Below are 144,179 nucleotides of genomic sequence, written 5' to 3'. Positions count from 1 at the left end.
AGGAGGGGGCGCATGCCAGGGAGGGCGGGGGGAGTTCTGGGGAGGGGGTGGTCGAATGCCGGGGAGGAGAGGGCACGTGCCGTGGAGGAGCAGGCGCGTGCTGGGGGCAGGGAGGGGGGGCGAGTGCTGGGGGGGGCGAGTGCTGGAGAGAGGGGGGCGAGTGCTGGGGAGGAGACGGGGTGTTTGGGGAGGTTGTCCGCCTGGCCAGGTGCCAGCTTCCAACAGTCGCGACCATGCGGCCCATGGCACCTGGCTGCCGGCGGCGGGGGGGGGGGGGGGGGGGGGGGGGGGGGGGGGCAATGGTGACATATCGTCTATCCCCCTCACCCCCATCCCCTGCAGGCCGTCATGTTTGGTGATCACCCAGCGATGTTGGCCGCCGTGGCGGGAGCCGCACTCCTACATGTTGCCCTGGGGGAGCTGGAGCAGGAGCGTGCCAGGGAGACGGTGGGGGCTGCCGCAGAGGAGCATGCCGTAGGGAGGCAGGTGGCAGCTGCCCAGGCTGGAGGGCCGCCCGCATGACAGGACAAGGAGGAGGAGGAGGTGATGGTGCCACAGCCACAGAGATACCCGATGAGGCCCCCTGTCTACCGGCCACGTTTATCGTACCATGACCTCACGGGCCGGGCATGCAGGAGGAGACTCCAGATGAGCCAGGAAACCGTCACCCATATCTGCCACCTGATGGCACACCTGGCACCGCATGGCACTGGGGGAGGACACCCTCTCCCCGTGGTCGACAAGGTTACGGTGGCCCTGAACTTCTATGCCACGGGGTCATTCCAGGCTCCGAGTGGTGACCTGTCCGGCATCTCGCAGGCATCGATGCACTGGTGCATCCGTGCAGTGACAGTCGCCTATATGTCAATGCGGACCGCTACATCCAGTTCCCTGTGCACCGGGCCAGCAAGGATGCCCAGGCAGCGGGCTTCGCTGCGGCAGCCAGGATGCCCATGGTCCAGGGGCGATCGATGGGATACACATCGCCGTGCGGCCACCTGCGGATAACAGGGCCGTGTTCACGAATAGGAAGGGGACCTATTCCATGAACATTCAGGTGGTCTGCGACCACCGCATGATGATCCTGCACATCTGCGCCTGATATTCGGGCAGTGTACATGACTCATTCGTATTGGCGCAATCTTTCATCCCCACGATGTTCGAGGGACGCCCCCCAGCCCCCCCCCACCCCAGGCTGAGGGGCTGGTTGCTGGGCAACAGGGGATACCCGTTGCTGTTGTGCCTGATGACGCCTATACGGGGGCCACAGACTGACGCGGAGAACCGCTACAATGATGCCCATGCAGCGACCGGGGTGTGATAGAGAGGTGCTTTGGGCTGCTAAAGATGCGCTTCAGGAGCCTGGACCGCTCTGGAGGGGCCCTCCAGTACCCGTCAGAAACCGTGGGCCGCATCGTTGTGGTCTGCTACGTCCTGCACAACATAGCCCAGCAGAGGGACGATGTACTGCAGGCAGAGGAGGGGGAAGGGGAGGAGCAGCAAGACGAGGCGCAGACCTCCCCAGATGAGGAGGATGGGGGCAATGGTCAGGACAGACGGGCTGGACATGGACGGGAGGCTGCCCACCGTTACCGGCTGGGCCAGCGGGCACGGGGCAGGCTGATAGCCAGCCGGTTCACGGACTAGAGGGGCGTGGGAATCGCCGAATATGGGCACAGACTGCAGACCACGGCACCAGCCAACTACCCTCACCCAACCAACCCACCAGCCTACCACCCTCACCCCACCCACCCACGACCAACCACCCTCACCCCACCCACATGCACACCACCGCTCCATTGCACATCCACCTGCAGCACAACGGGTCGGGCTCACACGGTCGCCGGTGGAAGCGTGTCATTGCAGGCCAAGGAGGATGATGACAACCTGCTCTGCGATGAGCTCTGGGCTCTACATCGTTGGATAACGTCTGACCCATGGCCACAGTACCACCCTCCACCCGGACCATCCCTACATGCGGCCGTGACACTGCAGCGCATGGACCCGTCGTCTGCCCGGGGGGATGGCGAGGGCGACCCGGGGGGACGGGGGGCACACTCATCTGAGGCCGATGTTCTATCACCCCGCACGCACACACTGGCGCTCACCTTACACCACACCCCCGCAAGCATTGGACAGAACACAAAGGCAGCCTCTGTAGGTGTGAAAATGATTTTAATAACAAACAGTTCATGCACGTGCCCTAGCCCCTATAACTAATCTGCACCTGCCCCCATGCCAACTTACTCAGTGTCTAATTTTTTGGCCTTACGGGCCCTTTGACTACATCTAGGTGGTTCCCCAGACGGTACAGCAGAACTGGAGGTGGACTCCTGTGATTCCTGCCCAGTGACTAGGGATCCCTTTGGCAGCCGTTCCCTGGGGCTGCCCGGCCTAGATGGGCCAGGCTGCGGCTCAGGCGACTGGGATGGCGAGCTGCCAGCCTGTCCTGCCCGTTGCCCACCAGATGCACCTGGGACGGAAGGGGGGGGAGTCCGAGGTGTCGCGGCGTTCCAGGGCCTCTCCTACAGGGGGACCCGGAATGGGTCCCAGCACCTCCTCCTCCCTCGGGGTGCCCGATGACCCCCGGGCCTCTACATGGGTCGGGGGTGTGAACGGACCAAACATCCAACGCCCCCCAACACCTGGCGCTGCCAGTCCTGGAGGCATGCCTTGGTATCAATAAGGGTCTGCAAGTTTGCAGCCATGGAGCTCAGGGAGTTGGCCATTGTGGTAAACCACTGCCTGATGGCTGCGCCTCCCCTCGGGCTCGGTATAAAGGTGGCTGACCTCCGGCCCTGCTCCACTTCGGGATCAGAGGCCAGGAGGGGCTTTCTGTTTAGCTTATTAAAGCCAGTTTTGTTCACGACTCGTCTTGTGTTAATTGATGGCACATCAATTTAATAAGCTAAACTTTGAAGATGAATTCATCACTCAAGCCTGATCGCCTGGAGCTGGACCCACAAGCAGCCGACGCCACTGCAACATTCGAGCACTGGCTAAGCTGTTTCGAAGCTTACAACGGACTCTCCACCGATGATGTCACCGACCTCCAAAAGCTTCAAATACTCAATGCACGGGTGAGCCCATAAGTTTTCCTTCTTATCAGAGACGCCCCCTCGTATACGGAGCCGATAATGCTGCTGAAGGGACAGTACATAAAGGCAGTAAACGAAGTGTACGGCAGGCACCTGCTTGCCACGAGGTGACAACGTCCCGGAGAATCACAAGCCGAATTCCTGCGTGCCTTGCGGGTACTCGGCCGGAACTGTGCTTGCCAGGCGGTATTGGCTGTCCAACACATGGAGCTGCTGATCAGGGACGCCTATGTCGCGGGCTTTAAATCCAATTACATCCATCAGCGATTGCTAGAAGGGGGTACACTCGGCCTGCCAGAGACAGTGCAGCTCTCAAACCCGCTGGAAGTGGCTTTCCAGAACATGGAGGCTGACACCTCCGACCACGCGGCATCCTCATGGAAGTCGTAGGCGCCGCCATCACCTGACTCGAGTGTGGCACAAGCCTGTGCCGCGCAGCAGCCCACCAACGCCGGAAGCCCGAAATGCTACTTTTGGGGCCAGGGTAAGCATCCCAGACAATGCTGCCCTGCACAGAACGCAATTTGCCACGGGTGTGGGAGGAAGGGCCACTTCGCCAAAGTCTGCCAGGCCCGACCTGCCCCTAAAGTTCCAAGGCCCAGCAGCGCTGCCTGTTGTCTGTCGTGACCGCCCCTATCTGCCACGCCACCCGCCATGTGCGACCCGTGGGGGCCGCCATCTTCACTGCCACCCGCCATGTGCGACCCGTGGGGGCCGCCATCTTCACCGCCATCTTTGATTCCACCCACCACGCGTGACCCATGGGGGCCGCCATCTTTGACGCCACCTTCGATGCCACCCGCCACGCGCGACCCACGGGGGCTGCCATTTTGGAACCACTCCGCCGCCTTCCGGGACCCCTGCTCACCTGGTCATACGCTGGCCACCGCTACCTCCGACCGGCCCACCCACCACCTTCCGAAGCTCGCCTCCATCACACTCGACCAGTCTTAACCTCATCACCTCACAAAATCCACGATGACCATCCAGATCAACGGGCACGAGTCGGCCTGCCGCTTCGACTCCGGGAGCACAGACAGCTTTATCCACCCAGATACGGTAAGGTGCTGCTCCCTCCCAATTTTACCCACGACCCAGAAAATCTCCCTGGCGTCCGGGTCACATTCCATAGAAATCTTGGGGTACTGTGCCACGACCCTTTCGGTACAATGCGTAGAGTACACTAACTTTAAGCTCTACGTCCTCCCCCATCTCTGCGCTGCCCTATTACTGGGGCTCTACTTTCAGTGCCACCTCCAAAGCCTTACCTTAAAGTTCGGTGGACCCCTGCCCCCCCTCATCGTCTGTAGCCTCGCGACCCTTAAGGTCACCCCACCCTCGCTCTTCGCTAACCTCACCCCGGACTGTAAGCCCGTCGCTACTAGGAGCAGGCGATACAGTGCCCGGGACAGGGCCTTTATCAGGTCAGAGGTCCAGCAACTCCTACGAGAGGGGATCATCGAGGCTAGTACCAGTCCCTGGAGAGCCCAAGTGGTGGTCGTCAAGACTGGGGAGAAGCATCGGATGGTCATCGACTACAGCCAGACGATCAACCGGTACACGCAGCTCGATGCGTACCCCCTCCCCCGCATATCAGACATGGTCAATCACATTGCGCAGTATCGAGCCTTCTCCATTGTTAACTTAAAGTCCACGTACCACCAGCTCCCGATCCACCTGGAGGACCGCCAATACACTGCCTTCGAGGCAGATGGCCGCCTCTACCACTTCCTCAGGGTTCCCTTCGGCATCACCAATGGGGTCTCGGTCTTCCAGCAAGAAATGGACCGAATGGTTGACCAGTACGGGCTGCGGGCCACGTTCCCGTACCTAGATAATGTCACCATCTGCAGCCATGACCAGCAGGACCATGACGTAAACCTCCAGCATTTCCTCCACACCGCTAAGCTCATTACCCTCGCATACAATAAGGAGAAATGCGTTTTCCGCAAAACCCGCCCAGCCATCCTTGGCTACGTTGTGGAAAGCGGAGTCCTAGGGCCCGGCCCCGACCGCATGCGCCCCCTCCTGGATCTCCCCCTCCCCCACTGCCCCAAGGCCCTGAAGAGATGCCTGGGGTTCCTTTCCTACTATGCCCAGTGGGTCCCCAATTATGCAGACAAGGCCCGTCCACTCATTAAATCCACCATTTTTCCCCAGATGGCTGAAGCCCGCCTGGCCTTCAACCGCATCAAGGCAGATATTGCCAAAGCTGCGATGCTCACTGTGGACGAGTCCATTCCGTTCCAGGTGGAGAGCTTTGATCTTCCGCCGTGATCGCCTCAGTCCCGGCTGTGGTGTGTGCACTGGTGTCGAGGCCTGCGCGTCTGGGAGCGTGTTGTCTTCTTCTTCGCCGAGTAGTTGAGTCGGTGGAGGGGGTGGGCGGTGTAGGGGCGGGGGTGATGGTGATGGTCGCCGGTGGGCCTGTGGGTGCCAAATCTTGAAGTAGCTGGGTAGTGGTGGAGGGAGACGGTGTAGGGTCGGGGTGGTGGTGATGGTCGCTGGGGAACCTGCAGGTGCCAAATCCCAGAGGGAGACTGTGTCCTGCCGCCCGTCATGATGTGCCACGTCGGCATATTATGGGTTGGCATGGAGGAGCAGGACCTTCTCGACGAGGGGATCTGATTCATGGCTCCTCGCATGCTTCTGGAGGAGGACGGGCCCTGGGACTGTCAGCCAGGATGGGAGCGAGACCCCGGAGGTGGACTTCCTGGGGAAGGCAAACATACGTTCATGAGGGGTCTCGTTGGTGGCAGTGCACAGGAGCAACTGGATGGAGTGGAGTGCATCGGGGAGGACCTCCTGCCAGCGGGAGACTGGGAGACTTCTAGACCGTAGGGCCAGAAGGAGGGCCTTCCAGACCGTTGCGTTCTCCCTCTCCACCTGTCCGTTTCCCCGGCGGTTGTAGCTGGTCGTCCTGCTGGAGGCGATGCCCTTGCTGAGCAGGAACTGACGCAACTCGTCGCTCATGAAGGAGGAACCCCGATCGCTATGGATGTAGGTGGGGAAACCAAACAAGGTGAAGAGACTGTGCAGGGCCTTGATGACGGTGGCCGAGGTCATGTCAGGGAATGGGATGGCAAAGGGGAATCGTGAGTACTCGTCAACAACGTTGAGGAAGTACACGTTACGGTCAGTGGAGGGGAGGGGCCCTTTGAAGTCGATGCTGAGGCGCTCAAAGGGGCAAGAGGCCTTTACCAGGTGTGCTCTGTCTGACCGATAGAAGTGCGGTTTGCACTCCGCGCAGACTATGGCAGTCCCTGGTCATGGTCCTGACCTCCTCGATGGAGTAAGGCAGGTTGCGAGCCTTGACAAAATGAAAAAAACGGGTGACCCCCGGGTGACAGAGGTCATTGTAGAGGGCCTGAAGTCGGTCTACTTGTGCGCTGTATTATATGTATTGTGGTAAACTGTTACTGTACTACATGCATTCTGGTAAACCACTGCCTGATGGCTCCGCTCCCCTCGGGCTCGGTACAAAGGTGGCTGAGTACTCGTCTTGTTGTTGACGAGTACTCATCAGCCATCCCTGTCTGTGTCTGGGTGACGCCGGCCAGCACCTGGGCAATGGCGCCGATGCCCTCAGCGATGTCCTGTAGAGACTGGGTCATTGCCTGCTGAGACTGGGCCATGGCGTTGCGCGCCTCTGCGATCTGCTGTTGGCTCTGACTCATGGCTTCCTGTGAGAGGGCAGCCATGTCCTGGGCCACGCATGCTGCCCGCACGGAACATCACAGGCCTTGCATACTGCGACCCATGTCTGACACTGTGGCACCCATTGCCTCCACCGCGGACGGCACCCGTGCGGTGTCAGCCTGGGTGGCACGCATGACCGGCAGCACTACCTGCTCTTGCAAGCCGGCCGTCACCCCCTTCGATTGTCCCTTGGTCTGTGACTGCATCGGGTCTATCGGTGGGTGTGGTAACTCCAGGAACCCGGGATCCGTCTGGGCGGCAGATGTTCGCTTGGGCTGGGCTGCCCACCGACCGCCCGGCCCCTCAGCTGCTCCTGCCTCCACCTGCTGAACCAGGACATCTGTGTTGTGTGCACCAGTTAGTGTCCCAGATGCCTCATCGCTAAAGTGCCCAACCGAGGTGAGTGTCTCTGCGATGGTGGAGGGTGTAGGAGATAGCAGTGGTGTAGTGTCGTGCTCCTCATCCGACCCGAAGTCCAGGGTCCCCTGGAGTGGTGATTCTTGTCCATCCATCCCCTGTGTGTGGGTGTCGTGTGCGTCAGTGTCCTGTGCATCGGTGTCCAGTGCGTCGTAATCCTGGGCGTCAGTGTCCTGTGCGTCGGTGTCCTGTGTGTCAGTGTCCTGGGTGGGTGTGTCCCGGGTAGGTGTGTCCTGGGTTGGCTGCGGCGGGGGCCTGTTCCTGTGGCTGCCCCCCTCGTCGCTGGGTCTGGCCTGCCGGCGTCGCTGCACTCGCACTCGATGGAGGCGTCGTCTCCCTGGTGCTCCGGGTCTGTCCCTGGCTCGTGGCCACCCTGGATCTTCCTGGAGGCGTCGTATGCCTGATGGGCCGGGTCTGTCTCTGGCTCGTGGCCACCCTGGATCGTCCTGGGGACGCTCGCCATCCGCGGGGACGAGTGGGTCGACGTTTGGTCCTGCAATACACAATACAGCATGCATGGTTAGACACGCAGATGGGGGTAGGGGGATGGGGGATATGGGGGAAGGGGGATATGGGGGAAGGGGGATATGGGGATATGGGGGAAGGGGGATATGGGGGACATGGGGGAAGGGGGATATGGGGTAAATAGGGGATAAAGGGGATATGGGGGAAGGGGATAAGGGGGATATGGGGGAAGGGGGATATGGGGAAGGGGGATATGGGGGAAGAGAGAATGGGGGGCAGGCAGTGGGGGGTCTCACTTGATGGTGCGCCCCCGACCTCTGTATCATAATATCCACCAGTATATCATGGTGCAGATACACACACACACTGATGGACAGACAGCGGGACCAATCAACACACACAACACCGCAGCCAATCACCAGTTAGAGCACACGCACTATAAAGACAGGGGGCATCAGAGTTCCCGCTCATTTGAGTTGCAGCTTCCTAGTAGGACAGAGCTCACAGCCTGCAACACAGATCTTCACCATGTGCTGAGTGCATAGACTGGTTAGGACAAGGCATAGGTCTTTAGTTTAATCTAATATCGTGTTAACCCACAGAGAAAGTATGTTAAACAGTTTCTGACTTAATAAAATAGTGTTGCACTATTTTAAGTGTTGGTGGCCTGTATGTGTTCCACGGATCCAGAGCACCCAACACAACATGATACCAGGAGTTGAGGGATGTTAGAACTTCTTAGACCTACCTGCAAGTGATCTGCCTTCCGCCAGCATACAGCCATCCTGCAAAATGGACAGCGTCCGCCCGCCGCCGCCGCTCCGCATCGCCGGTAACCTAGGGGCCAACTGGAAGATATTCAAACAACGCTTCCAGCTCTACCTTGAGGCCACAGACCGGGAGGATGCCTCGGATACCAGGAAGATTGCTCTCTTCCTATCCACGGCCGGGGACAATGCCATCCACATTTTCAATTCTCTCACCTTTGCGGATGATGAAGATAAAACAAAGTTCAAGACGGTCCTCCTCAAGTTTGATACTCACTGCAGCGTAGAGGTGAATGAAAGTTTTGAGCGCTACATGTTCCAACAGTGTTTGTAAGGTAAGGATGAACCTTTCCAGTCCTTTCTCACTCACCTCCGCATCCTTGCGCAGTCCTGTGGCTACGGGCCCACCTGCGACTCCATGAAACGCGACCAGATCATTTTTGGTGTTCAGTCGGACCCCCTACGCTAGCAGCTCCTCAAGGTAAAGCAGCTCACCTTAGCGACCGCCATCGAGACCTGCGTGCTACACGAAAACGCCACGAGTCGGTATTCCCATATCCAAGCGGCTGAAACGGCGCAGCAAGGTCCCCATGAGGCGGAACGGGTCCACGCAATCGAGCAACTCCAGGGCCTCAACCTGGATGAGGGCGGACATTTAGCGCGCTTTTCGCAGACTCCTGCGCTTGTGCGCACCAAACGAGGGGACAGCGACTTCGACTAACGTAATGCGTAGGCGTGCACCACGTATGACCGCACCGCGCATGAGCGGTGGAGCAGCGAACGTACTGACGCTACGACGTGCGGCAACTGTGGCTCCGCCCATTTAAAGCGGCAATGCCCTGCCAAATCCCAACAATGCCTGAGATGTGGCAAACTTGGCCACTATGCTGCCTTATGCCGAGCAGCTCAGCCTGCCAACTCATATCGCTTCAGCCAGTCTCGCAGGAATGTCCGGGCCATTCAACCCACGGTCACCGAGTCGGATGCGGACCTACCACACAACATTGACACCGAGGACCCGAAGGTGCCTTTTCGAGTTGGTATCGTGACAAAAATCAGGGTGCCCCGAAACAAAGACACAGCATCGATCCAGAAGATGAGTGGTGTGCCACCCTGACGGTCAACCGGTCCCAAATACGATTCCGCCTGGACACTGGTGCCTCCGCCAATCTCATGGTGCGGCCTTACTTCCAAAGCCTTTGTGTCAAACCAGGTATCCTTCCATCAGCCTGCCAGCTATTGGATTACATTGGCAATGCCATTGATGCCAGCGGCTCGTGCCAACTTGAAGTGACGCACAGGTCACACAAAGCCATCCTTCCTTTTGAAATCGTGGGTTCCTCGTAAGCCCCCCTGCTTGGCGCACAGGCATGCAAGCTGTTGAACCTAGTTCAGAGAGTTCACTCTCTTTCTCCTGATGACACGTCTGCCTTTCAGGACACCGACTTCAGGGCGCAACTCGACGCCATCATCAACCAGCACCACGACGTCTTCGAGGGCATGTGCACGCTCCCATACACCTACAAGATCTTATTGAAACAGAATGCCACTCCTGTGGTGCACACACCTCGCAGGGTCCCAGCACCCCTTAAGGACCGCCTCAAGCAGCAGCTGCAGGACCTCCAGGACCAAGGAGTGATTTCCAGAGTCACGGAACCAACCGACTGGGTCAGTCCCATGATATGTGTAAAAAAGCCTTCCGGAGAATTGAGAATTTGCATTGATCCCAGTGATCTAAATCGCAATTTCATGAGGGAGCATTATCCAATTCCCAAGCGCGGAGAGCTCACATGCGAGATGGCTCGCGCCAAGCTCTTCGCTAAACTCAACGCCTCAAAAGGATTCTGGCAAATCCAGCTCGACAAATCCAGCAGGAAACTGTGCACATTTAATACCCACTTTGGCAGATGTTGGGCGTCATTCTCCGACCCCCCAACGGGTTGGAGAATCGCCGGGGGCTGCCATGAATCCCGCCCCCGCCGGTTGCCGAAGTCTCCGGTACCGGATATTCGGCGGGGGCGGGAATCGGGCCGCGCCGGTTGGCGGGCCCCCCCACTGGATTCTCCGGCCCGGTGGGCCGATGTCCCGCCGATAAATTGCCTGTCCCGCAGGCGTGGATTAAACCACCTTTTGAACAGCATGACAAGGCGGCGTGGGCGGCGCGATGCCCATCTGATTGGCGTCGTTTTGGGCGCCAGTCGGCGGACAGCGCGCCCTTTCGGTAGAATTTTGCCCATTGTTACAACAGGATGCCGTTTGGGATCACGGGCGAAATTCTCCCGAAACGGCGCCAATCAGACGGGCATCGCACCACCCCAAAGGTGCGGAATGCTCCGCATCTTTGGGGGCCGAGCCCCAACATTGATGGGCTAGGCCGACGCCGGAGGAAGTTCCGCCCCGCCAGCTGGCGGAAACGGCCTTTGTTGCCCCGCCAGCTGGCGCGGAAATAACATGTCGGGGCGGCGCATGCGCGGGAGCGTCAGCGGCCGCTGAAAGTTTCCCGCGCATGCGCAGTGGAGGGAGTCTCTTCCGCCTCCGCCATGGTGGAGACCGTGGCGGAGGCGGAAGGGAAAGAGTGCCCCCACGGCACTGGCCCGCCCGCGGATCGGCGGGCCCCGATCGCGGGCCAGGCCACCGTGGGGGCACCCCCTGGGGCCAGATCACCCCGCGCCCCCCCCAGGACCCCGGAGCCCGCCCACGCCACCTTGTCCCGCCGTTCAAAAGGTGGTTTAATCCACGCCGGCGGGACAGGCAATTTATCGGCGGGACTTCGGCCCATTAGGGCCAGAGAATCCAGCGGGGGGGCCCGCCAACCGGCGCGGCCCGATTCCCGCCCCCGCCGAATATCCGGTACCGGAGACTTCGGCAACCGGCGGGGGCAGGATTCACGGCAGCCCCGGGCGATTCTCCAACCTGGCGGGGGGTCGGAGAATGACGCCCCATATCTGCTTCAGAAGTGTTCCATAGGATTTTGGAACAAATGATGGAAGGCATTGAAGGTGCTCACGTCTATGTCGACGACATAATCATTTGGTCCACCACCCCGCAGGAGCATGTCAGTCGCCTCCAGCGAGTATTCAAACGTATACGTGAGCATGGCCTCCGCCTCAACAGGGCCAAATGCTCTTTTGGTCAGACGGAACTCAAGTTCCTCGGGGACCACATCTCCCAGTTGGGTGTGCAGCTGGATGCGGACAAGGTAGCTGCCATCACAGCTATGGGAACGCCAGAGGACAAGAAGGCGGTCCTCCGATTTCTTGGCATGGTCAATTTTTTAGGGAAGTTCATCCCTATCCTCGCCTCTCATACTACGGCTCTCAGGAACCTGGTCAGGAAGATGACAGACTTCCAATGGCTCCCTGCCCACGAGCCCAAATGGAGGGAACTCAAAGCAAAACTCACCACGGCCCCGGTCTTAGCTTTCTTTGATCCAGCAAAGGAGACCAAAATTTCGACCTATGCCAGCCAATCCGGCATTGGGTAGTGGGCCCCTGTTGCATATGCGTCACGGGCTTGACCCCCACAGAGCAGCGCTACGTGCAGACAGAAAAGGAGTGCCTGTGCCTTCTGACCGGTGTGGTTAAGTTTCACGATTATGTATACGGACTTTCTCAATTCACCGTTGAGACCAACCATCGTCCGCTGGTCAATATAATACAGAAAGACTTGAACGACATGACGCCTCGCCTCCAGCGTATTCTTCTCAAGCTCCGGCGATATGACTTCCAGCTGGTATGCACCCAAGGCAAAGACCTCATCATTGCTGACGCTCTCTCCAGAGCAGTCAACACGCCATGTGACCCAGCAGGATTTGTCTGCCAGGTTAACGCCCATGTGGCATTCGCGGCCTCCAATCTACCTGCCACGGATGAACGCCTCATCCAAATTTGCCACGAGACGGCGGCTGTCCCTTTGCTACAGCGTGTCATGCGTCCCCTAACAGACGGGTGGCTCAAGGGCCAATGCCCTCAGTTCTATAATGTCAGAGATTCTCTGGCGGTAGTAGACGGGGTTCTTCTAAAACTGGACTGCATTGTCATCCCGCATAGCATGCGCCAGCTCATCCTGGAATAGCTACACGAGGGCCACCTTGGCGTGGAAAAGTGCCGCCGACGGGCCCGAGAGGCAGTGTACTGACCCGGCATTAATGAAGACATAGCCAACACAGTGCTCAACTGCCCCACTTGTCAGCGCTTCCAGCCGGCCCAACCACGTGAGACCCTGCAGCCCCATGAGTTGGTTACGTCACCATGGACCAAGGTGGGCATCGACCTGTTCCACGCGTTGGGTAGAGACTATGTCCTGATCATGGACTACTTTTCAAATTACCCGGCGGTGATACGGTTGCACGATATCACCTCGTCTGCAGTCATTCGTGCCTGTAAGGAAACCTTTGCTCGACACGGCATCCCGCTCACGGTTATGTCGGACAACGGCTCCTGCTTCGCCAGCCAGGAATGGTCCAACTTTGCCAGGCGGTACAATTTTGCCCATGTGACATCCAGTCCCCTGCACCAACAATCCAACGGCAAAGCGGAGAAGGGAGTACATATAGTCAAACGGCTCCTCTGCAAGGCTGCCGATGCTGGGTCTGATTTCTACCTTGCCTTGCTGGCCTATCGCTCCGCCCCACTGACCACTGGCCTGTTGCCAGCCCAGTTGCTCATGGGTCGTACCCTGAGGACGACGGTGCCATCCATTCATGTCCCAGACCTCGACCACGTTCCAGTCCTTCGCTGGATGCAGTTGTCTCGTACACAGCACAAGGCGGCTCATGACTCCTGTGCAGCTGATCTCCCTGCTCTGGATCCAGATGACAACGTCCGCATCCATCTTCCGGATGGTGGCTGGTCTGCAACTGCTGTTGTCCTTTGGCAGGTGGCCCCCGCTCATTCCTGGTTCGTCTACCAGATGGCTCATTCTGCGCCGCAATCGATGCGCCCTTCGTCTCGTTCCACGCTCACTCTTCCACTGTCGCCTCGCCCTCCTGCTGACCCCATCACGGACTATGCAGAGATCCCTGTCACTCTGCTTCCCCCTGACTTTGGCGCAGTCCAGCCCACTCCTGAACAGGCGGCTCCCGACCCACCGTTGAGGCGGTCAACCAGAATCCGTCGCCCACCTCAGAGACTTAATTTATGAACTTTGCGGACTAAGAGACTTTCTGAATTGTTTTGTTGCTTTGTTTGATCGTTTCCCTGGTTTGCATATAGTGTTCATCTCGTTATTCTTGTTGCATACTGTTTCTCTGCACCAGGCACCTTCCCATGTAAACAGCTTAGTTCTCATGTACATGACAATATTGAATTCTTTACCCGTCAGTCTGGCCTCAATAAAACTCGAGATGGATTTGTCGGTACAGTATTCTTTATTTTTAACCAACTTGCAAGGCTGACTCGCTCCATAGAGATTCAGAACACACAAGCGGTCTCCTGGAGCTCCAGAACCGAGTGCTGTCGGAGATAAAGAAATCTTTACAAATCTCATTCAAATGGCATCAAGTTTCACATACAAGATTCCCATAGGTCATCCTAAACACCTCCTGACCTGGTCATATATCCTGATTGACTCACTTCGCATTCCTTAAACCTGGGCCACTTGTTACCCAGCATCCTTTCCCCCCTCCTTGCCATGCTTTCTGAATCCCTTTGTCCTTTGTTTGTGAACTCACTACTATCAGACTGGCTCACATCTACATTATTGTAACTGATATTTGAACGAACTATTTTATATCACATTCGTTTGTTCAATTCCTCATTCCCTCCTTTTATCATTTCATGATAACCTATCGGTCCAATCCGTAGCTACGGCCCCTCATCTAAGAAGATTTGTCGCTGCATTTCCATTTCCTGTTGTAGCACCCCGTCATCCGCTGCACCCTCGTGGATCCTAACAGCCAAGATTCTAGGGGCGTCTATCTGTTCCAGTGCACCCTGCATTTTACCCATCACGCATTTAAGGATGGCCAGGCCCACAAAGATGCAGCCGAGTGCCACTGCTAAATACATGGCCATATTTATCAACCAGTCTTTCCAACCTCCGAATTCCCAGTTACCCCAAGCAGCTTATCATACTATAAGTGGGAATTATCCCGAGGAAGGGGAAGGCAAATAGCCGGTAGTGCTGAACCCGGATCGTAAGGAAGAGTGACTTGCTCGGGCGGTGGCTCGGAACGCTGACAATGAACCATCGTTTGGGGAGTGCCCCAAAGCGGTGAAACAGAAAATAACCTAGACACAGATGTGGGGTTCGGGTAGCAGACAACCCATCCCTCGCCATACAAACGGTGGTAAATCTGGTAGAAGAGATTCATACTGCCCAGATTTCCCTCATTCCGGGTCCTAAATGAATTAAGTATATCGCCTGATAACCTACATTCTAGTTGTACTCCCCTTCTCACACGCTCCGTCCTCTCTCTAGTCCCCCTCTCTCTCTCCCAACCTCCTCCTACCCTCTCCGCACGGTCTGACTTTACCTTTATGGCACCAATCTTAACACATCCAAAATCAAATTTACATGTACTCCAAAAACAAGGCAATGTCCATGCAATGTTCCTTTCCCATCGCCGGGACCGGTGCAATTGCCTCATGAGTCCTGCATTGTCCGTTAACCTGATGAACTTCCATGAGTCGATACCATGTCCTCGTATATGGGGGCAACGAAGAACGTCACCTCTGCATAAGTGAAATGTCCTTGGAGTTTGGTTGGGGCTACAGATGTAGATGATATTTCCCTTTTCCATTTCCGTTGCCGATGTCACTCAAAGCGAGGCGAGGCCGAAGATTACACAAGCGGTGCGTAGCCACCCCATCATGCTCCACACCTGTAAAACAGCGCTGGGGAAGTGAGGCAGGTTAGTGACTGACCTTTTTACAGTGGTGGAGGTGGACCCAAGCACTCCGCCCCTCCACTTTAACTGCAGTGCGGGTGGTAAGGAGAACTTGGAAGGGCCCCTCCCATCGTGGCTCCGACCCTTTCCGAGTCCAATTTTTGACCATGACATAACTACCAGGCTGCACTGAAAGCGAGCTATGTAATGGGGACGGTGACGGGTGAGCCGCGTGGACCTGGCCATGAAGCTCCTTGAGGACCTTAGTAAGGGTTAGAATATAGGTAGTCATTGTGGTAGTATGTATTAGGGGTCATGTGGGACTGGAAGCCCTAACGTCATTGGCTGACAGATCCCGGGTCCTGGTTGGCAGTTGACCTCTAGCTCCGCCCTGAAGGCGGAGTATAAGAAGCCGGAGTCCTCCCCCGCAGGCCATTCTACTATCGAGCTGCGGGGGAACAGACACGCTTAATAAAGCCTCATCGACTTCACTCTATCCGTCTCACGGAGTCTTTGTGCGCTACAATTTATTAAGCGTGCCTAAAAAGGACTATGGAGCTCAGGATCATCCCGGAATGCCTGAGGATCAGCCCCCACGCAGTGAACGCGGCAGCAGCCTTCAAGCACTGGCAGACTTGTTTCGAGGCCTACCTCAGAACGGCCACCGGCCGGGTCACAGAAGACCAAAAACTACAGGTCCTGCACTTGAGGTTAAGCACGGAGATTTTCTCCCTCATCGAAGATGCGGAGGATTTCCAGACGGCGTTCGCAGCACTGAAAAGTCTCTATGTCCGCCCAGTTAACCAAATCTACGCTCGCTACCAGCTCACGACGAGACGGCAAGGTCCCGGAGAATCGATTGATAAATTCTACGCCGCGCTGCTGATTTTGGGACGAGCCTGCAGCTGCCCTTCGGTGAACGCAAATGAACACACGGACATGTTAATGCGCGATGCTTTTGTGGCAGGTATGAATTCCTCCCAAATCCGCCAAAGACTTCTAGAAAAAGAGTCGCTAGGACTCTCAGAGGCACGGGCCCTAGCAGCTTCCCTAGACGTGGCCACGCAAAATACCTGCGCCTACGGCCCCAACCGCGCGGCAGCCCATTGGGCTCCGCACGTACCCGTCGCGACAAACCCCCCCCCCCCCGGACACCCCACAGGCTTGCGCGGTCCAAACGCCAAGTCGCACCGGGGGCGCCCGCTGCAATTTCTGCGGCCAGGCGAAACACCCCCGGCAGCGCTGCCCGGCCCGCGCAGCAATCTGCAAGAGCTGCGGGAAAAAGGGCCATTTCGCGGTTGTGTGCAGGTCCCGTGAGGTCGCCGCTGTCCCGGGAGAACAGGGAGCCCTGCATGCCGCTTACGCTCCCCAACCCCCCCAGCGCCGCATGTACGACCCGCAGGCGCAGCCACTCTGAGTCCCGACCACCGCGGTCCCGGGAGAACAGGGAGCCCTGCACGCCGCTTACGCTCCCCAACCCCCCCCCCGCGCCCCACGTATGACCCGCCGGCGCTACCAATTTGGGTCCCGACCACCGCTGTCCCCAGAGATGAGGGAGCCCCGCGCAGTCCTAACGCGCCCCAACCCCCCCAGCGCCCCATGTGCGACCCGCAGATGCCGCCATTTTGGGTCCCGGCCACCACGAGGGGAGGAAGGGCGCCGCCATCTTGGACCACCCCAGACCTGTATGACGCATGGGGGCGGCCATGTTGTCCACCCCGCCGCCATTTTGTTCATCCCCGACGCCATCTTGGACGGCAACAACGGACCCCAGTGTCGACGGCTCCACGGGGTTCGAGGAAGACGCTCCACTATGACAACCACGTCTCGCTTCAATAACGCTCGATCAAGCTCGGCCCCGGACACTCCAGACGACGACGACAATGGTGCTAATAAACGGGCACGAGACACCATGCCTAGTCGACTCCGGGAGCACGGAGAGCTTTATCCACCCCGACACGGTAAGACGCTGTTCCTTGACCACCTATCCCAGTGCACAAAAGATTTCCCTAGCTGCAGGATCCCACTCCGTACAGATCCAAGGTTTCTGCATAGTTACCCTAACGGTGCAGGGGAGGGAGTTCAAAAACTACAAACTACACGTCCTTCCCCAACTCTGCGCCCCCACATTACTGGGATTAGATTTCCAGTGCAATCTACAGAGCCTTACGTTCAAATTCGGCGGCCCAATACCCCCACTCACTATCTGCGGCCTCGCAACCCTCAAGGTGCAAACCCGTCCTTGTTTGCGAACCTCACCCCGGATTGCAAACCCGTCGCCACTAGGAGCAGACGGTACAGCGCCCAGGACCGGACCTTCATTCGGTCCGAAGTCCAGCGGCTACTAAAGGAAGGCATAATCCAGGCCAGCAATAGTCCCTGGAGAGCACAGGTGGTAGTAGTGAAGACAGGGGAGAAACAAAGGATGGTCATAGACTATAGCCAGACCATCAACAGGTACACACAACTAGACGCGTACCCTCTCCCCCGCATATCCGACATGGTCAATCGGATTGCCCAATATAAAGTCTTCTCCACCGTGGACCTCAAGTCCGCCTACCATCAGCTCCCCATCCGCCCAAGTGACCGCAAGTACACAGCCTTCGAGGCAGACGGGCGATTATACCATTTCCTAAGGGTCCCATTTGGCGTCACAAACGGTGTCTCGGTCTTCCAACGGGAGATGGACCGAATGGTTGATCAACATGGGTTGCGGGCCACGTTCCCGTATCTCGACAATGTAACCATCTGCGGCCACGACCACCAGGACCACGACGCCAACCTCCAAAAATTCCTCCAGACCGCCAAAGCCTTGAACCTCACGTACAACGAGGACAAGTGCGTTTTTAGCACCAACCGGCTAGCCATTCTGGGCTACGTAGTGCGCAATGGGATAATAGGCCCCGACCCCGAACGTATGCGCGCCCTCATGGAATTTCCCCTCCCGCACTGCTCAAAAGCCCTGAAACGCTGCCTGGGGTTTTTTTCATACTACGCCCAGTGGGTCCCGCAGTACGCAGACAAGGCCCGCCCCCTAATACAGACCACGACCTTCCCTCTGTCGACAGAGGCTTGCCAGGCCTTCAGCCGCATCAAAGCGGATATCGCAAAGGCCACGATGCGCGCCATCGACGAGTCCCTCCCCTATCCAGGTCGAGAGCGACGCCTCCGACGTAGCTCTAGCGGCCACCCTTAACCAAGCGGGCAGACCCGTGGCCTTTTTCTCCCGAACCCTCCACGCTTCAGAAATCCGCCACTCCTCAGTGGAAAAGGAAGCCCAAGCCATCGTGGAAGCTGTGCGACATTGGAGGCATTACCTGGCCGGCAGGAGATTCACTCTCCTCACCGACCAACGGTCGGTAGCCTTCATGTTCGATAATGCACTGCGGGGCAAAATCAAAAACGACAAGATCTTAAGGTGGAGGATCGAGCTCTCCACCTTCAACTACGAGATCTTGTATCATCCCGGAAAGCTGAACGAGCCGTCCGATGCCCTACCCCGCGGCACATGTGCCAACGCACAAATTAACCGCCTCCAAACCCTCCACGAAGACCTCTGCCACCCGGGGGTCACTCGGTTTTTCCACTTTATCAAGTCCCGCAACCTCCCATACTCTTTAGAGGAGGTCCGTACAGTCACAAGGGACTGCCACATCTGCACAGAATGCAAACCGCATTTTTTCGGTCCGGATGGTGCGCACCTGATTAAGGCTTCCCGCCCCTTTGAACGCCTTAGCCTGGATTTCAAAGGGCCCCTCCCCTCCACCGACCGCAACACATACTTCCTTAATGTGGTGGACGAGTACTCCTGCTTCCCATTCGCCATCCCCTGCTCTGACATGACCGCTGCCACAGTCATTAAAGCCCTGAACACCACCTTCACACTGTTCGGTTGCCCCACATACGTCCACAGCGACAGGGGGTCCTCTTTCATGAGTGACGAGCTGCGCCAGTTCCTGCTCAGCAAGGGCATAGCCTCAAGCAGGACGACCAGCTACAATCCCCGGGGGAACGGGCAAGTAGAGAGGGAGAACGGCACGGTCTGGAAGACCGTCCTCCTGGCCCTATGGTCCAGGGACCTCCCAGTTTCACGGTGGCAGGAGGTCCTCCCGGACGCTCTCCACTCCATCCGGTCACTACTGTGTACTAGCACTAACCAAACGCCTCATGAGCGTCTCCTTGTCTTCCCTAGGAAGTCCTCCTGTGGAACGTCGCTGCCGACCTGGCTGGCAGCCCCAGGACCCATCTTGCTCCGAAAGCATGTGCGGGCACACAAGGCAGACTCGTTGGTCGAAAGGGTTCACCTCCTCCACGCGAACCCGCAGTACGCTTACGTGGAGTACCCCGACGGCCGACAGGACACGGTCTCCCTGCGAGATCTGGCGCCCGCCGGCAACACACACACCCCCCCCCGACACCATTCACCCACCCCCCCCCTTCCTGCCACCGCCACACCCCGCGACCGCCCCCTTCCCAGGAGGATCAGTCCTCCTCCCAGGCCCGACCAGGAATAAAGCCCAAGCTGAAACCGTAGGGCTCCCGGAGACGACAACACCGGAACAAGCACCACCACCACCACCGGGGCCGAGGCGATCGACACGGACGACCAGACCGCCCAACCGGCTCGTGGCGTCGATCTAAATCAATATATGGACTTTTCACAAGAACACTTTGCTTTTCTCCCGATACCTTCTGTAAATAGTTGAAACAGGACAAAATTGTACATACTGTATTGCCATATGAATGTTTTCCTCCCAGGGCCAGCCCTGTAAACCCTTACCACCATGCGAAGCATCACCCCGCCGGGTTCATTTTTGACAAGGGGTGAAGGTGGTAGTATGTATTAGGGGTCATGTGGGACTGGAAGCCCTAATGTCATTGGCTGACAGATCCCGGGTCCTGGTTGGCCGTTGACCTCATGCTCCGCCCTGAAGGCGAAGTATAAGAAGCCGGAGTCCTCCCCCGCAGGCCTTTCTACTATCGAGCTGCGGGGGAACAGACACGCTTAATAAAGCCTCATCGACTTCACTCTATTCGTCTCACGGAGTCTTTGTGCGCTACAGTCATTTCATCAATCATGTGGTGAAACTGAACCAGTCTGGGAACATGCAGGTTCTAGGGAGTTCTAAGGGGCGTGCCATAATGGATCTCGGCAGGAGAGAGCCGGGCCGGTCCCGCAGGTGTAACCCGCAGCTGGAAGAGGGCAACGGGGAGCAACTTCAGCCATGTCAGTCCCGTGTCTGCTCTTAATTTAGCCAATTTAGTTTTGAGGGTCTGATTGTGTCTCTCAACCAACCCGGCCGCCTGCGGTCTGTACGCACAGTGTAACTGCTGGCGTATGCCCAACTGGGTGCAGAACTCCTTGTTAATCTGTCCAATAAAATGAGGCCCGTTATCAGAACTGAACTGAGCTGGTATGCCATACCGGGGAATGATTTCCCGCATCAGAACTTTAACCACAGTAGCAGCTTTATTATCGATAGTCGGATACGCCTTAACCCATCTGCTGAACACATCCACAATGACCAAAACATATTTATAACATTGACACCTTTCCAACTCAATGTAATCCATTTGGAGTGTCTCAAAGGGACCACTAGGCAACGGGGTTTGCCCCATACCACAAGGGATACCTTTGCCGGTGTTATATTGCTGACAAATCAAACACCGATTACTGATACTCTGGGCCAGCCCCTGCATTTTAGGGTGCCACCAGGTGTCCAGCAACAAATCACTAGTCCCCCGAGCCCCACAATGAGTTGCAAAGTGCACACATTCGATGACCCATAAAGCCAGTACATCAGACATACAAGTCTGGTGTGCTGGCATGGTCCATAAAGAAGAAACAGAATCGTATGTACAACCTAACCGTTTCCACATTTGTTTATCACTCTCAGGAACGTCCTTCTGTAACCTTATGACGTCTTGGATGGTTGGCATTGGCTTGTCAGAGGCAGACCTATGTATTGCAGAACTTTTAGTCTGACTTAACATTTTAGGCACCATCACTTGCTGAATTTGCGCGGCTGTCCGCGCTGCACAATCTGCTCGTTCATTACCAACGTCAACTGGGGTCTTACAGTTTGTATGGGCAGCGCATTTAATGACGGAAATCTGCGCGGGCATAAGGAGGGCCTGCAGGTATCCCTTGTGGTATGGGGCAAACCCCGTTGCCTAGTGGTCCCTTTGAGACACTCCAAATGGATTACATTGAGTTGGAAAGGTGTCAATGTTATAAATATGTTTTGGTCATTGTGGATGTGTTCAGCAGATGGGTTAAGGCGTATCCGACTATCGATAATAAAGCTGCTACTGTGGTTAAAGTTCTGATGCGGGAAATCATTCCCCGGTATGGCATACCAGCTCAGTTCAGTTCTGATAACGGGCCTCATTTTATTGGACAGATTAACAAGGAGTTCTGCACCCAGTTGGGCATACGCCAGCAGTTACACTGTGCGTACAGACCGCAGGCGGCCGGGTTGGTTGAGAGACAAAGGGTCATTAAATAAACCCTGGTGGGATATTTCCGTCCCGGCCGAGGTATGGAATCCCCTATTCTTCCAGAGCTGTCCGAAGTCATGAACTACCCCGAAGGTGTATCGTGAGTCAGTATAAATATTTACCCGTCAATCTGAAGTGCGTACTCTGTTGGGTCTGAATGATCCACTGCCCTCCTTACCATAGGCCCCAGATCCTTGGCATGGTACTGGTCGTAGACCTGACGTGTAATATGAGGGCCTACAGAAGCTGACTGTGGCCATAAATGTGGTGGTATTGTTCCAAAATCGGCTGTACCTTCTTTTCCCGTGACTGTGGCTGTAATCTTGACTGGCCATTCGGTCCCATTTAACAGCCGGTATTTGTCCTCCAACTCCCTGTTCTGTCCGGTTCTGTCATAGGCCAGGGTAACGTGGTGCAGTGAATGTTCAATGTCTAACGTCCACCACTGGGGGTGATAGAAATATAGCACTGTTGTCTCATCCTCCATGATTGAACCGTTACCCCTTCGTCTCCGCACTCTAGCTGTAGCTGGAAGATACACAGTAAATCTCGGGCCAACAAGTTACAGTCCAATCCAGTAGTCACCACAAACTGATGATCTGTAGACTTATTCTCGTAAGTGACGGTCACAGGTTCAAAAATAGGATACTCACACACCTGTCCTTGGAAGCCCGACAAATGCTGGGTGTGGTCGGATAGTGGTAGTCGAAGTTCTGATTGGACCGAAGACCTGGCTGCTCCAGTGTCGATTATAAATGGGTAATGTTGATCTCCTATCTGCAGAGAGATAATAGGTTCCCTGTCCGATTGGAGAGTCCTTTTGACTAAATTAGCTAGTCAATCTCGTGTTTGGAAAGGGTTTGCCTGGGAGACGTCTGTCCTCACCTTGGTGGGTACCCCCTCCTTTGGGTCGGGTAGTCTCCTTCTGCTGCCCATCTTTTAAAGGGGCATTCCTGTTGCCAGTGATCTGTATGGCCACAATTAAAACATGCATTATTCCCTCTATATCTGCCCCATCCTCTTTTCCCAGTAGACCAATGGCCCCTCAGAGGGGGCGGCAGTTGTAGAGCTGTTGGTGCCTACGGTGGGCCATAAAGAGGAGCTGAGGGTCCATTTGGGTGGGTTTGATATCCTCCCCCGTGTTGATCCACCCACCCAAGGTCACAATATTGGGGTTCCAGCTGGTAAGCCACTGTATCTGCCGCTGGTTAGGGTCTCAGATCATCCTTTTTCATTACATACTCAGTCTTAATCTTTGTAACTGAGCCTCCTTCCTGGCCTACACCCTCCTTCCAATAAAATCCGACTGCCCGGGCCATCTGGGGAGGGTCGTTTTTTGTCCAATTCATGTTATTACATTTCACGGCAGTAGCCACGGAAGGTGGTAGGCAATGCATTAACATAGCACAATATTGAGGGGAATTCTGACCATTTTGGTACAGCAAATTGCCTGACTGCCCACGGTAGATTTCATTAAAACGTTCCAGAAATTCCTCTGGTTCCTCAGTCTTTTTAGGTTTGAGGTCTAAGATAGCAGAGATGTTTATGGGCATTTGAAATGTGGCATTCAACGCATTCAGGATTTGTGCCCGTCTATCATCGTCCAAGGCATGGGCTTGCTGAAGGGCGGCGTGGCTAGCATAATTCAAGTGGTTGAGATGACTGCGGTACTCTGCTGGGGTTAAAACCTGCTGGTCTAGGGCCCAGAGGTCCCTAGAATCAGCTTGATAAACTGAGATGGTAGTTCTCAGATAGTCCACGAAAGCAGCAGGAGATTTCCTCCTGTCTGGGATTGCAGCCAGAATAGCCATCATCTCAGTGGGTCTCCATGGGAAATAAACGTCTATCGTGGGCTAGGCTGCTGCTGTTGCAGCATCAGGGTTGGGTATTTTCCTAATCGGCAACTGTCTCAGAGTCTCACTAGGGGGCGCTTTAACGGATTCCTCTGGCTCTTCAAAGACTTCGACATCCTTCCCTTCCGATAGGGGGAGCTCCGGCTCCTCAGAACTATTCCCGTCTTCTTTCTTTGTTCTCATACTTTTCTGTCCTACCATATCGGTCTTAAGGGATCTAGGTGGTATGCGTAATTGTTTCTGGATAGGATCAGGCCCCTCTCTCATTATCCGAGATCGGGTCCTAGAGCTAACTGGGCTTGTGGAACAGAGCTCCCCCTCTCTAACAGACGGTGAAGGTGCAGAAATAGGACTCAAACTATCAACCGAGTGGACTGGAGAGGCTGGCATGATTTGAATCTGGGGAGCAGTGACTGGATATAAATTATGATACCCTGGTGGTTCTGGAATTAGTGCAGACAATGCTACTGGTGCAGTCGGGACTCTACCCGACATGGTCCAATTCTCTAGGTCATCATCTGCCTCTGTCAATGCAAGGCCAGCCATTGAACTACATAGCCCATTTTTTTACTCGAGTCTGCCCCGCTAGGTGTCTCCCTCTCTTTACTTGCGCGTTTTTTGAATGCACACTCCTTTTTCAAGATCTCCAGAGTTTTCTGGTCCCCCCCTTCACTAATTGGAATCCCCATTTTAAGGGCATTTTCTTGCCAACTTGATAACATGATCTTATCCCTCTCCTCTTGACAATATTGTCTCCATAAACCAATTAACTCTTTTGCTTTCATACTTTGGCTCTTTTTCCTGATTTCATCCTGAATTTTCTTAATGATGTCCAGATCGACCAGACCAATCAAACATGAGAAGGGGGGAAAATCAATGCGGTCATTTTCCAGCTACACACATTGTGGGCCCATTTCCACGTTCCTTGTCCAACATCAGTCTAATTCTGATTTCGCAGCTGGCCGGTGACCGTCTGGAGAAATCCTGGGTTTCGGCACCAAATGACAATATTGAATTCTTTACCCGTCAGTCTGGCCTCAACAAAACTCGAGACATTCATAGTCCTGTAAATATGTCTTTCGCACCCCACACCTAGTTAGGAACATTCTCACCATACACTATTTATTGCCACACATATACATTCTTTTATAAAAGTGGATGTAATAATATACACCAGTATATCATGGTGCAGATACACACACTGATGGACACACAGTGGGACCAATCAACACACACAACACCGCAGCCAATCACCAGTTAGAGCACATGCACTATAAAGACAGGGGGCATCAGAGTTCCCGCTCATTCGAGCTGCAGCTTCCTAGTAGGACAGAGCTCACAGCCTGCAACACAGATCTTCACCATGTGCTGAGTGCATAGACTGGTTAGGACAAGGCATAGGTCTTTACTTCAATCTAATATCGTGTTAACCCACAGTGAAAGTATGTTAAACAGTTTCTGACTTAATAAAATAGTGTTGCACTATTTTAAGTGTTGGTGGCCTGTCTGTGTTCCACGGATCCAGAGCGCCCAACAACTCTGCATCCGCAACCTCTCAGTCCTCGGCTCCGCCTGCAGGTTCCAGGACCCTCTCCTCATGGATGGTGAGTGGTCGCAGTTCAGGTGGACCCCCTCCGGTCCTCTCACGCTCCCGGTTGTTGTGAGCGCGCTTCTCCTGTGGGGGGCGGGAGGGTGGCAGGGGTAAAGGGCAACAGTGTTAGGCAGAGATATACATGCGCACCAGCGGTTGTGTGTATGTTGGCAGAGGTTCACAACCCATCCTGCCACTGCAGCCTGCATGGGTGGGTCCAGCCATGTCGGTTGCACCTAGGGCTGTGCTGCCCATCGGAGGTGGGGGGGGGGAGGTACTCACCCTCGCTTCCCTGACAAAGTCATTGATCTTCTAGTGACACTGCATGCCTGTCCTTGCTGTCACAGCCTCTGCCACCTCCCTTCACAGGCGGCGGCTGAGGTGTGGTGCGACCCTGCGGCCATGACCAGGGTACAGGGCTTCCCTCCTCTGCTCCACTGCGTCCAGGAGCGCCTCGATGTCCTGCTGCTGGAACCTCGGCGCTACGTGGTGGGGCGGCCATTTCGACAGAAGAGATGGGGTCCACGACCATGGCAACCTCGGTGGACACGTTCTGGCGAGTGTTCGCTATACGTGGGCTACCGAAGTCCTTTGTGTCTGACAACAACATCCCTTTTACTCTTGATTAATAAGGGGATCAGGGGTTATGTGGCGAAGGCAGGAGAATGGGGATGAGAAAATATCAGCCATGATTGAATGGCGGAGCAGAATCGATGGGCCGAGTGGCCTAATTCTGTTTCTATGTCTTATTGTCTTATGGTGTTTACGACGGATGACTTCCAGAATTTTGTTTGTGTTAACGACATACACCACACCAGGACAGTCCCCTACCACCTTGCACCCAATAGCGTGGCCGAGAAGACCATTCAAACCTCCAAAAATACCATGAGGAAAAAGTCTGACAAACCCCCTGAGCCAACGGCTTGCAAATTTTCTATTGTTGTACAACTCCACCCCCCACACCACTCCGAACTTCACTCCCGCCAAGTTGCTGATGGGCTGTTGTCTCAGAACTCAGTTAGATTTGGTGCTTCCTAGCCATCCCAGAGAGGTCAGCTACACAGAGGAGTGACTGGTTATTCTGGATGGAGGACCCGGTTTTGTTTCTACTTCATCTTCAGGCCACTATGGTCAGTCGGCTTGGTTGTGTCCCAGTCTGTGTCATACATGGTGAATGTAAATGGATGGACCATCAAAAAGCACATTGTCTATTTGAGGAGCCGGGGGGAGGAGGCAGTGACCCCCATTCCAGAGCAGACAAGTCCCACTGGTGTTAGACCATAAGACCATAAGACACAGGAGCAGAATTAGCCCACTCGGCCCATCGAGTCTGCTCCGCCATTCAATCATGGCTGATATTTTCTCATCACCATTCTCCTGCCTCTTCCCCATAACCCCTGATCCCAGTGTTGTCGACACTCCTGTGAATATTCCTGAGCAGAGGAAGCTGAGGTTTCTGAAATCTGCCTTGCCAGCCATTCCACTGGAACCTGGCGAGGACAGTTCTCCTATCGAGGAGGCAATGCCTCCTGAACTGTCACCAGCTGCTGACAACATGACTACCCCAAAGGATGTCAAGCCTATGGGAGGACTATGGAGGTCCGGGAGAACTTGAAGGTCCCTCGACCAACTGACACCTTGATGTTTTTTGCCAAATATATAGAAACTGTTATTGTGTAAAATGTAATAAGAGACTTAAGAGGGGAGGGACGTGGTAGCGCAGCCCCTTTAAGGGGGCAGGCCTGACAGGCCACATGATCAGTTTGGGGCCAACCGTGTGGAAGCGTGCAAACCCCAGCCAATAGTGAGTTAGTGCGGGGTCCTGGAAGCCCAGGCAGTATGGACCTGGAGCCGAAGAGACATGGCCAAGACGATTGTCTTCTGTGCCTGTATATATATACCTTTGCTTTTCGTTAATAAACCCTTTGTCACCATTCGAAGCCTCCAGAGTGTATGCCAAGCTGCCACAGAAGGAGAATGTCATATTTTATTATCAATGCGCTTTATTGATTTCTTCACAGCACATTTATTCATTAATTCAGCAAACTAAACAAAATTAAACTGAAAACACTGGAAAAGAATGTCTTTTGCACAGATATTTAGGATGCAGTCCATTTTCCTCAGTATGTTAACTTAAATGATATTACTGAAGAGGTAGGCAAGGGTGGTTAAGAAGTGCAGTTAGATTTTTTTTGTCATTATTGCTGTTCTTCCAAATATTACTTCCATTATATATCTTTATCCACATACATAACTTACATAGAACATAGAACATACAGTGCAGAAGGAGGCCATTCGGCCTATCGAGTCTTCACCGACCCACTTAAGCCCTCACTTCCACCCTATCCCCGTGACCTAATCTTTTTTGGTCACTAAGGGCAATTTATCATGGCCAATCCACCTAACCTGCACGTCTTTGGACTGTGAGGGGAAACCGGAGCACCCGGGGGAACCCACGCAGACACGGGGAGAACGTGCAGACTCCACACAGACAGTGACACAGCAGGGAATCGAACCTGGGACCCTGGCGCTGTGAAGCCACAGTGCTATCCACAATGCTACCGTGCTGCCAAATTTGTTATATCAAGAAACAAACAGAGAGAACACTGGAAAAACTCAGCCGATCTGGCAGCATCCATTGGGAGAGAAAGCAGAGTTAGTGTTTCGAGTCCGTTTGACTCTAAAACATTTTGGCTATTATACTGTAGCTGTGAGAGATTGCAACAAGATGTAGAAAACTTAAGAACAAGAGACATTTGGCCCGGCGTTGGGAGATGAGGGGTGGGTGGGTTTTTGCATTGAGACAATAAACGTATGGGTTATAAAAACAGGGGTTTAACGTGGAGGAGAAAGGCCTCAAGTTGTTGAACTCAATGTTGCGTCTACCATTCTCTGTTTTTGTTTCAGATTCCAGCATCTGCAGTACTTTGCTTATTATATCACAATGTTCATAAAATTTACAGAGCAGAAGGAGGCCATTCAGCCCATCGAGTCTGCACCGGCTCTTGGAAAGAGCACCCTACCCAAGGTCAACACCGCCACCCTATCCCCATAACCCAGTAACCCCACCCAACACTAAGGGCAATTTTGGACACTAAGGGCAATTTAGCATGGCCAATCCACCTAACCCGCACATCTTTGGACTGTGGGAGGAAACCGGAGCACCCGGAGGAAACCCACGCACACACGGGGAGAATGTGCAGACTCCGCACAGACAGTGACCCAAGCCAGAATCGAACCTGGGACCCTGGAGCTGTGAAGCAATTGTGCTATCCACAAGGCTACCGTGCTGCCGTGCTGTTGTTTTGCATATTCTTAGAATGTATAAAAATATATTGGAGAAAGAGAATTTAAATTCTCCAAGGCTAAATCAATCTTTGTTATTCTATGAGTATTTGTACTACCAGTGTTTTGGATATTTCTGTTCTTGTGCAATTTATATTGTAAACAGCAAGAAAGCCTTGCATTTATATAGATCCTTTAACATAACAAAACATCCCAATGCATTGCACAGGGAGAATAATCAGACAAAATTTGACAAATTATAAGAAAATAATAAGTCAGGTGCCAAGAAGCTTGGTTAAAGAGTTAGTTTTCAAGCAATAATTTAAAAAGGGAGAGAGGCAGAGAAATTTAGGGAATAAATTACAGCCGCCACTGGTGGAGCAGAGCAAAAGGCCAGAATTGGAAGAGCACAGAAATCTCCGTGATTGGGAGAGGCAAGGTCGTGGAAGGATTTCAAAAGATAGATGTCATAGATGTGAATTTTAAAATCAATGTGGTGCCCAGCTGGGAGCCAATAAAAATCAGTGAGCACAGGGGTAATCGAGTGAAAGCACGGACGACAGTTCACTTAATCATGTCAGCTACTCTGGGCATCCCCTTATCCTGAATATCATAGATGAGCAACAGGAGGTCAGGTTGTGAGGCATTCTGTTTGGCGGCTGAAAATTGCTACTAGCTTCTACACAGCCTAAAGAATGTCAAAGGACTGATTGGTCACACCAGGAGCTAGCAAAAGAGCTCCACCAAAGGATCTATAGGCCATCTCTTATTCGTTTATGGGCTGTGGGCATTGCTGGATAGCCCAGAATGTGTTGCCCATCCCTAGTTTCCCTTCAGATGGTGGTAGTGAGCTGTCTTCTTAAGCTGCTGCTGTCCCTGCAGTGTAGGCACACCCATAGCGCTGGTAGGTAGGGAATTCCAGGAGTTTGAACAAGCGACAGTGAAGGTGATGTATTTCCAAGTTAGGATGATGAGTGACTTGAAGGGGAACCTCCAGTCGGTGGCGTTCCCTGGTATCTGCTGCCCTTGTCCTTCTGCCTATCGCTGCCTCACAGCTCCAGGGACCCGGATTCAATTCCGGCCTCGGGTGACTGTGTGGAATTTTCACTTTCTCCCCGTGTCTGCGTGGGTTTCCTCCGGGTGCTCCGGTTTCCACCCACAGTCCGAAGATGTGCAGGTTAGGTGGATTGGCTATGCTTAATTGCCCCTTAGTGTCAAAAAGGTTAGGTAGAGTAGTAACTCTAGTTACTACTCCAGTAGGGTTACAGGGATAGGGTAGGGACATGGGCTTAATTAGGGTGCTCTTTCCAAGGGCCGGTGCAGACCCGATGGGCCGACTGGTCTCCTTCTGCACTGCAAGTTCTATGATTCTATGATTTTAGATAGTAGTGGGTTTGGAAGTTGCTGCCTAAGGAACCTTGGTGAGTTCCTGCAATGCATTTTGTATATGGTACACATGGCTACCAATGTTCGTGATGGTGGATGGATTGAATATCTATAGAAGGGGTAGCAATTAAGGGAGCTGCTTTGTCCTGGATAGTGTTTAGTGTCTTGAGGGTTGTTAGAGTTGCACTCATTCAGGCAAGTGGAGAGTATTCTATTACACCCCTGACTTGTGGTCGACAGGCTTTGGAGGGTCAGGAGGTGAGTTATTCGCCGCAGAATTCCTAACTTTTCACCTGCTCTGGTAGCCACAGTATTTATATGACTAGTCTAGTTCAGTTTCTGGTCAATAGTGACCTCCAGGATTTTGATAGTGGGGAATTCAGCTTTGATAATGCCATTGAATGTCAAGGGATGATGATTAGATCCTCTCTTGTTGGAAATGGTTATTGCCTGGCACATGTGTTGAGCAAATGTTACTTGCCACTTATACGCACGGGCCTGGATATTGTCCAGGCTTTGCTACATTTGGACATGAACTGCATCAGTTGGAGTTGCTCTATTTAACTTTCATTCAACAAGCAACAGCAGGAATAATTGTATTCACCAAATTTTCATTGAGGCATGTTAAGATTTTCCATTGGCTGCACAACTCTTCACGCCCCTGAGTTGTCACCATGTTCCTTGCGGAGCATTCTTCTGGGAAATCTCGGAGTAAATTCACAACTGGAAACGATGCCAGTGAAGCTGTAAGTCGCAGGTTGTGACGTTCCTGGAGGTTCTGCACCATTAATTGGTATTCACTTCACTGACTCTGGTCAGATCTTGCTGTGTGTAAATTAGTCACTTCATTTGCTGCATAACAGCAGTTACTACATTTCAAAAGCAATCTGTGTGAAATGCTTTAAGACATTTCTTTGAGATGCAATAAACCATTATGGCACTGAATTTTCACAGTACTTTTCCAATCTACTGTCAGAGAAAGATTTGCTGTGTGCCTGATGTATTATAAAAGTTCAACTACAGACTGGAGAAAATGTGTAAACGAATCAATTGTACTAATACGTCACATTTATGTTAAAATATTGCAATATTGTTCAGCAATAAATCAATTGCTCCAAACGGTGATAGACATTTGATCCATTTTAAAAGCGTTTCTTTTTTTTGCACAATGTAAATATATGAGTAGTAGATTAAATGGCTGGTTAATATCGGGACATAGGAATAGGAGGAGGCCATTCAGCCCTTCATGTCTGTTCCATCATTTATTTACTGGTAAATCATGGCTGATATCTTTCTTAATCCCATCTGTCCATCTGCATTCCAAAGCCCTTAATACTCTTGTCTAACGAAAAATCTGTCAATCTCAGTTCTCAATGTTAACCTAGCCTCAACAGCTTTTTGGGAAAGTTTCAGATTTTCACCACTCTTCATGTGAAGAACTGGGGCTGGATTCTCCACACCCCAATGCCAAAATCGCGGCCGGCGGTGGGGGGGGACGGAGAATCCAGTTTCCCGTATGGAATCAGGACCAATTCTGCGGGCCCCGAAAAGCGGCGTACTCGGAGAGTACTTCCACAGTTTTTATGACAGCGTGGGGACATAGTCCCAAAAACAGAGAATCCAGCCCCTGATTCCTGACATCACCCCTGAACTGAGTCTGAATTTTATGCCCTTTTGTTCTGGAGATTTCCATCAAAGGAAATAGTTTCTTCCTGTCTGACCGATCAAATCATTGAATCATCTTAAGCACTTCAAATCGATCACCGCTTAATCTCTTCTATTCAAGAGAATGTAATCCTAGTCAATAAAACCTGTTTTTGTAATTTAACATTTTTAACCCCAGTATCATTCTGACGAATCTGTGCTACGCCTTTGTCAAGGCCAATATAATTCAGCTGAGGTGCCAAAACTGATTGCAGTAATTCTGAGGGGTCTAACCAGAGCTTTGCACAGATAAAAATAAAATTGAGGGTTTGATTACAATCATTAAGATTGTGCAGAGATTTAGAAGAACAGACACCTGAATGACGATGCTGCTAACAGTTCTTTGGACTGGCTAATTTAAACCTAACTCTTGGCAGAATTACCCCCGCCCGCCCCCCAACCCACCCCACCCTACCCCCTGCCGTGATGTGGTTCCAGCAGTGGATACGATGATGATTATGAGGCGTTGTGAGGTCTACACCTTCAACTGCCGGAGAACCCGCTACGTGGGTTCCATCGATGGTACCGGAAGATTACCCCCAGCGCGAAGGGCCCCAAGTATAAAACAAACAGCAGAACTTAATAAACTTCACTCTTCCATCTTTATCCTTGCTTATTTGAACATGTTTAACACGTACGAACGGGCTGTGGCGCTCGACTCATCGATCGACAGTTGCAACACACCACAGCAAAAAACCGCACCGACCTCCTCAGAAGACAAACATGGGACACAACCGACAGAGTACCCTTCGTCATCCAGTACTTTCCCGGAGTGGAGAAACTATGACATCAGCTTCGCAGCCTTCAACACGTCATCGATGAAGATGAACATCTTGCCAAGGTCATCCCCATACCCCCACTACTTGCCTTCAAACAACCGCGCAACCTCAAACAAACCATTGTTTGCTGCAAACTACCCAGCCTTCAGCACAGCGACCACGACACCACCCAACCCTACCATGGCGATCTCTGCAAGACGTGCCAGATCATCGACATGGATACCACCATTACACGTGAGAACACCTCCCACCAGGTACGCGGTACATACTCGTGCGACTCGGCCAACGTTATCTACCTTATATGCTGTAGGAAAGGATGTCCCGAAGCGTGGTACATTGGCGAGACCATGCAGACGCTGCGACAACGAATGAACAGACATCGTGTGACAATCACCAGGCAGGAATGTTCCCTTCCAGTCGGGGAACACTTCAGCAGTCAAAGGCAATCTGCCTCGGATCTCCGGGTAAGCCTTCTCCAAGGCGGCCTTCAGGACGCGCGACAACGCAGAATCGCCGAGCAGAAGCTTATAGCCAAGTTCCGCACACATGAGTGCGGCCTCAACTGGGACCTGGGATTCATGTCGCATTACATTCATCCCCCACCATCTGGCCTGGGCTTGCGAAATCCTACCAACTGTCCTGGCTTGAGACAATTCACACCTCTTTAACCTTGGGTTACCCCTATCTCTGGATCTGTAAAGACTTAATTACCTGCAAATGCTCACATTCTAAGCATTGTCTTGCATCTTTGAATTTGTCTATATATATGTTTCTGGAACATACCTCTTCATTCACCTGAGGAAGGAGCAGTGCTCCGAAAGCTAGTGTTTGAAGCAAACCTGTTGGACTTTAACCTGATGTTGTAAGACTTCTTACTATGTTTAATGTAGCTCAGATAGATTGAAGGTTGCTTTTATGATATTGGAAATATATCAGAACATGATGAAATGTATGTGCGTACATTGTTCGAGTCCTTCCTTTCGATTTCCTTTTATTCCAATTTCTTTCTTTTAAGTTGAGCGGACGAAGAACAGAATTCAAAGTTTTAAATAGCTTGACAACTGGAACACTGTGTCCTCAAGTTTTGTATTTGGGTCAGGAAATCCCAGACTTTCTGGCACCCAGCAGATTGGGGGGATTTGGTTCGACTGATTGGCTGGAGGCCAATGGGTTGGACGGGGACAGTGTTCTGCCTGGCAACAGACAGTGATTGACTCTTGCCAGGTGGGGCTTTTCAGGGAGAGCCCAGCAAAAGGCATAAGCCTCTCAAAATAAGTAGGTGTGTTTACTCCCTCAGTTGCTGGCTGCCTGCTGTCTCTGCGAGTCTACAATGAAGACCATGACAAGCTGAAGGATAAGATGACATCTAACTGAAGGCCTAAACTGGAGAAAGGAACTAACTGGAAGATATCGACTGAAGTCAAAGAACCTTGGGCAGAATTCTCCAGTCGGCGATGCCGAAATTGCGTCGATGATTGGCTGGAGAATCAAAGTTTACGGCCAAATCGGGGGCGACGCCGCATTCGCAATGGTCCACCCCCTCCAAAGCGGCGTACTCTGAGTACACCGTGCGATGTATTGAAAGCCTCAGGATGTTGCCTGAGGCCTGCCCCCCAATGCTCCACCCCGACCGGCCAAATTCCCGACGGCGTGGATCTCTCATGGTCTCATCCATCGGAAACTCGGCGTGGTGGCTGCGAACTCAGTCCAGCGCCGCTACAGTTGGGGGAAGGGCCGATCAGCGGGTATGGGGGGACTTTGCCAGGGTTAGGCCGAGGCATGCGAGCCGGCCAAATTGGCCAAAATGCGACCTATTTGGCAGGCCGGGTCCGCGAACGGACGGCATCATGTTGCACGGCGCGGCCGCTGCAGTGTGCTTGCACCGCCACAGACCCGGCAATTCCCCGGCCATATCGGCAGCTAGAGCTGGGTGCTCTATGCTGCCTTGATCCTAGCCCCTAGCTAAATGGAGGATTGGTGGCCGTTTTGAGCCATTTCTTCTATCGTAAAACACCAGCGGCGTGGAGACTCAGCCTCAAAGTCGGAGTATCCAGCCCTTTATCTTTTTATTAATCATTATACCTCTCCACCACTCTTCCTCTCTATGTTGCCTGTCTGTCTGTGTGTGTAGAGTGGAGTGAGTTAGAAAGAGGGGATTGGGAATTAGATAGTTAACCAGTTGTATATTTGCCTATTTAATACTAATTACTGTTAAATAATAAAGGGTTATTTGTATTAAAATTTACAAACCTGGTGACTGTACTTACTCAGGATCAAACCAAAGACATTGGATATTTAAGCAACTTAAATTTCACCTGTGTTGTGACCCCATGTCAAGCTGGGCTGGAATTAACTGCATACTAGCCCAGGGTGTCATGACAACACATATTGCATAAATTGCTCTATGAGGAATATTTGCTGTGTAAAATGTAATGGACACACCTGTAACAATGGCAACAATCATGGCTACCCTTTTATCACATCCTATTCATTGAAAAGTTTGTGAAGGTTTTCACTTGGATGACTTTTCAATTTGGCATGTGTAAGTCAACAAAGTGTCCACAATTATCCGAGCTTTTAATTGATTCAAGGATTACAAACTAAATGCAAACATGTGTAGCTAGCAACTTAAGACAGATGAACTTGGGCTGTTTATAAACTTTCAGAAGTGAAGGCTTCCAGCAATACTTCTATTGGCTTAATAGCATGCATTGCGTCTGAACTTGTACTTAATTAGCAAAATGGATTCAGACTAAAGCTATTAATTCAACTTGTCAAATGATCTGGTTTCGGGGGCTGTCAAAAGCTTAATTAGCATTTTGCTGAGCTTATACATTTCCACATTCTCTGCAAAAATGTTAAGTCTGTCACTATGATTAAAATGTGCCAAATAACAAATTACAACATAATCATTTGATTTTGTTCTAAGTTCTGAAGTCAGAATTGGACACAAGAAAGAGAAAAAGTCAGGTGTGCATATGGTTCCATAAATAAATATCTTGAATAAATATTTGAAGACCTTCGGCTAGAAAGAACATTGGAATTCTCAGTATGTGTAGAGCCATTACCCGACAAGTAAAATTTAATTTCTACAATTTAAGGTGCTTGTCAGCTGGTTGAGAATGTGCTAAGAGTGTTATTTACTGATAAATCCTGAATGGAAGAGTTTTGTTTTCATAATTTAAATGTTATGAAATAGTTACCATTAAAGTATGCCCTTTATTTAAAATATGCCCAAAGAAACAGGAGGCCAAGTTCCCTAAAAGCAGATAAAATATGAATTTTTATCATATAGAAAATTAGTAGAGGATTTACCACCTTTTGAACGATAGAGCTGTTATGATCTCAATCAAGGCCAGTAACTTTCTTTGGGAATCCAAAAGCCCGGGTATTTATTAAGTGAACAAAGCCACAAGGTCCTTAATATAAAACAAAAATAATTTTACTATACCAAAATCAGAGAACATAAATCCTAATAATTACACTCATAGAATCAACAGTGCAGAAGCAGGCCATTCGGCCCATTGAGTTTGCATCATCCCTCGGAAAGAGCACCCTACTTAAGCCCATGCCTCCACCCTATCCCCAGAACCCAGTAATCCCACCTAACCATTTTTTGGACACTAAGGGCAATTTACCATGACCAATCCACCTAACCTACACATCTTTGGACTGTGGGAGGAAACCCGAGCACCCGGAGGAAACCCACGCAGGCACAGGGAGAATGTGCAGACTTTGGTATTTCTAAAACAAAACTTTATTACGAATGCAATGGTAGACTTTTCACTTCACACCCAAAAAGAACAGCTGACAATTACCCCTTAACACAACTATACAACTTCACATTGAAACACAAGAAAAGAAACATACAGCTTTTAATCCAGTTTAACATTAGCAGGGCACAATGCGTGCTTTATAAAACAGATTTGACTCTGGTTGGAACCCCTTCAGAATCTGATTGAATGTCTTCAAATAGCTGCTTCAACTCGGTTGTTGCAGCCTCTTCCTTGCCTTCAGACAAGACTGCTCTGCTTTGAAATATTATTGCTCTTTGTTTTAACTATCCAAAGAATTGTGGACTCAGTCAGGCCGACCAGAACTCAGCTCCTCTCTCTCTCTCTCTCTCAAAACTTCTGCAAACTCACTGCCTCTCTGAGCTCCACCCTGTAATAGCCTCATTTCCCCAAGCTGAAAAACAAATTATCTCCCCAAGGGCCTCCCAATTAGCTTGGACTGAAAAATACATTCTTTCATCAATTTCATCTGCGATTCATTAGACGCAAAACAAAATCCTTTTTACAACCATGACCACTGCAGCCACGCACTATAACCCCAGGCTTTTAATGTGTCTCAATATTTAGATGCCAATATTCCCAAAATCCTCCAATCGTCACACCACCATCTTCCGTCTTTCTCAGTCTCTCCCTCACTTTTAGGAGTTAGCTCACTGTTAGAAAACCTTCAGTTAACAAGAATATTAAACTCTTTTATCAAGCACTTACACAGAATTTCAATTGAATCCTGCTGGTTAGTGATGTCTCCCGCAGAAAGCTTGATTTAAAACTAACTGAATTTGAACTACTTACAAATCAGAACCTACTGACTGCTATAATTAACTTCTGGTTGACCCTGTTTCTATTGTTTATATCCCAGACAACTTGGTCACATGACCAGTTATTGGAAGCAAGTTGCTTTCGCAGAAATTCCATTCAGGCAGACTTTCAGGGGCTAGTTTAGCACAGTGGGCTAAACAGCTGGCTTGAAAAGCAGAGCAAGGCCAGCAGCGCAGGTTCAATTCCCGTACCAGCATCCCCGAACAGGCGCCGGAATGTGGCAACTGGGGGCTTTTCACAGTAACTTCATTTGAAACCTACTTGTGACAATAAGCGATTTTCATTAATTTCATTTCTAATTTTCAAGGGACCATGATGTCAACATTAAATTTAAGTTTTTCCCCAAAGGTATGGAGGGCATCTCACATTTTATAAAATTAATTTTTAAGGGAAGTGGCCCACACTGGTTAGGCCAGCATTTGTTGCCCATCCCTAATTACCTTCAGAAAATAGTGGTAAACTGCCTTCTTGAACCACTGCAGGCCCTGGGGTGTAGGTACACCCACTGTGCTGTTAGGGAGGAATTCCAGGATTTGGAGGGGAACATTCATGGGGTGATGTTCCCAGATATCTGCTGCTCTAACCACTCAGAACCTCCTCTCTGTCTATGTTAATTTCTTTAATTTTATTACAGTCCTTCTCCCTGATTTCTATACCCACACTGTCCCTCTCACGAGTGAACACTGACACAAAGTTTTCATTTGGAATCCTACCTACAGCCTCTGGCTCCACACACAAATTACCACTGTGGTCCTTAATGGGCCCTACTCTTTCCCTAGTTATCCTTTTACCCTTAATATACTTGTAAAACAACTTAGGATTTTCCTTTATTTTACATGCTAATATCCATTCATGTCTCCTTTTTGCTCTCCTAATTTCCTTTTTAAATTCCCTCAGTATGGCTCCAGTGCTTCAGCTGTTTTGAACCTTCCATTAGCCTCCCTTGTTCTCCTGATCAAATGCTGTATGTTCCTCAATGTCCAGGGTTCACTGGATTTTCTGGTCCCACCCTTTTTCTTTATTGGAACACTTTGACCCTATACTCTCCCTATTTCCTTCTTGAGTGTTCACACTGTTCTGACACAGATTTAACTAAGAGTGTCTGCTCCCAGTCCACTCTGGCCAAATCATGTCTGATCTTCTTAAAATCGGCCTTCTCCCAGTTTAGGACTTTGATCTCAGGCCCATCATTGTCCTTTTTCAGAACAACCTTGAATCTAGCAGAGTTATGATCACTGTCTGCAAAATGCTCCGCCAGTGATACTTCAACCAGTTGCCCGGATTCATTACCAAAAATTAAGTCTAGGACTGTCCCCTCTCTTGTAGGACCTTCTCTGTACTGGCTTAAAATATTTTCCTGGATGCATTTTAAGAATTCTGCTTCTTCTAAACCTTTCACACTATGGCTACCCCAGTTAATATTGGGAAATTGAAATCTCCCACTATCACTCCTCTATTATTTTTATACTTCTCTGAAATTGGCCTACATATCTGCTCATCTATTTCTCTTGGACTGTTAGAGGGCCTATAGAACACTCTCAGCAATGTGATTGCTCCTTTTTGATTTTTAAGTTCTACCCATAAGGCTTCAGTTAAAGAGCCAGTGACATCCAATGAAGTCATTTTAAAGTGTAGTCATTGTTGTAATGTAGGAAAGACAGCAGCCAATTTTGTACACAAAATAACAACAATGTGATAATGACCTGATAATCAGTGTTGCCCCCCCTCCTGACAGTTACGGGGTGTGGACTGAATCATAGAATTTACAGAATCATAGAATTTACAGTGCAGAAGGAGGCCATTCGGCCCATCGAGTCTGCACCGGCTCTTGGAAAGAGCACCCTACCCAAACCCACACCACCCTATCCCCATAACCCAGTAACCCCATTCAAACTGGGTGGTTCCCCGTGACCCCTGATGAATACGAGCTTCCCCAATAAGAGGGTGGTGTTTCCCCTTAACAAGGGGAGCCCAGCAGACCTAAAAAGCCTGGCCCATGTGTGGGTCGGCATGGGGGACCCTTCGGGGAGTGGAGTTGTAGATATTAAGATTGTGTAATTAAACCTTTTATTTTGCCTCCACCATTGCCAGGATCTAACAATCTGTTTTTGTGATGCTTTGAGATGTGATGAAGGATAGATATTGGTCAGGACACAGGTAATAACTGCTGTACTCATTGTTGAAATGGTGCCACAGGATATTTTATATCCACCCAAGCAGGCCCAATGGGGCCTTGGTTTAACATCTCATCCAAAAGACTTCGGCACACCCTCAGTGGGCATTGTGGTATTGGTCTTGATTTTTGTGCTCAAGTCTGAAGTGTAACTTGAACCCAGTACCTTATGATAGAGAGACAAGAGAGCTCCCAACTGAACCACATTATATTGATGGCTTACTTTTCACTACAAGTGGGAAACATTTTCTCCATGTCTACTCCATAAATGTTTTAATATAATTTTAAAGAACCTTATTATGGTCAGCCCTCAGGCTTCTCTTTTCAAGAGCAAAATAAAAGCCAACCTGTTCCTCCTTTCCTGATGGTCATAACTTCACACTTCTGGGATCTCTTCGTAAATCTTTCTCGCACCTTTTCTAATGTCCATATTCTTTTTATATTATCGTGAACAGTACACTACACAGTACTCCGAAAGAGGTCTAACGAAGGTTTGATACAAATTCCAGAAACATCTCCACTGTTCAGACCAGGGGAACGACAGCAGAGATTGTTGGCCTCATGGACTTCGAGGAGGAAGAATTTGAGTCATTTATTTCTTGCAGGCACCAGCAGATCAAGGTCATCCACACACCTGGACAGCACACCGAGCCCCCGGAGCATGTCTGGAGATGAGGGGGCTCACGAAGATCCGTCACAGCATGTACCCGCACCCTCGACCAGCGCAGAGACCTCGGTGCGAACGTTACTCGAGATTTGACTCGGGGTCACTCTCTGGAGGATCCCTCACAGATACATCCCTGCAGCAGTGGGAAGCAGGGAGAACCCAGGTCACCTATCTGCTGGAGACTAGCCATATTCTCAGTCCCAGTCAGATGATGACCTCCCCTGAAAGTGGCTGCCAGCACGCTGGTGGAGATGCAAAGGCAGGCAGCGGAACATCAGCAAGAGCTTCGAGAGTCTCTCAGCAGAGGAGAGCAAACGATGAAGGTGTCTGTCCGCGTTCTGATGGATGTTGTGCCTCCAACATGCGAGCACCTCGAGACAACCGGGGGAGATTGGCAAACACCTTGGTCCAGTGGTTCCTACCAGATTTGCGCTCGACCCCACATACCATGGTCACACATCCTGGTGGCAGAATCAGGGTGGAGGCCACATACAGATGAAACACCTTCTCCTCCATCCAGTTGCCCCCTCTTCTAAGGCTGGGGCCTTCTGGAACCCACAGCTGGACACCCCGGGAGCCTCCATTCAGGACATTAATTTGGTGAGCAGGAGAGTTACAAATCTCAACTTCTTCCTTTCCGTTGGTTCCTTTCCAGAGTTGGGAGTCGTTTCTAACCCTGGCATGAACTCCCTATGAAGGATGATCTTATCTTCCTTCAGAATGTTTGAGAATATGGTGTCCAGGGTGGAATGAAAACCTTCTTTAGGCTCATCATTGGCATCAAGGGCTGAGCCATAGGCACTCACAACTGCTGCCTGACGGTCCTTGGCAAGTTGTAGGTGGAGGGTCATGAGGCGCTCGCTGATACTGATAGGGAGCTCCAGGAGTCGGTTGCTGAGTTTGTTTTTGATGGCAAATCCAACTCCATGCATCTTGGGCTGATCCATGGGCTTTCCTCTCCAGAAGAAAGAACTGCCATCTTCCCTCAGCTGCCCTTCGTCTGTTCTTTGCAAGGCAGCGACATCAATGTTGAAATGCCTGAGTTCACAGGCAACAAGGGCAGTTCTACTTTCTGTCCATCAAGCTCCACCAGAAGCAGCAGAAGATGAAGAAACAGCTCAGAAAAAAGAGCAAATTTGATCGGCTTCAAGAGCCAAGAATGCTAGTGAACTTCCAACAATGTCTTCTCCAAAATCTCCAAAGTGTTTTTCTAATGAAGTGGTGGAAAGCTGGAAAGAGCTGAAGACAGCCATCAGCTCAAGCTGTGAAGAAACCATTCGCTACAAGGCAAGGAAACATCAAGGCTGGTTCAACGAGAATAACCACACCATCCAAGACCTCATCGTCAAGAAAAGGAAAGCTCTCCGCACCTGGGAAAATGACATAACCAACAAGGCAAAGAGGAGAGCTCATCAATCAGCCATGGCAGAGGTACAAAGAAGAACTAGGGAAATACAGAAACAATGGTGGATTGAGAAACCTAACGAGCTGCAATTCCTCGTCAACAAACACGACACCCCCACGGCTTCTTCCGTGCCACCAAGGCAATATATGGACCCAACACCCTCAGCCTCAAACTGGTGCAGAGTAAGTACAGAACTCTCTTGAGACACAGAGAAAATATCAGCCTCCAATAGAGAGAAAACTTCAAAGAACTCTTAAACTGTGATATAACCATTGATAAGGACGTGTTTGAGAAAATCCCCCGAATGATCTTGGACTCCCACCAGTGTGGACGAAGTTGAAGCTGCCATTAAATACGTGAAAAATGGAAAAGCCATGGAGTGGACGAGATTCCAGCAGACAGTTTCAAACTTGAAGGAGAAGGGATCGTCCAGAATCCCCATCAGCTGTTCCTGGAAATGTGGGACACCGAAGAAATTGCTGCAGACCTCTGGGATACCATCATCACCACCACCTTCAAGAAAGGAGACAAAGCGGACTGTGAGAACTATCCAAGAATCTCCCAACTCTTCTTCGCCGAGAAGATCATTGCCTGAATCCTTGCTCGTCGACTCCTCCCAGTCTCTGAAGAAATCCTTCCGGAAAGCCAGTGTGTTTCTGACCAAACCATAGAACAGTAGACATGCTTTTCACTGCTAGTCAACTTCAAGAAAATTGCCAGAAGCAAAATCAACCACTCTACATGGCCTTCATCGATCTGACCAACGCTTTTGACCCAATCAGTCCGGAAGTGCTATGGAAGACCCTGTCAAGGGCTGGCTGTCCAGAGAAATTGATCAACATCCTCTGACTTGTCTACGACAAGATTTTGCTGACAATCCTCACTGCCAAACATAAGACAGAAACCTTCGAGGTCAAGACTGGAGTCCAGCAGGGAAGTGTCTTCTCCCCATTTGCATGACCTGATCCACTTATCGAATAGTGCCCCCAACAGAAACATGGGGCGGGATTCTCCGACCACCAGCCAGGTCGGAGAATCGCCGGGGGGCTGGCGTGAATCCTGCCCCTGCTAGTTGCCGAATTCTCCGGCACCGGATATTCGGCGGGAGTGGGAAAAGCGCCGCGCCGGTTGGCGGGCCCCCGCCCCCCCCCGGGCGATTCTTCGGCCCGCGATAGGCCGAAGTCCCGCTGCTGGAATGCCTGACCCGCCGGCGAGAATCAAACCACCTCTCTTACCGGCGGGACACGGCGGCGCGGGCTGGCTCCGGGGACCTGGGGGGCGCGGGGCGATCTGGCCCCGGGGGGTGCCCCCACAGTGGCCTGGCCCACGATCGGGGCCCACCGTGGGGGCACTCTTTTCCTTCCGCCTTTGCCATGGTCTCCACTATGGCGGAGGGGTAAGAGACCCCCTCCACTGCACGGAGATGCCATGAGCGGCCACTGACGCTCCCGCGCATGCGCCGCACGGCAAAGTCATTTCCGCGCCAGCTGGCGGGGCACCAAAGGCCTTTCCCGCCAGCTGGCGGGGCGGAAATCAGTCCGGCGTGGGCCTAGCCCCTCAATATGAGGGCTCGGCCCCTCAAGATGCGGAGAATTCCATACCTTTGGGGCGGCACGATGCCCGAATGATTCGCGCCGTTTTTGGCGCCGGCCGGCGGACATCGCGCCGATTGCGGAGAATCCCGCCCATGAATTGCACGCTATTCAGTCCCAGGGGGAACAATTAGGGCTGGATTCTCCACTTCACGACACAGGGGCAGGGCAATTTGCGATCGTGCAGAGAATCCAGCGCCGGGCAAAAATGATGTTGGGAAGGTTTGCACCAGTGGGAGGATGCAGATGGGCTGTTAAGACCTATTTGCATCCTATTAAAAGGTTGGGCACCATTTCCCCGGGTCTTGGTAATTCTCCAGTCCTCCCTCTGATTTGCATCCTGGAATCTTCCTACATTAATGGGTTTCATTGACAACTAAATTTTAAAGAACAATTGAGTCAGGTCAGCTTGACTGAAATCTCTGTTGTTAGCAGCTTCTGATTGTCAGTTACTGTCACTGAATCCCAAAATGTTCTCAAGGGCAATTAGGGATGGGCAATAAATGCTGGCCTTGTCAGTGACATCCACATACCAAGAACAAATAAAAAAAATTTGCATAAATCTCTTGCTACTTTATGACTGAAACCTTAATGTAATGTACTGCTAAAACTGTAAACAAGAGCATTCTGACAAAAAGACTATAAACAATATAGACATTAATAAAGCTAGAGGAACTAACCCAGTCTCACAATTACAGATCCTCCCAATGATTTACTGTATTGAATGATATTGCACAGAGCAATAGGCTATAATTACTGGTCCCATCTAAGGGGCTGATTGTAAAGCTGACATTGGTGGTCAAGGTGACAGGCTGCAAAGCCAGGTGCAAATCTGCTTCAGCTATTCCCAGACGCCCTGATGTGATTCTGTGCCCATCAGACAAATAACTGCTTGGCATCAGGGCTCATGTCCCTTTCTGGGTGGAGAATCGGCCCCAAGAGCTGCTGGCTAATCAGAGGGATGGCAGCTCTTCAGTTCCAGCTGCACCACCTGCAACCAGGCAGTGTCAGCCACATAGATCAGGCCTCAAAATGCAGGTAAGTGGGGCTGGGCTCAGTGGAGCCACTAAGGCAACATCCATTGAAGGGAGAAAGCCGTTATTGCTGAGGACGTTTGGGTGGTAGGGAGGGGTGGAAGGGGGCGCAGCGTTCAGTGAGGGTGATCTTTGCCTTCAGGAGAGAGTGGCCATGGTCCAAAGAATCCCCATTCCCTTTTATTGAATAAATTTAGAGTACCCAATTCATTTTTTCCAATTAAGGAGCAATTTAGTGTGGCCAATCCACCTACCCTGCACATCTTTGGGTTATGGGGGTGAAACCCACACAAACACAGGGAGAATGTGCAAACTCCACACGGACAGTGATCCAGAGCCAGAACCGAACCTGAGACCTCGGCACTGTGAGGCAGCAATGCTAACCACTGTGCCACCGTGCTGCCCTCAGAATCCCCATTCCCGAGGCCACAACCCCTTATCACAAGCTCGCAAGGAGGCTAACTTTTACCAGGCAGCCTTTCCATGATGTGGAGGGCCCCTTCCACTGTAGAAATGGGAAGAAGCCCTGAAGGGCTAAATTGGCCTCATAATGGGAAAGCCCTCCTCTACCTTTTCCAACCCATCCCTGACTGAATTGCTTGGAGTCTGGAAGGCAACAGGCACTTGATTCCCCACCTTCCCTGCCGTTTCTATAGCTTCCCCCAACTCTGCTTCTTGTGATCCAGGTTAAATTCCACCTGACAAGTGCAATGTGTTGTCCACATACCTGAGTTATAGTTCTGATTGTCACAATAAGATTAGCCACAAAGAAACTCTGCCCAAGTCCAAAGAGATTGCAACAAAGAAACAGATTATTCTGCCCAACTGGACATGTTATCCTTCCCTTGAGCAGTCGTTTGAACTATTTGTGTCCACTCCATTTCCAAATCCTTGTGTTACTTGTATATAATGTCAGCACAACACCCACTCTTCTGAATCTTCCCTTCAAAAAAAAAAGTGGTCCTTTAACATTTTACCTCAAAAAATGATGCACATAATCTCATAGTTCCTAAAATAAGATTTAGTTCTACACATCTCAAATTTGGCATGCACAAATACTTGACAACCTCTGCCCGTGAATATATTTTTAATTAGCTGAGTAAATATGCTCATCAAAAAAGTGTAATAGGAAGTAACCTAAATATCTGTGTCAGTATTGTCAAATTTAAGCATGAACAATTTTTACACAAGGACATTAGAAGATTTTCAATGATATATATGCTCCTTTGGTGTTTTTACAGTATGGCCATTTCTTGAATTCAGGTGATAAATCTTGGATAAGCAGCTAAAAAAAATATTTATTTCAGAGGACAGGCTTCTCTCATAACGATAGCTGGAAACTTTTAAACCTTTTCTGAGATTTACCATTTTTTTCCCACTTATTTTGAGCATCACTAAAATGCTGGAAATATTCAGCAGGTCTGGCAGCTTCTATGGAGAGAGGAAGTGAGTTCATGTTTCAGGACTGTGACCTCTCACCAGAATATCCTGACAAAAGACTACAGGCCTCAAGCGTTAACTTTGTCTTTCACCCTGCCTGTTAGAGCTCAGAAAAGAACTTATGACAGTTACAATCTACTCGAGCTGAAGCTGAAACAAGGGTGGACTCTCTCTGCTGCTGGGAGTGGGAAGCAAGGCAAGTGGAGGAACTTAATTGAGTAGGAGGCCAAAATTTAGCATCCCAGTTTTGCAATGAAGTTCTCGGAACATTAAAAGCGGTGAAGCTTCCCGACAGCAAGCATTGGGAAGCCCTTTTGCATGTATTTGTAATATGGTGTCACTGTGGTTCCTCAGTGGTGCAGAGCTTGAGACTTGTATGTTTAAACATGAATTATTTATTATTAATCTTTAAATATTTACAGATCCCAGGTATTGTAATGCATGGTGCTGCTCCATGCAGGCTGCTTCCAGAGTGTTCTCTCTGAGTCAATTACCACCTGACTCAAAATATCATATCGTCGGTGGTGCTATTCGCCTGCCCCCATATTAACCCTTGCTCTGCCGACCATATTTACATTGCAATGGTATACAGGCACATAATACAACATCCCCTTTCTTTTCAATAGAAAACTTTCCTCCCTTCCGGAGAAGTACAACCATTTGCAATACAATCTTGCTATTCCTTCTTCCCTCCTTCAAGACTCTCTGGCTTTATATATTCAGACAGTCTTGAGGCTTGTCAGTTCTTTCCCATCTTGGTCTGTCACGTTTAGAGCAATGGTAGTTGTACTCTCTGTTTCTGGTACTTGGTTACCTGCATTTGATTTTCTTCTTGTGCTCCTTTAAGTTGTGTTTCTCTTTATTAACAAATTGTCTGGGGTTTTTTTGGACACTGTGGGTTCGTCCTATTCCTTCCGAAGGGAATGTGTACTTGGCTCATTCCTAGAGTTGAATTTCTTTTTTCTGTGTTCTTGGCTTGTTCTTGCTGGATGTATGTGTTTTGAAAATTGAACCATCATTTTCCCCTGTTTCATAATTTCAGCCAAACATGTGTTTGCTGTTTTATTTTCAACTCATTTTGCAAACTTCTGAATCGTATAATTCAGCTCAATGGTTATCAGTACATCTGAGACATCCAGTGCTTTTTTTTTTATAGTTCCTTGCATTTCAGTTTAAGATTACGATTTTCTGATCTTATTTCTGTCTCTGTCTGCAACAGACATTTGTCCTTTTTTCATGTTGCTGAATTTGTTCACAATTTGTTTTGCATTTGTTCTTTAAGGGCAACCAGCGGTTCTTTCACCTCTTGGAAACCCACTCTGAATTTCAGTGCATCATTTCATTGTTACTGATCGTTCCAATAGAGCTTTTTCTGACGTAATATTTAATATCCCTTTTAGCTCCTCATGTTTTTCCACAGCAACATATTGATTCTTCAAGGAGTTTTCACAGTAGCAACTTCTCTTTGTACCTTTTCGGCCCACTGTTCTTCCTCGTTGCACATCTGGTTGAGTTCCCCCAACACTTGCTTTGATTTGTCAACTATGGAATTGAGGGTCATTAGTTCCTCCTGCTACCTTTGTGTCATCTATGAAATTTGTTTATTCAGACCTCAAATAGTTTGGTTCATTGGAGTTTATCATGTGTTTTCAAAGCTATATACCCAGCTTGAATCTTATACTTTAAACCTTCCAGTTCCATTCTGATGCAAACATTTTCCTCTGGAACAGCTCCATTTACTTATTGCACATTTTGCTTCTTTTGCATTTCTCAGACAGCTTTCCTTCATTCACAGCCATCTGCTCACTCTGCACTGCCATGTGTTGTTCATGTTTATGTACCATGTCTGCATTTTCAAAACAGACTTTATTTTTAAGCCTTTCAGTTGCTTCTCAACTATTTCTTTCCTCTGCAATAAAGTATTCAGCTTGTGCATTTCATTGCACGGATCTGGTCGGCAATCATCTTGTAAGTTATTTGAATATTGCCTCTTTCACTCTGGGGTCTTTTGTTGCCCTCCACAATTTATTGGGAGATTCCCTCTTTCTGGGGTCTCTTGTTGCCCTCAGCACATTGTAGGAAGTTGCTTTCTCTCATTGATCTCTGCTAATTTTCTGTCCATGCTATTTTTTTTTTCTTGTAGTGACAGTTTTAAATGGCATTACCCCTTTAAGATCATTTTTTATTCAGGAAATCTGCAGTCTGTTGGTGTTTTACTGTGTATTTTTCTGATGTTTTTCCTATTTTGGTGGGCTCTCTCATGATCAGCCACTTTGGCATGGTAGCACAGTAGTTAGCACTGTTGCTTCACAGCGCCAGGGACCAGGGCTCGGTTCCTGCTTGGGTCACAGTCTGGGCGGAGTCTGCACACTGTTCATGTGTCTGCGTGGGTTCGCTCCGGTTTCCTCTCACAAGCCCCGAAAGACGTGCTTGTTAGGTGAATTGGACATTCTGAATTCTCCCTCAGTGTATTCAAACAGGTGACGGAGTGTGGCGACGAGGGGACTTTCACAGCAACTTAATTGCAGTGTTAATGTAAGCTGACCTGTGACGCTAATGAAGATTGTTTGTAAACTTTTTAACTTTTAAACCGTTGCAATTCTTGTCTGGGTGATCTTGCCTTTTTATTTTTAACCTTTAATCCTGCAGGGATTTTTTTGAACGTCCTCCGGTTTAGGTGTTACAGCGAGTGCGCACACTTTTTTAAAGTTATGAGCGGTAAGCACTCCAGCACCTTCCTCCTTTACATTGCCTGCCCTTTGCTTTTTTCAGGCAACTTTATTTTCTTTCTTAGCAGCTTCTTCTTTACTCTGCAGTTTCCTCTTTTTTAAAAACTGTGCTCCGAAGGTTTCTCCCTTTACTCTGTCAGATGATTTTTTTTTAGCTTTTGCTTTTTTATATCAGTGCATCATGGTCACTACTGCTGCAAACTGCTGAGCCTCTGGGACCGCTACCTATTCTATATTGTAAGTAGTTTCCATTTTGTAATTATTGCTCAGCATCTTGTGATCTGACCAGATTGTAATGTTCTGTATCACTCATGGGTCTTGCAATCGACTTCCACTCACTCCGGTGGATTCCTTAACTTACAAATCTAGCGATGCTTCTTGAACTTTTTCTTCCGTTTTTCTTCTTCGGCACAAGCCTCTCTGGTCCGGCGTCAGTGAATCTTAGTCTTTCATATCTTGGGTTTCTGTTCCTGGTTTATCATTTAAAATGCCACCTTTCATATCACTGCAGATCACCATGTTGGGTTATGATGCCTCCGCTGATGTGATATCTTTTAGAAGCGAACACCACTGTGAGCCATGTTGTAATATAATGTTGTTGTGGTATCTCACCCCAACTATTGTCATCAGCTGCAGTACAGAGATGACGCTTGTATACGCGCAAACTCTCCCAAGCTACAAACCATCATTGATGCATTCATTGAGACATATGAGCCAATGCGGGAAACAAAGATTCTCTACCAGCCTGTTCCTGCCACAAAATACTGGCCCCCCGTCCATCAAGATCAATGGCGAGCCCCTGGACAATGTGGTTCATTTCCCAAACCTCGTGAATCTCCTCTTGGTTCAAGGAGACACCGGCGATGAAATCCAGCATCGGCTACAATTCGCCACAGCAGTCATCAGATGACTGAGGAACTGAGTGTTCGAAGGTCGAGACCTCACATCCTGCGGCAAGCTCATGGTCTACAGAGCAGCCATGGTCCCCACCCTCCTGTATGTATTGGAATCAAGATGGGGCTGTTTAGCACAGGGCTAAATCGCTGGCTTTGAAAGCAGACCAAGGCAGGCCAGCAGCACGGTTCGATTCCCGTAACAGCCTCCCCGAACAGGTGCCGGAATGTGGCGACTAGGGGCTTTTCACAGTAACTTCATTTGAAGCCTACTTGTGACAATAAGCGATTTTCCTTTCATTTCATTTCATTTTCATCATGGACAATGTGCAGAAAACATCTCAAATGCTTGGAGAGACATCACCAACGTTGCTTCCGCAAAATCCTGCAAATCCACTGGCAGGATAGGCATACCAATGTGAGCGTCCTCTCCCAGGCCAATATCCCCAGTATCGAGGCACTGGTCATGTTCGACCAGCTGCGATGAGCGGGCCGCATTGTCCACATGCCCGACACATGACTCTTGGAAAAGTGCTCTAGTCCAAGCTCTGCAATAGCAAGCACTCACTAGGAGGCAGAGGATACATGACAAGGACACTCTGAAAACCTCTCTAAATAAATACAACATCCCATCGACACATGGGAATCGCTCCTCTTAGAATGCACCGACTGGAGAAGCATCTGCAACGGCGCCAGTCACCTTAAGCGCCGCAGGCTGGAACACGTGGAGATCAAAAGTAAACAGCGGAAAGAGAGCGCAGAACCCAGAGCATCCCACACACCCACCTCATCAAACATCACTGCCAAACCTGTGGCACAGTCTGTGGACTTTAAGTTGTAGCAAACTCATCAAAGGACCAAAGAATGAACTGGACATGTTGGAAAAGGACATTCCATTTTAAATGGACAGATTTCTGTACAAACCATGTCTGCAGGCAGACAACTGAATCAAGACAAACAGACCATGAGTCATGAAACAGCCCTTAAATGTCTCAAGCTATTCGCACCTCAATATGCCAACATCTTCATGCACAAGTTTGAACAAGACCTCCTCACCGCACAGGACCTTCAACCGTCGTTATATACCAGATACATCGATGAGATTTTTTTCCTTTGGACCCACAGTGAAGAATCAATGAAACGACTGCACGATGATGTCAATAAGTTCCATCCCACCATCAGACTCACCATGAGCTACTCTCCAGAATCGGTTGCATTCTTGGACACACTCATCTCCATCAAGGATGGTCACCTCAGCACTTTGCCCACAAGCCCACAGATGACTTCACGATGCTTCACTTCTCCAGCTTCCACTCTAAACACATTAAAGAAGCCATCCCCTACGGACAAGCCCTCCGTATACACAGGGTCTGCTCAGACGAGGAGGAGCGTAACAGTCATCTACAGACGCTGAAAAATGCCCTCGTATGAACGGGATATGGCACTCGACTCATCGATCGACAGTTCCAATGCGCCACACTAAAAAACCACACCAACCTCCTCAGAAGACAAACACGGGTCACAACCGACAGAGTACCCTTCGTCGTCCAGTACTTCCCCGGAGCGGAGAAACTATGACATCATCTTCGCAGCTTTCAACACGTCAGTGATGAAGACGAACATCTTGCCAAGGTCATCCCCACACCCCCACTACTTGCCTTCAAACAACCGCGCAACCTCAAACAAACCATTGTTTGCAGCAAACTACCCAGCCTTCAGAACAGCGACCACGACATCACACAACCCTGCCATGGCAATCTCTGCAAAATGTGCCAGATCATTGACAAGGGTACCACCATTACACGTGGGAACACCACCCACCAGGTACGTGGTACATACTCATGCGACTCGGCCAACATTGTCTACCTCATACGCTGCAGGAAAGGATGTCCTGAACCGTGGTACATTGGCGAGACCATGCAGACGCTGCGACAACGGATAAACAGACATCGCGCGACAATCACCAGGCAGTTATATTCCCTCCCAGTTGGGGAACACTTCAGCAGTCAAGGGTATTCAGCCTCTGATCTTCGAGTAAGCGTTCTCAAGGTGGCCTTCAGGACGCGCGACAACGCAGAATCGCTGAGCAGAAACTTGTAGCCATGTTCTGCACACATGAGTACAGCCTCAACCAGGACCTTCGATTCATGTCGCATTACCTTCACTCCAACCATCTGGCCTGGGCTTGCAAAATCCTACCAACTGTCCTGCCTTGAGACAATTCACACCTCTTTAACCTGTGATTACCTCTCTCTGGATATGTAAAGACTTAATTATCTGCAAAGACTCGCATTCAAAGAATCGTATTGCATCTTTGACTTAGTCTATATATATGTTTCTGGAACCCACCTCTTCATTCACCTGAGGAAGGAGCAGTGCTCCGAAATCTAGTGATTTGAAACAAACCTGTTGGACTTTAACCTTATGTTGCAAGACTTCTTACTGTGCCCAGCCCAGTCCAACGCCAGCATCTCCACATCAAACTCTGGAGAGTACAGGCTTAAATTGTTCAATCTCTCTTCATGCAACAAACCCCTGGAATCAACCTAGTGAACCTCCTCTGAACTGCCTCCAATGCCTCCGCATCTTTCCTCAAATAAAGGCACCAAAACTGTGCACAGTACTCCAGGTGTGGTCTCACCAATGCCTTTTATAGTCAAGATCAGTTTCTGATCAATGGCAATCTCCAAGATGTTGATCTTGAAAAGGCTTTGAATCATGTTCTACATGAAAGGCGATTGATTAGATGATAAATTTCTCAAATTCTCAAATTACATACAGGGGCAGCCAATTGGAAGAAACAACTCAGAAATTACAAAATGATGTGGCCAAAATATGCAAAAAGTAAGATAAGGCAGATGGAATTCAATGCAAATAAAAAGAAGGCTTTGCACCTGGGAAGGAAAAATGGGTGAAATAAATAACTTAAAAAAGCATAGAGATAGTTAACGATTGGAGACTTAGTGGGGTCTGTTGGAATTGTATTCGACAAAGCTAATGATTTTGAATTATATAACCAAAATAATAGAATAGTAGTCAGAGGACGCAGTGATGTAGCGGTATTGTCACTGGACTCTTAATCCAGAGACTCAGGGAAATGCTCTGGGGTCCCAGGTTCGAATGCCACCATGGCAAAATTTGAATTCATCACTGGGGAATGCAATAGAAATCTGAAATTAAAAGACTAATGATGACCATGAAACCATTGCCGATTGTTGTAAAAACCCATCTGGTTCACTAATGTCCTTCAGGGAAGGAAATCTGTCATCCTTACCAGGTCTGGCCTACATGTGACTCCAGACCCACACAGCAATGCGGCCACACCCCCTCCCCCCCAAAAAAATTGCCCAGCAAGCCACACAGTTCAAGGCCTATTAGGGATTGGCAACAAATGCTGGGCAGCCAGTGACACCCACATCCCAAGAACTAATGAAAAAAAAGGTAACAATCAAGATATATAGAGGTTTGGTCTCAAATGTCGACAGACCAAGCAAGATCTTCACATTATAATGTTATGAGGGTGCGATTCAGTGGTCTCGTTGCACCCGACTTCATGACACAACGAGGCCATTGAATCTCGCAAGATGAAATTCAACCAAACCGCGTGAGACGTCATGATCTGGATCTCACCCTCACTGGGCGAGAGCCCGATCAGAATATTTAAATGAGCCATTAGGCACTTTGCGGTTGGGGTGGTGGGGGGGGGGGGGGGGTCTCCCAAGCCATTGGAAACCCCTGGGTGGCTGGAGACAGGAGGACAGGGTGATGCCCTGGCACTTCTCTCAGCCACCTGCGCAACTTAGTACTGCCAGCCTGGTATCTTGGCAGTGCCACCTTGGAACTTCCAGGGTGTCTGGTTGGCACTGTCAGGGGGCTGAGGTGCCTGGGCATCACTGCCAAGGGTCAGAGGAGGGCCATACCCATGAAAGGGGGGATGAAGGGGTATTAAGGGTGGGTATAAATGGGCCTAATAAAGATTGGGGGATGTTAAGGGGTGCCCTGAAAGGGGGGTCCAAAAGGGGGGAGGCGAAGCCTGAAAAAGGGAGATGTCCTCAGCGACCCCAAAGCAAGGTGGCCTCACTTGGGGGGAGGGGGGAGAGGGGTTGGGGGGTGGTAATGCCTATGTGTACAGGAGATGACATTGCCCATGGCTGTGGGGGGCACTCAAGCACACTTAGAGACCGGGGCCCCGTTTCAAATAGGCAGTCCGATATCTGAGGAGCTAGTGTCGCCAGTGGTGAAAGAATTTCTAGGTGAGGGCTACACCTGGGGGAAACTCCTCATGGTCCAAAAAACTGACTAAGTTTGGGTGAATACTGGTGTGGCTCTCACCCAAAAAGCTGGCAGGAAACATCCCGCCAAACTCGCAATAAATTACATGTAGAATGTTTTTGGTTGAATGGCGCCCTATATCTGCAATAGACACTTTTAAGTGCAACTAATCTGTCACCATCAGAGCTCATCTTTGGCAGATCAGTGTGCACTAATTTACCCATTCGTAACGATTTAACTCTCTCAGAAACTAGAGAGACCAGCTGAGGTGACAAGGTTTTGCACACAAAGGCACAATGGTGAGGCATAGTCAAGGAAAAAATCAGATCCATTCCAACTTGGTAAACACCATACAGTCTTATTGATCTCACCCCAGATTTCAAATGTAGCCAGCAATAACATCTAAGAGTGGCAATTCCACTGATCACTGTGAGCAATTATGAAAATACTCAGACAATGTCACCATCACAAGATCTGGGCATATCAGCAGATTACATTTACAATTTAGAAACTCATAGATTCATCAGTTCTATGCATTTATGTAATGGTAACTAAATATGAACTGTATTGTAAATAGCTATACTCATTTGTAAGTATTTTTAACAAGAAAAGGGACTGTTGTAACATACTTTTAAGGGCTATCAGGATTATGTAATATGAAGGGAAATATGTCAGGCGATCCTGTCTTAGTTTCACTTCTCTTTTGAGCAGAGCACACACACACAACCCTGATGCCTCAAATTTTCTGCCCTTGTAAAATGGTTCTCATGTGGTTAATCTTAATAAATGAACCCACAACACAAATCCCTTAAGAGTGATTGATCCCTCATGCCTTGTACAGGAAATAAATTCAAGGATTATATCATTATAATAACACCACTTGGGATTTATACATTTGAGTTAAAAGTCCAAACCTATTCAAGTTCTTTGGAGAGGTAAGGTATCCTGTTGGAGAAGTAAGGTGCCCTTTTGAGAGAAATCAGATGCATTTGAGAGAGGTCAGATACCTTTTGGGATTCTAAAGAGTAGACATGAAAGTGTGCAAAAAAAAAAGTAAAGGTCTGTTGAACTGTCAAGCTGTTAAGTCATTTAAATCTCTTGCCCAATAAATTGTGAAAGAAAAACAGCCATCCTGCATCTGGAAAAAGCAGTGCTTGCAATTTGCTTAGATGTTTGTTCACATTAGCCTGAATGCTATCATTATCACATTATTTTTGTTTGATTGCTTCCACAACCTAACATTGTGCAGAGCCTGTCCCTTCACAGTTTGACTGACAGCTAGCTCTAAGTGGTGTTAAGGAGGATGGCTGTCTTTAATGTGGGGACTATGAATACCAGTGTTTGTTTTTATAATGGATTAAATACTTAAAGGAAATGTTTGTTTTTATATATGATTAATACTTGAAGAGATATAAATGTATTGTATGTGTGTTTTTCCAATTAGGCTGTTTTATTTAAATAAGTGAATAAGTGAATCTGTCATAGATAATTAGAACGTATTTCATTTCATCTCAACATGACCCCTGAGGTCTGCCCATGGTGGAGTGTGGCGCGAAGGGTGTAAGGGAAAAGGGTGATTAGTGGGGGGTCATGATTTGGCATGAATTCACACTCAGTTGTCACACGGGCCAGAAAGGGCCATGTAGTTGATAGAGAGCATGGGTTGGCATGTTTTTTTTATTCATTCATGGGATATGGGCATTGCTGGCTAGGCAAGCATTGATTGCCCATTGCTAATTGTCCTGAGAATGAGGCGGTGAGCTGTCTTCTTGAACCACTGAGGTCCATGTGGTCTAGGTAAATCCGCAGTGCTGTTAGGGAGAGAGTACCAGAGTTAGGGAGAGGGAGAGAGGACCAAGGTTGTGACCCAACAACAGTGAATCAATGGTTTGGGAGGGCTGAGGGGTCTATGCGGGATGGGTAAATGGGCATATATTGTCATGGAGGGCATGAAGGACGATGGGAGCACAGTGGGGGATATGAGGTGGCATGATTTGCCATGGTATGGGGCGTTTATGAGACGGTGGGGAGGAGGTGTGACAGATAATGGCGAGAGGGCTGTTTCTGGTTTTACTGCTTTTTTTGCAACTAGGAAAGTCCCAGGGCATCAAAGTGGGCCTTGAAACAGCCGATGCTGGCAACTCGCAGCACCTGTGGCTGCCTCAGACCTCTTTCTGGGATCGGCATGCCTGACTCCATTTCGCATCCACATCTGCCCCCCCCAGCACCAGAACAAAATTGTGACCAATCAGGGCACTTTCCTCTGAGTCAGGTCTGTGGAGTTGGGATAAAAACAGAAGTTTCTGGATAAAATCATCAAGTCTGACAACATCTGTGGAGAGAGAAACAGAGGGCGTGATCCATCTGAATGAGGCTATAGTCCCTAAACGCATGAGATGAGCCAGGTGTTTCCCTGCGCTTGAAGCGCCAAAAAACACCCACTATCTAACACCCACCCGGGTAGATCGGGGGCCTTAGCGGGGAACTCCACAACGAGGCCGCACTTAGCCCCGTTTTCTGCACTGAGAAGCTCCACTCGCTGGAACTCTTCGGTGCAACGAGAGGTCTGGATGACATTTTAAAATGCCGTCCCAATCTCTCAACCCCGGATGTGACCCCAACCTGCCCTCCCGCCCACCCAGCCCCAACTCACTATAAGGGTGTCTCTGGGCTCCTTCAGCAATATCAACAATGGGAAAAACTTAAAGTTTTGGTGCCAGATTGCTGAATTTATCCGGACATGCCTTCTTGTTTTGTCAAAATAACCTGGAGGATATCTGTCTGTCAGCTCACTCCAGGCATTTGCACTGCTAAACAACAACAACTTGAATTTATAAAGTTCCTTCAATATAATGAAGCATTCCAAAAGCCTTCACAGGAGCATTTTAAGACAAAGCATGACACTGAGTCATGTAGGGAAATATTAGGTGAGATCAGGTAAGTTTCATGAAGTATCTTAAAGGAGGATAATGGGACAGTGAGGTGGAGTGGTGAAGACTGGGAATTCCAGGATTTGGCGCCTCACAACTGAAGGTATAGATACCAATGATGGAGTAATTGTGATTTGGAATGCATAAGAGACCAGAATTAGAGAAGTGGAGATATCTTAACATTTCTCCGGCGCAGAAGAAGGCCATTCGGCCCATCGAGTCAGCACTAACTACCTGAAACAGTACCCTACTCAGGCCCATTCCTCCAGCCCTATCCCCAGAACCCCACCGAACTACACTCTTTGGACACTAAGGGGCAATTTATCATGGCCAATCTACCTAACCTGCACATCTTTGGACTGTGGGAGGAAACCCATGCAGACAGGGAGAGAATGTGCAAACTCCACACAGACAGCTACCCAAGGCCAGAATTGAATCCGGGTCCCTGGTGCTGTGAGACAGCAGTGTTAACCACTGTGCGACCATATCGTTGTGGGGCCGACTGTGGGGCCTGAGGCGATTACGGAGATGGGGAAGGTATGAGGCCATGGAGGAATTTGAAAACAAGGAAGAGAACTTTAAAATCAAAACGGTGCTTGGCTGGGAACCAATGGAGGTCAGTGAGCACAGCCTGATAGGGGATCACGGCAGATCAAGGATAAATAAGGACACAAATCAGGGGCGGGATTCTCCGACCCCCCGCCGGGTCGGAGAATCGCCAGGGGCTGGCGTGAATCCCGCCCCCACCGATTGCCGAATTCTCCGGCACCGGATATTCGGCGGGAGTGGGAATCGCGCCGCGCCGGTTGGCGGGTCCCCCCCCCCCCCCCCGGCGATTCTCCGGCCCGTGATGGGCCGAAGTCCCGCTGCTGGAATGCCTGTCCCGCTGGCAAGAATCAAACCACCTCTCTTACCGGCGGGACAAGGCGGCGCGGGCGGGCTCCGCGGTCCTGGGGGGGGGCGCGATCTGGCCCCGGGGGGGGTGCCCCCACGGTGGCCTGGCCCGTGATTGGGGCCCACCGATCCGCGGGCGGGCCAGTGCCGTGGGGCACTCTTTTCCTTCCGCCTTCGGCATGGTCTCCACTATGGCGGAGGCGGAAGAGACCCCCTCCACTGCGCACGTGTGGGGATGCCGTGAGCGGCCACTGACGCTCCCGCGCATGCGCCGCACGGCAAAGTCAGTTTCGCGCAAGCTGGCAGGGCACCAAAAGCCTTTCCCGCCAGCTGGCGGGGCGGAAATCAGTCCGGCGCGGGCCTAGCCCCTCAAGGTTAGGGCTCGACCCCTCAAGATGTGGAGGATTCCGCAACTTTGGGGCGGCGCGATGCCGGACTGATTCACACTGTTTTTGGCGCTGGTCGGCGGACATCGCGCCAATTGCGGAGAATCCCAGAAATTCCCAGATCCCAGAAATGTTGGAGCTTGAAAGGTTTAGTGAGAGGGAAGAACTGAGGGAGATCAACATTAGTAGAGAAATGGTGCTAGGAAAACTGATGGGATTGAAGGCGGATAAATCCCAGGACCTGAGAATCTGCATCCCAGTGTGCCGAAGCAGATGGCTCTGGAAATAATGGATGCATTGGTGGTCATCTTCCGGGATTCTATAGACTCTGGGACTGTCCCTGCTGATTGGGGGGTAGCTCACGTCACTCCGATATTCAAAAATGGAGGTAGAGGGAAAGCAGGGAATTATTGACCAGTAAGCCTAACGTCGGTAGTGGGGAAAATGTTTGAATCCATTATCAAGGACTTTATAGCGGAACATTTAGAAAGCAGTAGCAGGATCAGTCAGAGTCAGCATGGATTTATGAAGGGAAAATCATGCTTGACAAATTTGTTGGAATTCTTTGAAGAGGTAACCAGTACAGCCGACAAGGGGGAGCCAGTCAATGTGGTATATTTGGACTTTCAGAAGGCGTTTGACAAAGTCCCGCTTTAGAGATTATTGTGCAAAATTAAAGTGCATGGGATTGGGGGAAATGTATTCCGCCAAGGTGGATAGAAAACTTGTTGGGTTGGCAGAGAGGAAACAAAGATTAGGGATTAATGGGTCCTTTTCAAATTGGCAGGCAGTAACTAGTGGGGTACCACAGGGATCGGTGCTGGGACACCAGCCATTCACAATATATATTCATGATTTGGATGTAACATCTCAAAGTTTGCAGATGATACCAAATTAGGTGGGAGGGTGAACTGTGACGAGGATGCAGGGATCCTACAGCAAGATCTGGACAGGTTGGGCGAGTGGGCAATCCAATGGCAGATGTAGTATAATTTGGATAAGTGTGAGGTTATTCATTTTGGAAGCAAAAACAGGAAGGCAGATTACTACCTGAATGGTTGTAAATTGGGAGAGAGGAGTGTGCAGTGGGACCTGGGTGTCCTTGTGCACCATTCGCTGAAGGTAAGCATGCAGATACAGCATGCGGTAAAGAAGGCTAATGGTATGTTGGCCTTCATTGCAAGAGGTTTCGATTATAGAAGCAGGGCTGTGTTGCTGCAATTGTACAGGGCCTTGGTGAGGCCACATTTGGAGTATTGTGTGTAGTTTTGGTTTCCTTCTCTGAGGGAGAAGTTCTTGCTCTCAAGGGAGTGCAGCGAAGGTTTACCAGACTGATTCCAGGGATGGCGGGACTGTCATATGAGAAAAGATTGACTAGGTTGGGATTGTTCTCGCTGGAGTTGAGAAGAATGAGGTGGGATCTCATAGAGACTTATAAAATTCTAACAGGGCTAGACAGGGTAGATGCAGGGAACATGTTACCAATGATAGGTGTGTCCAGAACCAGGGGTCATAGTCTGAGGATTAAGGGTGAACCATTTCAGACAGATATAAGGAGACATTTCTTCACATAAAGAGTGGTGAGCCTGTGGAATTAATTATCACAGGAAGTAGTTGATGCTAGAACTTTGCTTGTATTCAAGAGGCGGCTGGATATAGCACTTGGGGAGAATGGGATCAAAGGCTATGGAGAGAAAGCAGGATTAGGCTATTGAGTTGGATGATCAGCCATGATCGTGATGAATGGCGGAGCAGGCTCGAAGGGCCAAAAGTCCTCTTCCTGCTCCTATCTTCTATGTATCTCTGTATCGATGAGACATGCTGTGAGTTAGGCAAGAAGAGTTTTGGATCATCTCAAGTTTATGGTAAGTAGAATGTGGGACACCAGTCAGGAGTGTGTTGGAATTGTGAAGTCTAGAAGTAACAACGGCTTAGACAAAGAATTCAGCAGCAAATGTGCTGAGACAGGGGAAAAGGCATGCAATGTTACGGAGGTGGAAAAGGTGGTCGCCCTATAAATAACATGGATATGAGGTCAGAAATGTGACAGCAAGGTTAGAACAGACTGGTTTAATCTCAGACTGTAATGAAAATTGGAAGAATTTGAAACATGAAAGTAACACTGAGAATGCCTGAGACTTTGAATGAAAGGGAGAAGTCCCACAAGGGGTTAACAGCAGCAGCCTGTTTGAAAAGCAGACAGCTTCACAGAGAGGGAGGAAAACAGATAGGAACAATTCATTCTGATTTACAAGTTTAAAAAAACATTTAATCGACTTAAATTCTCAAGTTATATGAAAGGGAACAGTATTTCACAATTCTTTAAGCAAAGAATTATTTTATTGAACAATTAAGAAAAACAGCCAGAATCTAAAGTTTAAAATAAGGGATGACTGTTAAGCCTGAAAACTTGCTGACACCAGTAACAAGGTGAGACATCTGATTTACAAATAAAGAAAACTAGAAGGTGACAAGGTTACACGATAACATTCACCATTTTGACATTAAAACCTTTTAGAAAATGGCCGAGCCAGATAATAATAGAGTCGAAGGGGGTAACCTGAACATGACATTTGCTTAACCCAAAGATGACCCGGATTGAGACCGAAAGAATCATTAAAAAGGACATAAATCTGAAAGGGTACTGACAAAGACACAGACAAATTTATTACATATCAAGCAAAGTGAGCAAGTTCAAAGTAATGGCGAGCTGGTGGAATGAAGCTGCGCTGTTGCAAAGGCGCCACGCTTCTAACCGATAGAAACTAACCTTCAACTGTTAGGCTCAAACAGCAGAAGGGTGTCATTTGTAAAGGTCAGGCTGCACAAATTGCTATAAAAACTCTGAAAATTGAGCAGAGCTTCAGAAAATTTTCCTCGGTGATGGGACAAGTAGCACCTGAAGACCGAGCAATCCAGAGGAGCGAACAGAAGACCAACATTTAAAGAAAACTGATTGTCAAGATAGACTTGAAAGTCTTACAACTGGTCCGAACAAGAAAAGATCTTTCTTACCTTTCTGTGAAAGTAGTTTTTATCATTTTAACTTGAAAATAAAGTTAAGTTTAAATTGATAACCTGAAAGAGTGGTTATATTATTAGAAACTTTACTTTACTCTACTTAGCAAGCCGGACCCGTGTGTAAGCTACTAAGTGGTAAGTAAATAGAGTTCTTCTATGAAGATATGGGTTATGCCAGGAGATAACTTGAAACACGAGTTGGACCCGAATAGCACCCACCTAAGTCTGCATAGGAGTCAGGGAGTGAGAATCCCTGTTCACTAGTTAGAATATCTTAACCCTTTTTTGGTATAGGGGGAATTCTAAGAATAGTGGTGAGGTTTCAACTTCAACTGTTGTCAGGAAGAGGGATGGAGTCAATCGTTAGGGAAGAGAGTTTTGAGCAAGATCTGGGGCGAAATTCTCCAGAAACGGCGCGATGTCCGCCGACTGGCGCCCAAATCGGCGCAAATCATTCGGGCATTGCGCCGCCCCAAAGGTGCGGAATGCTCCGCATCTTTGGGGGCCGAGCCCCAACCTTAAGGGGCTAGGTTGGCGCCGGAGGAATTTCTGCCCCGCCAGCTGGCGTAAAAGGCCTTTGGTGCCCCGCCAGCTGGCACGGAAATGACACCTCCGGGCGGCCCATGCGCGGGAGCGTTAGCGGCCGCTGCCAGCATTCCCACACATGCGCAGTGGAGTGGGTCTCTTCTGCCTCCGCCATGGTGGAGACCGTGGCGGAGGCGGAAGGGAAAGAGTGCCCCCAGGGCACAGGCCCGCCCGCGGATCGGTAGGCCCCGATCGCGGGCAAGGCCACCGTGGAGGCACTCTTTCCCTTCCGCCTCCGCCACGGTCTCCACCAGGACCCCGGAGCCCGCCCGCACCGCCTTGTCCCGCCGGTAAGGTAGGTGGTTTAATCTACGCCGGCGGGACAGGCATTTTAGCGGCGGGACTTCGGCCCATCCGGGCCGGAGAATCGCGTGGGGGGGGCCCGCCAACTGGCGCGGCGTGATTCTCGCCCCTGCCGAATATCCGGTGCGGGAGACTTCGGCAACCGGCGGGGGTGGGATTCACGACAGCCCCTGGCGATTCTCCGACCCGGCGGGGGGTCGGAGAATCTCGCCCCTGAAAACAATGGCTTCAGTCTTCCCAGTATTTAATTGGAGAAAATTTCTGTTCATGCAGTACTAGATGTCAGATAAGCAGTCGGATAATATAACAACAGTGGAGAAGTCAAGAGAGGTGGCATTGAGGTAGGGCCTTGTGTCATCAGCATACATGTGGACACTAATTGCCATGCCTTTGCATTAAGTCACCAAGGGACAGCATGCAGATGAGAAATAGGAGTGGGGCCAAGGATTTATCCTTGGGGACAGCAGAGGGAATGGTGCCAGAGCATGAAGGGAAGTCACTGCATGTGATTCTATAGCTACAATTAGATACTTAAGAATTGAACCAGGTGGCAGCAGTCCCAACCAGCTGAATGGCATTGGAGGATGAGGTGGGGTGATCAACCATGGCAAAGGTTACAAACAAGTTGAGGAAGATGAGGAGGGATAGTTCACCCTTGTCACAGTCGGGGTGGAGTAGTGGTGGGAGCGGGGGTGGCAAGGATAGGTTTGAAGGCAGAACTGTAAGAAATTTTGCAGAAGCTAGCATCAGGTCAGCAGGCCAATATGTTCCGGGAAATCTTCCCAGAGACGGACCATCATCTGCAGAGGCTACCCACCTGGCAGCAGTGGGGAGCCATTCAAGATGATGAACAGTCAATTTGAGGGCTCACTGGAGAGGTCAACGGGATCTTCCCAGAAGTGGATGGGTCCGCAACTGAGAGCCAAGTCCAGCAGATACCTATCTGTGGCATGGCGGCAGCTAGCCTGGAGTCCCTGCAAGGCCTCCTATATACACCCACCCCCACCAGAGCTGTAGTCATTAGTGAGCCACAGCTCTGGACACCACCCAGTCCAGAGGCCTTACACCTCCACAAGAGTGGTCTCTCAACCGTGATCAAAGTTTTTTTATAAATTAGATCCATAATCTTTCAGCGGGCTGCTCAGGATGGATGCTAATGGAAATATATTCTAGGAATCACACAAACCGATAGGGGAGGATGGAAGAAAGAAACTTGGAACAAAAATGAAACAAAATATGGTGGGAAATGGCCAGTGAATGATCATGGGAGATTACAGCCAATGATTTGCAACGATGGGACTGAAAAGAAGAAATGGAGGTGCCCTTGCATTTCCCCTCTGGTAGGGGTTGTAGGGCCTCTGATCGGGACCTGCAGCCTCAGAAACCCACCTGGTATCTTTAATTGACTGGCAGACCGGTAGGTGTTCTCTTAATTGGGCGCTTCAAGGAAGACCTCTTGGGTGGGAACCCTGATAATCAGAGTATGGCAGGGGCAGGACTCACAAATGGTTCAGACTCACATGCCTTAGAACAGAAGATTTTGGCCATCTAAAATGGCCACACGCAAAGGATAATGGGAATTGTGGTCAGGTTGGAACACAGACAAGACACAGCTTGTGTGTATTGGCAAAAAGCAAACCAGACCTATACAGAAACTTGCACCTGCAAGAGGTCAATCACAGATCTCCCCAGGACAAATGGGACTCAGATTGAAACATAACAGGAGTAATAGATTTGAGGGCACCTATTCACCATATCTAGGAGTGCCTACGTGCATTAGAGAATAACAAATAGGACACGCCCAGATATCAAGGTACCCATCCCTAATTGGCCAGAATCGATTCAGGTGATCGAAATTCTATCGATCCAGGTGATCGAAATCCTATCGATCCATTGGATCCCGAGTTGGGACCACCAAAAAGAGCATGAAAGATCGGAGGATAAGAGGAACTGCGCTCAGTCTCTTTTGGTCCCTGCCCCACCAACTGCAGCAGTTGCGAGTTTCTTTTACTTGTCTTTTCTGTGGCTCTGTTCCAATTATGGCAATCAGTGAATTTGCCCTTCTTTCTATGTTGTCTATGTCACAATGCTTAGAGTCGCCAGGTATCAAATTATACCACCACAAGTTTCAACCGGCTATCGATCAAAGAGCCAAACACCAGTTAGTTAGTTCAAGGTCAAGGGTACTTTATTTACACACAATAGGTCATGTAACATAAACACTACTAGTTAACTACACCTATCGACTAAGACAACCTGTACTTAACTTCAGGCACCCGGCTTAGGTCAGAAAACAGTGGCAGCTGTTCGCTTCTGGATCTATCGGGTTCATAAGAACATAAGAACTAGGAGCAGGAGTAGGCCATTTGGCCCCTCGAGCCTGCTCCACCATTCAATGAGATTATGGCTGATCTTTTGTGGACTCAGCTCCACTTTCTGGCCCGAACACCATAACCCTTAATCCCTTTATTCTTCAAAAAACTATCTATCTTTATCTTAAAAACATTTAATGAAGGAGCCTCTACTGCTTCACTGGGCAAGGAATTCCATAGATTCACAACCCTTTGGGTGAAGAAGTTCCTCCTAAACTCAGTCCTAAATCTACTTCCCCTTATTTTGAGGCCCTGCCCCCTAGTTCTGCTTTCATCCGCCAGTGGAAACAACCTGCCCGCATCTATCCTATCTATTCCCTTCATAATCTTATATGTTTCTATAAGATCCCCCCTCATCCTTCTAAATTCCAACGAGTACAGTCCCAGTCTACTCAACCTCTCCTCGTAATCCAACCCCTTCAGCTCTGGGATTAACCTAGTGAATCTCCTCTGCACACCCTCCAGTGCCAGTATGTCCTTTCTCAAGTAAGGAGACCAAAACTGAACACAATACTCCAGGTGTGGCCTCACTAACATCTTATACAATTGCAGAATAACCTCCCTAGTCTTAAACTCCATCCCTCTAGCAAAGAAGGACAAAATTCCATTTGCCTTCTTAATCACCTGTTGCACCTGAAAACCAACTTTTTGCGACTCATGCACAAGCACACCCAGGTCTCTCTGCACAGCAGCATGTTTTAATATTTTATCATTTAAATAATAATCCCTTTTGCTGTTATTCCTACCAAAATGGATAATCTCACATTTGTCAACATTGTATTCCATCTGCCAGACCCTAGCCCATTCACTTAGCCTAGCCAAATCCCTCTGCAGACTTCCAGTATCCTCTGCACTTTTTGCTTCACCACTTATCTTAGTGTCGTCTGCAAACTTGGACACATTGCCTTGGTCCGCAACTCCATATCATCTATGTAAATTGTGAACAGTTGTGGGCCCAACACTGATCCCTGAGGGACACCACTAGCTACTGATTGCCAACCAGAGAAACACCCATTAATCCCCACTCTTTGCTTTCTATTAATTAACCAATCCTCTATCCATGCTACTACTTTCCCCTTAATACCATGCATCTTTATCTTATGCAGTAACCTTTTGTGTGGCACCTTGTCAAAGGCTTTCTGGAAATCCAGATATACCACATCCATTGGCTCCCTGTTATCTACCGCACTGTTAATGTCCTCAAAAAATTCCACTAAATTAGTGAGGCACGACCTGCCCTTCATGAACCCATGCTGCGTCTGCCCAATGGGACAATTTCCATCCAGATGCCTCGCTATTTCTTCCTTGATGATAGATTCCAGCATCTTCCCTACTACCGAAGTTAAGCTCACTGGCCTATAATTACCCGCTTTCTGCCTACCTCCTTTTTTAAACAGTGGTGTCACGTTTGCTCATTTCCAATCCGCCGGGACCACCCCAGAGTCTAGTGAATTTTGGTAAATTATCACGAGTGCATTTGCAATTTCCCTAGCCATCTCTTTTAGCACTCTGGGATGCATTCTATCAGGTCCAGGAGACTTGTCTATCTTTAGGCCCATTAGCTTGCCCATCACTACCTCCTTGGTGATAACAATCCTCTCAAGGTCCTCACCTGTCATAGCCTCATTTCCATCAGTCACTGGCATGTTATTTGCGTCTTCCACTGTGAAGACCGACCCAAAAAACCTTTTCAGTTCCTCAGCCATTTCCTCATCCCCCATTATTAAATCTCCCTTCTCATCCTCTAAAGGACCAATATTTACCTTAGCCACACTTTTCTGTTTTATATATTTGTAGAAACTTTTACTATCTGTTTTTATATTCTGAACAAGTTTACTCTCATAATCTATCTTACTCTTCTTTATAGCTTTTTTAGTAGCTTTCTGTTGCCCCCTAAAGATTTCCCAGTCCTCTAGTCTCCCACTGATCTTTTCTACTTTGTATGTTTTTTCCTTCAATTTGATACTCTCCCTTATTTCCTTAGATATCCACGGTCGATTTCCCCTCTTTTTACCGTCCTTCCTTTTTGTTGGTATAAACCTTTGCTGAGCACTGTGAAAAATCACTTGGAAGGTTCTCCACTGGTCCTCAACTGTTTCACCATAAAGTCTTTGCTCCCAGTCTACCTTAGCTAGTTCTTCTCTCATCCCATTGTAATCTCCTTTGTTTAAGCACAAAATACGAGTGCTTGATTTTACCTTCTCACCCTCCATCTGTATTTTAAATTCCACCATATTGTGATCGCTCCTTCCGAGAGGATCCCTAACTATGAGATCCTGAATCAATCCTGTCTCATTACAGAGGACCAGATCTAGGACCGCTTGTTCCCTCGTAGGTTCCATTACATACTGTTCTCGGAAACTATCGCGGATACATTCTATAAACTCCTCCTCAAGGCTGCCTTGACCGACCTGGTTCAACCAATCGACATGTAGATTAAAATCCCCCATGATAACTGCTGTACCATTTCTACATGCATCAGTTATTTCTTTGTTTATTGCCTGCCCCACCATAATGTTACTATTTGGTGGCCTATAGACTACTCCTATCAGTGACTTTTTCGCCTTACTATTCCTGATTTCCACCCAAATGGATTCAACCTTATCCTCCATAGCACCGATATCATCCCTTACTATTGCCCGGATGTCATTCTTAAATAACAGAGCTACACCACCTCCGTTACCATCCACTCTGTCCTTCCGAATAGTTTGATACCCTCGGATATTTAACTCCCAGTCGTGACCATCCTTTAACCATGTTTCAGTAATGGCCACTAAATCATAGTCATTCACAATGATTTGCGCCATCAACTCATTTACCTTATTCCGAATACTACGAGCATGCAGGTAAAGTACACTTATGTTGGCTTTTTTACCTCTGTTCTGAATCTTAACACCTTGATCAGTAACCTCTCCTAAGTTATATTTCCTCTTAACCTTTCTCCTAATTTTCCTTGTTGTTGAACCGATATCTTCATGTAACAACCTGCCGCGTCGCTTACCATTAATGTTTTCACATCCGGTTTTATTCCTTTTAGTATTCCTGGTCCTATTCACTGAGCTCCCCTCAGTCACTGTACCTTGTACTGTCGCCCTTTTTGATTTTTGACTATGGCTTCTCTGCCTTACACTTTCCCCCTTATTGCCTTTTGTTTCTGTCCCTGTTTTACTACCTTCCAACTTCCTGCATCAGTTCCCATCCCCCTGCCACATTAGTTTGAAGGAGTAACTGCTGCTCAGCTAGGCTCATCCGTCTGATAGCGAGCGTTGAACTTGTACTCGCTTCTGGTGTTGCTGCACTTGGCGATGGCCGTGACCGGGATACCAGGACCAAGAGATAGCGAACATATGGCAAACTCTTCTTCTTACACTCGGGAGGTTTTCGCGCTTTTTTGGGCGGTCCTTCGATTTGGGCCTTACTAATTGGGTGATCCCTGATCACTCTGTTCGATTCCTAACCAATACGTGGGCGGGGATCTGGATGGCTGGGCGTGCCCCAAGCGGTCACTGACCCTGTTGTTTGTGTTTCCCTTGAACAGGGAGTGGCGCCGAAATGTCTGGGACTGTACCGGTTGCTTGAGTACCAATCCTTTGTTTTAGTTAAGATGGGCCATCGAATGCTAATCAGCCCCATTAAAATGCTAATTGGACGGAGTTTCGATACCGTCTGGACTTCTTGCCTGCCTGAGTCTTGGATTGTCCATTTTACCCGCGAGACTTTCCGAGTTTCTCTGTACCTAATTGGAAGTGGCCATCCCAGATGGCTACACTCCGTCCTCTTGATTCTCAACGCGAAGCGTGAAGGATCACAATACTGGGTCTTCTTTGTTCTCAGAAATGCCGGGTACTCTTAACCAAGGACAGGTTCTACCCTACTCTGTCCTATGGGTCAAAACATTTACCTAATTTTCCCTAAACAACACATATCTAAGAATTTCTAAGGGACCATTTAACATTCAATAAAAAGGGAACCCCTAACTGTCTCTAACTAGACTACACATGCTGCTATTTTACAATCAAAGAACTTATCTGACAATGAAGCAAAAATCCAATAGCAGCATCACATTTCTTCTTATTACTAACATTCATACACAGAAAAATAAGCTTTATTAACAAAACAACGACCGCAAAATCTATTCAAGAGGAAGGTTCAGAAAGAGTGTGGGGTTTGCTGGAGTCTGAGGAAAGGGGCTCTAAATGTGTATACTGGAGGGCGGGAGGCTCTCCTTCTCCATTTTCGCAATCTAATTGTCTGAATGACTTCCACTGTGTAGGACAGGGAATACCATTTAACGAGATTCTCACACCATGTGGGGGTATCGGTGGCTGGGTCTATGTGGGGTGTAGTGTCCGGGCTGGGGGTGTTGTGTTCGGTAGTCGTGTTCGGGGCCTGTGTGGTGAGGGAGGTGGAGGTAGGTAACGCGCGCAACTGTACTGTTCCAGCGACAGTCATGATGCCGATCATCAGGGTCGTCTTCAGCTTATTCAGGCTTTCCTTCGCCGTTGAGTGTCTTCGTATCTTCCTAGGGGAACAAGCATAATGTCTGTTATAATCTTGTTGTTTGATATCTCGTGTGAATGTCTGTTTTTCCTTAACGTCAATGTCCCATTAGAATCGTCACCATATGTGACTCCCTCATTTTCTTTTTAAACCAACCATTTGCGGAGACAAGACATCCGAAAAAAGAATTCTGTCATAGATTATCATAGAATTTATCATAGAATTTACAGTGCAGAAGGAGGCCATTCGGCCCATCGAGCCTGCAGCGGCTCTTGGAAAGAGCACCCTACCCAATGTCAACACCTCCATCTTATCCCAATAACCCAGTAACCTCACCCAACACTAAGGGCAATTTTGGACACTAAGGGCAATTCATCATGCCCAATCCACCTAACCTGCACACCTTTGGACTTTGGGAGGAAACCAGAGCACCCGGAGGAAACCCACACACACACGGGGAGGATGTGCAGACTCCGCACAGACAGTGACCCAAGCCGAAATCGAACCTGGGACCCTGGAGCTGTGAAGCAATTGTGCTATCCACAATGCTACCGTGCTGCCCCCTGTGTCACAGTGCGAGCGCTCTCGCAGCCTGTGGTCGATGGGCTGAGTGGGCGGACAATTTCTCCGTCCTCTGCAAACTTGTTTTTCCAACCAAGTGTTTCTGATATGTAAATAATATGTGGTGGATAGCAACCGAAGGGTTGCCGTAAAGGGCAAAAGTTGTGGCAAAAAGCATTCTTTAAACCACAGGACTAGAAAAGAACAGCATAAGAGTTTTGAAAACAAGTATCCGAATGGGGTGGTGTGTATGATCCGCAGCAGGGCAAGAATGGGTGGGATCCCCAGGTAGGGCGGTGATCAGTGCCGTTGCTCCACTACCCGAACTTGGCTGACCAAATGTATAGGGGGTCCCTAGGCAGGGCGGGGATAAGTGCCGTTACTCCACTGCCTGAGTGACCTTCTAAGAGTGGTAAGAATTTGTAAATATATGGGCTCCAGAAAAACTTGTTTCTTTAACTGTCATGTGGCGTCGGAAGAGTAGTTATGACTGTATCAAGAAAGCGTCCGTGAGGACGACACACAAAATCGTACAAGCGAGAATGAACAACATTTAAAACAAACTAAACATAAAAGCGGGCAGGTTCCATCAGAATACAGGACACCGTAAATCTCAATCATCATCTGGACACCTCAAGGTTCCATTCCAAAAAGATTTTCAAAGGTGGGAGTCAGACTCAGAGTTGTCACCATCTCCTGGGTGCCAAACTCGTTCATGGAGTTTGCGTGCTAACGCGGCATGTGCCGATGTGGGGTCCATTTCATCATTCCTAGGGAGGTTGCAAGGAGGTTGTCGCTATAGTCGGGTGGCGGGTCAGGTTCCGGTGTGGACAAATAAATCGTTTCAAAGAGGCTGAGCGTATCGTGGTCGTGGTCACTGGGCCTGTAGTGACTGGGGCCTGGTTCGTGGGAGCTTTGTTCGGGTCTCTCAGGCGCTTCAGGTGTGCTGTCGCTGTCGCTAGCAGCCGAATCAAGCATCAGGGCGAAATTTGATTCTGGGGGCGTGGTCAAGGTCGTGTCTGTGGACGTGCTGCTGCTGCTGGGGGAGGGGGAACTTGGGTTGTCAGTGGGCTGGTCCTCATTGTCTGCCATCGCCAATGCGAGGTGGTGCAAGTGGCTGCACTGCGTTCCATAAACCTTAAGCTGGTTTACATGGAACCATCCAGATTTTCCGTTTGGATACATGATTTTATAAACTGAGGGGCTTACTTTGTCCGAGATTGAATAGGGTCCTGCAAATTTAGGGGAGAGGAATGAGCTGGGGTTGTATAAAGTGATCATTACTTGCTGTCCGACTGTATACTCTGTTGGGTGTACTGTCTTATCAAAGCAGGCCTTACTCTGCTTTCGTTTAGCGCCTAGTCGAACAGCTGCAGCGAGCTGTGCTGCTTTAATATTTTCTACCATGTGCTGGACTGCTTTCTCATGGGTCAGGGCGGTGACTGCGGGGCTGGCCAAATCAAGTCCGAATAAGTATTCGGTACCCTTCATGGATTGTCCGGTCATGAGGGTATGGGGGGGTATATCCTGTTGAGCTCGACACTGTGTTCCTAATAAACATTAGTGCGAATGGAAGCATTGTGTCCCATGTCGTGTTGTGCTGCTGCACCATTTTTCTAAGTGTGGCCTTTAGTGTCTGATTCATGCGCTCCACAATGCCGCTGGACTGTGGGTGATAGGCAATGTGGAACTTTTGTTTAATCCCAAATATCGTCATCACATTTTTCATGACCCTTCCCATAAAGTGGGAACCTTGGTCTGACTCAATACTACGGGGGAGTCCCCATCTTGTGAAAATTTGCTCTGTTAAGATATTCGCCGTCAACTTGGCTGTATTTGTTCTCGAGGGGAACGCCTCAACCCATTTCGTAAATGTGTCTATCACCACTAACACATACTTGTATCCATTTCTGCAGGGGGGGGAGGGGACCAATATAATCTAACTGAATATTTGTCCACGGGCCATTTACAGGGCGGGTGTGTCGTAGCTGGGCTTTTTTCGCGGACCTATCGGGGTTGTTTTGAGCACAAATTAAACAGTTTGACGTAATGGGACACGTCGGTTTTCAAATCAGGCCACCAGTAGAGGGGTCGGAGGTGGGCAAGTGTGGATTCAATCCCTTGGTGTCCATGTCCATCATGGAACTTACAAACTATCTCATTCCTGTCCTGGGTGGGGACTACATAAATTCCATCTTTTAAAACGATTCCCTCATGGATCGTTAAAGAATTTTTAAACTTTTCGTAGGGAGCTGGGAAGTTTCCTTTTAAAATTTCCTTCAATGTCTCGTCTTCTTTCTGTGCCTGGGCTAGGTCTTGGATGTTGGTCTGTGAGACCTGAACTGCGTGTACAGGGGCATTCTCGGGGGGTTGCCAAAAGTGGCCATGTCGTGAGCCTGCCTTCGCTAGGGCGTCAGCTTTCACGTTACCGGGTGGGGAGGAACGATAGTGACTTCTTACTTTGACGATGCCATATTTCCTGCCTTTAGCTGTCTGAAGGATATGTTTGAGCAGTGGGGCTGAGGGTAGAGATTTTCCATTGGCGGAAATAAATCCTCTCGATTCCCACAGGGGTAGGAATTCTGTTAGGCTGTTGCAGACGTATAAACTGTCCGAACATATGTCTGCAGGGTAGGGAATGAATCGGGGTGCTGGACAATGTAAGCAATGGCCGCTAACTCGGCTGCCTGCGAACCTAAGTTTCCAGGCAACTTTAAAGCTATCTCTTCTAAAGCGCGTCCCTGCGCGTCCTCTACATAAATACCACAGCCTGTTATCCTTTTTCCCTCAAGTACTGTGGAGGAGCCATCTACGTAAACTCTCAGTGCTTTGTCTGTGGGCTGGGGTCCGATGCCTGTCTTTCTTGGTACTGTCTTGGGAACAAAATGGCCTGTGCTGTGCCTGAGGGCTATGATCTCGCACTCATGTGGGGTTCCTGCATAGTGCAAATTATTGGCCAGAACCGGATGCGTTTTTGTCCGTTTTACAGTGATGTTGCGTCCCTGTAGGAGTAGGGTCCATTACGCTGCTCGCATTTGGCTTACTGTGCCGTCTTTTAGTCTGCCGTCCAATAAAAGCTGTGTTGGGGTGTGCTCGGTCAAAATGGTTACTGGGTTGAGTCCGGTTATGTATGAGAAGTACTGTAACGCCCAGAACACTGCTAACAGGTGCCTCTCGCAGGCTGAAAATCCCTGTTCCACCGGATCGAAGACTCGTGAGGCATAGGCTACGGGTCCTAGACGATCGTGCCTTTCCTGCAGGAGTACAGCCGAAAGGGTTCGGTCTGTGGTCGCTACATCTATCGCGTATGGGGAGTGTGGATCTGGGGCTTGCAAAGCGGGGGCTGTGCTCAGGGCACGTTTCAATACATCCACGGCGTCCGTGTGCTGTGGAAGCCATTTCCATGGGGCCTGTTTCTTTAGGAGCTCAGAAAGTGGGACTGCTTTTGTGGCAAATTTGTCTATGTGGTTCCTACAATATCCAACCACTCCTAAAAATGACCGGAGTGCTGTAACGTTTTGGGGCAAGGGCAAATTTACAATGGAATCAATGCGTTTGAGTTCTATTTCACGCTTCCCATGCGTGATGACCATGCCTAAATATGTGACTTTTTCCTGAAGGATTTGGGCTTTCTTGGGGTTAATTTTGCATCCAATCATTGTAAGGAGTTCTAATCATTCAGAAAGTAGCGAAATGTGCTCTTTCTTGGTGTCCGTCAGTAGGAGCAAGTCATCCACATACTGAACAAGACATTCAGGGCAGGAAAATTTAGATAATCCGTTTGCCAATTGTCTGTGTAAAATGGAGGGGGAGTTGTGGAAGCCTTGTGGAAGGCACGTCCACGTGTACTGCTGTCCCTGGAAGGTGAACGCAAATTTATACTGGCATGCTTTGTGGAATGGACCAAAAGCCATTACTGATATCCAATTTTGAATGGAGTCCCTGTCTCAACATGGTCTCGGGACTGGTGGCAATGGTGAGGACTGCTGGGGGAGTCACTTTGTTCAATTCTCTGTAGTCGATGGTCAGTCGCCATGATCCATCGGGTTTTCTTACTGGTCAAATCGGGGTATTATTTGTCGATGCAACGGGACGAATCATGCCTTGATTCAATAAACTTTGAATTACCTTGGCTATCTCTCCCTCGGCTTGCTGGGGGAAGCCGTACTGTTTCTGAGGCTTGGTATATGGACCTGTAATGTTTACTACACATCGGATTTTGCCGCAGTCGTGCTTGTGCTGGGCAAATGCTGATTTATGACTTTAAGACTTCTCTAACCACTTTGTCTGTGGTAATGCTTTGTGGATCAAACCAGTACTCTCCTACTGAGCTGATTCTATGAATCTCTTACTGTGAGCATGGTGGGGGCTCACGCTGCTCTAGCCATTTTCCATATGCATCGGTGGACTGGGTCGAATGAAAGGTTGTGTGCGCTCATGAAATCGATGCCTAGGATGTGTTCTGCTGCCTGGGGCAAGTTTACTGAAACAACCAAATGTTTTGTTTTGATGTTACCGAGCTGTACGTCCACAGGGGATGTGATGTGTCCCTGCTGGAGGTGACCTGTAAAGCCACTAAGGGTAATAGTATCTGTAGTGGGCCATATCTCTTTCTGGTACATGGAGGAGTTAAACGTGGTTCGGGATCCTCCTGTGTCCCAAAGGAATTCTACGGGGTGTCCCCAGACTGTGCCTTCCGGACTTATCCCAAAGGGTATCGCAGACCCAAGTTGAGGAGCCCGAACACCATCAGTCGGTGCCATTCATGGCCGAATTATCTGGTCGGGCGCTAACACTGTGGATGGGTCTGGCATTGTTTCTGGGGGGGGGGGGGCATTTGGGTGCTGATTCCTTTGCTGCTTCGGGGGGGACTTGACATTCTCGGGCATAATGTCCTTTCTGTCCACAATTATAGCATTCTTGTGTCTTGGGGTGCGGCGCTGTACCTCTGCCTTCATTTACCCATGCGGGGTTTTGGTGTGCCCTTACTGGATTCATTGTGGCGTCTACTCTCTCCTGCTCTGTCTTTTTCTGTACAGACTGTTCCCAACCTCTGGACAATCGCTTTAGAACCCACACTTCATTGTGTGCTGGGTCCGAGGGGTCGTAACTGGCACATGCCTTCTGTCCGGCCTCTGTGGCATGGGATACTAACGTACGGGTCCATTTGGCCGTATTGTCTGCTGATAAATGGGCATGGGCTAACTCACCAAATACAGTCGTAAAATGGATCCAAAGGTGTCCAGCAAACACTGTTGGATGCTCTCCCTTTTTCTGCTGGTTGAGTTTGTCTACCGGATCTCCTCTGTTATATCCAATGGCATCTAAAATGGCCGTTTTCATTTCTTGGAGGCTACCTCCTCCTACATTTTGTGGGTCGAGAAGGGCTGAACTAACTGAGGGGTCCAAGCACATAACTATGAGCTTTACCTGTTCCGGCTCGTCTAACCCATACATAAGGGTTTGTTGTTTCACTAATTCAAAAAAGTGATGTGGGTCCGATGTGGGGTGGAAAGTATCTATCTTCTCGCGGGCATCTCTTAACTGTGTGATAGTTAATGGGGTGGTGTACACGAAATCGGGTTGGCCTTCCGTCGTAACCCTGCGCTATGTGGTAATGGGGGTCATTGGGTTGGGTGCTGCCTGTGCAGTCGGTGGTGCGGGTGCTTTTCCTTTCGGGGCCTGGGGGGCTCTATTTTGATTCTCGGTCTCGCTTGCGTACCGTTGGGCTGTTTCACTGAGTTCCTGCCAATCGGGGCCGTCCTCCTGGTCTAGCTGTGGGCCAAAGGTGTTTCTAAACCCATTTTGAACTGATAGCAGGGATTGCAACTTTACAATGTGCTGCCTGCATTTGGCATGATCCACCGAACTCTGCCTCTGTTCCGTGGTGGAACTGTGGAGTTCTCGGAGGGCTGCGTTTAGATCATTGTACTATTTCTTTAACTGTTGTACCTGATTCTCTGTCTCTTCTCTTAACATTACAGCACGTTGTGTGTCCTGGTACTGAATTTGGAAGCTGCTAATGTGGGCGAGACAGGATTGATGTGCCCTCTTGACATCATCCATTTCCTTGTCCTTCGCCGCTAACTGCTCCCGGAGCTGTACATTTAATCTCTCGCTTTCACTTAAATCTCCCTCTCTACTTTTCTCCTTCTCCTCAAGCTGCTTGCAGAGCGTCCTCACGACCTCCTCTGTGCCTCGCAATTGTGCCAGGCAGGACACGATTGCCATCGACTTACGAACCTTAGTCAAACTCTTTTTATGGATCTGTCCTATGCTGCCAGGACCTGTCTCTTCATTTGAGCAAAATTCCGACCATCCTTTCCCCTTTAGGTATCTCCTAATCTCTTCTTCCCATACGGGATACTGTTCTGATCTATTGGTCGCTGCGACCTCGGGCTCTTGTGGATGCATAAGGCGTTCCATTGCCTTCATGGCCATCCCTACAATGACTTCTGTCTCCTGGGAATTTGGGACAAGGGGGAGTAAAGCAGTGGTGCAAACATGGGTACAGCTCAAGCTATTTTCCGGTTTACACAACTCCCGAAAGTTTCACGCAACAAAATCTTTCGAGTTTACCTTATATTTGTTCTCACTGGAACGACGGAGGTTGAGGGGCGACCTGATAGAGGTCTACAAAATTATGAGGGGCATAGACAGAGTGGATAGTCAGAGGCTTTTCCCCAGGGTAGAGGGGTCAATTACTAGGGGGCATAGGTTTAAGGTGCGAGGGGCAAGGTTTAGAGGAGATGTACAAGGCAAGTTTTTACACAGAGGGTAGTGGGTGCCTGGAACTCGCTGCCGGAGGAGGTGGTGGAAGCAGGGACGATAGTGACATTTAAGGGGCATCTTGACAAATACATGAATAGGATGGGAATAGAGGGATACGGACCCAGGAAGTCTAGAAGATTGTAGTTTAGTCAGGCAGCATGGTCGGCATGGGCTAGGAGGGCCGAAGGGCCTGTTCCTGTGCTGTACTTTTCTTTGTTCTTTGCTCTTAGTACGCATGCAAATTACACACTTCCGAATTCTGGAGGTTTGATCGATACTGGTTTCGCTTGTGGTTTCTTTTACTTTGCCAATTTGGATTCTAATTCAAATGCTTTTGTGGGTTCTCTCGGAGTGACACGGTCACTTCTGGGTCGAGTCCGATCAGATGTCGCCATTAACTGTTGCGAGTTTCTTTTACTTGTCTTTTCTGTGGCTCTGTTCCAATTATGGCAATCAGTGAGTTTGCCTTTCTTTCTATGTTATCTATGTCCTAATGCTTAGAGTCGCTAGGTATCAAATGATACCACCACAAGTTTCAACCGGCTATCGATCAAAGAGCCAAACACCAGTTAGTTAGTTCAAGGTCAAGGGCACTTTATTTACACACAACTAGTCATGCAACATAAACACTACTAGTTAACTACACCTATCGACTAAGACAACCAGTACTTAACTTCGGGCACCCGGCTTAGGTTAGAAAACAGTGGCCGCTGTTCGATTCTGGATCTATCGGGTTCGCAGGAGTAACTGCTGCTCAGCTGGGCTCATCGGTCTCGTAGCGGGCGTTAAACTTGTACTTGCTTCTGGTGTTGCTGCACTTGGCGATGGCCGTGACCGGGGTACCAGGACCACGAGATAGCGAACATATGGCGAACTCTTCTTCTTACACTCGGGGGGTTTTCACGCTTTTTTGGGCGGTCCTTCGATTTGGGCCTTACTAATTGGGTGATCCCTGATCACTCTGTTCGATTCCTTAGCCAATACGTGGGCGGGGATCTGGATGGCTGGGCGTGCCCCAAGCAGTCACTGACCCCGTTGTTTGTGTTTCCCTTGAACAGGGAGTGGCGCCAAAATGTCTGGGACTGACCCGGTTGCTTGAGTACCAGTCCTTTGTTTTAGTTATGATGGGTCATCGAATGCTAATCGGCCCCATTAAAATGCTAATTGGACGGAGTTTTGATACCGTCTGGACTTCTTGCTTACTAATATTAATTTCAGGCTCTGAGCCTGCCTGAGTCTTGGCTTGTCCATTTTACCCACGAGGCTTTCCGAGTTCCTCTGTACCTGGTTGGAAGTGGCCATCCCAGATGGCTACACAGCAGATCGACCAGCCAAGTTCAAGGACCTGTGATCGCTACCAGAAGGACGAACATCAGCCCAGACGTACCTGACAACTTCCAGCTGCCACACACTGACTTCAGCGGCATCAGTAAATCCCATCGGCCGGCATGGCTGAGCCCTCTGAGTTTGCTATCAGAGTGCCATTGCCTCAGTCCCACCAGTGGGGGGGGGGGGGGGGGGGGGGGGGGCAGTTTAACTTGGCGGCAATATTTTTGGGGGAGATAAAGTAGTGGAAAACTGATCGAATTACAATAAAGTTACCCCTGACATCTGAGTAGTTAGTGTAAAATTAGAGTAGTGCGACCAACACTCCCTTTGGGCAATGCATCTGAGCATCGCTTGCACAGCAATCCACAAGGTATTACACAGGAGGCCCACCAGCTATTCACTTTAAGATACCGCACATGTGAGTCGCACAAAAAAGTTAAAAGCACCACGGAATAAAATGAACAGGCCATGTACGAAGGAAAAAATTAGATGGAACACTGAATGGGACTGATTTTCAGTAATAATAACAGACAATGCTGGATATATTGCCCAGGTCAGGCAGCATCTTCAGAGATACAAACATGTGATGAATTCAAGCGTGAAGATAGGGCAAAAAAGCAAGGTGGCAATAAAGGAAATGATCATCAGAGCATGGCAGGAAGGGACAGGGTGTACATACTTAAGAGTGGGCCAGCAAATAAAGCTAGAGGTTGTGAAAATAGTAAAAGGACAGAACTAAATGCTCCATATCTAATTGCACGTATCATTTATAACAGCGGATGAATTGACAGCTTAAATGGAAATGAATATGTATGGTCTGATAGTCATCACAGAGACATGGCTGCAAGATGACAGAGGCTAGGACCTGAATATTCAAGGATACTTGTCATTTCAGAAGGACAGGAAGCTAGGAAAAGGTGGAGGGGTAGTTCTGTTCATTAAGGATGACAATAGTACAATAGAGAGACGGGACCTTTATTCAAAAGATCAAGATGTTAAAATCATTTTGGATACAGGTAAGAAGTATAAAATACAGGAAGTCACTTATGGGAATAAGTTATAAGCCCCCTAATAGTAACCATACTTTAGGATACTTACCAGACTGGGGAATGCAACACCATAGACCCCGCCCCCCCCCACCACCACCAGAACAGCAGCAGTGGATACCAACCCCAGCCCCAATGGACATAGTCCCTCCATCAGAGGACAGTAGCCAGGACAGTGGTGAGTTTGCACCAGACTCTAGACGTATGTTCAATCAAGTCAATAACAACAATTTTGGAGGAGCACCAGAAAACTTTCGAATGGGATCAGTGCCGGTCAGCCAGTTTGATTATCAGGTAAATTTGTTTAATGTAGTTTCATTTTTGCTATCTATTTTCTAAAACACCTCTGTTGCAGCTGCAATAATGCTGCATTATTTTGGAGGGGCATTAAAAATCACAGGAAGTTTATTTTTTTTAATGAGGATAATTAGCTTCACAGTTAGGCACATTGCTCCAAAACAATGAAGAGTCTCATCCATATAACATATAGAACATAGAACACAGTGCAGAAGGAGGCTATTCGGCCCATCGAGTCTGGACCGACCCACTTAAGCCCTCACTTCCAACCTAGCCCCGTAACCGAATAACCCCTCCTAACCTTTTTGGACTCAGGGCAATTTATCATGGCCAATCCACCTAAACTGCACGTCTTTGGACTGTGGGAGGAAACCGGAGCACCCAGAGGAAACCCACGCAGATCCGGGGAGAACGTGCAGACTCCGCGCAAACACTGCATGGTTTATTTAATTTCCATCTCACTACATACTTTGGGGTATTCCTTTCCATTGGTTCTGTAAAAGAGGAAGGTGACTAGGTAGTATATTATGCTAATATTAACATTTACAGTAAATGTGTCCAAGAACAAGAATTAAGATGGGAACCTTGGTGTCTGCAAATTTAAGTTGAATTATTTGATTTGACTATTAATTAGGATACAGGAACTTGGTCTATGTGATAATTACATATTGGTCCTTTAAAGACAAATAAATATTCTGTTTGTAGATTTCAAACCATACCAATCAGACGGAAGTCAATTTTCATGATTTCAGTTGAGGGCAAATATCAAAATCTGTAGAATTAATTACAAAGTAAATGGCCAAAGCATGAAGAGGCTTTTGCTAAGAGTTCAAAACATACGTGTGAAACAGCTGACTTGCTCATTGGAAGGAATGCAAACATCTATTTGCAACCCGTGGGCACAGACTTAAGTTTATCGATGAAAGAGCCAGAGGGATAATAACATGATTTTTTTTTACCCATATTATCTGGAATGCACTGTCTGAAAGTGACTGTTTACACCAGATGTAAACAGATAAAATAATGATGTCAAGGGGAATAGTTGAAAGGGGGAATGCGACTAATTCAACAGTCCATCAAAAAGCTAACACAGGGGCAGCACGATGGCGCAGTTGTTAGCACTGATACTTCACAGCTCCAGGGTCCCAGGTTCGATTCCCGGCTGGGTCACTGTCTGTACGGAGTCTGCGTGGGTTTCCTCCGGGTGCTCTGGCTCCCTCCCATAGTCCAAAGATGTGTGGGTTAGGTGGATCGGCCATGCTAAATTGCCCTAAGTGTCCAAAAAGGTTAAGTGGGGGTTACTGGGTTACGGGGATAGGGTAAATATGTGGGCTTGAGTAGGGTGCTCTTTGCAGACTCAATGGGCCGAATGGCCTCCTTCTGCACTGTAAATTCTATGATTCTATGACAGAGTGTACAGAAATAAATAATGAAAGTTTGTGACAAGGTACGGTGATAATCATGGATGATTCCAATCTCCATATAAACAGGGCAAATGAGATTGGCAAAGGTAGCCTGGAAGATGGGTTCATAGAGTTGTTTCAGAATAGTTTCTTACAGCAACATGTTGTACAGCCAACCAGGGAACGGGCTATTCTCGATGGATCTGGTAATGTGCAAGGAAACAGGAATAGTTAAGGATCTCTTCAGAAGGGCACCCCTATGTAGTAGGGATCATAACATGATTGAATTTCGTATTCAGTTTGAGGGAGAGAAACCTGGGTCGAAGACTAGTGTTTAAACTTTAATAAAGATGATTATGCAGGTATGAGGATAGAGCTGGCTAAAATGAACTGGGTAATTATGTTAAGGGATAGGTCAGCAGAGATGCAGTGTCAGACATTTCAGGAGAAACACAGCAAAGATACATTCCAGTGAGAAAGAATGAACCTGGGGAAAGAATGCCATCCTTCGCTAACTATGGAAGTTAAAGATAGTATCACATTCAAAGAATAAGCATGCAATTCCATGAAGATTAGTGGCAGGTCAGAAGATTCCACTTCTCATTGTGTTGACTTCTCATTCTGAAATTCTCTCAATGCTTTTCATAGAATCATAGAATCCCTACAGTGCTGAAGGTGGTCGTTCATCGAATCTGCACCGACCCCCTGAAAGAGCACCCTAACTAGACCCAAACCCACAACCTGTCCCCCAAACCCACCTCGGGGCAATTTAGCATAGCCAATCCACCTAACCTGCACATTGTTGGACTGTGGGAAGAAACGGGAGCACCCGGAGGAAACCCACACAGACACGGGAAGAATGCACAAACTCCACACAGAGTCACCCGAGATCGGAATCGAACCCGAGTCTCTGGCGCTAAGGGGTCTACCGTTGCCCTCCTTCTGGGGTCTTTCAATTCCCTCCTTCTGAGTAAGGTCTTTCAGTGCCTTCATTCTGAAGTCTTCCAGTGCCTTCCTTTTGGTGGTCATCTTCCAGGATTCTATAGACTACGTCTTTTGACCCCCCAGTGCTGACTCTGGACTCCCCCACATCACCCAACTTACCTCTCCCAGGGTCTCCGAGCTCCAGCTCACCCTACCTCTTATGGGAACGCCCCCATAGGCCCAACCCCTGGCATGGGCAACCTTGGTACTGACAGGGGTTCTGGGTGGCAGTGCCAGACTGGCAGTGCCAAGATGAGTGCCAGGGTGCCACCCTGCTCTTTCCCTGACAATCTGGGGTCTCCAATGGTCTGGTAAACCTCCACCAGGTGCCGTTACGACTGGCCCACATTTGTGTGGACCAGTACTAAACAGAGCCTGGTTGAGGCTTCGCTGGCGAGGCTGATGAATCCCGGACCTCGGGTGATATGCAGATCTGGGTGTTGCCCAGCGAATCTTGCGAGAGGACTCTTACGAGATTCAACGGCCTCGTCCGGACACAAAGTCAGGCACAAAGAGGATGCTAAATCATGCCCCAGAACTAGGGGGCACAGTTGGAAATTAAGAGGTCACTCATTTAAGACAGAGATGAGAAGAACTTTTTTCTCTCAGTGGGTGAGTCTGTGGAATGCTCTTCCCCGGAGAACGGGAAATGGTTGAACATTGAATACTTTAAAAGCAGATATAGGTAAAGTCTTGACGAACAAGGGACTCAAAGGGTAATAGATCTAGGCAGAATAGTTACATTGGTGCGACAATCAGATTAGCCATAATCTGTTGAATGGCGGGGCAGGTTTGAGCGGTCAAATTACCTTCGCCTACTCCTAATTCATATGCTCATATGTACCAGAGTTGTCAATTCAGGTCAATATCAGCAACAGTGCAAAGATATGGCAGTACACTACTTACCATCTGAGGCATCTGCCTGTTTCAGGCAGGTATGCATTACAGTATGCAACACCAGCTCCTAGAAACATCAGTTTTCAAAAACTAAAGGGCAAAAAGGAACTAACTAACACATTTCAAATGACTTAGGTTGAGTCAGCAGAAGCATGAATACTGCAGGTCACACTGTCCACCCGCCCTACACACCATCCCAACTCCCAGTATTGTCTTCACTGCTGTTTAAATCTCCATTTGCAAATCCAAGCCACCGGTCTTCGTGCCAAACCCATCCCCCTCTCCCTCTCCACTCCTGGATTACAACTGGTGTGCACGGATTCACATTTGCAACCCACCAAGCATGTGAGGTGAGAGTGATTGCCCTTGATATCAAGCAGCATTTGATCGTATAAGGCATCAAGGAACCCGAGCAAAACTGGAGTCAATGAGAATCAGGGGGAAATTTCTCTACTGGTTGGAGTAATACCTGGGACAAAGGAAGGTCATGGTGGTTGGAGGTCAATCATCTCAGCTCCAGGACATCACTGCAGGAATTCCTCAGGTTCATGTCCGAGACACAACCATCTTCAATTGCTTCATCAATGACCTTCCTTCCATCATAAGGTCAGAAGAGGGGATGTTCGCAGATGGCTGCACAATGTTCAGCACCATTCGTGAACCCTCAGATAATGAAGCAATCTGTGTCCAAATGCAACAAGACCTGGATAATATCCAGGCCTGGGCTGACGAGTGGCAAGTTACATCCGTGTCACACAAGTGCCAGCAATGATCATATCCAACAAGAGAAAATCTTCACATTCAATGGCATCACCATTGCTGACTACGCCCCCCCCCCCCCCCTCCCCATACACTATCAACATCCTGGAGGTTACCATTGACCAGAAAATGAAGTTGGCTAGCCATATTAATACTGTGGCTATCAGAGCAGGTGAGAGGCTAGGACTCCTGAGGCGAGTAACTCACCTCCTGGCTCCCTAAAACCTGTTCACTGTATATAAGGCTCAAGTCAGGAGTGCAATGGAATACTCTCCACTTGCCTGGATGAGTGCATGTCCAACAACACTCAAGAAGCTCAACACCATCCAGGACAAAACAGCCCACTTGATTGGCACCTCTTCTACAAACATTAAATCCTTCCACGACCGACAAACAGTGGCAGTCATGTATACCATCTACAAGATACACTACAGTAACTCACCAAGGTTCCTTAGGCAGCACCTTCCAAATCCACGGCCACAAGAAGGGCAAGAGCAGCAGATACCTGGGAACCCCACCACCTGGGGGTTCCCCTCCAAATCACTCACCACCCTGCCTTGGAAATATATCACCGTTCCTTCACTGTCATTGAGTCAAAATCCTGGAACTCCTCCCTAACAGCACTGTGGGTGTACCTACACCTCAGGGACTGCAACGGTTCAAGAAGACGGCTCATCACCACTTTCTCGAGGGGAACTAGGTGTAGGCAATAAATGTTGGCCTAGCCAGCGACACGCACGCCCTGTTACTGAATTTGTTTTAAATTCAAATGAGGCCAGGCCATGAAAATGGCTTGTGCCTCACATCAATTCAATCAGCAATGTCTGGCTCCGACCCGATTGAATCAAACAAATGAAAATTTACTGCAGCAAGTGAGCTGACAGATTAACCCAGAAAGACGATAATTCACCAGAATTGCTGACAGCTTAAGAATTAAATACAAGATATCAAATTAGGGAGGTTAAATGTCAATTTAAATTATGAATTTGACCCAATTATAATATAAAATGCATTGCATGGAAATTATGGTGCATAATATTAGCATTCAAATGTTTCAGACATTCAATGATAAATTAATGCCTCAATTTATATTTTTAAAAAACAGAAAATTGTGTTAATCAGAAATACTGTCTCCTGATCAATGTCAACAAGACTAAGATGATGGGGATGGGTGGAAAGATCTCCAAGATTCTGATTGACAGAGTTCAGCTTGGACAGATTGATACCTTCCACTATCTTGGCTCTCTCATCACTGAGGATGCAGAGTCTGCAAAGAAATTTGGGTTGGACTAAACAAAGGGTCCTGGGGTTGTGAACTCACTTAAAAGAATATGCAATAGTCACATCACCTCAATTCCAATGAAAATCTGTCTTTTGGAAGCCGTTGTGTGGCCAGTGACAATATTTGGCTGTGAAGAAGAGTGACAAGTCTCGAATATGGTCATTTAAAATAAAAGGGCTCAGATGGATATTGTGCGCACTGGAAGGCCAAGAAGACAAATGAATTGGCGTTCAAGAAAGCACGAATTAGCAGAGAAGTGCGATATATAAGCATGGGTTGGCATGGGGGCTATAAAGCACCTTGGGGGTTGATGGGGTGTATGAGTTAGCATGCATTGGCATGGAGATGGCATACAGTGTGTCTGGGAGATGTGGGAGTGATGGGGGTAAAGGTTATGTGGCATAAAATGTCACAACACAACAGGAATAAGTCCTCGGGAAATGAGACGGGCCTTTTAACTGGACCACCTTGGCAACGGGTCACCACCATGGTTGCTGATCCTTTGCTTCTGACAGCAACAGGCCCGACTCAATGCCGCTGTCATCCCCCTGGATCAAGGAGAAGAGTCCCAACTCTCCAATTTATCATCATAACTAAATTTCTTATCCCTGAGATTATTCTTATAAACCTCTTCCAAACACTCGTTCCAAAGCATTCACATCTTTCCTAATCTCGCAGCAAATTCCAGATAGGATTAATTCAAAGGTGGTGAGTGACTTGGAGAAAAAATTCCAGGTAGTGGTGTTCCAAGGTATATGCAGCTCTTGTCCTTCTAGATAGTAGTGGTCGTGGGTTTGGAAGGAGCTGCCTAAGGAATTCCTACAGTGCATCTTGTAGATGGCACACACGGCTGCCACAGTTCGTCGGTGGTGGAGGTATTGAATGTTTGTGGAAGGCAGAGTAATCAAGCGGGCTGCTTTGTTCTGGATGGTGTTGAGCTTCATGAGTGTAGTTGGAGCCTCACTCATCCAGGAAAGTAGAGAATATTCCATTAAACTCCTGACTTGTGCCTTGTAGATGGTGGACAGCCTTTGGGGATTCGGAGTTGAGTTACTCACCGTGGGATTCCTAGCCTTTGTTCTGGTAGCAACAGTATTAATATGGCTAGTCCAGTTCAGTTTCTGATCAATGGTACCTCCTAGGATGTTAATTGTGGTGGATTTAGCGATAGTAAGGCCTTTGAATGTCAAGGGGCAATGGTTAGATCCTCTATGGTAGGAGATAATCGTTGCCTGGCACTTGCGTGGCATGAATGTAACTTGCCCCTTGTCAGCCTGGATATTGTCCAGGTTTTGCTGCATTTGGACATGGACTGCTTCATTGTCTGAGGAGTCGTGAATGGTGCTGAACATTGTATAGTCATCTGCGAACATTCCTACTTCTGACCTTATGATGGAAGGGAGGTCCTTGATGAAGCATCTGAAGATGGATGGTCCCAGCACACCACCCTGAAGAACTCTTGCAGTGAGCAAGAGTTCCTGGAGCTGAGATGATTGATCTCCAGCCTCCACTACCATCTTCCTTTATGCCAGTTTGACTCCAACCAGATGAAAGTTTCCCCCTCATTCCCATTGTCTCCAGTTTAGCTAGGGTTCCTTGATGCCATACTCGGTCAAATGCTGCCTCGATGTCAAAGGCAGTCACTCTCACCTCAGGCAATCAGCTCTTTTGCCCATGTTTGAACCAAGGCTGTAATGAGGTCAAGAGCTGAGTGATCCTGGCAGAACCCAAACTGAGTGTCTGTGAGCAGGTTACTGCTGAGGGAGTGTCACTTAATCGTACTGTTGATGACTCCTTCCATCACTTTGCCGATGATGGGGAACAGACTGATAGGGCGTTAATTGGCTAAGGTTGGATATGTCCTGTTTCTTGTACAGTACATACTGGGCAATTTTCCACATAGCCAGGTAAATGCCAGTGTTGTCGCTGTACTGGAACAGTTTGGCTAGGGGTGTGGCAAGTTCTGGGGCGCCTGTCTTCAGTGCTATTGCTAACTGTGCAAAGGTGAGTGGCAGGTCAGACGATTGGTCAGAATGTAAGGAATGGCAGACAATGACTGAAAGGTTAAGGAGGAGAAAGAAATTATGAGAGGAGGCTAGTTAGAAATGTAAAAACAGATAATAAGAGCTTCTGCAGGTATTTTAAATGGAAAAGAGCAGGTAAATTGAGTGTAAGACCTCGAGAGAGTGACAATGGGGAGCTAATAGTGGACAATCAGGAAATGGCAGATAAAATGAACATATATTTTGCTTCTGACTTCACTATAGAAAATACAAAAATTTCCACCAACAGCTATAAATCAGGAGGTGGAAGAGAGAGAGTGGAACTTGGTGAAATTACAATCACTAGGGAAGCGGCACAGGGCAAACTGATGGAGCTGCAGGTTGACAAATCTTTGGATTCAGATGGCCTTCTTCCAAGAGACTTAAAATAAGGTGGCTGATGAAGTAGGAGATACGTTGGTGTTGGTTTTCCAAAATTCTCTAGTTTCTGGAAACGATCCATCAGACTGAAAAATAGTAGATGTGACCCCCTATTCAAGGAGGAAGAAAACAGAAAACTATAGGCCAGTTAGCTTGACACCTGCTGTGGGGCAGGTGCTAGAATTGATCATAAAGGATAGCTGGGCACTTAGAAAAACTCACCATAGTCAGGAAGAGTCAGCATAGTTTTTGAATGGAAAATCATGTTTAACCAATTTCTTGGACTTCTTTGATGGAGTAACATGTTCTGTGGATGAAGGAGAGCTTGAAGGTGGACTGTACTTGGATTTCCAGAAGGGATTTGATAGATAGCCACATTAAAGGTTATTGCGGAAAATAAAAACTCAGGTAATGTTTAATTAGTATGGATAGACGATTGGCTGACTGACAGATGACAAAGATTTTGCATCTGTTAAGATACCGGACCAGACCCCAACATTTGTTTAGACCCCAAAAATTTGTTTTATTAAATTTGTACTTCTGTAAAAATTCAAAACGTTTTAATTTGTAAAACTGTGGGGAAATGATACTGTACTCCAGGAGTGATTATTCTGACTGATAGGTATATTTTATGCTAAAACACACTGTAATTTAAACATACAATTAACCACAATTAACATCAATTTACAATTATCAGTTAAACAGTTCTTGAACACTTACTATGTATACCTGCTACTAACTCCAATTAAGCAACCTAATACAGTTCAAATGCCACTTATAAATAAAGTTAACAAACAGATTATGTGCTTAGTTGTGTAGAGACTTTTGAAGAGAGACCCTTTCAGGAGCAGAACCAGGACACCTCTGCTCAATCTAGTAGCATTTGGCAAAACTGTTGTTCAACTTAAAATCCCTCTGTCTTGTCAGACTAAAATCCTACGGCAAAACTACAGACAGATCTGGCTCCTCATTAAACTTTTAATTGTCATCATTAGACTTTTAATACTAGATTATTATTGAATTCAGATTTCACTACATGTTCTGGTGGTATTTGAACCTGAGTCCTCAGAACATTACTGTGGCTCTCAAGATTTCTAGTCCAGTGACAATACAGCGCCACCACCTCCTCAAGCAGGCAATGTGCCACTTTGGAATTCTGCCACTCAAGATGGTGGAGGAGGGGTAATTGAAATTTTTAAAGGTGGAAGTAGATTAATTCTTGTGAAACAAAGGACTCAAAGGTTATCGGGTGTAAATAGGAATGTGGAATTTGAAGCACAAACAGAACAGCAATTGAATGTCGGAGCAGGTTTGAAGGGCTGAATGGCCTACTTCTCCAATGTTGTAGAATTCATTTTCCGGAGGTGTTGACATCATACGGTAATTTAAGTACACAGAACTTTTGGTTTATAATCTGTAGGGGCTCTAATTGGTAGCAACAAGGACAAGCTAAAAGGGCCATAGAAAATTAGAGTTAACCTAACGAGTTGGCAGGGAGCGGAGTTGGCGCATACTCGGGGACTAGGAGCTTCAGAACAGTAAGTAAGATACCTGTTGGGTATCGGGGATTGGGGGAAAAAAAACAGAAAAGTGATGTCACAGTAAAGTTGTGAACTGTTTGGCTGGTTGGGAATCTGTTCTAAATTTGAAAAACTAGAGTAATTAATTAAGTAGAGGAGTAACTTGGAGATTAGTGTATTTAGCATTCAATAGTTAGAGGAGAAATCTAGTGCAAGGGTCCATATAGTTAATTTTAACTTAAATTTAATAACTATTTATTTTAATATAATTAATTAGTACTAAATTTAATAACTATTTATTTTGACTTAATTAGTTAGTGCTAGATCTGCCAGTTAGCAGGGTGTAGTGCTCTAACTGTGAGATGTGGGAGGTCTGAGATGCTCCCAGCATTCCGGATGACTACATCTGCAGGAAGTGTATCCAATGGCAGCTCCTCACAAACCATGTGGTTCGGTTGGAGCAGCAGTTGGATACACTTAAGAACATGCAGATGGTGGAAAGCATCATAGATAGGAGTTATAGAGACATGGTCACACCCAAGGTGCAGGCAGACAGATGGGTGACCACTAGAAAGGACAGGCAATCAGTGCAGGAATTTCCCATAGCTGTCCCCCTCTCTAACAAGTATACCATTTTGATACTGTTGGGGGTGGGGGGGCTTTCAGGGAAAAACATCAGCAGGGGCCAGAGCAGTGGCATCATGGCTGACTCTGTTATTCAGCAGGGAGGGTCAAAGGTCAAAAGAGCAATAGTCGTATGGGACTTCATAGTCACAGGCACAGATGGGCACTTCTGTGGTCATACAACTGACTCCGGGATGGTGTGATGCCTCCCTGGGGCTGGGATGTCACTAATCAGCTGCAAGGCATCCTGAAGGGAAAGGGTGATAAGGCAGAAGTCATGGTACATGTTGGTATCAATGACATAGGTAGAAAGAGGGATGAGGTCTTACATCAGGAATTCAGGGAGTTAGGCAATAGACTGAAAAGCAGAACCTCTTGGGTTGTAATCTCTGGATTACTCCCACTTCCATGCGCTAGTGAGTATAGAAATAGGAGAACAACACAGATGAATGTGTGGCATAAGAGTTGGTGCAGGAGGGAGGGTTTTAGAATCCTGGACCACTGGGGCCATTTCTGGGGAAGGTGGGACCTGTACAAGCAGGACGATCTACATCTAAACCAGAGCGGGATTAACATCCTTCCCAGCGGGTTTGCTCATGCTGTTGGGAGGTGTTTAAACTAATTCAGCAAGGGGAGGGTACGCAGACTGTTAGCAGATTAGGGACACAGTGTTTCACAGAAAAACAATCAGGTCAGAGGAAATACGGCAGTAGTAAGTTGCAAGAGAGGAAGACAAGGCTGAATGGCCTCTACTTTAATGTCCGGAGTATTACAGGTAAAACAGATGAGTTAAGGCTGAGGGTTGACACGTGGAATTGTCATATAGTAGCCATCACAGAAACGTGGATGAGGGAGGGGCAGGATTGGCAGCTTAACATCCTGCGATACAGAATCTTCAGGAGGGACAGGGGAGGGGGCAAAAGAGGGGGAGGAATTGCACTATTAGTTAAGGAGAGATTATATCTTTGGGGCAGCATTACATGAAGCTTTGTGGGTAGAGCTTAGAAATAAAAAAGGGACAGCCACATTGCTAGGTGTTTATTATAGACCCCCAGATAGTCAGCGGGAAATTGAGGAGCAAATATGTGTGCAATTTACAGAAGTGTGTAAAAATGATAATAGGGTAATTATAGTGGGTGATTTCAACTTTCCCAATATTAACAGGGATAGTCAATTTGTTAAGCACTTAGGTAGAGCAGAGTTCATAAAATTATACAAGATAACTTTTTAGCTCAGCATGTGGAGGGTCCAGCAAGGGATGGTGCAGTGCTGGACCTAATTCTGGGGAATGAAGACAGACAGCTGGTTGATGTGATTGTGGGGGAGCATTTCAGTGATAGTGACCACAACATGGTGCAATTTAAGTTTGTTATGGACAAGGAAATAGGCAAATTGCAGAAAAAGGTCTTGGATTGGGGGAGAACAGACACTAGCAAAATAAGGCAGCATCTGGCCAAGGTAGATTGGGACAGGTTACTGGTGGGGAGATCTACAGAAGAGCAGTGGGGAGTGTTCAAAGAGGAAATGGGGAGGGTACAGGCCCAACATGTGCCCTCTCGTGTAACGGGAAGGAGTAACAAGCCCAGATAATCATGGATGACAAGAGATATTTAGGATACAATGAGAAGGTGGAGAGAGGCTTTTAACACATACAAGGGGAGCAAATCAACAGAGGCATTAGTGGAGTGCAGAAAGTGCAGGATTGAGCTTAAGAAAGCAATTAGGAGAGCAAAGAGGGGGTATGAGAAATCTCTAGCTGGTAAAAGTAGAGAAAATTTCAAGATATTCTCTAATTATACCAATGGTTAAGAGGATAACTCGGGAAAAAATAGGCCCATTAGGGACCAAGGGGGAAATCTGTGGCTGGACCCAGAGGACATTGGTAGGGTGGATTCAAAGCTGGCTGAGATGTAGGGTGAGCTGTAGGCACAGAGGGTGATGACAGACGGCTGCATTAGTGACTGGACGCCAGTCTCCAGTGGCGTACCACAGGAATCTGTGCTGGGTCCCTTATCATTCATCATTTATATAAATGACTTAGATGACTATGTTGGGGATAGGATTAGTAAGTTTGCAGATGACACAGAGATAGGCCGGGTGGTTAACAGTGAGTTTGTGTGTCTTGGGTTACAGAAAAATATAGACGGGATGGTCAAATGGGTAGGAAAATGGCAGACGGAATTTAATCCTGAAAATGGTGTTGGAAGTTTGTTAACCAAATTGTTCATGTGTTGTCACCTTTTATATATGTTTGGAGTAAAATATATATATTTTTAAATAAAATGGTGAGGTGTTACACCTTGGAAGGAGCAATTTGACAAGGAAATATTCAAATGACTGGCACCACACTGGGAAGTCCTGAGGAACAAAGAGACCTTGGCGTGTTTGTAAATAGATCTCTGAAGGCAGACGGTCAGGTTAATAGGGGGGTGAAAAAGGCATGTGGTACACTTGCCTTTATCAATCGTGGCATAGATTACAAAAGCAAAGAAGTCATGTTGGAGTTATATAGAACATTGGTGAGGCCACAGCTGGAGTATTGTGTGCAGTTCTGGTCTCCAAATTATAGGGAGGAAGTGATTGTACTGCAGCGGGTGCAGAGGCATTTCACCAGGATGTTGCTGGGGTGGAACATATTAGTTATGAAGATAGGTTGGGTAGGCTTGGGTTGTTTTCGCTGGAGCAGAGAAGACAGGGGTGACCTGATCGAGGTGTACAAGATTGTGAGGGGCATGGACAGGGAAAGAGGGAACAGTTGTTCCCCTTAGTTGAAGGGTCGGTTACGCAGGGACACAAATTCAAGGTGAGAGGCGGATTTGAGCAAAACCTCTTTAACCAGAGGGTGGTGCATGATCTGTAATGCACTGCCTGGGAGGATGGTCGAGGCAGATTGCTTCACATTCTTTAAAAAGTATCTGGATGAGCGCTTGGCACGTCTTAACATTCGAGGCTATGGGCCAAGTGCCGGCAAATGGGATTAGGATTGGCAGATCAGGTGCCTTTCATGTGGCGGTGCAGACTCGATGGGCCAAAGGGTCTTTTCTGCACTGCATTTTCCTGTGATTCTGTGATTCAATGATTTTGAGATGAATCAATCTTGTAGGCAACAGTACAGAACTTCTAAAAGAAGCAGTTTAGATGGGGTTAGGTGTCCAAACAGTTCAGTTCAGCAAGGCAGCATTCCTAGTTCCTCAAGTCAGAGACGCAAGTCACATGATACCTACCTCTCCGCAGTCTTTGACAAGGGATGTTTATCCCTCATCTGGGTCCCTGAGCTTGCGAAATGAAACTACCATTAAGAATTGAAAGGAAGGTTGCGGGACCCTCTGTCTTAGCAGATGAGCAGACTCATGCTGGTCAGCCTGGGGTATGAAATGCAGATCGCCTTTGCATAGTTCTCTTTGAATTTGTCCTGTGCAGACAACAGTGAACCATTCGTGTCTCTTGAGAAAACGATGTGCAAGTTTCCCCAATACTGTCAAGTCTCTTCTTTTGTTCAGGAGTCACCAATAGATTCAGCCAATTTGAAAGGTCTTTGTCCAGTTTTTATAATTTTTTAAATAGCCATGAGGATATCAATATTTATATTTTATAAAAATATGCAAGGCTGATTCAGGAAATGTGAAAAGAAATGCCCAGACCTGTATGTATAAGACCATAAGACATAGGAGCGGAAGTAAGGCCATTCGGCCCATCGAGTCCACTCCACCATTTAATCATGGCTGATTTCAACTCCATTTACCCGCTCTCTCTCCATAGCCCTTAATTCCTCGAGAAATCAAGAATTTATCATCAACTTCTGTCTTAAAGACACTCAACGTCCCGGCCTCCACCGCCCTCTGTGGCAATGAATTCCACAGACCCACCACTCTCTGGCTGAAGAAATTTCTCCTCATCTCTGTTCTAAAGTGACTCCCTTTTATTCTAAGGCTGTGCCCCCGGGTCCTAGTCTCCCCTGCTAATGGAAACAACTTCCCTACATCCACCCTATCTAAGCCATTCATTATCTTGTAAGTTTCTATTAAATTGTAGCGCACAAAGCCTCCGTGAGACGAATAGAGTGAAGTCGATGAGGCTTTATTAAACGTGTCTGTTCCCCAGCAGCCCGATAGTAAACTGGCCTGCGGGGGAAGGCACCGGCTTCTTATACTTCGCCTTCAGGGCGGAGCATGAGGTCAACGGCCAACCAGGACCCGGGATCTGTCAGCCAATGACATTAGGGCTTCCAGTCCCACATGACATGACCCCCAATACATACTACCACACCCAATACATACTACCACATTCACCCCTTGTCAAAAATGAACCCGGCGGGGTGATGCTTCGTATGGTGGTAAGGGTTTACAGGGCTGGTCCTGGGAGGATAGAACAGTTATATGGTAGTACAGTATTGGACAGTATCGTCCTGTTACAACTATTTACAGAGGGTATAGGAAAAACAAATCCTCCCCTCGTGGTGGTCGGGACCCAAAATGGCGGCGTCTGTGGGTCGCACATGGCGTGCTGGGGGGGGGGGTTGGGAGGCATAGACTGCTTGTAGGGCTCCCTGTGGCCCCGGGATGGCGGTGACCTCGCGGGACCGGCACACCACCGCATAGTGGCCCTTTTTCCCGCAGCTTTTGCAGATGGCTGCGCGGGCCGGACAGCGCTGCCGGGGGTGTTTCGCCTGGCCGCAGAAATAACAGCGGGCGCCACCGGTGCGACTCGGCGTTTGGACTGCGCAAGCCTGTGGGGTGTCCGGGGGGGGGGGGGTAGGGGGTTTTCCGCGACGGGTACGTATGGGGCCCAATGGCCTGCCGCGCGGTCGGGGCCGTAGGCGCGGGTATTACGCGCGGCGACGTCTAGGGAGGCTGCTAGGGCCCGTGCCTCTGAGAGTCCTAGCGACTCTTTTTCTAGAAGTCTTTGGCGGATTTGGGAGGATTGCATACCTGCCACAAAAGCATCGCGCATTAACATGTCCCTGTGTTCGTTTGCGTTTACCGACGGGCAGCTGCAGGCTCGTCCCAAAATCAGCAGCGCGGCGTAGAACTCGTCCATCGATTCTCCGCGAGCTTGCCGTCTTGTCGCGAGCTGGTAGCAAGCGTAGATTTGGTTAACTGGGCGAACGTAGAGACTTCAGTGCTGTGAACGCCGTCTGGAAATCGTCGGTGTCTTCAATGAGGGGGAAAATCTCTGTGCTCACCCTCGAGTGCAGGGTCTGCAGTTTTTGTTCGTCTGAGACTCGGCCTGTGGTCGATCTGATGTAGGCCTCGAAGCAAGTCTGCCAGTGTTTGAAGGCTGCTGCCGCATTCACTGCGTGGGGGCTGATCCTCAGGCATTCTGGAATGATCCTGAGCTCCATAGTCCTTTTTAGGCACGTTTAATAAATTGTAGCGCACAAAGACTCCGTGAGACGAATAGAGTGAAGTCGATGAGGCTTTATTAAGCGTGTCTGTTCCCCAGCAGCCCGATAGTAAACTGGCCTGCGGGGGAAGGCACCGGCTTCTTATACTTCGCCTTCAGGGCGGAGCATGAGGTCAACGGCCAACCAGGACCCGGGATCTGTCAGCAAATGACATTAGTGCTCCCAGTCCCACATGACCCCCAATACATACTACCACACCCAATACATACTACCACATAGATCTCCCCTCAACCTCCTAAACTCCAATGAATATAATCCCAGGATCCTCAGACGTTCATCATATGTTAGGCCTACCATTCCTGGGATCATCCGTGTGAATCTCCGCTGGACCCGCTCCAGTGCCAGTATGTCCTTCCTGAGGTGTGGGGCCCAAAATTGCTCACAGTATTCTAAATGGGGCCTAACTAATGCTTTATAAAGCTTCAGAAGTACATCCCTGCTTTTATATTCCAAGCCCCTTGAGATGAATGACAACATTGCATTTGCTTTCTTAATTACGGACTCAACCTGCAAGTTTATCTTTAGAGAATCCTGGACTAGGACTCCCAAGTCCCTTTGCACTTCAGCATTATGAATTTTGTCACCGTTTAGAAAATAGTCCATGCCTCTATTCTTTTTTCCAAAGTGCAAGACCTCGCACTTGCCCACGTTGAATTTCATCAGCCATTTCTTGGACCACTCTCCTAAACTGTCTAAATCTTTCTGCAGCCTCCCCACCTCCTCCATACATGCCCCTCCACCTATCTTTGTATCATCGGCAAACTTAGCCAGAATGCCCCCAGTCCCGTCATCTAGATCGTTAATATATAAAGAGAACAGCTGTGGCCCCAACACTGAACCCTGCGGGACACCACTCGTCACCGGTTGCCATTCCGAAAAAGAACCTTTTATCCCAACTCGCTGCCTTCTGCCGGACAGCCAATCGTCAATCCATGTTAGTACCTTGCCTCGAATACCATGGGCCCTTATTTTACTCAGCAGTCTCCCGTGAGGCACCTTATCAAAGGCCTTTTGGAAGTCAAGATAGATAACATCCATTGGCTCTCCTTGGTCTAACCTATTTGTTATCTCTTCAAAGAACTCGAACAGGTTTGTCAGGCACGACCTCCCCTTACTAAATCCATGCTGACTTGTCCTAATCTGACCCTGCACTTCCAAGAATTTAGAAATCTCATCCTTAACAATGGATTCTAGAATCTTGCCAACAACCGAGGTTAGGCTAATTGGCCTATAATTTTCCATCTTTTTCCTTGTTCCCTTCTTGAACAAGGGGGTTACATCAGCGATTTTCCAATCCTCTGGGACTTTCCCTGACTCCAGTGACTTTTGAAAGATCATAACTAACACCTCAACTATTTCTTCAGCTATCTCCTTTAGAACTCTAGGATGTAGTCCATCTGGGCCCGGAGATTTATCAATTTTTAGACCTCTCAGTTTCTCCAGCACCTTCTCCCTCGTGATGGCCACCATACTCAACTCTGCCCCCTGACTCTCCGGAATTGTTGGGATATTACTCATGTCTTCTACTGTGAAGACTGACGCAAAGTACTTATTTAGTTCCTCAGCTATTTCCTTGTCTCCCATCACAAAATTACCAGCGTCATTTTGGAGCGGCCCAATGTCAACTTTTGCCTCCCGTTTGTTTTTAATGTATTTAAAGAAACTTTTACTATCATTCCTAATGTTACTGGCTAGCCTATCTTCATATTTGATCCTCTCTTTCCTTATTTCTCTTTGTTATCCTCTGTTTGTTTTTGTAGCCTTCCCAATCTTCTGACTTCCCACTACTCTTTGCCACATTATAGGCTTTCTCTTTTGCTTTGATGCATTCCCTAACTTCCTTTGTCAGCCATGGCTGCCTAATCCCCCCTCTGATAACCTTTCTTTTCTTTGGGATGAACCTCTGTACTGTGTCCTCAATTACTCCCAGAAACTCCTGCCATTGCTGTTCTACTGTCTTTCCCACTAGGCTCTGCTCCCAGTCGATTTTCGTCAGTTCCTCCCTCATGCCCCTGTAGTTACCTTTATTTAACTGTAACACCTTTACATCTGATTCTACCTTCTTTCTTTCAAATTGGAGATTGAATTCTACCATATTATGATCACTGCCTCCTAAGAGGGCAGCACGGTAGCCTTGTGGATAGCACAATTGCTTCACAGCTCCAGGGTCCCACGTTCGATTCTGGCTTGGGTCACTGTCTGTGCGGAGTCTGCACATCCTCCCCGTGTGTGCGTGGGTTTCCTCCGGGTGCTCCGGTTTCCTCCCACAGTCCAAAGATGTGCAGGTTAGGTGGATTGGCCATTATTAATTGCCCTTAGTGTCCAGAATTGCCCTTAGTGTTGGGTGGGGCTACTGGATTATGGGGATCGGGCAGAGGTGTTGACCTTGGGTAGGGTGCTCTTTCCAAGAGCCGGTGCAGACTTGATGGGCCGAATGGCCTCCTTCTGCACTGTAAATTCTATGATAAGTGCTCCCTTACTTTAAGATCTTTAATCAAATCTGGCTCATTACATAACACTAAGTCCAGAATGGCCTGGTCCCTCGTGGGCTCCATCACAAGCTGTTCCAAAAAGCCCTCCTGTAAACATTCAATGAATTCCCTATCCTTGGGTCCACTGGTAGCATTATTTACCCAGTCCACCTGCATATTTAAGTCCCCCATGATCACTGTGACCTGACGTGCACTTTCTATTCCGTGGTGCATTTTGTGCCCCCGGTCCTGACCACTGTTAGGAGGCCTATACATAACTCCCATTATGGGTTTTTTGCCTTTGTGGTTCCTCAATTCTACCCACACAGACTCCACATCATCTGACCCTATGTCATTTAGTGCTATTGATTTAATTTCATTCCTAATTAACAAGGCAACCCCGCCCCCTCTGCCCACCTCCCTGTCTTTTTGATAGGTTGTGAATCCCTGGATGTTTAAATGCCAGTCCTGAACCCCCTGCAACCATGTCTCTGTGATGCCTACCACATCATACCTGTCAGTCACAATCTGGGCCACAAGCTCATCTACCTTGTTCCGTACACTGCGCGCATTTAAATATAGCACCTTTAATTCTCTATTGACCGTCCCTTTTGTTTTCTTAGTGTGGTGGACCTTTGTTTACTGAGCCTTTCCATACACTGTCATATTTTGTGGGATGGGGACTATCGTAACCGCTCCTGAGTTCTGTCTTTTCGTGCTTTTTTATATTCCTAAGCAGCTACGCTTCCCAATGATTACAATGACCTCTTGGTCCCCTGACTTTCCCTTCCCCCCCAATCTTTAGTTTAAAGTCCTATTGACCACCCTATTTTCTTCTTTTCGCTGGAACACTGGTCCCAGCTCAGTTCAGGTGGAGACCATCCCAACGGTATAGGTCCCCCCTGTCCCAAAACTGATGCCAGTGTCCCATGAAAAGGAACCCCTCTTTCCCACACCACTCTTTCAGCCACGTGTTAACTTCCCTTATTCTTGCCTCCCTATGCCAATTTGCACGTGGCTCGGGCAGTAATCCGGAGATTATGACCCTTGAGGACCTGTTTTTTAATTTGAATCCTAGCTCTTTATAATCTCTAAACAGGTCCTCTTTCCTAGACTTGCCTATGTTGTTGGTACCAACATGGAGCACAACAACTTTATCCTCCCCCTCCCTCTCCAGTATCCTTTCAAGCCGGTCAGAGATGCCCCGCACCCTAGCACCGGGCAGGCAACATACCATGCGGGACTCTTTATTCTGCTCACAAAGGATACTATCTATCCCCCTGATAATAGAATCCCCAACAACTACAACTTGCCTATTTACTCCCTCCCCTTGAATGGCCTGCTGAACCATGGTGCCTTGGTCAGCTGACTCATCCTTCCTGCAGCCCTGTTTGCCATCCACACAGGGAGCAAGTGCCTCATACCTGTTGGACAAAGTCAAGGGCTGAGGTTCCTGAGTTCCTGACTGCTGTTTCCCTTTACCTGCCTGACTTGCAGTCACACCCTGCTGTCCCTGGCCATTGGCAGGATTTAAACTACTTACTCTGACAGGTGTGACTGCCTCCTGAAACACAGTGCCCAGGTAAGTCTCCCCCTCCCGGATGTGCCTCAGTGTTTGAAGATCAGACTCCAGCTCATCAACTCTGAGCCAGAGCTCTTCGAGCAGCCAACACTTACTGCAGATGTGGTCGCTGCAGCTCGCAATGGGATCTGCCAGCTCCCACATCAAGCAGCTCAAGCACATCACCTGACCAGCCATCACTAATTAATTAATTTGTTTAATTTAAGTTTATGGTGGGGGCAGCTTCAGTCAATCAGACACTACCCTGCACTTTTAACTGAAAAACAGCACAATTAGATTAACCACTTACCTTTCCTGGTTACCTCACTGCACCAAATTACCAAATTCTCACTCGGTCTGTATCTCTCTCACTCGGTCTGTATCTCTCTCACTCGGTCTGTATCTCTCTCACTCGGTCTGTATCTCTCTCACTCGGTCTGTATCTCTCTCACTCGGTCTGTATCTCTCTCACTCGGTCTGTATCTCTCTCACTCGGTCTGTATCTCTCTCACTCGGTCTGTATCTCTCTCACTCGGTCTGTATCTCTCTCACTCGGTCTGTATCTCTCTCACTCGGTCTGTATCTCTCTCACTCGGTCTGTATCTCTCTCACTCGGTCTGTATCTCTCTCACTCGGTCTGTGTCTCCTCAACCTGCACAATGCTTACTAATGTGCGCTTTCTGTCTGTCTTTTATACAGACTTTAGGATGACTCACACTAAAACTTCAAAGAGAAGAAAACAATGTGTACCTTTGTGCCCCTTAACAGACCTCAGGTGACTGCCAGATAACTGCCTCTCAGCAATTAGGGTGGGGGCAGCTTCAGCCAGTCAGACACTAATCTACACTGCACTTTTAACTGAAAAACAGCAAAATTAGATTAACCACTTACCTGTGGTTAAGGGTGGAATCTTTAATCTGCTTCTCAACTTGAGTTAAAATGCAATTCACAGAGTCATAGAGTTGTGAGAACATAGAACGAGGTCATTCACCAATTATGATCCAAATTTGCATAAATCCATGAGGCTCACACAGTACACGGCAGGTTACAATTGAAGGTAGAGGAAAAGGGGTGTGCAACTTTGCAAAAGATGCAAATATGATGTGAGAAAAAAAACTTTCACACAGCAAGTGGTTCGGGTCTGGAATGCACTGCCTGGAAGTGTGATGGAGGCAGGTTCAGTCAAGGTATTCAAGAGGGCTTTAGATGATTATTTGAATAGAAATGCCGTGCAAGCATACAGGGAAAAAGCAGGAGAATGGCACTAAGTCATAAAGTTCAATTGGCGAGCTGGTGCAGATACGATAGGCTGAATGGCCTCCTGTGCCACAACAATTCTGTGATTCTGCAATGTCATCTGTTTGGGTTAACCTGCTGGCTCGGGAGTGATGGTAGATTTAAGTCAGGAAGGTGGGTGGAGTTAGAATTCAGATCAACTGTTGAATGGTGGAACAGGCTTGAGGGGCTGAATGGCTTACCCCAATGTTCCTAATTCAGTCCCATGGCATCAGGGGCTGGCTTAGCACAGGGCTAAATAGCTGGCTTTTAAAGCAGACCAAGACAGACCAGCAGCACGGTTCAATTCCCGTTCCAGCCTCCCCGAACAGGTGGCGGAATGTGGCGACCAGGGGCTTTTCACAGTAACTTCATTTGAAGCCTACTTGTGACAATAAGCGATTTTCACTTCATTTCATTTTCATTTCATTTTCTGTACAGTCACAAATTCTGGCAGTTTTGAATGAAGGATAAAAAAGCCTGAATTAAGGAAATGAGTCAAAACAACTGCAAGAAAAATAACACAATTGAGAAAAAAACTCGGAGGGCGCGATCTAACGGAAAGGTTTCCAAGTGTCATTTCAGGCAGATTTTGCTGGGAGTTTCCCGTCGGCTATTGGCATGTTCCCGACTGCTCTCCAACCATACTTAGTCACTTTTCTGTGTCCTGGGGAGTGTCTGGCCGGGCTAGCCCACACTTAGAATTGTTTTCATCACTGGGGAGCTGAACTCACTGGCCAGGCCAGCTCCTCTGAGATCGGGCCACCATTTTGAAATGGGCTTGTGTGACCCTGACAACCCCCACCCACGGGCAATGTCACCCCACACATATGGCATTACCTCATACTCCCCTCCCCCCCCCCTCCCCAAGGAATGACTATGCAATTGCTGAGGGGGCCCCTTTTCAGGCCTTCCCACACCCCTTATAAGCCCCCCCCAACCTACCGAAGGTCCCCGAAGACCCTGACCCTTGACAGTGACATCCTGGAACCCGGGCACCCTGACACAGCCATCCTGGTACCCTGGCAGTGCTCCTGATGGCTTTGCAGTGCCACCCGGGCACCTTGGCAATGCACGGGTGGCAGTGCTAAGTTGCCAGCCTGGCAGTGCCAAGGTGCCCGTGTTCAAGGGGGAGGGCCAGAGGGCCACCTTGCACTGTCCATGACCACCCAGGGGCCTCTGATGGCCTGAGCAACCCCTCAAGTGCCATTCTGCCGAGTCCATGTTTGTATGGATCAGTACTGAATGGCACCCAACTGGGGACTCCCTGCGGAGGCCGGTAAATGCCGGGAGCCCGATAGATCCTGGGTAAGCACGTCTAAATAGGTTTTAAATTACTTAGGCATGCGAGGCTTGGTCACACCCATTGTGGGCGGGATCCTGATCGTGACACCTCAAAAGACATGGGTAGATCTCGCGAGGTGTACTGGCTGTCGGGAATCCCACGGGAGACCTCTCCCTGCAACTATCGGCCATGTCGCACTCCCATTTAAGCACAGCGCAGCTAGTAGACTGCGCCCATTACCTTCTTCAAATATGTTTGTAGTTTATCTTATGTCTTATACCAGACAATATCTCTCCTTCCACCCATATCACTGGAAATAAAAATCAAGCAGTTTCTATAGTAGGTGGTGATCAGCATTTCTAGTTCTCTGGCTGGGCGGAAAATTGACAATCAATCACCTTACACTTGAACAGAGAAGTAGCTTAATGTGGATTTACTGTTAAGAAAACTATTTCTTGTACCAACAACTATTATCAGCTATCCCTCGCAAGTGGGGATGATTGTTTTCCATTAGTCTAAAGGTAGCTAATGGGGCTAATGGTAGATTATCATAGCCTCAGTGCTTGTGGTATTGACTTGTGAGAAGGCACTAATGTTGGTGCATCTGTCCTCCCATATAATGTGTAAGATCTTCTGCAAGCAACATTGATGGCGTGACTCTAGTTTCTTGAGGCGCCTTCTGTACATTGTCTATATTTTAGCCCCATACGAGGGCGGCACGGTAGAACAGTGGTTAGCACAGTTGCTTCACAGTTCCAGGGTCCCAGGTTTGATTCCCGCCTTGGGTCACTGTCTGTGCGGAGTCTGCATGTTCTTCTCATGTCTGCATGGGTTTCCTATGGGTGCTCCAGTTTCCTACTCCAAAGATGCGCAGGCTAGGTGGATTGGCCAGGCTAAAATTGTCCTTAATGTCTAAATAAAAGGGTGCGGTTACAGGGATAGTGTGGAGGTGTCGGCTTAGGTAGGGTTGTCGTTCCAGGGGCCGGTGCAGATTCGATGGGCCGAATGGCCTCCTTCTGCACTGTAGGTTCCTTAGACAGCACAGTCCAAATCCACGACCACTACCATCTAGAAGGACAAGAGCAGCAGACACCTGGCAACCGCAGGAAGTTCACCTCCAAGTCACTCACCACCCTGACTTGGAAATATGTCGCCGTTTCTTCACTGTCACTGGGACAACATTTTGGAACTCCCTGCCTAACAGCGCCGTGGGAATACCTACACTTCAAGGACTGCAGCAGTTCAAGAAGGCAACCCACCACCACCTTCTGAAGGACAACTAGGGATGGACAATAAATGCTGACCTAACCAGCGACACCCACATCCCATAAATGATTTTTTTTTTTAAGACAGGAGAAAAGACAGATAGCAGAACCCTGCTTGAATACAGTTGAAAAATAAAAGGGTTTGTAAAATCAACATGGGGTAACTCTCTCGCTCTGATTTCTGCCTCTTTTATTATGATACAGCATTTGGACTCAACAGGGTCACTGGCTAAAGCAACAGTATTGAAAGCAAGGAGCCTGCAGCTTTGTTGTTTGTAATCAAATTCCTGAACCTATATGCTGCCAGACCATGGACTGGATTCTCAGGCGGCGGGATGCTACATTTTGCCGGCAGCCCGGGGGTTTCCTGACGGCGTGGGGCTGCCGCACAATGGAAAACCCTATTGACCAGCCGGCGTAATGGAGCATCCCGCCGGCGTGCTGAAACAGAAATGTGGCAGGGCGGGGCGGAGAATCCAGCCCCATGTTCCCAATAAATATAAGTGCCCAGGTATTTCAGTGTTAATGACTGCGAAATTATCAATGTTCATTATTATTATTCCTCTGAAGCTGACAGCAACGTTTGGAGTACAAATATGCACCGGTTGAAAGCAGAAATCCAGACGTTGGTGTCAGTGATTTTACACTTCCTCAAAAAGTTCACTGTCAAAGTACCGTCCCCTCCCTCAATTAGAAATCACTGAACGGCTAAGAACTTGCCCATTGCCTGCTGACTACAGGGGCTTTTCACAGTAACTTCATTTGAAGCCTACTTGTGACAATAAGCGATTTCCATTTCATTTCATTCATTTATACTATTCGTCGTATTGCAAAGACCTTTGAAATATTGCACTTTGTCAAATAAGGTACAGTAGGGTTTTTTTAATGGTACACTAACTTCATAACTGCTGCTGAACAACCTCACTGGCCCTGAAAAACTAATTTTATATTTGTGGAATGTTAAATTTCTTTATTACAACTAAAAACAAAATCACATTTTTAATTTCTATTTGTGGTATTCCTGCAGTACCTTAATCCCATGTGTATGTCAGTCTCACATATTTCATTCTCTGTAAAACTTGCGTAAAAGTGAAGGATAGTGCATTTTACACCTTGACTTCCTGTCTGTGAAAATGCTTCAGTGTGATTGATTGCTTACCCTGCTAGGTGCTGTTAGAGTGGATTAATAGTTCTAAAAAATAAATTTAGAGTACTGTGGTAGTATGCATTAGGGGTCATGTGGGACTGTGAAGCCGTGATGTAATTGGCTGACAGATCCCGGGTCCTGGTTGGCCGTTGACCTCTAGCTCCGCCCTGAAGGCGGAGTATAAGAACCAGGAGTCCTCCCCCGCAGGCAGTCTACTACTGAACTGCGGGGGAACAGTCACGCTTAATAAAGCCTCATCGACTTCACTCTATTCGTCTCTCGGAGTCTTTGTGCGCTACAATTTATGAAGCGTGACTAAAGGACTATGGAGCTCAGGATCATTCCGGAATGCCTGAGGATCAGCCCCCACGCAGTGAACGCAGCAGCAGCTTTCAAGCACTGGCAGACTTGTTTCGAGGCCTACCTCAGAACGGCCACCGGCCGGGTCACAGAAGACCAAAAACTACAGGTCCTGCACTCGAGGTTAAGCACGGAGATTTTCTCTCTCATCGAAGACACGGAGGATTTCCAGACGGCGTTCGCAGCACTAAAAAGTCTCTATGTTCTCCCAGTAAACCAGATCTACGCTCGCTATCAACTCACAACGAGACGGCAAAGTCCCGGAGAATCGATAGATGAATTCTACGCTGCGCTACTAATTTTGGGACGGGCCTGCAGCTGCCCGCCAGTGAACGCAAATGAACACACGGACATGTTAATGCGCGATGCTTTTGTGGCAGGTATGAACTCCTCCCAAATCCGCCAAAGACTTTTAGAAAAAGAGTCGCTAGGACTCTCAGAGGCACGGGCCCTAGCAGCCTCCCTAGACGTGGCCGCGCGAAACACCCGCGCCTACGGCCCCGACCGCGCGGCAGCCCATTGGGCTCCGTACGCACCCGTCGCGACAAACCCACCCCCCCCCCCCCCCGGACACCCCACAGGCTTGCGCGGTTCAAACGCCAAGTCGCACCGGGGGAGCCCGCTGCTATTTCTGCGGCCAGGCGAAACACCCCCGGCAGCGCTGCCCGGCCCGCGCAGCGATCTGTAAGAGCTGCGGGAAAAAGGGCCATTTCGCGGCTGTGTGCCGGTCCCGGGAGGTAGCCGCGGTCCCAGGAGAACAGGGAGCCCTGCACGCCTTTTACGCTCCCCAACCCCCCCAGCGCCCCATGTACGACCCACAGGCGCAACCACCTTGGGTCCCGACCACCGCTCTCCCCGGAGAACAGGGAGCCCTGCACGCCCTTTACGCTCCCCAACCCCCCCCCCGCACCCCATGTATGACCCGCCGGCGCTACCACTTTGGGTCCCGGTCACCGCTGTCTCCAGAGAAGAGGGAGTCCTGCGTGTTCCTAACGCTCCCCAACCCCCCCAGCGCCCCATGTGCGACCCGCAGGCACCGCCATTTTGGGTCCCGGCCACCACGAGGGGAGGAGGGGCCGCCATTTTGGGTCCCGACAACCCCAGACCTGTACGACGCATGGGGTGGCCATTTTGTCCACCCCGCCGCCATCTTGTGACACCCCAGCCATGTGCGATGCATGGGGGCAGCCATCTTGTTCACCCCCGACGCCATCTTGGACGGCAACAACGGACCCCAGCGTCGACGGCTCCACGGGGTTCGAAGAAGACGCTCAACCATTACAACCACGGCTGGCTTAAATGACGCTGGACCAAGAATGGCCCTGGACGCTCCAGACGACGATGACAACGGTGCTGATAAACGGGCACGAGACACCATGCCTGGTCGACTCCGGGAGCACGGAGAGCTTTATCCACCCCGACACGGTAAGACGCTTTTCTTTGACCATCCGTCCCAGCGCACAAAAGATTTCCCTAGCTGCAGGATCACACTCCGTACAGATCAAAGGCTTCTGCATAGTTACCCTAATGGTGCAAGGGAGGGAGTTCAAAAACTACAGGCTCTACGTCCTTCCCCAACTCTGCGCCCCCACATTACTGGGATTAGACTTCCAGTGCAATCTACAGAGCCTAACCTTCAAATTCGGCGGTCCAATACCCCCACTCACTATCTGCGGCCTCGCAAGCCTCAAGGTTCAGCCCCCATCCTTGTTTGCAAACCTCACCCCGGATTGCAAACCCGTCGCCACTAGGAGCAGACGGTACAGCGCCCAGGACCGGACCTTCATTCGGTCCGAAGTCCAGCGGCTATTGAAGGAAGGCATAATCCAGTCCCTGGAGAGCACAGGTGGTAGTAGTAAAGACAGGGGAGAAGCAAAGGATGGTCATAGACTATAGCCAGACCATCAACAGGTACACACAACTAGACGCGTACCCTCTCCCCCGCATATCCGACATGGTCAATCGGATTGCCCAATATAAGGTCTTCTCCACCATGGACCTCAAGTCCGCCTACCATCAGCTCCCCATCCGCCCAAGTGACCGCAAGTACACAGCCTTCGAGGCAGACGGGCGATTATACCATTTCCTAAGGGTCCCATTTGACGTCACAAACGGGGTCTCGGTCTTCCAACGAGAGATGGACCGAATGGTTGATCAACACGGGTTGCGGGCCACGTTCCCATATCTCGACAATGTAACCATCTGCGGCCACGATCAGCAGGACCACGACGCCAACCTCCAAAAATTCCTCCAGACCGCTAAGGCCTTGAACCTCACGTACAACGAGGACAAGTGCGTTTTTAGCACCAACCGGCTAGCCATCCTGGGCTACGTAGTGCGCAATGGGATAATAGGCCCCGACCCCGAACGTATGCGCTCCCTCATGTAATTTCCCCTCCCGCACTGCTCAAAAGCCCTAAAACGCTGCCTGGGGTTCTTTTCATACTACGCCCAGTGGGTCCCCCAGTATGCAGACAAGACCCGCCCCCTAATACAGACCACGACCTTCCCTCTGTCGACAGAGGCTTGCCAGGCCTTCAGCCGCATCAAAGCGGATATCGCAAAGACCACGATGCGCGCCATCGACGAGTCCCTCCCCTTCCAGGTCGAGAGCGACGCCTCCGACGTAGCTCTAGCGGCCACCCTTAACCAAGTGGGCAGACCCGTGGCCTTTTTCTCCCGAACCCTCCACGCTTCAGAAATCCGCCACTCCTCAGTGGAAAAGGAAGCCCAAGCCATAGTGGAAGCGGTGCGACATTGGAGGCATTACCTGGCCGGCAGGAGATTCACTCTCCTCACGGACCAACGGTCGGTAGCCTTCATGTTCGATAATGCACAGCGGGGCAAAATCAAAAACGACAAGATCTTAAGGTGGAGGATCGAGCTCTCCATCTTCAACTACGAGATCTTGTATCGTCCCGGAAAGCTGAACGAGCCGTCCGATGCCCTATCCCGCGGCACATGTGCCAACGCACAAATTAACCGCCTCCAAACCCTCCACGAGGACCTCTGCCACCCGGGGGTCACTCAGTTCTACCACTTTATTAAGTCCCGCAACCTCCCATACTCTTTGGAGGAGGTCCGTACAGTCACAAGGAACTGCCACATCTGCGCAGAGTGCAAACCGCATTTTTTCAGGCCGGATGGTGCGCACCTGATTAAGGCTTCCCGCCCCTTTGAACGCCTTAGTCTGGATTTCAAAGGACCCCTCCCCTCCACCGACCGCAACACATACTTCCTTAATGTGGTGGACGAGTACTCCCGCTTCCCATTCGCCATCCCCTGCCCTGACATGACCGCGGCCACAGTCATTAAAGCCCTGAACACCATATTCACACTGTTCGGTTGCCCCGCATACGTCCACAGCGACAGGAGGTCCTCCTTCATGAGTGACGAGCTGCGCCAGTTCCTGCTCAGCAACGGTATAGCCTCGAGCAGGCCAACCAGCTACAACCCCCGGGGGAACGGGCAAGTAGAGAGGGAGAACGGCACGGTCTGGAAGACCGTCCTACTGGCCCTACGGTCCAGGGACCTCCCGGTTTCACGGTGGCAGGAGGTCCTCCCGGTCGCCCTCCACTCCATCCGGTCACTACTGTGTACTAGCACTAACAAAACGCCTCATGAGCGCCTCCTTGTCTTCCCCAGGAAGTCCTCCTCTGGAACATCGCTGCCGACCTGGCTGGCGGCCCCAGGACCCATCTTGCTCCGAAAACATGTGCGGGCGCACAAGTCGGACCCGTTGGTCGAAAGGGTTCACCTCCTTCACGCGAACCCGCAGTACGCTTACGTGGAGTACCCCGACGGCCGACAGGACACGGTCTCCCTGCGAGATCTGGCGCCCGCCGGCAACACACACACCCCCCCGACACCAATCACCCCCTTCCTGCCACTGCCGCACCCCGCGACCGCCCCATTCCCAGGAGGATCGGTCCTCCTCCCAGGCCCAACCAGGAGTGAAGCCCAAGCTGAAACCGTAAGGCTCCCGGAGACGACAACACCGGAACAAGCACCACCACCACCACCGGGGCCGAGGCGATCGACACGGACGACCAGACCGCCCGACCGACTCGTGGCGTCGATCTAACACTACAATATGTGGACTTTTAACGAGAACATTTTGTCTTTTTTCTCCTGACGATTACTGTAAATAGTTCGAAACAAAAAAAAAACCTTGTACATACTGTAATAACATGCGAAAGTTTTCCTCCCAGGACCAGCCTTGTAAACCCTTACCACCATGCGAAGCATCACCCCGCCGGGTTCATTTTTAACAAGGGGTGAATGTGGTAGTATGCATTAGGGGTCATGTGGGACTGTGAAGCCGTGATGTAATTGGCTGACAGATCCCGGGTCCTGGTTGGCCGTTGACCTCTAGCTCCGCCCTGAAGGCGGAGTATAAGAACCAGGAGTCCTCCCCCGCAGGCAGTCTACTACTGAACTGCGGGGGAACAGTCACGCTTAATAAAGCCTCATCGACTTCACTCTATTCGTCTCTCGGAGTATTTGTGCGCTACAAGTACCCAATTCATTTTTTCCAATTAAGGGGCAATTTAACATGGCCAATCCACCTAGCCTGCACATGTTTGGGTTGTGGGGGCGAAACCCACGCAAACACGGGGAGAATGTACAAACTCCACACGGACAGTGACCCAGAGCCGGGATTGAACCTGGGACTTCGGCGCCTTGAGGCAACAGGGCTAACCCACTGCGCCACCGTGCTGCCCTAGTGAATTAATAGGTTTAGTAAAAGAAGGAATACATCCCCGACGCCGTAATTACGTTCAGCACCGGGGCGGGGAATCCGTTTCTAGGTGTACGTCCAGGCGATTATCCATGGCCTCAGGCCATTGTCTGAGGCCCGCCCTGCAATACTCCGTTGCCGACCACCCGAGTTCCCAATGGCATGGGTTACGTGTGCTCACACCGTCCGGGATCCTCACGTGGCACAGTCGGGGGAGGGCCGATCGGCAGGCAGGGGGAGCTTCATTCGGGGCTGGGGGCAATGTGAGCGGGCGGTCAGGGGCGTGGAAGCGGCCGAAGGAAGCACTACTTTAGCGGTCCTGGTTCGCAAGCTGAGTCCACCATGGAGCACGGCGTGGCCGCAGCACGCTACCGGCGTGCGCATGCGTGGCCTCTGAACTGGAAGTGCTGGGGGCTGTATCGACAGCTAGAGCTGCGAGCTACACGCAACCTCCCTGCTAGCCCCAGCAAAACAGGGAATCGGTGCTCTTTTGCCGCCAGTTTTCTGGGGGACATTCTCCAAAACGGAGAATCAAGCCCCAAACTATGGTTTGTGTACTAACTAACTGTGTAGCAGTCTGTATTGGTGACTTGGGAGATAAAGCGGTTGTAGAATGCTCTTCCTGTGATTGATGTGTTAGAGAGGTTCGTTAGAGCTGTGAGAGCTTTATCAGAGGAGGGTGCTCCATGCTAGGCTCATGAATAAACTATTGTAACATGTTCCTGTGTCTCTGTAGTCAGCAGGGTATGTGTACTGGATCATCAAAATGTATTGCACACAGGGTGAGTATATTTTATTCACCATTCTATTAGTGCAGCAAGCCTGCCAGAGAGCGGACCAGTCAAGTAACAAAAGAATCTGAAAGGAGAATTCAGGAGGTGAAGTTGAGGAGGCAAAGCTGTGCAGTGAGGCCAGACCCCGAGATAGGTTGAGGAGGGAGAACCGTGCTGGCGGGCTACGGTTGGGAAAGACAGTAGCTGAAACCGCGTAGGGAGGCCTAGCTGAAAGAAACTGCATGCAAACAAGTTAATAAGAACCACACAGGTTCAAAAGCAAACTGCGCAGAGATGGGCAATGATAGAATACCGTCAGGAAAAGAGGAGGAGAGTACCATGAACTCCGATTGGGGAAGTGAGGGCTCCATCTCATTGGTTAATAGCAGAACAACAACCCAGATCGTAGAGTAGTAAAAGCAAAGATTGCAATGGTTTTGGCATATTCTAGAATGCAGCTGAGACAGTTTGACGGAGGAGCCAGGAGCATCAGGAGCGAATGATGCCCAGGGAGCTGTAGAAGAATGTGGCAGAGATTACGAGCATATTTGGTAGGTTTTCTAAAGAGGTTCAGAAAAAAAACAGCAAGTTAGAGAAAGTCCGAAATAGGTAGCTGGCAGTGCACACCTGGGTACCTTACATCTGAGTAAAATGAGCAAAGAGTGAAGGAAACTGGCAGGTAAGCCGCAGAGTGGAACTTATTGCTTGCAGGAGAGCACTTCTGTCCTGAGAAATCACTTACATTGGGAACAGAAGGCAGTTGTTAGGATCTTTGGTACTAAAAAATATTACTGCTGTTGGACCAAAATACCAGACCAAGTGAAGAGTTCAAAAATGGAGTAGGGACTTTGACGAAATTAATTCAGCCAGTAAGTGTTGTCTCTGCTGAAGCAGACCACTCCCTGTGTTTAGCTGAAATCAAACAAGTTGGTCATCCTCTTGCCCTTCATATATTTATAAAACACCTTTGGATTTTCCTTTATTTTACCCACCAGTGTTTCTTCATGCCCCCCTCTTTGCCCTCCTAATTTCCTTTTTAAGTAACCATTCAGTAACACTTAATGTACTCCTCTAGGTCTTCCACTATCCGACCTTGGTATCCGACCATAAGCCTCCCTTTTCTTTCTTATCCATCCTGGATATCCTTGTTGCTCCCACCCTTAACCTTTATGGGAATATGTTGGCCCTGTTCTCTCTCAATTTCCCTTTTGAATGAATCCCACTGTTCTGATGCCGATTTTCCGCTACTCCTAGTCGATTTTGACCAGACCCTGTCTTATCCTATTAAAATTGGTCTTCCCCAATTCAGAACCTTCATTTCTGGTCCATCTTTGTGCTTTTCAAAAATTACCTTAAATTCTGTGAGTTATGGTCACTGTGATCAAAATGTTGCCCTACTGAAACTTCTATCACTTGCCTGGCTTCAATTCCTAAAACTAAGTCCCTCCACTCTCTTGTAGGGCTTCCTAGGTAATGGCATAAAATGCTCTCCTTGAAGCCTTTTAAGAATTCAGCCCCCTCTAAGCCTTTCATACTTTGACTATTCCAGTTAATGTTGGGAAGTTAAATTCCTCTACTGTTATCACCCTATTATTTTTACACTTCTCTGAGATCTGCCTACATATCTGTCCTTCTATCTCGCCCTGTTTGGGGCCTTTAGTACCCTCGCAACTATGTGATTATTCCCTTTTCGTTTCTAATTTCTACCGGTATGGCCACATTTGAGGAACTATCGAAGATAACATCACTTCTTCCTGCAGTAATTTACTACTTTATTAAGATTGCGACACAATCGCCTCTTTTACACCCACCCCCTCCCCTTGTTGAAGGGGGTGTCCAGAGATGAGACCTCTTCAAGCTGAATAGCTAGGATAACACAAGAATAGTTCTCCATAAATTAGTTTATTAAGGATTAAGATCAATCATGGAAAGTATACCCAGTAATCATTATTAACTATTAAACCTGTATTTTTAGGACATAGCAGTGATAATCATTTAAACCCTTGCTACAAGCATTGGCCACAATGCATGATGGGATTTAAGCTAGCTAACTTGCCCATGTTTTTGAGACCAATGGAATTGTGTGGTCAGCAAATTACATAGTCAACTCAGTAAATAGTTTTTTATCAGTGGCCCCAATATCCTGTCTCAAACAACCCATGGAGTAAAGAGTAAAGAGGAAACCAGCTTTGGTATCCTTCCCCTTGAGGAACAATGAGGTAGACAGGAACTGACTGCGATAGAACCTTAGTTAGGCCACACTTGGAGTATAGTGTTCAATTCTGGTCGCCACACTACCAGAAGGATGTGGAGGCTTTAGAGAGGGTGCAGAAGAGACTTACCAGAATGTTGCCTGGTATGGAGGGCATTAGCTATGAGGAGCGGTTGAATAAACTCGTTTTTTTTTCACTGGAACGACAGAGGTTGAGGGGCGACCTAATACAAAATTATGAGGGGCATAGACAGAGTGGATAGTCAGAGGCTTTTCCCCAGGGTAGAGGGGTCAATTACTAGGCAGCATAGGTTTAAGGTGCAAGGGGCAAGATTTAGAGTAGATGTAAGAGGCAAGTTTTTTACACAGAGGGTAGTGGGTGCCTGGAACTCGCTGCCGGAGGAGGTGGTGGAAGTAGGGACGATAGTGACATTTAAGGGGCATCTTGACAAATACATGACTAGGATGGGAATAGAGGGATATGGACCCAGGAAGTGTAGAAGATTGTAGTTTAGTCGGGCAGCATGGTCGGCAGGGTCTTGGAGGGCCGAAGGGCCTTTTTCCTGTGCTGTACTTTTCGTTGTTCTTTGTTCTTTGATACTAGGTTGGCAATGTCCGAAAAACAACTTTAGAATGGATTCGAGATCCTAGTAAAAACAGGTGACAGGAGGGGGTTAAATCATGAACTGATCACAAGTCATCATTTTGTTTAAAGTACATTTTATTGGATAATATAGAAGTAAGAGCTCCAAGGATTGGATCAAGTCCAACTGGGGTGGGATATTGATTTTTTGAAAATTCTATAATTAGTGTGTTTTTATCAGTGTTAGACAGATTGAATTTGGCATTTATCCAGATCTCTCTCCGTGTACACAAAATCAAGCTTGGAATAATAAAGCCGTCTTAACCAGGTTGATGTGTCTGTTGCTCTGTTTATTAAGCTAAGCCATAACTACGAGGGAGGAACCCCACGTAAAAGCTGGTTCAGGCCTTGGAAACTCTCGCCTGTCTCAACTGAAGATTCTATACCCCGGAATACTGAGCTGCCAGTCCTGCCCCTCCCTTAACCATGTCTTTGTGATAGCAAGAATAGCATATTCCCATGTGTTAATTGACACCCTCAACTCATCTGCCTCACCCATAAGACTCCTTGCATTAAAGTAAATGCCATCCAGCCTTGCCATATTACTCCGTTCTGCCGTAGCTTGTCTATAATCACTTTGCCTTCCAGACAGATTTGGTTTCTCAACTGTATTTGGCTGTGCATCACCCCCGACTCTACCTCCACTCCATATCTCATCTCCGTGCCAAATGTGTTAAACCCCCACCCGCCAACAGCACTCGCAAAACTCCCCGCAAATCAGTCCCATTCCAATTTTGGTGCAACCGATCCAATCCGTGCAGGCCCCATCATTCAAAGAGATGGTCCTAGTGATCCAGGAATCTAAAGCCCTCTCTTCTACGCCATTCGCAGAAATGGACCCAGTGATCTAGGAATCTAAAGCCCTCTCTTCTACACCATCTCTTCAGCCACGCATTGATCAGCTCTATCCTCATATTCCTATACTTACTGGCAAGTGGCATTGGGAGTAATCCAGAGATTACAATTTTTGAGGTCCTGCTTTTCAATCTGCTACCTAGTTCCATAAATACTTGTTGCAGGACCTCGCCCTGCTTTCCATCCATGTTGTTGGTACCAATTGTGAACCACAACCTCTGTCTCTTCACCCTCCCTCTTCAGAATGTTGTGCAGCCATTCAGCGACATCCCTGACTCTGGCACCAGGGAAGCAAGATTCCATCCTGGAGTCATGTCTGCAGCCACAGAAACACCTGTCTGCACCCCTCACTGTAGTCACCTACCACTATTGCACTTCCACTCGTTATCCTCCTCCCTGTGCAGCTGAGCCACGCACAGTGCCATGAACCTGGCTCTGGCTGCATTCCCCAGAGGAACCATCACGCCCATCGTTTTCCAACTCAGAAAAATGGTTCTTGAGAGTGATGCATTCTGGGGCTTTTCTGATTACTGCTTGTCTCCCTTCTTCTTCTTGGTGGTCACCCATTCCCTCTCTGACTGCACTTCCTTAAACTGTGGGGTGACCACGTCTAAAAACGTGCTATTCACGCAACTCTCAGCACCTCCAGCCGACGCTCACGCTCTGAAACCCAGAGCTCAAGTTGGTCAAACGGGTGGCAGTTCCCACACATGTGGTCATCCAGATTGCAAGGAACATCTACGAATTTGCATATTCTGCAGACAATGTAACACAACGACTGAGCACCCGTGACATATCTTTAGTTAAAAGACTTATTATTATTAAAAGACTCTTACCTTAAATTCATGCCCAGTAAAATTCTATCTAAGTTTTTCTTTTAAAAAGCTAATAATGTAGCATTAAAATAGAGAAAACAACTTACCCACTACTGCCAGTCAGTTCTCTCCCGTGGGCTGGCGTCACTTTTCAGAAATTTACGTCACTCTCCCAGTGCCGCCAAGTGTCGGGAGTGCTCTGCTCTGCCCCACTGCTCCCCCACAGGTCACATCCTGTAACTGTAACTTAACTCTTATTATCTATCTTACTCAGTTGTTTATTTATATAGCTTGTATATATTAGCTCTTTCATCCTCTTCACCAAATTCCCACTGTTTCCAAATTTCCAATTTCGCCACTCTGTTCGGATGCCACTCCATTTTAGAATCCCTCTCGGGAACTGTTTCTCCAAACATGTGGACCAGGGTGTTTTCCCACTGGAGTAGCAGAGAATTAGGAGTGGGGATGATTCCAATTCGGCCTTCATTTGCATCCAAATAGCGGGATGCAAATCAGTTTCATACCGGCCTCCAGCTGGCAAAAGTGAGAGCTACCACGGGAAATTCATATTGACGTAAAAATGATTTTTAGATTCCCACCGAATCATGGAGTTCACATGACCCACAACTTTTAATAGATTGTGGTATGGGGAGCACTCGGCCCACTCTACAGGTGTGGTACAGCAGAAATGGAATAGTATTTTTTAAAGCAAAACAATGTTTATTCTATGAACTCAAGTTAACCTTTTTAAAACATACAGTGATCATCTTAGCAACCATTAATTCAAATGCAACCCCCAAAGAATACAACACTAAGTAAACCCTTAAGCTTTCCTTTTTAACATCCATACGACTTAAAAACAAAACCTTTATCAGAAGCACATCAGGTTAAAATGAAAACGTTTATAATTCTGAATTCACCAAATGATCAAGAGATAGTATTTTCATGGCAGAGAGAACAGCAGTACACCTGCTTGGTCTGGCTTCAGCTTCAACACTGAAAACAAAACTAAAACACAGGGAGAATGTGCAAACTCCGCACAGATAGTGACCCGGGGACAGCATCGAACCCGGAACCTCAGCGGCATAGGCAGCAGTACTAACCACTGCGCCACAGTGCAGCCTGCTCAAAAACAAAAGTAAAAAGCTGACAGACAGCCCAGCTCCACCCACTCTCTGACATCACTGCAGTAGTAAACACCCATTTCTTAAAGATACTCTCACTACAGATATTTATATACACACCCATTTATAAACACCCATTTCTTAAAAGGTACTCTCACATGACACACCCTATAAAATCATCAACTGTCATAAAAATGAACATGATTCACTAATGTCCTCCAGGGAAGGAAATCTGTCACCCTTACCGGGTCTGCCCTACAAGTGATTCCAGATCCACAGCAATGTGGTTGACTCTTAACAACCCTCTGAAATGGCCTAGCAAGCTGTTCAGTTCAAAGGCAACTGGAGATGAGCAACAAATGCTGGTGCACATTTAATAAATTGGTTTTTTTTCAATTGAGCTGCAATTTAACGGCTGCACGGTGGCGCAGTGGTTAGTACTGCTGCCTATGCCGCTGAGGTTCCGGGTTCGATGCTGTCCCCGGGTCACTATCTGTGTGGAGTTTGCACATTCTCCCTGTGTCTGGCGGGTCTCGCCCCCATAACCTAAAGATGTGCAGGGTAGGTGGATTGGCCAAGCTAAACTGCCCCTTAATTGGAAAAAATAATTGGGTACTCTAAATTCATTTTTTAAAAAGGGCCAATGTAGCATGGCCAATCCCCGAATGTGCAGACTCCATATGGACAGTCAACTGGGGCTGGGATTAAACCTGGGTCTTCGGCACTGTGAGTCAGCAGTGCTAACCACTGCGCCACCGGGCCACTCTTGGTGCACATTCCATGAAAAAAATCTGGTTGCATTCTATGTGACCAAGTTTTCTTTGAACTGACAGATATTACCGCATGACTGAAAGAATGAAAGAATGCAATCACTAAATAACGTGAGGTGGGGAAAATAGGCATTTTCAAAAAGAGAATATACTTGTAAGTATGAGGCAAAAATATTACAACGGTACTAAGAAGGATTGGCTTCTTTTTATTGAAAAGGCTAAACGTTTTGTGATTCAGTGTTTCTTTCAATTAGGTTAATGCAATCCTCAATCATAGATGGCTGCCTCCACTTTACTTTGCTCCATGTCAAAGCCTAAAACTAGAGAATTTCACAATTTGTTCCGGCCGATACGATTTGAAAGAATTTCTGATGCCTTTAAGTTCCTCCATATCAATTCCAACATACTGGGGCAATTTTAGGCATTTTCCATCAAGTCAAATGTATTGTGGAACTTACTGAACATGCCAGAATTTGACAACACATCAAATAATACAGGAATATAATGAATAACAACAGATATGTGTCAATGTCCGAACAGTTTATTTGATTCATCTACAGATAGTAGAGTGTTGGGGGTAGGGAGCGAACAATGAAAATTTAAACCAAACTGAAGGATTGGAAGCCCAATCCAAAATGTAAGATTGGAGAAGATTCTTTAGATACAGTGAAACATAGACTCTGGGTGATCTAAAACGAATGCAAATGTGGGCTAAGGAACAATTGAAAGCCAGCAAGGACCGAAGTGATGATGTATCACTTTATATAGACTTCCGTACACACAGGAGCATTTTAGAGCTGGTTAGCCCTGGAGAGAGAGGGATTGGGGCAATGTAGCCTTGAGGTTTTGCAAGCCTCGATATCGCCGTTGCTGGTAAGGTGAGGTTTTGGTATGTAATGTGCTGGTGAGCAAGGATGTGCTTGGAATAGAATAAGATCTTCGGGCTCAAAGATCTCCTTAGGTTAACATCAAGGGTGCACATCTGTTGGTTTAGTCCAAAAGGGAGTGATGGAAAGGGAATCAGCACCTGAGGCAAGTCTGCATGAATTCCCAGTTCCACAGCCAACCTAGGATGGGTTACATGTAATCAAAAAGGTCATGCAAAATGAATCCATCTAAAAGAGCATTGTTAAATTAGTGAAAACCCACATTTTCTTTTACAAATGAATTTTGAGTTTTGAGTTAAACCTAGTACACAGAAGGAATCTCCCACCAGAGCAACCTAGGAATCCATACATTGCTCCAAGAGCAAGAGACTCAGTTTAACTAGCATTGATGTAGTTTGCCCGTCACTGGTGGAAAGAAAATGTGAAAAATAACTCAGACTTCAATTTACTGAGATTTCTTTTCTGCTTTACAGTGCATGTGATCTTTTTTTAAAGGAAGTGTGGTTCCAGGATTAGTGAATGCACATGTGTCAGAATAGATTGGATTGATATTTCCAATGATATTGAAGTCTAAAACCTTCATTCAGTTGCATAGAAATGATCTGTGCTTCAGTGAAACGCTTAAAATTAATATTTTCACTCAAGTGTAATAAATCCCGTGCAGTAGGGAATACATATCACATTATGTCATTGACTGATTGGAAGTATAATCAAACCGCCGTGGATTTAATGTTGCTTTGGCAGAGATAACTTGTGACTCAATCAATAATAGGCAATTGTAACCCTATTGTCTGCATTTCTTTCCACACTTCATTGCTGACAACTGTCTCTATAACTAATGAACATATACCTCCCGTAACTGCCATAGTTACATGGACCATTATCCTTAGAATTGTGTAGAAGAAGGTTATACCATTCCTGAATTACGGGGTGAATTCTGGCACTTAAGATTTTAACTTTTTGATTGTATTTCACAAAAGGCGACACAAGGTGGATTCAAGAGCTTGTGAACTTCAAAGACAAGAAAGAAAATGACTTATTCATTGAAAAAAATCGATTCTATTTTTATTTCATCTAAATTGGATCCAATACCAAGACTAATTCCAGTTTTATTTTAGGTAACTTTATTGAAGAAAGGAATGCGGCAGCTTGGAAAGGAATACACAGTGATCTCAGGAGTCAGTATCAAACATTCTCAGGACAAGCAGACAGGAAGAAATACTTGGTACCCTGCTTACATAGATTACATAGAACATACAGTACAGAAGGAAGCCATTCGGCCCATCGAGTCTGCACCGACCCACTTAAGACCTCACTTCCACCCTATCCCCGGAACCCAATAACCTCTCCTAACCGTTTTGGTCACTAAGGCCAATTTATCATGGCCAATCCACCTAACCTGCACGTCTTTGGACTGTGGGAGGAAACTGGAGCACCCGGAGGAAACCCACGCAGACACGGGGAGAACGTGCAGACTCTGCACAGACAGTGACCCAGCGGGGAATCGAACCTGGGACCCTGGCGCTGTGAAGCCACAGTGCTATCCACTTGTGCTACCGTGCTGCCCTGCTTCAAATACTAATGCTTGGCATACGAGCATTAGCAGGTGATTAAATCTTTACAGATCCAGAGATGGGGTAACCCCAGGTTAAAGAGATGTGAATTGTGTCAAGCCAGGACAGTTGGTAGGATTTTGCAGGCCAGATGGTGGGGGATGAATGTAATGCGATATGAATCCCAGGTCCCGGTTGAGGCCACACTCATGTGTGCGGAACTTGGCTATAAGTTTCTTTGCAGCAAACTACCCAGCCTTCAGAACAGTGACCACGACAACACACAACCCTGCCATGGTAATCTCTGCAAGACGTGCCAGATCATCGACATGGATACCACCATTACACGTGAGAACACCACCCACCAGGTACGCGGTACGTTCTCGTGCGACTCGGCCAACGTTGTCTACCTCATACGCTGCAGGAAAGGATGTCCCGAAGCGTGGTACATTGGTGAGACCACGCAGACGCTGCGACAACGAATGAATGGATATCGCGCAACAATCACCAGGCAGGAATGTTCCCTTCCAGTCGGGGAACACTTCAGCAGTCAAGGGCATTCAGCCTCTGATCTCCGGGTAAGCGTTCTCCAAGGCGGCCTTCAGGACGCGCGACAACGCAGAATCTCCAAGCAGAAACTTATAGCCAAGTTCCGCACACATGAGTGCGGCCTCAACCGGGACCTGGGATTCATGTCGCATTACATTCATCCCCCACCATCTGGCCTGCGAAATCTTACCAACTGTCCTGGCTTGACACAATTCACACCTCTTTAACCTGGGGTTACCCCATCTCTGGATCTGTAAAGATTTAATCACCTGCTAATGCTCGTATTCCAAGCATTGTCTGGCATCTTTGAATTCGTCTATATATATGTTTCTGCAACATACCTCTTCATTCACCTGAGGAAGGAGCAGCGCTCCGAAAGCTAGTGATTCAAAACAAACCTGTTGGACTTTAACCTGGTGTTGTAAGACTTCTTACTGTGCCCACCCCAGTCCAACGCCGGCATCTCCACATCAAATACTAATCCCATTTTTTAACCTTGAACTCACTCTACTCTCTTAATTTTTAATAATACCAACTAACAATATTTTGTATATTGCTTGCTAATAATTGCTAATTTCACCAGAAACAAGGAGCGGTTCTGAGACCGCACTAGCTGTCTGCGGGATCGGCAGCTGGGGCGGAAAATCCCTTGCCGGAGAGATCGCGTTTCACAATTTACCTCGCCATCACAAGGTTCCGCCCACCAAGGGCGTGAATCTAATTTGAAAGCATTTCCATCAATTTACATCTGATTAGCCCCCCCCCCCCCCCCCCCCACCACATGATCCCTCCTCACTAAATATTCACACCTCGCACTGCCCTGGCACAGGTTGGCACTGTCAGGTTGGCATCGTGCTAGCTGTACTTCTATGGTGTTGGTGAGGGGATAGAATGCTGGCGATGAACGTCAGGGAGGGTAATGGCAGTCAGAATTGTCGGGGGAGGAGGGGGGGAAGTCCTGAAGGCTCCGTAATGGTGGCTGGGCTCCGTTAGCCTGAAATTCTGAACGGGGCGCCTTTTAAAGATGGCACCCCAATTACTGTGGAGCTGCTTGTTGGCTATATAAGCTCCACCCACTTTCCCTTTAAGAAGCTCAATATTTGGAGTGAAAACTGGTCTGTGCAATTGGAGAGCTGCATGCCAGTTTTCAGTCAGGGCCTGGCATTTTGCCAAAATCAGGTCAGTTTCTGCCCTTAAAGAACCTTATTTCTTTACAACTACCATTACCACACTGCACCAGAGCTTTTTTTTTTACTATAAGCAGTGCCACTCCCTTTGTCTTTTGATCCAGAATATCTTTGTTGTTTAATCTCTCTTGCCTGCTACCCTATCCCAGGTCTTCCCATTTTTTTCCTTCCCTCTCCCTCTTTCAACAACATAAAACGCATCACATTGTGACCACTTTTCAGTTCTGAAGAGTCATTTGTTACTTGCAATGTTAATTCTCTTTCTCTCTCCACAGATGCTGCCAGACCTACATTCTGTTTTTTGCTTTGACAAGGTGCCGCATAGGAGACTGTTAAATAAGTTAAGAGCCCATGGTGTTAAGGGTAAGATCCTGGCATGGATAGAGGATTGGCTGACTGGCAGAAGGCAGAGAGTGTGGATAAAAGTGTCTTTTTCAGGGTGGCAGCCGGTGACTAGTGGTGTGCCTCAGGGGGTCACTGCTGGGACCACAACTTTTCACAATATGTTCATTAATGATCTGGAAGAAGGAACTGAAGGCACTGTTGCTAGGTTTGCAGATGATACAAAGATCTGTAGAGAGACAGATAGTATTGAGGAAGCAAGGGGGCTGCAGAAGGACTTGGACAGGCTAGGAGAGTGGGCAAAGAAGTGGCAGATGGAATCCAATGTGAAAAAATGTGAGGTTATGCACTTTGGGAGGAGGAATGGAGGCAAAGACTATTTTCTAAATGGGGAAATGCTTAGGAAATCAGAAGCACAAAGGGGCTTGGGAGTCCTCTTAAGAGTTCTCTTAAGGTTAACGTGCAGGTGCAGTCAGCAGTTACGAAGGCATTCATGTCGAGAGGGCTAGAATACAAGACCAGAGATGTACTTCTGAGGCTGTATAAGGCTCTGGTCAGACCCCATTTGGAGTATTGTACGCAGTTTTGGGCCCCGTATCTAAGGAAGGATGTGCTGGCCTTGGAAAGAGTCCAGAGGAGGTTCACAAGAATGATCCCTGGAATGAAGGAATGTCATATGAGGAATGGTTGAGGACTCTGGGTCTGTACTTGTTGGAGTTTAGAAGGATGAGGGAGTATCTTATTGAAACTTACAGGATACTGCGAGGCCTGGATAGAGTGGATGTGGAGAGGATGTTTCCATTTGTAGGAAAAACTAGAACCAGAGGACACAATCTTTAAAGGGATGATCCTTTAAAACAGAGATGAGGAGGAGTTTCTTCAGCCAGAGAGTGGTGAATCTGTGGAACTCTTTGCCGCAAAAGATTGTACAGGCCAAATCACTGAGTGTCTTTAAGACAGAGGTCGATAGGTTCTTGATCAATAAAGGGGTTATGGGGAAAAGGCAGGAGAATGGGGATGAGAAAAATATCAGCCATGATTGAATGGCGGAGCAGACTCAATGGGCCAAGTGGCCTAATTCTGCTCCTATGTCTTATGTTTTTATTTCAAAGCTTTGTCTCCCTGTGTCTTAATGTTATTGGTATATGCATGCATGCTTTCCATATAAAACCTGGATGTTTTTCCATAACTGGCTGTCTGTATACTTGTGAGATCAGCCTTGAATGAGTAATTAAAATAAAATTTATTAAGAAGGAATGTTTACTCCACTTCCTCATTATTGACGCAACTCCAAAGCCTTAAACTCCACTCTCCTAATCTTAAGTGCTCCAAACCAGTAATACATTGGCCAAAGTTTTCTAATATTTGCTAATTTTATAGTGTGAGGATAGACTGATTACAGAATGAATTCCCAAGTAATAATTCATAAACACGTAAAAATGGCCAGGAGAAATGATATTTCATTAATTTGCACCGCTGATTAAATATTGGCCTCATATTTAATTATGTTGGATTATATTGCAGGCTACTCTCTGCAAACAAAGTTTCGCATGGATGCTTTTGCTACAATCAGGAAGAAAATAGATTGCAATATTTGATACATAAAAATGGAGAAACCTCTATTTCTTCTGAAACAATGGAAGTTTTACAGAGAGAAAGGAGCAAATGAGGGCTATGGAATGCAGAGGTACACCATGTTGTAGAGGAATGGTTTCTGGATGATCTCGTCCTCACTTGTTCTTTAACATGAGCCAAGTTATATTTCTCTGTTCTGGTGGATGTTAAAGATCCCATGGTTCTGTTTGGAGATAACAGGAGATCCACTGTCATCATTCTAGCCAACACTCTTTCCACAATCAGATTTTCAGCCCGCGTTTGCCGTCAGAGAGAAGGCGACGCGGGCGGGAACTCCAGAGAGATCGCATTTCTCGATTTTAACCGTCCCTCGCTGGTGACGTCACAAGGTTCATGCCCACAAAAGGCAAAAACCACATTTTAATAGATTTAAATAAATTTGAATATTAGCCAGCCCCTCATCACTCCCCCTCACTGAATATTCAAACTTCGCTGGCATGACGTCACGTCGACGAGGTTAACAACAGCTTTTCAAAAACACGATTCAGTCGTGTGATCCCTCCAGGGGCATAAAGGTAATTATAGGCCCTGGGTGGGGGAGAGGCAAATGCCTATGGCACTGCCGTTGGCACATGTTAGCATAGTGCCGATGGGCAGCGCCAGGGGAAAGTCTTCATGGGAGCCGCGGGTGGGGTGTGGGTGTTTCAGTTATGGTTGGGAGGGGGGAGAAAGTGTGCAAAGAGGGGGGAGCTTATTGGCACGAGGGAGCGAGCAATGATGGGGGGAATGTCAATGATACTTCTGCGGTGGTATTGGTGGGGTGGGTGGGAAGCCCCCACTGATTGTCGGGTGGGGGTGTTCCTGATGATTGTTGGGGGCTGGGGTGGCCGTATCTCCATGGCGGGGAAGGGGGATGCGGAGTTCCACTTCAGTGCTGATGGGGGCACCCTTTAAAGATGGCGGTTGATCTCTGTGGAGCTGGGTTCCGACTCTATCAGGCCCCGCCCACACTGCCAGAGTGATGCGTAAACCACTCCCACCCATTTTTTCTTTCCTCAGAGAGGCCTAAGATGTGGAGAGCTACACCCCTGTTTTCAGTCTGAGCCCAACACAAAATGTGTGGTTAGATTCCACCAAAGAAACAAATTAACTGTCTCAATGTTTTCTGTAAGCCATTATAACCAAACAATTTTCCCATATTTCTGCATTTTCCACATTTCCCCCAGTCCAGATGCCCCCTTTAGTATGCTTTTGAGGGCAGCACGGTAGCACTGTGGCTTCACAGCGCCAGGGTCCCAGGTTCGATTCCCCGCTGGGTCACTGTCTGTGCGGAGTCTGCACGTTCTCCCCGTGTCTGCGTGGGTTTCCTTCGGGTGCTCCGGTTTCCTCCCACAGTCCAAAGACGTGCAGGTTAGGTGGATTGGCCATGATAAATTGCCCTTAGTGACCAAAAAAAGTTTAGGAGGGGTTATTGGGTTGTGGGGATAGGGTGGAAGTGAGGGCTTAAGTGGGTCGGTGCAGACTCGATGGGCCGAATGGCCTCCTTCTGCACTGTATGTTCTATGTTCTATGTTCACATAGCAAACAGTTACTAGAAGCCAAAATTAATTAATTTTAGTTGAAACACTTGGAGATGCTTTGACATGATAAAATAGAACTCAGACTGATGTTCCAAGCTCCCTTAGGTAGGTTCACCAATATTAAGGAGCCAAGAGGATCCAAGCCCGGTATGTACTACTCAACGGAGATGGTGCAAAGTATTGAAAAGCTCACTGCTGTTGGACAGCAGCTTTAAGATGTCTTTAATTCAATATTGTCTGATTTAGACATTGGCATGAGTTTTTAACAACAGAGATCCCTTCTGCTTTCAGTTAAATCAAGCATATAATTGAAAAGTGAGAATCCACATGAACTCTATTTTGTTTAACTTTAAAACTATGATTACAGTGTAAAGCAATGTCATGAAAAATATATTTAACACCAAGGAACTATTAGCATGTGAAAACTGTCAACAAAATGAGGGTATTCACTTTGAGAGTACAGAAATGGAGAATCCTTGGTGGGGTTAATGGACTGCAGTTCCAGTGCATCCTGTGGCCTTCAAAATGACACAGAACAGGGGATTGAATAGCCATTCCTCAACCTGATCTGGATGGGTTATAAGGTGGATGCTTGAGTGTAAAATGACAGATACTGCAAGAAGAAAGGTTCAATGATTCGTAACTATTATCAGAATCCAGAAGTCAGATGACAAGCTGTAAATTACCTAGAGGCAAGTGTATACAATTATAGAAAGGTTTTCAGAGTATTCATTGTAGTTCATATGTCAAACTTTGTGTAGAACACCAACAAATATTCTAAAAATTAGAAATGTACCAGGAGGAACCGCGCACAGTGGTTAGCACAGTTGCTTCACTGTCTCAGGTTCGATTCCCAGCTTGGGTCACTGTCTGTGCGGAGTCTGCACGTTCTCCCCGTGTGTGTGTGGGTTTCCTCCGAGTGCTGCGGTTTCCTCCCACAGTTCAAAGATGTGAAGGTTAGGTGGATTGGCCATGATAAATTGCCCTTAGTGTCCAAAAAGGTTAGGTGAGGTTGCTGGGATCGGGTGGAGGGGTGGGCTTGGGTAGGGCGCTCTCTCCGGGGCCCAGCGTGGATTTGATGTGCTGAGTGGCCTCTTTCTGCACTGTAAATTCTATGATATGCATTTTGACGAGGCATCGCTTTTGACAAACGCAAACCCAGACCTTTTCACTCACATTTGAGACCTTGTGCCAAAATTGGGAGAACTGTCCAACACACTAGTGAAACAAGAGCCTGGCACAGTGATACTCACTGAATCATATCATAGAATTATCATAGAATTTACAGTGCAGAAGGAGGCCATTCGGCCCATCGAGTCTGCAGTGGCTCTTGGAAAGTGCACCCTACCCAAGGTCAACACCTCCACCCTATCCCCATAGCCCAGTAACCCCACCCAACACTAAGGGCACTTTTGGACACTAAGGGCAATTTATCATGGCCAATCCACCTAACCTGCACATCTTTGGACTGTGGGAGGAAACCGGAGCACCCGGAGGAAACCCACGCACACACGGGGAGGATGTGCAGACTCCGCACAGACAGTGACCCAAGCCAGAATCAAACCTGGGACGTTGGAGCTGTGAAGCAATTGTGCTATCCACAATGCTACCGTGCTGCCCCTAACAGACAGTGTCCCAGACTCCTCCATAACCATCTCTAAACATGTCCTGTACTGATGGTAGAACAGACCTACTGGAGATGGAGGCTCATGCTATGCAGGAAAGAAGGAGAGTTAGGTATGCTCAAGAATGTCCTATCCAGAAAAGGTAGGACAACTGCAATCTGCCAATCATACCAGCCCATCAGTCTGCTCTTAAACATCATCCAAGCGATGGAAAGTTACGTTGACATTGCTATCAAGTGTCACCTAAGTGCCATTAACCTGCTCACTGATACTCAGTCTTGTCAGGACCACTCGGCTCCAAACCTCATTTCAAACTTGCATGAAGCAAGGACTAAAGAGCTGAATTCTGGAGGTGAGGTGAAATTGACTTTTGTATTTCATGAGAGGTAGGTTTCCGAGCAGAGCCAGCATTTGTTGCCCATCCATAAATGCCATTGAGAAGGTGGCAGTGAGTCTCCTTCTTGAACTGCTGTAGTCCATCCGGTTCTAATACTCCCACAGTGCTGTTAGGGAGGGAGTTCCAAGATGTCGACCAGCAACAGTGAAGGAACGGTGACATGGGGCGAGATTCTCCGGCCCCCCGCCGGGTCGGAGAATTGCCGGGGGCTGGCGTGAATCCCGCCCCCGCCGGTTACCGAATTCTCCGGCACCGGATATTCAGCGGGGGCGGGAATTGCGCCGCGCCGGTTGACGGGCCCCCCCGCGCGATTCTCCGGCCCGGATGGGCCGAAGTCCCGCTGCTAAAATGCCTGTCCCGCCGGCGTAGATTAAACCACCTACCTTACCGGCGGGACAAGGTGGCGCGGGCGGGCTCTGGGGTCCTGGGGGGGGGGGCGCGGGGCGATCTGGCCCCGGGGGGGTGCCCCCACGGTGGCCTGGCCCGCGATCGGGTCCACCGATCCGCGGGCGGGCCTGTGCCGTAGGGGCACTCTTTTCCTTCCGCCTTCGCCACGGTCTCCACCATGGCGGAGGCGGAAGAGACTCCCTCCACTGCGCATGCGCGGGAATGCCATCAGCAGCCGCTAACGCTCCCGCGCATGCGCCGCCCGGAGATGTAATTTCCGCGCCAGCTGTTGGGGCACCAAAGGCCTTTTACGCCAGCTGGCGGGGCGGAAATTCATCCGGCGCGGGCCTAGTCCCTTAAGGTTGGGGCTTGGCCCCCAAAGATGCGGAGCATTCCGCACCTTTGGGGCGGCGCGATGCCCGACTGATTTGTGCCGTTTTGGGCGCCAGTCGGCGGACATCGCGCCGATACCAGAGAATTTTGCCCATGGTTCCAAGGCAGGATGGTGTGTGTTTGGAGGGGAACTTGTTGACGGTAACGCTCCCATGCATCTGCTGCCCTTATCCTCCTCGGTGGTAGATTGCTGGATTTGGAAGTGCTGTTAATGGAACCTTGCTGAGTTGCTGCTGTGCATTCCGTATTTAGTACACATTGCTGCCACTGTGAATCAGTGGTGGAGGGAGAGAAGGTTGAAGGTGGTGGATGAAGGTGGTTGAAGGAAGGGGCTGTTTAGCACAGGGCTAAATCGCTGGCTTTGAAAGCAGACCAAGGCAGGCCAGCAGCACAGCACAGCACAGCACAGAACAGGCGCCGGAATGTGGCGACTAGGGGCTTTTCACAATACTTCATTGAAGCCTACTTGTGACAATAAGCGATTTTCATTTCATTTCATGAGGTGCTGCTGAGGCTTACTGCTTTGTCTTGGATGGGGTGGAGCTCCTTGAGTGTTGTTGGGGCTGCAATCATACAGGCAAGTGGAGAGTATTCCATCACACTCCTGATTTGTGCCTTGTAGATGGTGGACAGGCTTTGGGGAGACAATAAATGAGTTGTTCTCCTCAGAATTCCCAGTCTCTGATCTGCTCTTGTAGCCACTGTGTTTATATGGCTAGTTTAGTTCAGTTTCTAGCCAATGGTAACCCGCAGGATGTTGATGGTGATGGTTTCAGTGAATGTCAAGCGAGATGGTTACATTTCCCTTGAAGGAGAGGGTCATTGCCTAGCACATGTGTGGCACAAATGTTACAATTCACTTGTCAGCCCAAGTTCGAATGTTGTTCAGGTCTTGCTGTGTATGGACATGTACTGTTTCAGTATCTGAGGAGTTGTAAACGGTGCCGAACATTGTGCAATCATTAGAAAACATTCCCACTTCTGACCTAGTTTCGGGAGCTGTTCGGAGGAGGAGGAGCCGTCTCTGTGTGAGTATAAAAACCTACTTTAACCCGGGGATCGCGGCCTAGTTTCAGGAGCCGTTCAGAGGAGGAGGAGCCGTCTCTGTGTGAGTATAAAAACCTACTTTAACCCGGGGATCGCGGCCTAGTTTCAGGAGCCGTTCGGAGGAGGAGGAGCCGTCTCTGTGTGAGTATAAAAACCTACTTTAACCCGGGGATCGCGGCCTAGTTTCGGGAGCCGTTCGGAGGAGGAGGAGCAGTCTCTGTGTGAGTATAAAAACCTACTTTAACCCGGGGATGGCGGCCTAGTTTCAGGAGCCGTTCGGAGGAGGAGGAGCCGTCTCTGTGTGAGTATAAAAACCTACTTTAACCCGTGGATCGCGGCCTAGTTTCAGGAGCCGTTCGGAGGAGGAGGAGCCGTCTCTGTGTGAGTATAACTTCCTGTTTTCCACTTTTTTTTCCAAAAGTGACGTCAGAGGGAAGCTGTGATCTGATTGGTTGACAGCAAATCTGCCCCAAATATTTTTAAAAACACAGCTAAACACGTAAACTTAAATTAAACTAATTAATTAATTAGAGATGGCTCGTAAGGGGATGTGCTTGAGCTGCTTGATGTGGGAGCTGGCAGATCCCATTGCGAGCTGCAGCGACCACATCTGCAGTAAGTGCTGGCTGCTCGCAGAGCTCCGGCTCAGAGTTGATGAGCTGGAGTCTGAGCTTCAAACACTGAGGCACATCCGGGAGGGGAAGACTTACCTGGACACTGTGTATCAGGAGGCAGTCACACCTGTCAGAGTAAGTAGTTTAAATCCTGCCAGTGGCCAGGGACAGCAGGGTGTGACTGCAAGTCAGGCAGGTAAAGGGAACCAGCAGTCAGGAACTCAGGAACCTCAGCCCTTGACCCTGTCCAACAGGTACGAGGCACTTGCTCACTATGTGGATGGCGAACAGGGCTGTGGGAAGGATGAGTCAGCTGACCAAGGCACTATGGTTCAGCAGGCCATTCAAGGGGAGGGAGTAAATAGGCAAGTTGTAGTTGTAGGGGATTCTATTATCAGGGGGATAGATAGTATCCTTTGTGAGCAGGATAAAGAGTCCCGCATGATATGTTGCCTGCCCGGTGCTAGGTTGCGGGACCTCTCTGACCGGCTTGAAAGGATACTGGAGAGGGAGGGGGAGGATCCAGTTGTTGTGGTCCATGTTGGTACCAACAACATAGGCAAGTCTAGGAAAGAGGACCTGTTCAGAGATTATAAAGAGCTAGGATTCAAATTAAAAAACAGGTCCTCAAGGGTCATAATCTCCGGATTACTGCCCGAGCCACGTGCAAATTGGCATAGGGAGGCAAGAATAAGGGAAGTTAACACGTGGCTGAAAGAGTGGTGTGGGAAAGAGGGGTTCCTTTTCATGGGACACTGGCATCAGTTTTGGGACAGGGGGGACCTATACCGTTGGGATGGTCTCCACCTGAACCGAGCGGGGACCAGTTTTCTGGCGAAAAGAGTAAATAGGATGGTCAATAGGACTTTAAACTAGAGATTGGGGGGGGGAAGGGAAAGTCAGGGAACCACGAGGTGAAGTAATCAATGGGAAGCGTAGCTGCTTAGGAATACAAAAAAGCATGAACTCAGGAGAGGTTACGATAGTCCCCATCTCACAAAATATGACACAGTGTATGGAAAGGCTCAGTAAACCAAGGTCCACCACACTAAGAAAACAAAAAGGGACGGTCAATAGAGAATTAAAGGTGCGATATTTAAATGCGCGCAGTGTACGGAACAAGGTAGATGAGCTTGTGGCCCAGATTGTGACTGACAGGTATGATGTGGTAGGCATCACAGAGACGTGGTTGCAGGGGGTTCAGGACTGACATTTAAACATCCAGAGATTCACAATCTATCGAAACGACAGAGAGGCGGGCAGAGGGGGCAGGGTTGCCATGTTAATGAGGAATGAAATTAAATCAATAGTACTAAACGACATAGGGTCAGTTGATGTGGAGTCTGTGTGGGTAGAGTTGAGGAACCACAAAGGCAAAAAAAACATTATGGGAGTTATGTACAGGCCTCCTAACAGTGGTCAGGACCAGGGGCACAAAATGCACCACGAAATAGAAAGGGCATGTCAGAAAGGCAAGGTCACAGTGATCATGGGGGACTTCAATATGTAGGTGGACTGGGTAAATAATGTTGTCAGTGGACCCAAAGAAAGGGAATTCATTGAATGTTTACAGGAGGGCTTTTTGGAACAGCTTGTGATGGAGCCCACAAGGGAACAGGCCATTCTGGACTTAGTGTTATGTCATGAGCCAGACTTGACAAAATATCTTAGGAGACAGTGATCATAATATGGTAGAATTCAGCCTGCAATTTGAAAGAAGAAGGTAGAATCAGATGTAAAGGTGTTACAGTTAAATAAAGGTAACTCCAGGGGCATGAGGGAGGAACTGATGAAAATCAACTGGGAGCAGAGCCTAGTGGGAAAGACAGTACAACAGCAATGGCAGGAGTTTCTGGGAGTAATTGAGGACACAGTACAGAGGTTCATCCCAAAGAAAAGAAAGGTTATCAGAGGGGGGATTAGGCAGCCATAGCTGACAAAGGAAGTCAGGGAATGCATCAATGCAAAAGAGAAAGCCTATAATGTGGCAAAGAGTAGTGGGAAGTCAGAAGATTGGGAAGACTACAAAAACAAACAGAGGATAACAAAGAGAGAAATAAGGAAAGAGAGGATCAAATTTGAAGGTAGGCTAGCCAGTAACATTAGGAATGATAGTAAAAGTTTCTTTAAATACATTACAAACAAACGGGAGGCAAAGGTAGACATTGGGCCGCTCCAAAATGACGCTGGTAATCTAGTGATGGGAGACAAGGAAATAGCTGAGGAACTAAATAAGTACTTTGCGTCAGTCTTCACAGTAGAAGACATGAGTAATATCCCAACAATTCAGGAGAGTCAGGGGACAGAGTTGAATATTGTAGCCGTCACTGGAGTCAGGGAAAGTCCCAGAGGATTGGAAAATCGCTGTTGTAACCCCCCTGTTCAAGAAGGGAACAAGAAAAACGATGGAAAATTATAGGCCAATTAGCCTAACCTCGGTTGTTGGCAAGATTCTAGAATCCATCGTTAAGGATGAGATTTCTAAATTCTTGAAAGTGCAGGGTCGGATTAGGACAAGTCAGCATGGATTTAGTAAGGGGAGGTCGTGCCTGACAAACCTGTTAGAGTTCTTTAAAAAGATAACAAATAGGTTAGACAAAGGAGAGCCAATGGATGTTATCTATCTTGACTTCCAAAAGGCCTTTGATATGGTGCCTCACGGGAGACTGCTGAGTAAAATAAGGGCCCATGGTATTCGAGGCAAGGTACTAACATGGATTGACGATTGGCTGTCAGGCAGAAGGCAGAGAGTTGGGGTAAAAGGTTATTTTTCGGAATGGCAACTGGTGACGAGTGTTGTCCCGCAAGGTTCAGTGTTGGGGCCACAGCTGTTCTCTTTATATATTAACGATCTAGATGACGGGACTGGGGGCATTCTGGCTAAGTTTGCCAATGATACAAAGATAGGTGGAGGGGCAGGTAGTATTGAGGAGGTGGGGAGGCTGCAGAAAGATTTAGATAGTTCAGGAGAGTGGTCCAAGAAATGGCTGATGAAATTCAACGTGGGCAAGTGCGAGGTCTTGCACTTTGGAAAAAAGAATAGAGGCACGGACTATTTTCTAAACGGTGACAAAATGCATAATGCTGAAGTGCAAAGGGACTTGGGAGTCCTAGTCCAGGATTCTCTAAAGGTAAACTTGCAGGTTGAGTGCGTAATTAAGAAAGCAAATGCAATGTTGTCATTTATCTCAAAAGGCTTGGAATATAAAAGCAGGGATGTACTTCTGAAGCTTTATAAAGCATTAGTTAGGACCCATTTAGAAGACTGTGAGCAATTTTGGGCCCCACACCTCAGGAAGGACATACTGGCACTGAAGCGGGTCCAGCGGAGATTCACACGGATGATCCCAGGAATGGTAGGCCTAACATACGATGAACGTCTGAGGATCCTGGGATTATATTCATTGGAGTTTAGGAGGTTGAGGGGAGATCTAATAGAAACTTACAAGATAATGAATGACTTAGATAGGATGGGCGTAGGGAAGTTGTTTCCATTAGCAGGGGAGTCAAGGACCCGGGGGCACAGCCTTAGAATAAAAGAGAGTCACTTTGGAACAGAGATGAGGAGAAATGTCTTCAGCCAGTGAGTGGTGGGTCTGTGGAATTCATTTCCACAGAGGGCGGTGGAGGCCGCGACGTTGAGTGTCTTTAAGACAGAAGTTGATAAATTCTTGATTGCTCGAGGAATTAAGGGCTATGGAGAGAGAGCGGATAAATGGAGTTGAAATCAGCCATGATTGAATGGTGGAGTGGACTCGATGGGCCGAATGGCCTTACTTCCGCTCCTATGTCTTCTGGTTTTATGGTCTTATGGTGGAGGGAAGATCATTGATGAAGCAGCTGAAGATGGTTGGGCCGAGGACACATTCCTGAGGAACTCCTGCAGTGATATCCTGGAACTGGGATGATTGACCTCCAACCACCACAACCATCTTCCTTTGTGCTAGGTATGACCCCAAACAGTGGAGAGTTAGCCCCCTGATTCCCAGTGATTTCAATTTTGCCAGGGCTCCCTGATACCATACTCGGTCAAATGCTGCCTTCATATTGAGGGTAGTCCCTCTCACAGCCCTTCTTCAGTTCAACTCCTTTTGTCCATATTTGGACCAAGGCTGTAATGAGACCAGGACTGAGTGGCATTGGCAGAACTCAGACTGAGCACCAGTGAGCAGGTTATTCTAAGTAAGAATAGTTTGATAGCACTGTTGATAAATCCTTCCATCTCTTTGCTGATAATTGAGAGGAGGTTGATGGGGCAGCAATTGGTGGACTGGATTTATTCTGCTTTTTGTGGATAAGACACATCCAAGCAATTTTCAACTTTGTAGGTTCATTGACATTGTTGTAGCTGTACTGCAACAGCTTAACCAGGGGCATGGATATTTCTGGAGTCAAATCTTCAGTACTATTGCCAGGTTGTTTTAAGGGCCCATAGAATTTTTAGTATCCAGTACCTTCAGCTGTTTGCTGATATTGTCGTGTTATTCACCCTGGGGTAACACGGACTGCAACACGATGCAGCTAAATGATCAAGCATACACCAAACATAGGCGTTGGTTCAATAAGATTTATTGAACTTCAGTCACGAAGCACACAGCTGCCTGTGCGTTGACTCTCTACTACTCTAAGTCAACTAACATTAACTATTTGGACCAGGCTAGCTCTGATCCACGTGTAGAAGGTGTTGAATGATTTGTACACCCTGACTGTCACTACAGTTATCACCAATGGAAAGAGGCAGAGTGCTGATGCCTCGTGTGTTTTATAGATGGAAGCCCCCCTCTGGTGTTCTGTCTGGTGATTGGTTGTGTTCTGTTCTGTATGTTGATTGGCTCACCTGGCTGTCTGTCACTGCCTACTTTTACCTCATGATGTGCATGGGTGCATATTATGACAGATATTATATGGAATGAAACAAATTATCTAATGTTTGGAATGTTTGATGCTGGGGGCCTCAGGAGGAGGCTGAGATGGATCATCAACTTGGCACTTCTGGATGAAGATGGTTCAGCCTTGCCTTTTGCACGAATGTGCTGGGCTCCCCCACCATCAAGGACTATTTGTGGAGCTGCCTCCTTCTGTTAGTTATTTAATTGTCTGCCTCGATTCATGACTAGATGTAGCTGGACTGCAGAGCTTAGATCTGATCTGCTGGTTAATTTAAAATGTGGCTTAGTCATTGATCCTGTTCCTGTGTCTGTGATGTTACTGCCCCACCCGCCACAGGAAGAGTAAGAAACTGTAGGCACCTAGTGGGCGCGGGAGGGCAGAGACCCTGGTTATCATGTGCTCACAGGGCAGCGCCAATCAATCACTGTCTTTTCTGGTCACGAATGCTCAAAGAGTCATGACTCACTCTGGGGTTGTATTACTTCTCAGGAGCATGACTCGCAGCGGTATATTGTTCAAATTAGTTTATCGCCGGACGCCTGATCTCCGAACCAGTTGTCCTTGATTACTTTTGTATTTTCTTTCTCTCTTCCTCGCCGTTTGCTCGCTTAGGATAACTTTATTATCAGGGGCATATGTTGCTTTCCATCCTGCTCTGCTAATTCATCATGGTCAGTCTTTCCCTTGAAGACTTTTATTGCCCAGTATCCTGCTGATTCTTTATAGCCAGTTGTAAAATCAAGGACATTTATTGTGGATCACATTCTCACAGCCTAAAATCATTCGTTCTCTGCCCATATTCCTGGAGATAAAATCTCTCAGCCACATTTCCCATCAGGCTATAGCAGTGTTTTTTATCAGGCTGCAGATGGCTGACGTCCCCATGGATTGCCTCTCACTCTCACTTGACCTCCTCATCTGAGGAGATTTCATAGAATTTCAGAGAATTTACAGTGCCATTCGACCCATCAAGTCTGCACCGGACCTTGGAAAGAGCACCCGACCTAAACCCATACCTCCACTCTATCCCCACACCTCTACCATATCCCTGTAACCCCATCAAACATTTTTTGGACACAAAGGGCAATTTAGCATAGCCAATCCACCTAATCTGTACACCTTTGGACTATGAGAGGAAACCGGAGCACCTGGAGGAAACCCACGCAGACACAGGGAGAATGTGCAGACTCCGCACAGACAGATACCCAAGCCGGGAATCAAACCTGGAACCCTGGAGCTGTGAAGCAACTGTGTTAACCAATGTGCTACCGTGCTGCCATTCCATCCCCTTCTGGTCCAGGTGGTCTGTGCTCTGCAGTTCCAAGTCATGGAGAGCACAGCAGACCACAATAATGTGGGACACTTTCTGGGAGCTGTATTGGAGGGCACTCCCAGGTCAGTCCAGGCACGAGTCAAAGCATGAGACTGATGGGAGAGCATCTTCGCCTCAGTTTGTGGCCTCCATACTGGTGTCATCAGCCACCTTCTCATTGGGAGCCCCTTGTCCCCGACTAACCATCCCTCCAGATATTGCTCTCATTCATACACGTCTTGAATCTGTGAGTTCCCCACAATGTAACTATCTTGGATGCTCCCCAGGAAAGTGGGTGTCCTTCCATTCTATGTGGTTTCAGCTGTTGCAGAACATGGCAAAAGTGGTGCACACATGTGGTAGTACCAGGTATTAGAACATAGAACATAGAACATAGAAGCGCAGTACAGGCCCTTCGGCCCACGATGTTGCACCGAAACAAAAGCCATCTAACCTACACTATGCCCTTATCATCCATATGTTTATCCAATAAACTTTTAAATGCCCTCAATGTTGGCGAATTCACTACTGTTGCAGGTAGGGCATTCCACGGCCTCACTACTCTTTGCGTAAAGAACCTACCTCTGACCTCTGTCCTATATCTATTACCCCTCAGTTTAAAGCTATGTCCCCTCATGCCAGCCATTTCCATCCGCGGGAGAAGGCTCTCACTGTCCACCCTATCTAACCCCCTGATCATTTTGTATGCCTCTATTAAGTCTCCTCTTAACCTTCTTCTCTCCAACGAAAACAACCTCAAGTCCATCAGCCTTTCCTCATAAGATTTTCCCTCCATACCAGGCAACATCCTGATAAATCTCCTCTGCACCCGCTCCAAAGCTTCCACGTCCTTCCTATAATGCAGTGACCAGAACTGTACGCAATACTCCAAATGCAGCCGAACCAGAGTTTTGTACAGCTGCAACATGACCTCCTGACTCCGGAACTCAACCCCTCTACCAATAAAGGCCAACACTCCATAGGCCTTCTTCACAACCCTATCAACCTGGGTGGCAATTTTCAGGGATCTATGTACATGGACACCTAGATCCCTCTGTTCATCCACACTTCCAAGAACTTTACCATTAGCCAAATATTCCGCATTCCTGTTATTCCTTCCAAAGTGAATCACCTCACACTTCTCTACATTAAACTCCATTTGCCACCTCTCAGCCCAGCTCTGCAGCTTATCTATATCCCTCTGTAACCTGCTACATCCTTCCACACTGTCGAGAACACCACCGACTTTAATGTCGTCTGCAAATTTACTCACCCACCCTTCTGCGCCTTCCTCTAGGTCATTGATAAAAATTACAAACAGCAACGGCCCCAGAACAAATCCTTGTGGTACTCCACTTGTAACTGAACTCCATTCTGAACATTTCCCATCAACCACCACCCTCTGTCTTCTTTCAGCTAGCCAATTTCTGATCCGCATCTCTAAATCATTGCGGTACCTGAGAGAGACCTTAATTAACTAAATAAAAGACTAGACTTGAGATAAAAATGAACCCTTAATATCCCTCAGTCACTAAACTCTCACTATAGCACTCAAATGCCCCCAAATTCAGCACTCAGTGCAGGGACTCTGTTCATGATTTCTCCGCTCCCCTCATTGGGGAAGCTCATACTCCCTAAGGATTGTGGGATTGCCATTAGTCCCTAGCCAGTGGTAAGCAGGCAGGTTATAACAAATGCATTACCCAGCCCTTGCATACAGTGTATCCGTAAACTCTGGGTGCTCTTTCAGAAGGGACATGTGTTCGGTCATCGCAACTGGCCATGGATATCTGGACAGTGATGTCCGCCTTCAAATGGGGGAGTGGGTGAGGAACTGCACAATTGCTTCACAGCGCCAGGGTCCCAGGTTCGATTCTGGCTTGGGTCACTGTCTGTGCGGAGTCTGCACATCCTCCCCGTGTGTGCGTGGGTTTCCTCCGGGTGCTCCGGTTTCCTCCCACAGTCCAAAGATGTGCAGGTTAGGTGGATTGGCCATGATAAATTGCCCTTAGTGTCCAAAATTGCCCTTAGTGGTGGGTGGGGTTACTGGGTTATGGGGATAGGGTGGCGGTGTTGACCTTAGGTAGGGTGCTCTTTCCAAGAGCCGGTGCAGACTCGATGGGCCGAATGGCCTCCTTCTGCACTGTAAATTCTATGTTCTATGTTCTATGAAGGAACCTGATGCAGGCATTGGGGAGTGTGTGGAGATGCCACTCATTTGTTACGTATTCCCAAGCCACCAAGATGAAAGCCCAAATGCCTAAAGCTGAATCCCAGCCTTTTCTTTGAACTATTTTGAGGAGCTGATGGTGCTTAGGGTTAACTTCTGAGGGCCAATTAGCCTCACCTGCATTAAACTCAGGATTTTAACTGGGCACAATTGGTTTCTCCTTAAAGGGGAACTAGTACTAATAGGCACTCTGCTTCATCAGGCTGGAGATTTCAGAGCACTCAAAGGTTTCATCCCTCCATACTTAGGCCTATTAGATTGCTAATCCACAGGTGAACTCCATTCCAGTATCTCAGGGTTTTTTTTTAATGTAATGGAGATAAATGCATCACCTTTCAGATAAAATTCAAAACAAGGCCTGGTCTGCCTACACAGGGGAATGTAATGCATCCCAAAGCACTAATAAAAGAAAACCTGGGATATCCTCCTAGTGTCCTCTCCTACACCACCAAAAAGGTGACAGATATTTATCTGATTGCTGTCTATGTTGTGTGCAAAACTTTGTACAAGCTTTGACAAAGGGTCACCTGGACTTGAAACGTTAGCTCTTTTCTCTCCCTTCAGATGCTGCCAGACCTGCTGAGATTTTCCAGCATTTTCTCTTTTCGTTTCAGATTCCAGCATCTGAAGTAATTTGCTTTTATTTTGTACAAAACTGGTTGCCCAATATTAAAAAAAAACTTGTATTTGTGTTGTACTGTGAGGCAAGTGGTGAGGCAGTGTTAAACCACAAAGGTAATTTATTTCAATAAGAAGCATTATGTACAGAACAGTTCAACTACTACACAGGTCTTCTTTCGCTCAACTCCCAAGCTCCAAAGTTCCACATGTATACTAAATCGTCTATTTGGAACACCCTGTTGCTCTTGGCTGTATCGTGGTGGCTTTTCTGTGAGGCTTGCTTAGCCTGCACCCTCCCAGGCAAATTTGGAAAATTAGGTCAAGCCGGGCCCTGAGGTGCCTGCCCATTGACAACTCAGCGGGGTTAAATTGTATGAGAGCAAGAAGTCTGCTAAACAAAGCAGTAGTGGCCAATTAGCTTGTTTCGTCATTGAATGTCATTGATCGTCATTGATCAGGGGGTTAGATAGGGTGGACAGTGAGAGCCTTCTCCCGCGGATGGAAATGGCTGGCACGAGGGGACATAGCTTTAAACTGAGGGGTAATAGATATAGGACAGAGGTCAGAGGTAGGTTCTTTACGCAAAGAGGAGTGAGGCCGTGGAATGCCCTACCTGCAACAGTAGTGAACTCGCCAACATTGAGGGCATTTAAAAGTTTATTGGATAAACATATGGATGATAATGGCATAGTGTAGGTTAGATGGCTTTTGTTTCGGTGCAACATCGTGGGCCGAAGGGCCTGTACTGCGCTGTTCTATGTTCTATGTTCTACGTTCTAATGTTTGGACCGCTCTTTCCGTCAGCACGTTTCATGTGGGGGGGGGGAGGGGGGTGGTAGGGGCCTCTCCTTATGTGCTGGGTCCCATTGGAACTGACAAAGCATTGAAACCCTTTGGCTGTGAAGGCTGTACCGTTGTCTGAGACAATCACCTCAGGTAGGCCCTAAATGGCAAAGATTTGGAGCAACTCGTCCACGATGGCTGCCGCAGTAGTCGAACGCATAGGCTGAACACTCAGCCACTTTGAGTGGCCGTCTACCACCATTAAAAACATTATACCCAAAAAGGAACCCGCAAAGTTGATGTGGAGCTTCAGCCCTGGCCACTCCCAAGGGTGAAAGCCTGCTGCAGGCAGAATCTGAGACTGTTTGCAATGGTTGAGCATACTTTCGATCTCCTTCTTGATCCCTGGCTACCGCAACTCCTGGTCAGCACCTTCATCTGGGGCTGACCAGGATCACTGCTGTGTGATTCTTGGAGAAGAGGCTGCTGCTCAGGGAGTGGCACTATTACTCTCCAACCCCACAGAAGAATCATGTCCTCACAAGTGATTTTGTCCCGATATTGCATAAGGGGCCTAATCTGTTCTGACTTCTCAAAATTCTAGCCCATGAGAATCATCCTTTTAACTCTTGACAACATAGGTCTCTGTTGGTCCACATCTTAATGTGGCCGGATTAAATGGTAGCGTGTCAAGAAAATTTAAAGCCAGGATGATCTCCTGTGGAGTGGGAGGCTTGGGTATTGTTTGTAGTGGAAGCCTGCTCAAAGCATCTGCATTTGATATCTGGGTTCCAGTCCAAGCTGAAAGGTATATGAATAGGCGGCCAAGAGCAGTGCCCAGCTTTGCACTCAGGCCGATGCTATTGGTGGGATGGGTTTAACTTTGTGAAAAATGCCAAGTAATGGTTTATGGTCCAAGACAATAGTGAAGTGCTGTCCATAAACATATTGATGAAATTTCTCTATGGCATAAATGACCGCCAGACTTTCTTTGTCGATCTGGAAATATTTCCTCTCAGTACCTGACAGTGTTCTGGATGCGGAAGCTGTGGTGATATGCATATGCATAGTAATGTATATAGTTAGATATACGATCTCTGTCCAGCAGGTGGGGACGGAGATCCACCATGTGACTCCAGAGATAGGGCAGTTCATCGTAAGTCGTACTAGAGGACAGTCGCATCAGAAGGAGTCCAGGAGAATTCACTAATTCATTACCGTTTGTATTTTCTTCCCACATGTTCATTTTGTTAATAAACAATCTTACCAGTCAAAGGCAAGATGTTCTGCGTGCATCTTTATCACGGTCACAACACAGAACATAACAAAAGAGACAGGCCTTCCCACACCATCTTGGTTTGTGTAAGAGTATTTCCCCGATGCCATATGGTGATGCATCACAAGTGACTACGATGGGTTTATCCAGGTTGAAATGGACCAACAAGGCCGATGACTGCAGGACCTGTTTGATCTGATTGAAAGACTTCCCCTAGAATTCTTCCCACTTCCAACGTTGGTGCTTGTTTAGCAATTGATGCAGGGGTGTCAAAATGGTAGACAGGTTGGTAGATAGGTTGGGTAGAAAGTTGCCGTAATAGTAAACCATCCCTAAAAAGGACTTAAATTCAGACATAGTTCTTGGTTTAGGTGCCACTTTTATTGCCTTAACCTTATCTTCAAGGAGGTGTAATCCCTTTGCATCAATTCTGAAACCTAAATATGTGACCTCATCAGCCTAAAACGTGCACTTCTCTCACTTTAGCCAAATAGCGGCTTCTTTAAAACTTTTGAGAACTTCTTCCAAATTTGTTCTGTGTTCCTCTGTGTTGCCCCATTACTAGGACATTGTCCAGATACATGACAACCTGATTTGATTTTGATTTGATTTGATTTATTACTGTAACATGTATTAGTATACAGTGAAAAGTACATACCGTACATAGGGAAGGAAGGAGAGACTACAGAATGTAATGTCACAGTCATAACTAGGAGGTAGACTGTAATTGAAATAGAACATTGTCAGAGAGTTTAAAAGAGTTAGAATGAAGTTTTAGAAGCATAGAACAAGAGTAAAACCTTCAGAATTCCCTACAAAAGGCTCTCAATTGTGCACTGAAATATAGGGCAGGCTGATGAAATACCGAAGGGCAGTCTCATATGTTGGAACAAGCTTCTGTGGGTATTTATCATAACAAACTTTCTTGAATCATCTTCCAGCTCAAGCTGCTGGTACACATGGCTTAAATCCATTTTTTTGTATTTGAGACCCCTGCCAACCTGCCATATAAGTCTTCTATTCTAGGGATCGGCGATTTATCTACTTTAGCTGCCCAGTTCACCGTCATCTTGTAATCACGGCAGATTTATACTGTGTGGTCTGGCTTCAATACTGGGACGATTGGTGCTGCCCATTCTGAAAACTGTACTGGAGTGATTACCCCCTGGTCTACCAGATGTTTCAACTCCACCTCAATGTTTTGCTGCAGAGCATAAGGCACAAAACGATTTTGGTGTTGTTTCTGCCTCTACAAAGATCTTTGTTTATACCCCTTTGATACATCCTAACTCTCTGTGGAAACCCTCATGATATTTCTGTAGAAGTTCCTAGAAAACTCTGTTGGTGATGCTGAATATTTCTAACCAATTCAGTTGGGGGTGTTTTATTTTATCTCACCATGTTAAGTTTCATTTTTCTTTCGGCTCTTCCTCAAGCTTGTTCACTGGAGTCAGATGTTTTTGGGGGGAACTTGGAATAGACTGTCTGCCTCTGCATCTGGCTTGTATATGACCTTTCTTATTGCATTTGAAACAGGTGAATTCCTTACACTTGCATCTGTCTTGGGAATTCTCTCCCCCACAATGGTAACATGTCTCTAACTCTTGTCATTGCCGGTCACTTTTCTTCTTCTCTGGCTCTGCTGCTCCCTTGCTTTAGGAACTTTGAGAAGCCATTTCTTCTCACCATAATTGATTCACCTCGCTTTGCAATACAGAAGTGCTTTGTTCAACACTTTCAATCGCTTGAGCCAACTCAACCGCTTTGTCCAAGGATATCTTGGTTTCTGCCAGCAATTTCTTCTCAATATTTAAGTTGTTGATCCCACAGACCAACCAGTCATGCAGCATATCACTGAGAGAAGTACCAAAATTCATGATGTTCCGATGACATCTGTCGAAGTCTGGCTAGAAAAGTAGATACCATTTTTCCAGGACTATTAATGGTTGTATATAAATGATCTGGAGTAAAATGTAGATTGTCTGATTAGTAAGTTTGTAGATGACACTAAGACAAGTGGAGTTGCAGATAGTGAAGGGCACTGTCAGAGAATACAGCAGGATATAGATAGTTTGGAGAGTTGGGCAAATAAATTGCAGATGAAGCTCAATCCCGACAACTGCAAGATTTGGAAGATCAAATTCAGGTGTGAATTATACAATAAATGGCAGAACGCTTAGGAGCATTGGCATAGAATCATAGAACATACAGAGGGATCTGTGCGTTCAGGTCCATAGTCCCATGAAAGTGGCATTACAGGTGCATAAGGTGGTTAAGAAGGTATACGGCACGCTTGCCTTCATTGGCCGGGGCATCGAGTACAAGAGTTGGCAGGTCATTTTACAGTTGTATAAAACTTTAGTTTCATTTGGAATATTGCGTGCAGTTCCGGTCGCCACTCTACCAGAAGGATGTGGATGCTTTGGAGAGAGAGAAAAGAAGGTTTACCATGATGTTTTCTGTCTGGAAGATGTTAGCTATGAGGAGAGGTGGAATAAACTCGGATTGTTTTTGTTGGAAAGACGGAGGCTGACGGGAGACCTGATTGAGGTCTACAAAATTACGAGAGGTATAGACAGGGTGAATAGTCAGAAGCTTTTTCCAGGTTGAAAGACTCAATTACAAGGGGGCACAGGTTCAAGGTGAGAGAGGGAAAGTTTAGGGGAGATGTGCAGGGAAAGTGTTTTATGCAGAGGATTGTGGGTGCCTGGAATGTGTTGTCAGTGGAGGTTGTGGAGGCTGGCACGATAGCAAAGTTTGAGGTGTATCTTGATAGACACATGTACAGGCGGGGAATGGAGGGATACAGATCGTTTGGGCAATATGTAGTCAGTCTAAATAAGGAATCTGGATCGGCATAGGCTTGGTGGGCCAAAGGGTTCCTGTGCTGTAATGTTCTTTGTTTGAAAGTTATAGAGCTGCATAATAATGGAGAGATGCCGATTGTAATGGTTCCTCACTAGTTACACCAATTGATCAAAGAACTTAGAGACTGGAGACGCCAGAGATGTTAAGTTTCACATGAGGTTATATGTTTGTGTGCCCTAAACTGTAAGTAATATTGCTTTGTGTTTGTCTTCTGCAGTGAAAAAGTATCGAAGCCTTTTTTGGCCTCAAATTACAACCTCCTGATCAAACAGATCAATTTTCTTGAATTATGGCATCGCTATTTGACTATTGACGATCTTTTAACTTTTCAGGAATAGAGGACCCACCGTCCAATTTTCAGCGCGTTTCCTTCGACTGGATCGATTTATTCTCGTCGCCAAAGTTACAGTGTGAGGCAAAGCGACAAGGCAGCATTAAATCACAATGGTCATTTATTCAACTAAGAAGAAGAAATATATACACAACTACCACACAGGTCTTGTTCCCTCAAGTCCCAAGCTAACTCTGACCAAACTCCAACAGCCAGGTCTGCCCAAACACCTGATAGGCTAACATTCACATGCCCCGACCCCATAGACCGTGAAGGATCGCTCCTTAAAGGGACTACCACAATTTGTAAAATGTTTTTCACAACCACTGTATGTCTCAAAGTAATTTACAACTCATGGCTTACTTTTGAACTCTAGTCACTGTTGCAATGGAGGAAACACGGAAGCTAATTTGTGCACAGTAAGCAACCCCCACTAACAGTACTGTGATAATGATCAGATAATCTGTTTTAGTGATGTTGATTGAGGGATAAATTATTTGCCAGTGCTATTCATCAAAATGGTGATGTGGGTGGGAACGTATCTGTCCACTTGAGTGGGCAGAAAGGGTCTCAGTTTGCTGTTACATCTGAAAGATGTTTGATGATATTATGAAAATAACAAAGCAGCAGAAATATTGTACAAATTCTGAAGTACTTTTTCTCTCCTAGGTGTGATATATATGCAAATTATTTATATTGTAATTCCTCCAAGGAAGCACTAAAACGATTCTTCTGCAAAATATTTGCAGAAAGTATAATAAGAACAGTGTTTCAAAATGCTTACCATCAGTGCATATCTATCACACTTGAAAGTTTGAAGCATATACACGGAGAAATATTGTTTCCTTCTGGCCTGATGTTGAACATATAAAAATTAAATTTATTGGCCTGAAGGTAACAAGGCAAATTAACAAAGCTCTGGCTTAGTAGCATTGTCATGTGGTGTTGAAAGACAGTGTACCTTCCGACTGGGGAATACACAGGAGGCCTACTAACATTTAAAATTCTGAGTGAATTCTGACAGCAGTAATATCCTGGGGAGTTGTGCGAACTCACACTTCTAAGGAATAGATTGAAATTGTCCAAATCTATTTTAGTTATTTGTAAATAAAAGATTTTTCAAGAAGAGCAGTTGCAAAGTATAGAGGACATATCTCATGAATGTAGTCATATTGGATGATTAGTATTACAAATGTATAATTTCCAAATGCCAAACATCTCAAGTTTCGGAATAATATATAAAACATGCATGTATTGTAGATTCTAATTAAATGGTCCAAAACATTTATGTCCCATTTATTGATGTTAATTGTTAATTAAATTTCATATATGGGGTTATTGTACAAATGATCTTTCGTGTTGTTTACATAGTCTTTTGCTACTGCCTGTCTTCAAGACAGTAACATTTGGACTTCCGGTTGCGGCGATGCATCGCTAAGCCGCACGTTTTGGCACCTCCCGTTTCAACGGACCTTTGGGCTCTTATCGGGAGCCCCAACGGGAACTTTTTTTGGCCAAACCCACTGTGAGGTGACAAAGGAAGCAGTCCCCCTGGAGGTGGATGGAAAGGAGCGTCAGTAGCGGCCAGATTACGGAGGATCCTTTGGAGCAGCGGCAGAGAAGAGAAGGGAGAAGCAAGCTGGCGGCCGAGGGAGCCCAGATGGTATTGTAAGGTTTTCGGGCAATTTGGCCCTTTTTGGACTGCCCAAGAATAAAACCCAGAGACTGTAAACTGAACACTTTTCAGCCAAAGGAACGTAACCAAATTTCCCAGCAGGCTTGGTCCGCTGAGCTGAGTAGGGGCATAGGTATTTACAAACCCCCCAGGAGCTACAAGGAAGAAGGAGCCAGACAACTAGATAAGATTAAAACACAGACAAAGGGGCATGGTAATGCTGTAAGGGGCCTGCCTGCAAGCAGGACAATGGGATGGTCATAGCCCCATGCAGATGTAAATGACTTGGCCTCCACCAGAGCAGAATCCAATTAACACCCCATCAACATAGCAAGGTGAGAATAGCAGCGATCTCCGGAGCAGCTGGAAGACTTTGAAAATCTTCACAAGAGAGCTTAACCTTGTTATCCCAAAAAGCAGACTGTCTGGGCTCAGTATATTGCGCTGGAAAAGCCCCTTGAAGATAAACGGTAGAAAAAACCAAGTTGGAGGCGGACCTGGGGGAGGTACTCCAATCCTGACAGAAGCCACCGGCAGGAACTCACTGGGTGGAGGGGGCGGAGTCGGCGCCAAATTCAAATCGCGGCAGGTCTGCCTGGCTGGAAGGAGCGGACCTGCGAGGAGAACCCGGAAGCGAACAGCTCTGACCGGCTCAAAGGGGGCGGGACCAGCGGGAACTTTAAACTTGGACCGATACAACGCAAAGGGGGAGGAAAACCCGGAAGTCGACAGCTCTGACCGGCTCAAAGGGGGCGGGACCAGCGGGAACTTTAAACCTTACCAATTCAATGCAAAGGGGGCTGGCCAAACACAGGAAAAAGCCAGGTAAAACGGATATAAAAGGGGCTGTGTTTCGATTGAGGGTCTCTTGGCTTGACCTCTCCACCTTTGACTTGACCTCCTGCAGCCTGTGACTGTAAGTACCCTGCAGCAGCTTGCGAAACTCCCTTGACCTTGATAGTGGTTGAGGCTTTGGGGAAGGGGACTTGATTTGTGTTCTGTGTCATTGCTAAAACTGTGTAACAATAAGATTTTACGTTGTGTCCGTTATAGTACTTTCTGAATAGACTTAGTTTGTGTTAGAGTTTAAGATTTTATTATAATTTCTTCTGTTTGATGATTTTGACCTGGGTTTTGCAATAAACCTTGATTTGCTGATAATTGGAGTCGTTTAAATTCTTCAATCTCTCACCAGCGATCTCTGACCAAGTCATTGTTAAGATATTCCTCACTTTAATTCCGGGTTCGAGAATCTAGGGTCATCTTGAACGATTCACTCA

This window comes from Scyliorhinus torazame, chromosome 4 (genome assembly GCF_047496885.1).
Source record: "Scyliorhinus torazame isolate Kashiwa2021f chromosome 4, sScyTor2.1, whole genome shotgun sequence".
In the NCBI taxonomy this organism is placed as follows: domain Eukaryota; kingdom Metazoa; phylum Chordata; class Chondrichthyes; order Carcharhiniformes; family Scyliorhinidae; genus Scyliorhinus; species Scyliorhinus torazame.
Note: the sequence above shows the minus strand (reverse complement) of the source record.